The sequence below is a fragment of the Pelobates fuscus genome, unplaced genomic scaffold (assembly GCF_036172605.1).
Source record: "Pelobates fuscus isolate aPelFus1 unplaced genomic scaffold, aPelFus1.pri scaffold_51, whole genome shotgun sequence".
Lineage (NCBI taxonomy): Eukaryota > Metazoa > Chordata > Amphibia > Anura > Pelobatidae > Pelobates > Pelobates fuscus.
In genome coordinates, this window is record NW_026961858.1 from 1 (window position 1) to 144,179 (window position 144,179).

Sequence of the window (144,179 nt, forward strand, 5' to 3'; positions counted from 1 at the left end):
AGTCACTCAGTCACTAATGGTCAATAAGTCAGCCGCAAACAGTCAGTAAGCCACAAACAGTCACTCAGAAGCCAACAGTCAGACGCCAACAATCACTCCTCTTTGGAAAATATCTATTACATATTAAAAAAATAAAATCCAAGGTCTCTGTACCTGAAGAAGGCTTCACACACTTCTGTCCGTCCCCAGAGACACAGCATTTCTCATCCGCGGCACAGTCCGAATCACGACTACAAAGTACGGATGGACAAACCAGACTCTTATTCTTCTTGGTCTCACCCACAGGACAAACGCCATGTGGCTCTGTAATAATCAAGGTAAATACAATGACAATACAAGTTACAACCAAAGAACAAGACTAGTTTTCAGAGAATCACAAAATATAATCATTTTAAGGTAAACTAAACGCACCATAGCCACTATAGGCCGCTGTAATTGCCATGGTGCCTGAAGTGCCCTGGCATTACCCCACGGTAAGGAGTCAGACCATATTTTGATTCCATACCTGGGGGTCCACCAAGCAGATCTCCATCTCCACTACCAATGCTAGAAAACTGCAAGGCTTAGATCATTGGCTGAGAGGGATCAGCTGATTATGTTTGCTGCATGCAATCTAAAGAACACGTTTCCATGTAATCTCCCAATCTGTAGCATTCCCTTTACATTCAGTCTCCCAATCAGTAATATCCCTTTACATTCAGTCTCCCAATCTGTAATAACCATTTACATTCAGTCTCCCAATCTGTAACATCCCTTTACATTCAGTCTCCCAATCTGTAATATCCCCTTTACATTCAGTCTCCCAATCAGTAATATCCCTTTACATTCAGTCTCCCAATCTGTAATATCCCCTTTACATTCAGTCTCCCAATCTGTAATATCCCCTTTACATTCAGTATCCCAATCTGTAATATCCCTTTACATTCAGTCTCCCAATCTGTAATATCCCTTTACATTCAGTCTCACAATCTGTAATATCCCTTTACATTCAATCTCCCAATCTGTAATAACCCTTTACAGTCAGTCTCCCAATCTGTAATATCCCCTTTACATTCAGTCTCCCAATCTGTAACATCCCTTTACATTCAGTCTCCCAATCTGTAATATCCCTTTACATTCAATCTCCCAATCTGTAATATCCCTTTACATTCAGTCTCCCAATCTGTAATATCCCTTTACATTCAGTCTCCCAATCTGTAATATCCCATTACATTCAGTCTCCCAATCTGTAATATCCCCTTTACATTCAGTCTCCCAATCTGTAATATCCCTTTACATTCAATCTCCCAATCTGTAATAACCCTTTACAGTCAGTCTCCCAATCTGTAATATCCCCTTTACATTCAGTCTCCCAATCTGTAACATCCCTTTACATTCAGTCTCCCAATCTGTAATATCCCTTTACATTCAATCTCCCAATCTGTAATATCCCTTTACATTCAGTCTCCCAATCTGTAATATCCCTTTACATTCAGTCTCCCAATCTGTAATATCCCATTACATTCAGTCTCCCAATCTGTAATATCCCCTTTACATTCAGTCTCCCAATCTGTAATATCCCCTTTACATTCAGTCTCCCAATCTGTAATATCCCATTACATTCAGTCTCCCAATCTGTAATATCCCCTTTACATTCAGTCTCCCAATCTGTAATATCCCCTTTACATTCAGTATCCCAATCTGTAATATCCCTTTACATTCAGTCTCCCAATCTGTAATATCCCATTACATTCAGTCTCCCAATCTGTAATATCCCTTTACATTCAGTCTCACAATCTGTAATATCCCTTTACATTCAATCTCCCAATCTGTAATAACCCTTTACAGTCAGTCTCCCAATCTGTAATATCCCTTTACATTCAGTCTCCCAATCTGTAACATCCCTTTACATTCAGTCTCCCAATCTGTAATATCCCTTTACATTCAATCTCCCAATCTGTAATATCCCTTTACATTCAGTCTCCCAATCTGTAATATCCCTTTACATTCAGTCTCCCAATCTGTAATATCCCATTACATTCAGTCTCCCAATCTGTAATATCCCTTTACATTCAGTCTCCCAATCTGTAATATCCCCTTTACATTCAGTCTCCCAATCTGTAACATCCCTTTACATTCAGTCTCCCAATCTGTAATATCCCTTTACATTCAGTCTCCCAATCTGTAATATCCCCTTTACATTCAATCTCCCAATCTGTAATATCCCTTTACATTCAGTCTCCCAATCTGTAACATCCCTTTACATTCAGTCTCCCAATCTGTAATATCCCTTTACATTCAATCTCCCAATCTGTAATATCCCTTTACATTCAGTCTCCCAATCTGTAATATCCCCTTTACATTCAATCTCCCAATCTGTAATATCCCCTTTACATTCAGTCTCCCAATCTGTAATATCCCCTTTACATTCAATCTCCCAATCTGTAATATCCCTTTACATTCAGTCTCCCAATCTGTAACATCCCTTTACATTCAGTCTCCCAATCTGTAATATCCCTTTACATTCAATCTCCCAATCTGTAATATCCCTTTACATTCAGTCTCCCAATCTGTAATATCCCCTTTACATTCAGTCTCCCAATCTGTAATATCCCTTTACATTCAGTCTCCCAATCTGTAATACCCCTTTACATTCAGTCTCACAATCTGTAACATCCCTTTACATTCAGTCTCCCAATCTGTAATATCCCTTTACATTCAGTCTCCCAATCTGTAATATCCCCTTTACATTCAGTCTCCCAATCTGTAATATCCCCTTTACATTCAATCTCCCAATCTGTAATATCCCTTTACATTCAATCTCCCAATCTGTAATATCCCTTTACATTCAATCTCCCAATCTGTAATATCCCCTTTACATACAGTCTCCCAATCTGTAATATCCCCTTTACATTCAGTCTCCCAATCAGTAATATCCCCTTTACATTCAGTATCCCAATCTGTAATATCCCTTTACATTCAGTCTCCCAATCTGTAATATGCCCTTTACATTCAGTCTCCTAATCTGTAATATCCCTTTAAATTCAGTCTCCCAATCTGTAATATCCCTTTACATTCAGTCTTCCAATCTGTAATATCCCCTTTACGTTCAGTCTCCCAATCTGTAATATCCCTTTACATTCAGTCTCCCAATCTGTAATATCCCCTTTACATTCAGCCTCCCAATCTGTAATATCCCATTACATTCAGTCTCCCAATCTGTAATATCCATTTACATTCAGTCTCCCAATCTGTAATATCCCATTACATTCAGTCTCCCAATCTGTAATATCCATTTACATTCAGTCTCCCAATCTGTAATATCCCCTTTACATTCAGTCTCCCAATCTGTAATATCCCTTTAAATTCAGTCTCCCAATCTGTAATATCCCATTACATTCAGTCTCCCAATCTGTAATATCCATTTACATTCAGTCTCCCAATCTGTAATATCCCCTTTACATTCAGTCTCCCAATCTGTAATATCCCTTTAAATTCAGTCTCCCAATCTGTAATATCCCTTTACATTCAGTCTTCCAATCTGTAATATCCCCTTTACATTCAGTCTTCCAATCTGTAATATCCCCTTTACGTTCAGTCTCCCAATCTGTAATATCCCTTTACATTCAGTCTCCCAATCTGTAATATCCCCTTTACATTCAGCCTCCCAATCTGTAATATCCCATTACATTCAGTCTCCCAATCTGTAATATCCCTTTACATTCAGTCTCCCAATCTGTAATATCCCTTTACATTCAGTCTCCCAATCTGTAATATCCCCTTTACATTCAGTCTCCCAATCTGTAATATCCCCTTTACATTCAGTCTCCCAATCTGTAATATCCCATTACATTCAGTCTCCCAATCTGTAATATCCATTTACATTCAGTCTCCCAATCTGTAATATCCCCTTTACATTCAATCTCCCAATCAGTAATATCCCTTTACATTCAGTCTCCCAATCTGTAATATCCCCTTTACATTCAGTCTCCCAATCTGTAATATCCCATTACATTCAGTCTCCCAATCTGTAATATCCCCTTTACATTCAGTCTCCCAATCTGTAATATCCCATTACATTCAGTCTCCCAATCTGTAATATCCCCTTTACATTCAGTCTCCCAATCTGTAATATCCCTTTACATTCAGTCTCCCAATATGTAATATCCCTTTACATTCAGTCTCCCAATCTGTAATATCCATTTACATTCAGTCTCCCAATCTGTAATATCCCCTTTACATTCAATCTCCCAATCAGTAATATCCCTTTACATTCAGTCTCCCAATCTGTAATATCCCTTTACATCCAGTCTCCCAATCTGTAATATCCCTTTACATTCAGTCTCCCAATCTGTAATATCCCTTTACATTCAGTCTACCAATCTGTAATATCCCCTTTACATTCAGTCTCCCAATCTGTAATATCCCTTTACATTCAGTCTCCCAATCTGTAATATCCCCTTTACATTCAGTCTCCCAATCTGTAATATCCCATTACATTCAGTCTCCCAATCTGTAATATCCCCTTTACATTCAGCCTCCCAATCTGTAATATCCCCTTTACATTCAATCTCCCAATCAGTAATATCCCTTTACATTCAGTCTCCCAATCTGTAATATCCCCTTTACATTCAATCTCCCAATCTGTAATATCCCTTTACGTTCAGTCTCCCAATCTGTAATATCCCTTTACATTCAGCCTCCCAATCTGTAATATCCCATTACATTCAGTCTCCCAATCTGTAATATCCCTTTACATTCAGTCTCCCAATCTGTAATATCCCATTACATTCAGTCTCCCAATCTGTAATATCCATTTACATTCAGTCTCCCAATCTGTAATATCCCCTTTACATTCAATCTCCCAATCTGTAATATCCCTTTACATTCAATCTCCCAATCTGTAATATCCCTTTACATTCAGCCTCCCAATCTGTAATATCCATTTACATTCAATCTCCCAATCTGTAATATCCCCTTTACATTCAATCTCCCAATCTGTAATATCCCTTTACGTTCAGTCTCCCAATCTGTAATATCCCTTTACATTCAGCCTCCCAATCTGTAATATCCCATTACATTCAGTCTCCCAATCTGTAATATCCCTTTACATTCAGCCTCCCAATCTGTAATATCCCTTTACATTCAGTCTCCCAATCTGTAATATCCCTTTACATTCAGCCTCCCAATCTGTAATATCCCATTACATTCAGTCTCCCAATCTGTAATATCCATTTACATTCAGTCTCCCAATCTGTAATATCCCCTTTACATTCAATCTCCCAATCTGTAATATCCCTTTACATTCAATCTCCCAATCTGTAATATCCCCTTTACATTCAGTCTCCCAATCTGTAATATCCCCTTTACATCCAGTCTCCCAATCTGTAATATCCATTTACATCCAGTCTCCCAATCTGTAATATCCCCTTTACATCCAGTCTCCCAATCTGTAATATCCCCTTTACATTCAGTCTCCCAATCAGTAATATCCCTTTACATTCAGTCTCCCAATCTGTAATATCCCTTTACATTCAGTCTACCAATCTGTAATATCCCTTTACATTCAATTTCCCAATCTGTAATATCCCCTTTACATTCAGTCTCCCAATCTGTAATATCCCCTTTACATTCAGTCTCCCAATCTGTAATATCCCCTTTACATTCAGTCTCCCAATCTGTAATATCCCCTTTACATTCAGTCTCCCAATCTGTAATATCCCCTTTACATTCAATCTCCCAATCTGTAATATCCCTTTACATTCAATCTCCCAATCTGTAATATCCCTTTACATTTAGTCTCCCAATCTGTAATATCCCTTTACATTCAGTCTCCCAATCTGTAATATCCCTTTACATGCAGTCTCCCAATCTGTAATATCCCTTTACATTCAATCTCCCAATCTGTAATATCCCTTTACATTCAGTCTCCCAATCTGTAATATCCCTTTACATTCAATCTCCCAATCAGTAATATCCCCTTTACATTCAATCTCCCAATCTGTAATATCCCTTTACATTCAGTCTCCCAATCTGTAATATCCCTTTACATTCAGTCTCCCAATCAGTAATATCCCTTTACATTCAGTCTCCCAATCTGTAATATCCCTTTACATTCAGTCTCCCAATCTGTAATATCCCTTTACATTCAGTCTCCCAATCTGTAATATCCCTTTACATTCAGTCTCCCAATCTGTAATATCCCTTTACATCCAGTCTGTGTATCTTTATATGTGTGTATCTGTGTGTGTTTGAATGGTTGTGTAAGTGTGTGTGTATATACTTAAGTTTGGTGTGTATTTATGGGTCTGTTGTGTGTGGCTGTGTATGTGTATATACCCCCACATGCAAACACCATCTCTTCAGGCAAATACGCCCTTCATTGTGTTGGAAATCTTTTTCTGCACCATTTGTCCAGTGCACTCACATTGAGCTCACCATTAATGGTATATAGATTTTTTCAGGGGAAGGTAACCTTTGGCACTCCAGATGTTGTGGGATACATCTCTTTGTAGTTGGACTGTAGGAGCGTGTAACGAACCTCTCGTTCTTCATATAGTACATTTGTTCGAACTCTCCCGAACTCCTAGAGGGTTAGGTGAATATAGGCCTTTTATATAGTGTGTTCCTTGGCACTCTCCTGAATTCTTAGTAGGTTATGTGAATATAACCCATTGATATGGTACGCTAATTCGTACTCTTCTAAAATCCAAGCAGGTCGTGGGAAAAAAATCAAGCGCTTCGTCGTTCGCATACCCAAACATAAGTCAAGACTTGATGAAGGGTACAACTGGAAGGCTTTATTATGGCCAGATGGCCCACTTTTATACACAGACCCCCTACATGGGATCTCCAGCAAAACAGAGGTACACTGCCCAAAACACCCCAAAACATATACAATATTACAAGGGACCCCCACAGGTCCTATATCCCTGGATAGCATGGATCTGAGCTCCCAAACGGTCCAAATAGCGCTCAGATCCCATTAATACAGCCGAATCGCCACTAGGGTAAACTTTTGACCGACCGACCGCACACCTGGCATCTGCCCAATATAGTTCTAGAAGAAAAGTGGTAGTGGTCAGTCACTTTTGGGAGTCCCTAAACAAATGAAATACCAAACAGTTCCCCTGGCTCATATGTAGCAATTATTCATCTAGTTTTCACCGTATAGCGCTCTCCTGGCTTGTTGGGAATAGAAGCAGGGTTGGTACAATGTTACCATGTTCGCGGGTTTGAGTGTCTGGCTTGGAGTTCCAGACACTCAATGACCACGTACCGCTGCCTTCTTTTGGGAGACAAGATGGCAGCCATTTTCCAGTGCACGTGTTGTTCGGTTATATAAACGGCGGCTGTCCAGGGAGAGCACTTAACTTTGTGGTTATTTTGAGGTTAATGAGCTAGGGGTGTGGTAGGTATTAGGTAGATTTAACCACTGAATGTGGGGAAAATAACAGTAGAAAGGGATATTGCAGGGTACGTCACAGAGCGTCATGGGAAATGTTGTCCACAACATCTGGAGTGCCAAAGGATGCCTACCAATATATAGAACATCTTCACAGATTCAGTGGATAAATATGGGCTTTAGGAAAAGTGAAACTAGTTAGACATTTTCTAATAATCACGGTTATGGTGCTCTGGTGAAATGTGAGCCATGAAACCTTATGGTATTATGCAGACTTATCATGCAGAATTACCTTCTGCAGGATCCCAGCAGCTATTCCCACAAATATTACAGCATTTCTGTTTGCCTGGACAGTCACAATCAGCTTGGCATGTGGGCTTCGGTGGTGGGAACTTACATCTGACTACAATAGGGGGACAGCGCCCAGGTCTTACTGCAAAAAGGACACAACGCAGGCAATATGTTACAAGTGAATTTGAAATACAGTCACATTGAGCAGAATGGAGGGATTCTGAAGATGTTCCGTAGGATAAAACCGCTATGTTTAATAAGTTAAAGATGGCAGATACATAGAAAAGTATTTAGGTGGACAAACGATATGAAAAGTCCATAGATAGAATGATAGTTGTAGATAATGTATAGAGAAATCCAAGGATCCCAGAACTGGCCAACGAGATGCCTGGACTGGATGTGTGACTGGACAGAGCAGGTGTGGAAGGAGACTATAAAACAAGGGTCTGGGAGGTGGCATTTGTCCAGAGAGAGATCTGTGGAGCAGAATACAAGGAGGTAAAGTGTTTGAAGGCGATAAAACCAAAGATAATGGAGAAAATGAGAAGCCATGATGTGCTCAATATACTATACGCAATAAGTGTGTGTTGGTGCAGATAAACCTGTAAGGAACATTCTCGCTTACCTTGCACAGGGGTTACACATTTCCAGCCACAGTTGGAGCAACAGCATTTTTTGCCACTTGGACACGGACTGTCGAATTTACACTCATCAGGCCCCGGTTTGGCCAGTGGACAGATGGAGGGATCAAACGGAGGACACACATTGAGTAAATCTAAATCTGAAGAATGGAGATAATGAGGTTAATAATTGAAGGCAGTAGAATGGATCAAAGTGAGCAAAGGAAAAATAGATTTAGTAAAAGATCGAGTCCCCTCCTTCAATCTATGGCGACAGACCTGGCCACATGGCACAAATCGTTATTTGTCTGGTTTGCTCAGAGCATATTCTAAAAATAAACACCGTACCTAAATTGTTGTACATGTTACAAACCCTGCCCATTGCTCTACCAAAATCCTTCTTCACAACCATAACACGTCTGTTCAGTTCTTTCCTATGGGTGCACAAACACCCCAGAATCTCCCTTCAAGGCCTTATGGGCCACAAACTACAGGGAAGCTTAGGTTTGCCCAACTTGGAAGCCTATCACAAGGCAGTAATCCTAACGAGGATTTATGAATGACCATGACCCAATAATCAAAAGCACTGAGTACACCAGCAAAATATGGGCTTCCAAGCTCTGCTGTGCACCATTCCATGTCAAGAGAGGGGTAAAACCCTTCTCAACCCATCCTTCCACCCCACTATTTCCCCAACATTGAGAATCTGGCACCAAATCAGACCACTCTCCAATATATCCCTATACCCCTCACCTCTCTTTCCTCTAACTTACAACCCACAGTTCCACCAGGGCATGAATCCAGCCTCTTTCTCTACCTATCACAATTCCCCTTACCTTACACTCTGCTCCATTCTTACTGATCAAAAAATTAGGCTACTAGCTGAAATCATACCCTGTACCCCACACACCCACATGCACAATGTTTGCCATTCACAGCTCACATATTTCATTAACTCAGCTCCACAATTACTAGGGGGAACCTGAGACTAGACATGTGCAATTCGTTTCGTTCCGAATGTCAATTCAGACGAATTTGGGGCAATTCGGACATTCAGATGCTTCCGAATGTCCGAATAGATGAATTTCCAAATTGCCAAAGTTCCGAAGTGCCGAATTTGACAAAGTTGCTGAAGTACTAATATACCCAGTGGAAGAATGAAGAATGTTACACTGTATACCAGTTTAATAAAAAGTATACATACATAGTGGGGAAATAAGTGAACCGCTGTATTTAATTTTTCAAGATTCTTTTGTTTCAGGTATTGTACCGGAGGATTGGAGGAAGGCAGATGTTGTTCCTATATTTAAAAAGGGTTCAAAATCCTTGCCTGGAAACTATAGACCTGTGAGCTTAACTTCTGTGACTGGGAAATTATTTGAACGGCTATTAAGGGATAATATTCAGGAATTCATTGGGAAGAACTGTGTTATTAGCAATAATCAGCATGGTTTTATGAAACATAGGTCATGTCAAACTAACCTAATTGCATTCTACAAAGAAGTAAGTAGAAATATAGATCAGGGTGTTGCAGTGGATGTGATCTACTTGGATTTTGCCAAGGCATTGATACGGTTCCTCACAATAGGTTAGTCTTCAAACTAAAAGAAATTGGTCTAGATGAATATTCTTGTTCTTGGGTAGAACATAAGGATTAAGGATAGAGTACAGCGAGTTGTCCTAAATGGTAAATTTTCAAGCTGGACAAAAGTGGTAAGTGGTGTCCCTCAGGGTTCTGTTTTGGGACCGCTTCTATTTAACATATTTATAAATGATCTTGAAATGGGCATTGAAAGCCATGTATCAGTGTTTGCAGATGACACAAAACTTTGTAAAGTAATAAAATGTGAGCAGGATATTGCCTTGCTGCAGAGGGATTTGGATAGATTGGGGGACTGGGCACTAAAATGGCAGATGAAATTTAACGTAGAAAAATGCAAAGTTATGCACTTCGGGGTTAAGAATGCACAAGCAATTTACACCCTAAATGGTAGTGAACTAGGGATAACCACACACGAGAAGGATTTGGGAATTGTTATGGACAACAAATTAGGTAGCAATATGCAATGTCAATCTGCCGTTGCTAAGGCCAGTAAGGTTTTGTCATGTATAAATAGGGGCATAAATTCTCGAGATGAAAATATAATTTTGCCTCTTTATATATCGCTGGTAAGACCACACCTTGAATATGCTGTGCAATTTTGGGCACCTGTTCTAAAGAAGGATATCATGGCACTAGAAAAAGTGCAGAGACGGGCTACAAAATTGATAAAAGGAATGGAGCATTTTAGTTATGAAGAAAGGTTAAACAATTTAAATCTCTTCAGTTTGGAAAAACGGCGCCTTAGAGGGGATATGATAACATTATACAAATATATTCGGGGCCAGTACAAACCATTATCTGGAAATCTATTCATAAACAGGGCTATACATAGGACACGAGGTCACACATTTAGGCTGGAAGAAAGGAGATTTCATCTAAGGCAAAGAAAAGGTTTTTTTACAGTAAGAGCAATAAGGATATGGAATTCATTGCCGGAAGAGGTGGTTTTGTCAGAGTCTATACAGATGTTTAAATTGCAATTGGATAAATACTTGCAAAAACATAACATACAGGGATACAATTTCTAATTAGTGGGTTAATAGCTGCTTGATCCAAGGAGACATCTGACTGCTATTTTGGGGTCAAGAAGGAATTTTTTCCTAGTTTGTTGCAAAATTGGAAGCACTTCAGGCTGGGTTTTTTGCCTTCTTTTGGATCAACAGCAAAAACATATGTGAGGAAGGCTGAACTTGATGGACGCAAGTCTCTTTTCAGCTATGTAACTATAGCCAGGATTCAGCTGTAAGCATTTGCAATACTTACAACAATCAAGTAACACATTCATATAAAATCAAAGTTATTTAGCCTGTCAATGGATGGGAATGAATAAGTAGATACTCCCTAATTCCCACGGTATTAGGGAGCTATCTACCAAAAGGCTGAAAGACCTAAATTGGTCTTTCAGCCACATTTACTAATACTAAGTAAAAATAACTTAGTATTAGTAAATTCTGCCCCTATTCGCTATACCGCTATAAAAAAAAGTCTCCCCTCCCGAGCCCCCACCCGTGCCACACAAATGGGGGCTTTTAAACTGAAGGGGGGACCTATTGCCCCACCCCAGCCCCCACCCCTGAGCGGCGGGTGGGGGACATGAAGTAAATTAAGGGGGACGGACCTAATCTACTCCCACTCCGGCCCCCACGCCTGAGCGGCGGGTGGGGGCCCTAAAGTAAAATAAATGGGTGGGGACCTATTGTCCTCCCACCCGGCCCCCACCCCTGAGCGGTGGGAGGGGGCCCTAAATTAGAATAAGGGGGGGGGACCTATTGTCCTCCCACCCGGCCCCCACCCCTGAGCGGCGGGTGGGGGCCCTAAATTAGAATAAGGGGGGGGACCTATTGCCCCCCCCCCCTGGCCCCCACCCCTGAGCGGTGGGAGGGGGCCCTAAATTAGAATAAGGGGGGGGGGACCTATTGTCCTCCCACCCGGCCCCCACCCCTGAGCGGCGGGTGGGGGCCCTAAATTAGAATAAGGGGGGGGACCTATTGCCCCCCCCCCTGGCCCCCACCCCTGAGCGGTGGGAGGGGGCCCTAAATTAGAATAAGGGGGGGACCTATTGTCCTCCCCCCACCCAGGCCTCCACCCCTGAGCAGCGGTTGGGGGCCCTAGATAAAAATCTAACCCCCCCAGGTGACTAGGGGTCCCCGAACTCCTAGTCACCCCCTCCGAAACAAAATTAATTAACCCCCTTCCAAACAAAATGAATTAACCCCTACCTACCCTCTCACCCTAAAAATAGTGAGGGGAGACCAATAACCAAGTACCTGTAAATAAATAATAAAACTTACCATTTGATGTATTCTTTTTTCTAAAAATCTTTTTTCAGCCCCAAAAAAGGGCAAATAAAAAACCATAATACCCGTCGCACTTTAAGCAAAAAAAAAAAACCCTGAATGCAAAAAAAAAAAAAAAAAGAAAATCAGACAGAAAAAAAAAATTAATCTTCACCCATGGAGGGCTCCTCTCACACGGAGCTATGCAGGGTGGGGGAAGGCTTATAAAGCCTTGCCCCGTCTTGCAGTTAGGCTTAGAACACATTCAGAGTGCTCTGACAGGTAAATGAATTTAACCCCTTAAGGACCAAGCTTCTGGAATAAAAGGGAATCATGACATGTCACACGTATTCCTGACACCATAGTTGTGAAAACGCTATTCACCCTGGCTTTATGCGATAATGACTAAGCTCCTCCCCTTCATGACACTGTCAAAAAGGGGCCAAGCATGGATGTCATTACAATTATGCCCCCCCTGGAAAAATTCCTGCGGACGCCCATGACTGTAAGTGTACCTAATAATGCGTGTGATTTCTACAAACAGTGCTGTACTATGTCAATTTATATATTTCTTGCATGAATCCATGGAGATCTGAGGGATGGTGGATCCGTGAAAATCTAACTTATTTGATGAGCCCGTAAAATTAATTCAGTCTGTGAGTGCAATATTGATACAGGGGGCCATTTGTTGATATATGCTATTTATCTGAGTTTTTTCTTTTCTCTGCTTATATATTTAGGTGTATCTTATTTTTGCATTTATCTTGAGGATTGAGAGGAATCCTTTGTTACACTGTTTTATTTATTGTACACACACTGCACTTGGGTGGTCTAAATTTGTTTATTTATAAGTCTCTACATTTACCTGTCACAGCACTCTGAATGGTTAGCTTGAAATCCAACCAGAGAGCTCTGTGTCATTTTACACAGCGTGCGAAGTAACCAATCAGAGAGTTATGAGTCAAATTACACAGCATGGGAAAATTTCAAAGAACTTTCCCATGCTGTGTAAAATGACACAGAACACTCTGATTGGTTGGATTTCAAGCTAACCAATCAGAGTGCTGTGACAGGTAAATGTAGAGACTTAACCAACCAACCAGGGTGCTCTAAGCCTTATTGCAGGGTGGGGCAAGCGCTCAGGTTTTTGGTTTGTTTTTTATAAAGTGTGACGGTTATTATGGTTTTTTATTTGGCCTTTTTTGGTGCTAAAAAAAGAAGATTTTAGAAAAAAGAAGACATCAAATGGTAAGTTTTATTTATTTATTTACAGGTACATAGTTATTGGTCCACCCTCACTATTTTTAGGGTGAGGGGTGTAGATAGGGTGTGATGAAAGCAGTTTCGCCACTGGTTTTTGGAGAGGACTAATGGCCAGCCTTTTGCCCAAAGACAATGGGCCCTGCAAAAAGACATGCTTAATATTGACTTCCATGGGAAAATGTGCCTCTTTCCCTCGCCCTTTTTCCTGTCCTATTGTTTCTCCAGCAGGGCGTTGTCCCAGGGACACTGCTATTCCAGTTTAAACTGGCTGCCTTGTCCCTCCTCAATCTCCCATCAGCCATTGCTATTGTTTAACCCCATGGCGATCCAATTGTACTCATGAGATCTGAGTGCTTTTCGGACATATTGAGGGCTCAGATCCAAGCTATCTGGGGATATGTTGCACACATAGGTTAAACATTGTATTATAAGAGTTATGTATTTTTATGTGTTTTTTGTAACAGTTTTTGACTTAGAGATATTTCCTGTACCTGCAGATAATTAAGTTACCACAGCCACTTAAGCCAATTATCTCCAGGATAGAGGAGAATATAGACTGGCCGCACAGCCTAAATCTGTGGAACTATTTGGGGCATGAAATCCATGCTTGCGGTCGGTCAAAACATCAGGGCTATCCAGGGATGTATAATTTGTGGGGATATGTGGTGTTTTGGGGTGTTTTCTGTGTTTTGTGAAAAATGTGTTTTCTGACTGTGGGTAATTGAGTTAGTCCATTGTGTTTGTTGATTGTATCACAGGCCTGTTTTGATTGGCTGTTGTAACTTTGTGTCCTGTGCTTCACAGGGTCCATGTGGGTGGTAACCTTGTGGGAAAACAAGTATAAAAGAGACAATAAACCCTCAGACAGCTGAGTTCTTGTTTTACCCTCAACATAGAGCCTCATCTCATGTGTGGGGGAAAAGGCAGCATCTACACTGGGGATTGCTATACTCTGTATACTCCCCTTGCTATAATCACTAAGCTATTTTAAGAGATATTCCTGCTTAATCTCTGGAGAAAGAGAGGGTCTCCCACTGGAACCTGAAGCCTTGTCGTAGGTCCAGGGTGGGTAGAGGACGGCGCGTTCCCAGCCAAGCTGCGGCAGTTTGTGGGATCTGCAGTGCTTATGGTGTCTGGTGCTGTGCTGATGGTCCTTGGTAAGCACTAGGAGCATCGATTGACGGAGGGTCCATCACATAGGGGTTAATTAATTTTGTTTGGGAAGTGGGTTGTAACGGATCACCTGGCACCCTGACTGGGTACCTCCGTTGAAGGATACTCCTAGCACTTCCTGAGGACTCCAAGCCCTGCAGCAGACACCACAACCACCGAACTGGAGAAACATACGAATGCTCTCAAGCATATGAATGCTGTAAACAGCTGAGCGGGAGAAGCATACAATCAGCTTACACTCCTGGCAATCAGCATACAATCCAATTCCCCCAATAACGAGACGACACTTCGTTTTGAGGTCAAACAGAACTGACTGTACTGGCACATACAGCCTCTTTTATTCACAATCCACAAACATAGTACTGCCCACAGGGTTTTGAAATACAACCAATCAATACACACAGACACTCCCACACAAAATCCTCCCCTCTGCCTGTGATATGATTATTGAACACAATGGGTAAAATAATTATCACAGGCAGAGAAATACAGTTTTATAAAACATATCACAGGGACCCCAAAACATGGAACAACCCCATAACAATCCTCGGAACCGGGGGATCTGGGTGAACCACATATCCAAAATTCACCCAGATCCGTTCAGTGGTTTGGAAGATACAGTTTAATGCAGATTCCGCCAAACATATACAGGCTATATGAAAAATAATTACTGTATAATGTGTCCCCTGTTGTATAGTTTAAAACTACTGCACGATGTCTTTGTGCACCAAATACCGGTGAGATGGCACCGTGTAGAAAAGTCCAAACCGTGTCTGTGAGTTAAAATGGCCGCCATCCATTGTTATCACCATGTGCTTCATCCATTGTTATCACCATGTGCTTCATCCATTGTTCTCACAATGTGCCTCTGATACATGAAATGGTGGCCACCCAGTAACTCCACAGTATGTCCCCAGATGGTTCTTAAAGGGCCAGCAGCATAATAAAATACAATATGCCAAAATCAGTTCCTAGAAGGGCAATACATCCCAGGGCCATAGTCGCAGGGCAGGAAGCTGGCAAACAGGCCCCTCCAAAAACCAGTGGCGAGGTCACTTTCGCCACAGGGGTGACTAGGGGTTTGGGGACCCCTAGTCACCTGGGGGGGGGGTTACATTTTTATTTGGGGCCCCCACCCGCCGCTCACGGTTAGGGGCCGGGGGGGAGGACAATAGGTTCCCCCATTATTCTAATTTAGGGCTCCCACTCGCCGCTCAGTGGTGTGGGCCTAGGGGGAGGACAATATTTAATATTTAATAATTTAGGTCCCCCCCCTTATTTTACTTTAGGGCCCCCACCCGTCGCTCAGGGTGCTCACTGTTTAATAGACATGCCCCTACACGCGGTATAGCGAGTAGGGGCAGAATTTACTAATACTAAGTAATTTTTACTTAGTATTAGTAATTTTGGCTGAAAGACCAATGGGAATTAGGGAGTTATCTACTAAGCAGCTGCAAGAGAACAGCCGAAGTACCGAAATTCCAAAATTCCAAAATTCCGAAGTCCCGAAGTTGCAGAAGTCCCGAATTTTGGAATGCCGAACCAAACCGAATATTTTCCCTATGCACCTCCCTACCTGAGACCTTTCACAATTCAAGAAACTATACAACAAACAGTCCATGCTATGAAATGCAAACACCTATATATTTTCGACAACAAGCATGTCAAACTCAAAGGCCAAGACGGGCCAAATAAACAAGGTGTACGTTTATGTGGGCCACAAAAACCAGAAATGTAGGTTTATTTTGAAAAGCACAGCATAAAAAAAGTTGCCTGACACTGGACGTCCTCGCGCTCGTAGGGCTTCAAAATAAACAAAAGAGCCAATTTATATTAAGGAGACGGGCATTTGCATATAACCAACGTTTCAGTCCAACTACCTTGACATATTAAGAAATGTTTGGTAATGGGACTGAAATGGTGAAAGTAGGCTGTTGTACAGCTGTAAAAAAACAAATGACGTTATCTTGTTTATTTTGAAGTTCTATGGGTGTGTTCTTCACTTTGGCTGAGATCATCAAACTTGATGATCTCAGCCAATCCAATGCTTTCCCATAGGAAAGCATTGGGAGGCTATTGTGCATGTGTGGCAAAACACTTTGCGGCCAATCAGCATCTCCATGGGGAGCGTTCAGTGCCTCCATGTAGACCCAATCTAACACACTGCTCATCCTCCCACTCTAATACCCTGCCCACAAATCCAATACATTGCCTCCAAATCCAATACATTGCCCCCCCTCCCTACGAGCATGAGGGAAGGGGCAGTGGCTGGCACTACGAGCAGGAGGGAAGGGGCAGTGGCTGGCACTGTGAGCAGGAGGGAAGGGGGAGTGGCTGGCACTGTGAGCAGGAGAGAAGGGGGAGTGGCAGGCACTGGGAGCAGAAGGGAAGGGGGAGTGGCAGGCACTGCGAGCAGGAGGGAAGGGGGAGTGGCTGGCACTGCGAGCAGGAGGGAAGGGGGAGAGGCTGGCACTGTGAGCAGGAGGGAAGGGAGAGTGACTGGCACTGTGAGCAGGAGGGAAGGGGGAGTGGCAGGCACTGCGAGCAGGAGGGAAGGGGGAGTGGCTGGCACTGTGAGCAGGAGGGAAGGGGTAGTGGCTGGCACTGCGAGAAGGAGGGAAGCCTGAGTGGCTGGCACTGCGAGCAGGAGGGAAGGGGGAGTGTCTAGCAATGCGAGCAGGAGGAAAGGGGAATGGCTGGCACTGTGAGCGGAGGGAAGGGGGAGTGGCTGGCACTGAGCGGAGGGAAGGGGGAGTGGCTGGCACTGAGCGGAGGGAAGGGGGAGTGGCTGGCACTGTGAGCAGGAGGGAAGGGGGAGAGGCTGGCACTAAGAGCAGGAAAAGAAGGAGGAGTGGCTGGCACTACAAACAGGAAGAGAAGGGGGAGTGGCTGGCACTGTGAGCAGGAGGGAAGGGGGAGTGGCTGGCACTGCGAGCAGGAGGGAAGGGGGAGTGGCTGGCACTGCGAGCAGGAGGGAAGGGGGAGAGGCTGGCACTAAGAGCAGGAAAAGAAGGAGGAGTGGCTGGCACTACAAACAGGAAGAGAAGGGGGAGTGGCTGGCACTACGAGCAGCAAGAGAAGGGGGAGTGGCTGGCCCTTCAAGTAGGAGGGAAGGGGGAGTGGCAGGCACTGCAAGCAGGAATGAAGGGGGAGTGGCTGGCACTGAGAGCAGAAGGGAAGGGGGAGTGGCTGGGACTGCGAGCAGGAGGGAAGGGGGAGTGGCAGGCCCTGAGAGCAGGAGGGAGGGGGAGTGGCTGGCACTACAAACAGGAGGGAAGGGGGAGTGGCTGGCACTTAGAGCAGGAGGGAAGGGGGAGTGTCTGGCACTGCGAGCAGGAGGGAAGGGGGAGTGGCTGGCACTGTGAGCAGGAGGGAAGGGGGAGTGGCTGGCACTGCGAGCAGGAGGGTGGGGTAGTGGCTGGCACTGTGATCAGGAGTGAAGGGGGAGTGGCTGGCACTGTGAGCAGGAGGGAAGGGGGAGTGGCTGGCACTGCGAGCAGGAGGGAAGGGGGAGTGGCTGGCACTGTGAGCAGGAGGGAAGGGGGAGTGGCTAGCACTGTGAGCAGGAGGGAGAGGGAGTGGCTGGCACTGTGAGCAGGAGGGAAGGGGGAGTGGCTGGCAATGTGAGCAGGAGGGAGGGGGAGTGGCTGGCACTGCTAGAAGGAGGGAAGGTGGAGTGACTGGCACTGTGAGCAGGAGGGAGGGGGAGTGGCTTGCACTGCGAGCAGGAGGGAAGGGGGAGTGGCTGGCACTGTGAGCAGGAGGGAAGGGGGAGTGGCTGACACTGTGAGCAGGAGGGAAGGGGGAGTGACTGGCACTGTGAGCAGGAGGGAGGGGGAGTGGCTGGCACTGCGAGCAGGAGGGAAGGGGGAGTGGCTGACACTGAGCAGGAGGGAAGCGGGATTGGGTGCTCTGGTCTGCTCAGCAGCCACGCAGACATTCTCCCCACTTGTGGTCGGGAGAGGAAGAATCAGGAAATATTTTTCCTGTCTTGCGGCTGGTCGAAGCCACAGCTGAAAGCGGCCACAGGGCAGGTGGGCTGCAAGTATGTTCACTGTGAGCCACATGCAGCCTGCATCCAAAACAACAGCCACCCTCACACCCAAATTATATATCACGTTGGGCCGAGGATCTCCACATCTCCTTCACAGATAAAGAATTACAAATGCTTATTCACCAATTTATTCTGTATTTCTCTAAGTAACACCACCCAAGAAGATAATTAGACACGCACGCACATACAACGTTTATTCTTCAATTCCCCCAACTCCTTTTAGAGGTGCAGGCACTCTAGAGGCACCCCATGCCACATATGGTGGTCTTGTGAACCGATTAAATCCTAATGGAAGAGAATAATCACACTCATCCATTTAATCTCCGAAATTCATCTGTCGACCGACAGCAAGACCATGCTTTTCCTCCTCTACCCAAAGCCCAAAACCTAGTGGAAAACTCATAAAACTCTTAACTGCATTGGATCAGCAAAGATAAATGCATCAGGGGCATGGAGGAACTTAACTACTCATTATCGAACTCATACACCCAATATCCTGACTGCTGGAAACCCTGGCTAGACTATCTTTGACTTAAGTCAGGCCTACACCCAGCATGCCCCACTATTAGACCTTTTACTCCAATCTGATCTCAATGACCTGAAAAAGGAGTATACGGCCACATAAATGGTACTTACTCCAACATACCCTGACACTCATATGCTCAACGAGCACCATATTCAATAAGTGACACACAAGTGCAATTCCCACCTGTTATTTATTTTGTTATTTATGTTGTTATCTATTTTGTTACTAATTTTGTTACTCTATCAGATGTGCAAATTGCTAGTCCATGTTTGATTTACCTGGGATCGCCTCATCCATATAAGCATGCTATTCTCACAGGGTATGAGAGTTGACACTGCCTGCTGTGAACTTTGCATTATTGCAAGTCGAGGAGCGCCAGGACCGCAATGTTCGGTATTGTAACTATTTATGCCCTGTATTACATGGTCTATATCTACAAATTCGACGACCCAAAGGAATACTGTTGTTACGATGTCATAGACACACTCTATAGGACTATGTCATGTTTTTCCTGTTTTAAATCTATGGATTTCAACATAAGACGTCAATTAAAAAATTAAAGTGGTCTCTGTACCGGGAGAAGGCTTCACACATTTCTGTCCGTCCCCAGAGACACAGCACTTCTCATCCGCGGCACAGTCCGAATCACGACTACACAGTACGGACGGACAAACCAGACTCTTCTTCTTCTTGGTCTCACCCACAGGACAAACGCCATGTGGCTCTGTAATAATCAAGGTAAATACAATGACAATACAAGTTACAACCAAAGAACAAGACTGGTTTTCAGAGAATCACAAAATATAATCATTTTAAGGTAAATTAAAAGCACCATAGCCACTATAGGCCGCTGTAATTGCAATGGTGCCTGAAGTTCCCTGGCATTTCCCCACGGTAAGGAGTCAGACCATATTTTGATTCCATACCTGGGGTCCACCAAGCGGATCTCCATCTCCACTACCAATGCCAGAAAACTGCAAGGCTTAGATCATTGGCTGAGAGGGATCAGCGGACTTTGTTTGCAGCTTGCAATCTGTAATATCCCTTTACATTCAATCTCCCAATCAGTAATGTCCCATTACATTCAGTCTCCCAATCTGTAATATCCCTTTACATTCAGTCTCTCAATCTGTAATATCCCCTTTACATTCAGTCTCCCAGTCAGTAATATCCTATTACATTCAGTCTCCCAATCTGTAATATCCCATTACATTCAGTCTCCCAATCAGTAATATCCCTTTACATCCAGTCTCCAATCAGTAATATCCTCTTTACATTCAATCTCCCAATCTGTAATATCCCCTTTACATTCAGTCTCCCAATCAGTAATATCTCTTTACATTCAGTCTCCCAATCTGTAATATCCCCTTTACATTCAGTCTCCCAATCTGTAATATCCCTTTACATTCAGTCTCCCAATCTGTAATATCCCTTTACATTCAGTCTCCCAATCTGTAATATCCCCTTTACATTCAATCTCCCAATCTGTAATATCCCTTTACATTCAATCTCCCAATCTGTAATATCCCTTTACATTCAATCTCCCAATCTCTAATATCCCTTTACATTCAATCTCCCAATCTGTAATATCCCTTTACATTCAATCTCCCAATCTGTAATATCCCCTTTACATTCAGTCTCCCAATCTGTAATATCCCTTTACATTCAATCTCCCAATCTGTAATATCCCCTTTACATTCAATCTCCCAATCAGTAATATCCCTTTACATTCAGTCTCCCAATCTGTAATATCCCCTTTACATTCAGTCTCCCAATCTGTAATATCCCTTTACATTCAATCTCCCAATCTGTAATATCCCCTTTACATTCAATCTCCCAATCAGTAATATCCCTTTACATTAAGTCTCCCAATCTGTAATATCCCTTTACATTCAGTCTCCCAATCTGTAATATCCCCTTTACATTCAATCTCCCAATCTGTAATATCCCTTTACATTCAGTCTCCCAATCTGTAATATCCCCTTTACATTCAGTCTCCCAATCTGTAATATCCCTTTACATTCAATCTCCCAATCTGTAATATCCTTTTACATACAGTCTGTGTATCTTTATATGTGTGTATCTGTGTGTGTTGGAATGGTTGTGTAAGTGTGTGTGTATATACTTATAACACCATCTCTTCAGCAAATACGCCCTTCATTGTGTTGGAAATCTTTTTTTTGCACCATTTGTCCGCTGCACTTATATTGAGCTCACCATTAATGGTATATAGATTTTTACAGGGGTAACCTTCGGCACTCCAGATGTTGTGGGCTACATGTTCTTGTAGTTTGACTGTAGGAGCGTCATGGGAGATGTTGTCCACAACATCTGGAGTGCCAAAGGATGCCTACCAATATATAGAACATCTTCACAGATTCAGTGGATAAATATGGGCTTTAGGAAAAGTGAAACTAGTTAGACATTTTCTAATAATCACGGTTATGGTGCTCTGGTGAAATGTGAGCCTTGAAACCTTATGTATTATGCACACTTATCATGCAGAATTACCTTCTGCGGGATCCCAGCAGCTATTCCCACAAATATTACAGCATTTCTGTTTGCCTGGACAGTCACGATCAGCTTGGCATGCGGGCTCCGGTGGTGGGAACTTACATCTGACTGCAATAGGGGGACAGCGCCCAGGTCTTACTGCAAAAAGGACACAACGAATTGCGGGTAATATGTTACAAGTCAGTGAATTCAAAATACAGTCACATTGAGGAGAATGGAGGGATTCCGGAGACGTTCCGTAGGCGAAAGCCACCACATATAAGGAGTTAGAAATTGCAGACACTCAGAAAAAGATATGACAAGTCCATAGATAGAATGATAGTTGTAGATAATGTATAGATAAATCCAAGGATCCCAGAACTGGCCAACGAGATGCCTGGACTGGATGTGTGACTGGATAGAGCAGGTGTGGAAGGAGACTAAAGAAACAGGGTCGGGGAGGTGGCATTTGTCCAGAGAGAGATCTGTGGAGCAGAATACAAGGAGGTAAAGTGTTGAAGGAGATAAAACCAAAGATAATGGAGAAAATGAGAAGCCATGATGTGCTCAATAAACTATAAGCAATGAGTTTGTGTTGGTGCAGATGAACCAGTAAGGAATATTCTCGCTAACCTTGCACTGGGGGGACACATTTCCAGCCACAGTTGGAGCAACAGCATTTTTTGCCACTTGGACATGGACTGTCGAATTTACACTCATCGGGCCCCGGTTTGGCCAGTGGACAGATGGAGGGATCAAACGGAGGACACACATTGAGTAAATCTAAATCTGAAGAATGGAGGAAAACAAAGTCAGTAAAATATATTAACGTTGATGAGCAAAGTGTAAAAAGAGGCTGTATGGTTGTCAGAAACATATTGGGTCACACATAATAATTGACTTATGATTGAAAACTAGGAAACAAAGTTATCACAGACTAATCTGCTACCCATTGGAATTAAGTGAGATTATTACAGTTCACATATCACCATGTGTTTGTTTAATAATTTATTGACTGCACAGTAAATGCTAACAGTAATGGCTGACACCCACACACTGCGTTCAATATAAATAATGGGGTCTCTGTACCTGAAGAAGGCTTCACACATTTCTGTCCATCCCCAGAGACACAGCACTTCTCATCCGCGGCACAGTCCGAATCCCGACTACACAGGACAGATGGACAAACCAGACTTTTCCCCTTCTCTATCTCACTCACAGGACAAACGCCATGTGGCTCTAATATAACCAGGAAATATACACCGAGAATCAATCCAGCCATTATAGACATCAATAGCAAGAGAACAAAACCATGTGGTCAGTAACAAATATATGGAAAGTTGTCAAAAATGTAATTATCATAAAAATGAACATTAAAAAGGTCTTTTTAGGAATTCTCACAGCAAGTGAAATATGCTTCTTTGAGGCAGATTCAGACACTTTCTCCTTTGACGGAAGGACATTTCCCCCCCCAATCATTAATGGTAACCATACAAAGGAAGTTAGAACACCATTCTAGTAGACACAACGCAGAACACTATTTATTAAATTCAATGTACGCTTTGCTGATCCAGGGAAAATCGCAGTGACTCCTAAAGTAATGCAGGAATAGTTCTTCCACCTCTCAAACAAATCATAAAAAATATAATGTAATATTTTTATCACTGTTTATTGGGTGAGGAACACTGACTCCTGTGAAGGTGGAACTCAATGGACTTTGTTTTCATATAACTAATTATCTATGTAACAGAAACTGTAACATGGGGAGATCTGTGACTCTGCTATACACTTGTATCAGACAGACTTCATTATCACATTACCTTCCGCAGGATCCCAGCAGCTATTCCCACAAATATTACAGCATTTCTGTTTCCCGGGACAGTTACTGTCCGTCTGGCATACGGGCTCCGGCAGTGGCATCAAACACTTAGCTTTAATAGGGGGACAGCGTCCTGGTCTCACTGCAGAGAGAATAGAAGGCAGAACGTTACAAAACTGTGAATTTTAAATAAGTCAGTGTCTTGGTTAGAGAACCAACAGATCCAGCAGATGTTCTACAGGAAAAACTGTTTGATTTCATAAGTAAAAGAACTGGGTCACGCTGGAAAAGATCTCCAGAAGACAAATCCTAGGGTAATTTATAAGACAGGTTGACACCTCTGAATTTTGTATTCAGATAGAGAAAGAAGGGGTCCATGATGTACCTCAAAAAACTGGGTTACCGGAAAAAACATAGGTGCCACAGGAGTGGACAAGAAAAGATGATCTCAGAGTGAACTGTGAGATATAAACAATGGAGGAAAAAGTTTGTAGGAGATAAAACCAAACAGTAATGGAGAAAATGAAGATGGAACTTGTGATGGGTTCTGTATTACACTGCACACATGTATGTTGGTGTAGATGTAGTAGTAGTAGTAGGCAATAGGAAGACCTTGTGTCTTTGTTCCTGGAAAACCTTGACCCAAACCAAAAATAAAAAGTCCAGGGCAGAGACCTCTTACCTTCCTAAACTACCTCACTGCTCATTCGAGCACCCATTTTCTTTCTAGTTTTATTTTTAAACGAAAACAGTGAGCAAGAGAACACGGAGAATGGATAACAACTCAAACAGCTTACTCTTTGCTGGGACCCCGCTCTACCAGCAAGCTGCTTTTAGCTCACGTTATGCTATTACAGAGAGAACCTAAACTATTTGCACATCAGGCTGATCCCAACTAACAGAGGGTTCAGATCCAAAATGCCCTCTGTATGAAGGATACAGAAACACCAGATGACCATTTCAGTCTTGTTGGGCCTCATAGTCAGGTGTAGCTGATACCCCTCTAGTGAGCATGGGGTCCACATCTGGATTATCCTTTTACATTAAGAATGGCAAACACAATATGACACTGCTCCCACGACTATTGTTCCTGTTTCAGGCCCTACCGATTAAAGTGACTAAACAAGACCTACTGACACTCCAGGGACACATAGATGACTTTATCCGGGCACAGAAAAGGCACAGGATCGCTCGACTGGTCCTGTGCAGACCAAAAACAAGGCGCGGTCTGGGACTCCCAAACCAATATCAATACTACCTGGCGGCTCAACTGGCCCAAATAATAGCATGGCATACACCGGAGGGCTCACACAGGTGGGTGGATCTAGAGACGAAACTAATGAGCACAGACCTCCCACAATTCTGGATATGGGTACCCAAAAAAGACAGACCTCCCCTGTGCACCACTTGCCCGGCAATCCTTAACTCCATAAGGATCTGGGATCTCACAGCTACTAAATATGCATTAAAACACACACCCTCACCGCTAACTCTGTATCTACGGAATAAAGCATTTGAGCCCGGGCTGAGCGCACAAGACTTTAGGGGGATAGAAAACACAGGTATACAAAGATACGGGCACATGTACAATGGTGACTCCTTTAAAACCTTTGACACTCTAAAAACCATGGCACCCTTAACAACCAAGGACTTCTTCCGATACGTACAGCTACGTGACTTTGCCAAAAACCCCGTAGTAAAAAAAGCAGCCCAGACCCCAATGACATTTTACGAACAGCTGTGTAATACAGAAACAATTTAAAAGGGGCTGATCACGGCCATCTATGCGCAACTCAGCGCCCCGGAAAAGGGAGCTACAGACCCAAGATACATACACCAATGGGAAGCGGACCTGGGGGGGGGCCATAGAGGGAGAGGACTGGGTAGATATATGGGAAGCGACGGCTAAAACATCGATCTGTGTACTACAACAGGAACAATCTTACAAAATGCTTATGAGATGGTACACCACACCTGTTCAGCTACAAAAAATGGGGAAAACCTCGACAGACACATGTTGGAAGGGATGCGGAGGTAAAGGTACCTTCCTACACATGTGGTGGGAATGCCCTGAAGTAACCAATTACTGGAAGAGAATCCAGTCACTAATGACAGTTGTCCTCACACGACACATAGACTTAGACCCCTGGGCGATCCTATTGTCCCGACCAACGGACGACCTCCCTAGGAAAGAACAACAACTGCTCAACAAACTCACTCTGGCAGCAAGAAGAGCTCTTGCACAGGTGTGGCTGAAACCCACAGTCCCCACTGACAACGACGTAATAGTTAAAATCAAAGACACATACCTGATGGACAAACTTACAGCCCAAATAAGAAACACGGAAAAATCATTCAAAAAAATTTGGCAACCATGGGAAGCATACACTACAGACTGAATCCACTTAGCCTGATCAAGGGATCAGATAAGTGCTGAGACCAATACCCGCCGGGCGCCCTGACGATTCATAACCCTATCCCCCTCCCCCCCCTAACTTCATCCCACAGTCCCGTCCAACACCCTCCCCCAACTCCCAATTCACCAGATATACGATACACCAGAGCAGACAACCAAACCGGCCTACACGCCTACCTGGAAACTTAAGGGAACCACTTAGAGCAACCCAATCAGGCAACAAAATAAGGTGATTCCGCGCAGGAAACTTAAGGTTATGACAGCTCATGGTGGCACCTAGCCAAACACACGCACACGACCTGACAGGTGGTCCTCCAGGGACTCACCCCACGTCAGAGACGAGCACCATAACAATGCTATTAACACCTCCACGGAAATCACCCCCACCGGGGGGAACACCTGACGAGGATGTAGCTGTACGTGACCAAAGGGGTCTGACCCACGTGACGTCCGCTACCAAGACAGATCGATGCCTAGCTAGATGCATTAGCAAACACAAACTGAACACACCATTAAGAACCGCTCTGAGCGAGACACACACGACTACAATGATGTTGACCCTGACTTGCGGAATTTAGAACCGCACAAAACTAAAGGTTTCATAAGTTAAATAGCCATGTATTGTATTGATTGGACTCAATTTATGTTCATGTTCAAAATAAGGGCCCGAAATGCCCTAAAAATGAAAAAACAAGACCGAACGGCACTGTGGAACTGATATATGTCGTACGCCCTCACTTGCTTGGCTGTAAAATGAAATGTACTATATGTCAAAGATCGGCCCCTGCGTGGGCCCCCTAATGTTTTTAAGCCGTGTAGCGGAGTAAAGGTATTATCCAAGATATCTCCGCTGGTCGACAGGAAAGGTAATCCAAGACAGGTACAAGACAGGTAGCGTAGTTACAATCCCTTCCCTCCAAGAACTAGACGACACATAGCTTGGAGGTCAACTGAGGTTTTATTCACACACTCACAGTATTTATGGGATTTCCCATGCAAGGGGTTTCCCTACAGACAATTCAGGGGTGAGGAAATAGGGGACTACGTGGGAGACTGAACAAGAGGGACATTTCTCCCATAATACACTGCTGCACGAGAGGGACACTCCCACCAGCATATACTATTAAGTGGATTATCCCCTCGTGCAGCAGGAGCAAGATTTTACATTAAAATACATACATGGAATATTGTTCGTCAGATTTGGACGAACGGGTGTTTGGTAGATAGCTGGGGTCGGAGCGCACATTCCCTGAAAGTGCCGCTCCGATCCCAGCTTAAATAACCGAACGCCGCATAAAATACACTTATTTTCTAAGCTCCCCTCAAACTACCGAAGGATTCCATAGAAACCTAATACCGAAAGACCGGGGCTCCCGAACAGCTTGGAAGTCCAGCGGTATTCGTGCCGCCGAGCAGCCGATTTTAGTTCCAGGCGCTCGACGACCAAATACCGCTGGGCTAACAAAGGATCCAAGATGGCCGACCGCCGCGTGGTCGGTAGCCGAACGACGGCCACCCTGAATCCTCTTAATTTACCGTTTGCAACAATGTTGCAATCTTTAACGAGAGCCACATGACCTCCTGAGGGTGGTCTCCACTCGGCAGTTTGTTCGTTTCACGAACAGAGATGAAGATCCCTGTTCGTGGAACGATTACATGAATGCCGACGGGTTTTTATGCCGCCAGCATACGAACGCTATAGACATGCAATACATTACACCCGCGTAACCTTGGTTCTTAAAGTGGTACGTACATGTTAAAGGAAAATACAGTTTTAAAAATGGCTGCTGTTGCCACAATGCTCCCCCAGAACCAAGCCAGCATACACAGTCTGATCCCAACGGATCGGCTTGGGGATGTCTGGAGGAGTACCCACAGATCACTTGTCCAGTTCAGTTTGTCGAGATAACCCGTCGGCATTTCCATTTAGCTTTCCCGGGCGATATTGGATGGTAAAATCAAATGGCTGCAGCGCCAAACTCCAGCGCAGCAGCCTAGCGTTGTCCCCTGACACCCGGTTCAGCCAGACCAACGGGTTGTGATCTGTGAGTAGCGAGAAGGTTTGTCCATACAAATAGGGATGCAGTTTCTTGAGGGCCCACACCACGGCAAGGCATTCCTTTTCAATGGCGGCGTAGCTTACTTCTCGGGGTAAAAGTTTTCTGCTTAGGTAAGCTACCGGATGTTCACCGCCATCTGCCTCGACTTGGCTCAGTACTGCTCCCAATCCAAACATAGAAGCGTCTGTATGGACGAGAAAATGTTTAGTTGGATCAGGAGCAGCCAGAACAGGTGCGTTAACAAGAGCAGTTTTCAGGAGTTGGAATGCCTGTTCACACTCTGGGGCCCATACTACTAAATTAGGAAGGTTCTTGCGAATCGGTGATGGGTTTGGCCAGGGTACTGTAATTAGGTACAAACTTCCGATAATACCCTGCGGTACCCAAAAAGGCTAGTACCTGGGTTTTAGTGCGGGGGGTTGGCCATTGGGCTACGGCCTCTATTTTGGCCGGTTCTGGTTTCTGTTGCCCACTGCCTACTCGGTGTCCTAGGTATTGGACTTCTGCCATCCCTATATGGCATTTACTGGGTTTAAGGGTTAACCCTGCCTCCCTGATGCGGTCCGAAACGGCCCCTATGTGGTTCAGGTGATCCGTCCAGGAATAACTAAAAATCGCTATGTCGTCTAAATAGGCGCACGCGTATTCTTGAAACCCATCTAATAGTCGGTCCACCATCCTCTGGAAGGTGGCCGGGGCATTTTTCATCCCAAATGGCATGACCTTGAATTGGTACAGGCCTAATGGGGTGACAAAGGCCGACTTGGGGATAGCGTCCTCGGCTAACAGGATTTGCCAATACCCCTTGCAAAGATCAATGGTGGTTAAATATTTACCCCTGGCCATTTTGTCTAATAACTCGTCTATCCAGGGCATGGGATAGGCGTCGGACACGGTTTTATCATTGAGCCTCCTATAATCTACGCAGAAGCGGGTTGTTCCATCCCGCTTCGGCACTAGTACTACTGGGGAGGCCCATGGGCTATCCGAAGGCTCAATTACCCCTAACTGCAGCATTTCCTTATGCTCTTTCTACATATTCCCCCTAACTGCTTCGGGAATGCGGTAGGGCGGTTTGGTCTGGGGTTTCCACCCGGTGGGTGGCTAACGGGGTATATCCGGGGAGGTTGGAAAAGGTAGCTCCTTTTTCCCTAATTAACCTTTGGGCCTGAGCTTTCTCCTGGGGGTTCAAGCGCTCTCCTAACTGTACGGCGGCTAGATCCTCTTGGTGGGTTTCCCGGGCGAGAAGGTCAGGGGCCAATTATATAGGTGGTATTGCAGACTTGCTCTACCACCTTTAATGGGCCCTGCCAGGAAGCCTGCAGCTTGTCAGTAGGGACGGGTCGTAGGATTAATACCTTCTGGCCGACCTGAAAGCTGCGGTCCCTGGCTCCCCTATCATACCATCGGCGCTGTCGTTGCTGAGCCGCTTGGAGGTTGGTACGCACAGCCTGGGTTAACGCCTCCAAGCGGTCCCAGAACTCTAGCACATAGGGTACGATAGGGGTGCCATTAGTGGTCGTTCCCCCCTCCCAGTGTTCTCTGATTAGATCTAGGGGGCCCCTCACTCTCCTTCCGAACAACAATTCGAAAGGGGAGAACCCCGTGGACTCTTGGGGAACTTCTCTGTAGGCAAACAGTAAGTGGGGTAAAAAACGCTCCCAGTCTTTTTGTGTGTCTACGAACGTTCGGATCATTTGTTTCAGCGTTCCGTTGAAACGTTCGCAGAGACCATTGGACTGAGGGGGGTACGGGGAGTTAAGGATAGCTTTAACCCCGCATACTTTCCAAAGCTGGTGAGTGACCTCTGCCGTGAATTGGGTGCCTCTATCCGAAATAATCTCCCGGGGTAATCCCATGCGGGAGAATATGCGCATAAGGGCATCCACTACGGTCTCAGCATGTACATTGGTCAGGACCACCGCTTCGGGGTACCTGGTGACGTAGTCCACTACGGTCAAGATATACTTCTTGCCGGAGGGACTAGGTTTTTTCAGCGGCCCGATTATGTCTACCGCTATTCTACTAAAGGGCTCCTCTATGATGGGTAGGGTGTGGAGTTTGGCCTTGAATCGGTCCCCCCTTTTCCCAACTCTCTGACAGGTATCACAGGTATTACAATAGTGCTTAATATCCTGGGATATCCCTGGCCAGAAGAAATTTTGCATCAGCCGATGTTTGGTTCGGCTGATCCCTAGGTGACCTGACAGTGGTATGTCGTGGGCTATTCGCATTAGCTCCTGCCTATACTTTCGAGGCACAATTAACTGTTTTATAGGAATGGGAATAGATCCAGCTACTACTTTCTCAGTGTACCGGTATAATAACCACTTATCCCAAGCATATCTCTCCCCTTCTAGGCCTGCCTGGTTCCTATCTATCCGGTCTTTGTAAACCTGTAGGGACGGGTCTAGGGCGACCTCGCTACCAAATTCTAACGGGAAATCCCAGGGTAGGACAGTGTGATTAAGAGGGGCCATGGACCACTTGTCGGTGACCTTGGCGGTTGTCAGAGGCCGCTTGCACCGGGTTCACTTCGTGGAGGGTACCTAGTGGTTCTTCCATCTGGGTGGTGGTGGAAGGCTGGGCAAATGCTCTTGTCTGATAGCAGTGTACTGCTGCTCAAGGGACAGGTGGTTGTCTTTGAGGGGGCCAGGATGGTCGGACCCTGTTTCGGGGACAATCTCTTTGTACATGTCCCAGCTGGTTACAGGTATGGCATCGGATGTGTGCCCGGTTGTTGTATCTGGGAGGCTGTGGATGGTAGGTCCCTCCTGGTCGGGGATGGTCTACCGGGGTAGGTCGGGGAAGGTTTGGCGAAGAGTATACTTTAGGTGATGAGCGCTGTTCCCGTCTGGTATCCTGGTGCTCATCAGCTAGTTTAGCGGCCTCTTGCAAGGTACAGGGTTTACGATCCCTTACCCAGTTCTGTAGTTCTGGTAATAAGCTCGTGTAGAACTGTTCCAGTAGCAATAACTGCATGATATCCTGTGGAGTGATGGCTTTTGCTGCCTCAACCCACCTGGTGGCTGCACGCTGTAGATGGTGTGCGAACTCAGCGTGTGAGTCCTTCTCTTGTTTTTTCAGTGCCCGGAACTGCAGTCGGTATGCCTCAGGTGTAATGCCATATTGTGCTAGGAGGGCTAGTTTTACCTTCTGATAGTCCCGGCTGTCCTCTTCAGGCACGGCTCGGTATGCTTCTGCTGCGCGGCCTGATAGGCTACCAGCTAGCAAGGGCACTTGATCCTGAGGGCCGATGGCATGCAGCTTGCATAACCGTTCAAAGTCCTGTAAATAGCCATCAATGTCGCCCTCTGTACCCATAAAGGCTTTAAACGCTTGGTATGGAATCTTTGCTTTTCCGGGCAGGGTAGGGGCAGGCGTTGTGCCTCCCTCCCCCGCTTGCTGGTTCATCTGCGACCTTCGCAGCATGATGTAGTCCTGCACATAGGTGTAAACCCTGTCAGCCATCTGTTCAGCTAGGGCTGGTGAGAGCAAAGCCATCCTGCTCCTATATTCCTTAGCAAATTCGGTTTGCTCCTCCTCCCTTGGAGGTGCTGCAGCAGCTGCGGCTCTGTCTCCTTCCATGAGCTCTGCGATTAGAACAGCCTTGGTTTTGTTGCTTGCTATTCTCCCTCTCACTTCCAGTAATTCCTTTAATGTGTTCCGTTTCAAAAGGGTATAATCCGTTTCCATTCACCGGCTGTTCGTGTGTTTCTCTGTATTCCCGAACTCCGGTTTCATCCGAATGGTTTAACTCACGGATTCGTATTTCTTTCCTTCAGTTCATTTAAATTCCTGCCGAACTCTTCTTGCTGTGTGGTTAGGATCCCGACGCTTGCCTTCAATTGTAGTGGAGTAGAGGTATTATCCAAGATATCTCCGCTGGTAGACAGGAAAGGTAATCCAAGACAGGTACAAGACAGGTAGCGTAGTTACAATCCCTTCCCTCCAAGAACTAGACGACACATTGCTTGGAGGTCAATTGAGGTTTTATTCACACACTCACAGTATTTATGGGATTTCCCATGCAAGGGGTTTCCCTACAGACAATTCAGGGGTGAGGAAATAGGGGACTATGTGGGAGACTGAACAAGAGGGACATTTCTCCCATAATACACTGCTGCACGAGAGGGACACTCCCACCAGCATATACTTAGAAACATAGAAACATAGAATGTGACGGCAGATAAGAACCATTCGGCCCATCTAGTCTGCCCAGTAAATACTATTAAGTGGATTATCCCCTCGTGCAGCAGGAGCAAGATTTTACATTAAAATACCTAAATGGAATATTGTTCGTCAGATTTGGACGAACGGGTGTTCGGTAGATAGCTGGGGTCGGAGCGCACATTCCCTGAAAGTGCCGCTCCGATCCCAGCTTAAATAACCGAACGCCGCATAAAATACACTTATTTTCTAAGCTCCCCTCAAACTACCGAAGGATTCCATAGAAACCTAATACCGAAAGACCGGGGCTCCCGAACGGCTTGGAAGTCCAGCGGTATTCGTGCCGCCGAGCAGCCGATTTTAGTTCCAGGCGCTCGACGACCAAATACCGCTGGGCTAACAAAGGATCCAAGATGGCCGACCGCCGCGTGGTCGGTAGCCGAACGACGGCCACCCTGAATCCTCTTAATTTACCGTTTGCAACAATGTTGCAATCTTTAACGAGAGCCACACAACCTCCTGAGGGTGGTCTCCACTCGGCAGTTTGTTCGTTTCACGAACAGAGATGAAGATCCCTGTTCGTGGAACGATTACATGAATGCCGACGGGTTTTTATGCCGCCAGCATACGAACGCTATAGACATGCAATACATTACACCCGCGTACCCTTGGTTCTTAAAGTGGTACGTACATGTTAAAGGAAAATACAGTTTTAAAAATGGCTGCTGCTGCCACAAGCCGCATTCGGTGTTGAAACAAAAAGAAAGAAATTAAAAAAAAAAAGAATGGCAAACAAACTAATGGTTGGGATCAGGATATGCAAATACTAGGAGGTTAAGTGTTTGAAGGAGATAAAACCAAAGAGAATTGAGAAAATGAGAAGCCATGATGTGATCAATATACTATACGCAATAAGTGTGTGTTGGTGCAGATAAACCTGTAAGGAACATTCTCGCTTACCTTGCACGGGGGTTACACATTTCCAGCCACAGTTGGAGCAACAGCATTTTTTGCCACTTGGACACGGACTGTCGAATTTACACTCATCAGGCCCCGGTTTGGCCAGTGGACAGATGGAGGGATCAAACGGAGGACACACATTGAGTAAATCTAAATCTGAAGAATGGAGATAATGAGGTTAATAATTGAAGGCAGTAGAATGGATCAAAGTGAGCAAAGGAAAAATAGATTAGTAAAAGATCGAGTCCCCTCCTTCAATCTATGGCGACAGACCTGGCCACATGGCACAAATCGTTATTTGGCTGGTTTGCTCAGAGCATATTCTAAAAATAAACACCGTACCTAAATTGTTGTACATGTTACAAACCCTGCCCATTGCTCTACCAAAATCCTTCTTCACAACCATAACACGTCTGTTCAGTTCTTTCCTATGGGAGCACAAACACCCCAGAATCTCCCTTCAAGGCCTTATGGGCCACAAACTACAGGGAAGCTTAGGTTTGCCCAACTTGGAAGCCTATCACAAGGCAGTAATCCTAACGAGGATTTTTGAATGACCATGACCCAATAATCAAAAGCACTGGGTACACCAGCAAAATATGGGCTTCCAAGCTCTGCTGTGCACCATTCCGTGTCAAGAGAGGGGTAAAACCCTTCTCAACCCATCCTTCCACCCCACCATTTCCCCAGCATTGAGAATCTGGCACCAAATCAGACCACTCTCCAATATATCCCTATACCCCTCACCTCTCTTTCCTCTAACTTACAACCCACAGTTCCACCAGGGCATGAATCTCTACCTATCACAATTCCCCTTACCTTACACTCTGCTCCATTCTTACTGATCAAAAAATTAGGCTACTAGCTGAAATCATACCCTGTACCCCACACACCCACATGCACAATATTTGCCATTCACAGCTCACATATTTCATTAACTCAGCTCCACAATTACTAGGGGGAACCTGAGACTAGACATGTGCAATTCGTTTCGTTCCGAATGTCAATTCAGACGAATTTGGGGCAATTCGGACATTCAGATGCTTCCGAATGTCCGAATAGATGAACTGCCAAATTGCCAAAGTTCCGAAGAGTCGAAGTGCTGAATTTGCCAAAGTTGCCGAAGTACTAATATACCCAGTGGAAGAATGAAGAATGTTACACTGTATACCAGTTTAATAAAAAGTATACATACATAGCCAGGATTCAGCTGTAAGCATTTGCAATACTTACAACAATCAAGTAACACATTCATTTAAAATCTAAGTTATTTAGCCTGTCAATGGATGGGAATGAATAAGTAGATACTCCCTAATTCCCACAGTATTAGGGAGCTATCTACCAAAAGGCTGAAAGACCTAAATTGGTCTTTCAGACAAATTTACTAATACTAAGTAAAAATTACTTAGTATTAGTAAATTCTGCCCCTATTCGCTATACCACTATAAAAAAAAAGTCTCCCCTCCCGAGCCCCCACCCGTGCCACACAAATGGGGGCTTTTAAACTGAAGGGGGGACCTATTGCCCCACCCCAGCCCCCACCCCTGAGCGGCGGGTGGGGGACATGAAGTAAAATAAGGAGGGAGCTATTGTCCTCCCCCCCGGCCTCCACCCCTAAGCGGCGGGTGGGGGCCCTAAAGTAAATTAAGGGGGACGGACCTAATCTACTCCCACTCCGGCCCCCACGCCTGAGCGGCGGGTGGGGGCCCTAAAGTAAAATAAATGGGTGGGGACCTATTGTCCTCCCACCCGGCCCCCACCCCTGAGCGGCGGGTGGGGGCCCTAAATTAGAATAAGGGGGGACCTATTGTCCTCCCCCCACCCCGGCCTCCACCCCTGAGCAGCGATTGGGGGCCCTAGATAAAAATCTAACCCCCCCAGGTGACTAGGGGTCCCCGAACTCCTAGTCACCCCCTCCAAAACAAAATTAATTAACCCCTACCTACCCTCTCACCCTAAAAATAGTGAGGGGAGACCAATAACCAAGTACCTGTAAATAAATAATAAAACTTACCATTTGATGTATTCTTTTTTCTAAAAATCTTTTTTCAGCCCCAAAAAAGGGCAAATAAAAAACCATAATACCCGTCGCACTTTAAGCAAAAAAAAAACCCTGAATGCAAAAAAAAAAAAAAAAAAAAATCAGACAGAAAAAAAAAATTAATCTTCACCCATGGAGGGCTCCTCTCACACGGAGCTATGCAGGGTGGGGGAAGGCTTATAAAGCCTTGTCCCGCCTTGCAGTTAGGCTTAGAACACATTCAGAGTGCTCTGACAGGTAAATGAATTTAACCCCTTAAGGACCAAGCTTCTGGAATAAAAGGGAATCATGACATGTCACACGTATTCCTGACACCATAGTTGTGAAAACGCTATTCACCCTGGCTTTATGCGATAATGACTAAGCTCCTCCCCTTCATGACACTGTCAAAAAGGGGCCAAGCATGGATGTCATTACAATTATGCCCCCCCTGGAAAAATTCCTGCGGACGCCCATGACTGTAAGTGTACCTAATAATGCGTGTGATTTCTACAAACAGTGCTGTACTATGTCAATTTATATATTTCTTGCATGAATCCATGGAGATCCATGAAAATCTAACTTATTTGATGAGCCCGTAAAATTAATTCATTCTATGAGTGCAATATTGATACAAGGGGCCGTTTGTTGATATATGCTATTTACCTAAGAGTTTTTCTTTTCTCTGCTTATATATTTAGGTGTATCTTATTTTTGCATTTATCTTGAGGATTGAGAGGAATCCTTTGTTACACTGTTTTATTTATTGTACACACACTGCACTTGGGTGGTCTAAATTTGTTTATTTATAAGTCTCTACATTTACCTGTCACAGCACTCTGATTGGTTAGCTTGAAATCCAACCAATCAGAGAGCTCTGTGTCATTTTACACAGCGTGCGAAGTAACCAATCAGAGAGTTATGAGTCAAATTACACAGCGTGGGAAAATTCCAAATAACTTTCCCATGCTGTGTAAAATGACACAGAACACTCTGATTGGTTGGATTTCAAGCTAACCAATCAGAGTGCTGTGACAGGTAAATGTAGAGACTTACCTGTCAGTCTCCTCATTTACCTGTCAAAGCACTCTGATTGGATGGCTTAAACCAACCAACCAGGGTGCTCTAAGCCTTATTGCAGGGTGGGGCAAGCGCTCAGGTTTTTTTTTTTTTTCAAAGTGTGACGGTTATTATGTTTTTTTATTTGGCCTTTTTTGGTGCTAAAAAAAGAAGATTTTAGAAAAAAGAAGACATCAAATGGTAAGTTTTATTTATTTATTTACAGCTACATAGTTATTGGTCCACCATCACTATTTTTAGGGTGAGGGGTGTAGGTAGGGTGTGATGAAAGCAGTTTCGCCACTTGTTTTTGGAGAGGACTAATGGCCAGCCTTTTGCCCAAAGACTATGGGCCCTACAAAAAGACATGCTTAATAGTGACTTCCATGGGAAAATGTACCTCTTTCCCTCGCCCTTTTTCCTGATATTTCCTGTACCTGCAGATAATTAAGTTACCACAGCAACTTAAGCCAATTATCTCCAGGATAGAGGAGAATATAGACTGGCCGCACAGCCTAAATCTGTGGAACTATTTTGGGCATGAAAGCCATGCTTGCGGTCGGTCAAAACATCAGGGCTATCCAGGGATGTATAATTTGTGGGGATATGTGGTGTTTTCTGTGTTTTGTGAAAAATGTGTTTTCTTTTTTTTTCAATGTCTTAGTTTTTATTGACATTTTTCAAGTGCATCAACATACATGGGTGAAATAAACATGGATACAGAAGGAAAAAGGGGGAAGGGGAACAGCCTGTTAGTAGATCCAGTCATGGTTCTTGATAACGCAGATCAAGTTTACAAGGGTGTGTGTACATCACAGGTGTTAATAGACTAACATCATGAGATGTAGATACAGTGCACATCAGATTATTATGACATTTACAATTGATCATGTGGACATACCGATACATCATGTTATACAGTAAATCACATCCAATGGTGAGAGAGACATCATCGCAACTTGGGGTAGATATCTACTCTGGGGAGTTTAGTGGCTAGCGTGTAGTGATGGGTCTTCGGATGGCTCCAGTTGGGCTCTGAACTGAGCCCATCTGCACCAGCGTACAGTGTACGTGTGTTCTCTATTCTCAAGACGGCTGGCCATTTGTTCATATCTACTCGTCGTGTCAATGCGAGTAAGGACTTCAGTTAGACTAGGGCTTTGTGGTGTTTTCCATCTGTGTGCTATTGCTATCTTTGCCGCTATGAGGCAGTGGGTAAGTATGTGTATTTCATCTTTCCCTAGAGAGTGGGGGAGAAGATGTAGGAGATAGCTTTCCGGAGTCTTTGGTACTGCGATGCTTAGCCCCTGTGCTAGAAACAATTACAACTCTTCCCAAAACTTCACTATATTCGGACATGACCAGAACACATGCAAAAGCGTGCCTTCGGCATTGTGGCATCTCCAACATATGGGGGAGGCACCCGGGTATATATGTTGTGGCGAAACCAACCTCGCCACTGGGCCCTGGAGAAGCCTGTTTGCTAGCCTCCTACCTGCTGACTATGGCCCCTGGGTTATTTGGGGCATATTGTACTGTATATTGCTGCTACTGGCCCTTTTAACAGCATCTATGGACATATTGGGACTTTTGGGACTACTGTCCCTTTAAGACTGTGATACATATTCTAGTGTACTGCCTGTAATATTATATGTGTATTTGTGTGTTAAGTTTAACCTGGGATATGTATGCAGCATTCATCTGATTGTTCGGTAGAATCACTCCATTTATTATATTGAGTGAAACTACCGAACAACCAGACCACCCAGGAATAAGTGTGCCTCCAATTACAGTTTGCAACAATGTTGCAAACGGGTAATTGGCAATCAGTGTAATGTATGCTTTGTCCTCTGGGTGGCCGCCATTCGGGAAACAAACACGTGGCGGCGGCCATCTTAAACTACCGAACAGCGGTGTTTTGCCGTCGAGTGTCTGGAACTAAAATCGGACACTTGACTAGGCAAACACCGCTGAGACCTCCATACTTCCAGAAATTCGTATAGAAACTACCGAATGGCCCGCCGTTCGGTAGAAAGAACCCCACAAACAAGGGAATTCATTCAAACCCTCTCCAGGCTCTATAACACAGGCAATTCGCCTGTTTTCATTCCCTTGTTTGTGACCGACCGCAGGGCCAAAATGCATGGAACTGTTTTCGGATACTTTACCCATGCGGTCGGTCAAATCTTTGGAACCCCATATCTCCCGAACCGTTCATCCGAATGACTTGAATTTTGAATATGTTGTCCCCCTGAATAAGGGCTATCCAGCGATGCTGGATTTAAAGGTGTACCCCCGGGTTTTGGGGTACATCCAGAACTTGGCTGAAAAGGTGTACCGGAAATTGGGTTTAATGTTATCTGAGGGGAGGGGATGTGTGGGCTGAACCATGTATGTGATTGAATATTTTATGCCTCCCCCTGGGTGTGGACTGTATGTGTATTATTGTAATAAAAGCCGGGCTGGATGAGCCAGTCCAGAGTTCCTGTTTTAACCTCAAAGTGATGTGTCGTCTCATTATTGGGGGAAGGATTTATTGTATGCTGTTCCAGTTGACTGCTAGGGGTACAAGCCTATTCGTATGGTTCCTATTCAATGGTCTACAGCATTCATACGCTTGGGAGAATTTAAAGGTTTCTTGGATTCGGTGATTATGGTGTCTGCCAGAGTGCTTGGAGTCCTCAGGAAGCACTAGGAGCATCCATTAACGGAGGTACCAAGTCGGGGTGCCAGGTGATCCGTTACATATGTGCTAAACGTGATGGTACTAGATACCACCTCATAAGTAATTTGCAGAATGCTTCCTTGTGGGCAATACTATGTGTGGCTCTTTTTATCTGACTCAATGTTTTTTTCCATGTGGCCTGTTCTACCGGTATGTTCAGGTCTTTCTCCCAAGCTCTCATGTAGGAGGGAGTTTCTTTGTCCCCTACGGTCATGAGGGAGTTATAGCACAGGGAAAGTGTCTTGGCGCCTTTTAAGGTACCTTGGCATTTGAGGACAAATTGTGGCGTTTGTGCTTTCCTGTCCCTGTGTAATTTGCGGTTTTGTAGGATATTTTTTATGCGAAGATATGTAAATAGTTCCCTAGAGGGAAGATTGAAGGACTGTTGTAGCTTTGGGTATGGTATTATGCCCTCTTTGTTGAACAGGGTGCTGACACGGTGGATGCCATATCTTGTCCACAGGTCAAGGTTCAAATCTGGTGTGTGGAGTGTGAGTATCTTTAGTGGCGCTACGTACATAAGGTCTTTACTAATGTTTAAGTGGAGCAGCGCCTGATTCCATATACGGAGTAAATTTGCTGTAGGGGGTAGCATGTAGGTAGTTATCAGTTGCTGGTCTGGGCATGCCCATAGGGCGTGTTCCACCGTTCCCCTTGGCATACAGGCATTTTCCAATGCCAGCCAGATGGGAGGTGTTTTACTTTCTAGGACTGTTATGCCCTGTGCCATGATTGCTGCTATGTAGTAGAGCTGTAGGTTAGGTATACCAAGGCCTCCTTCTGAGAATGGCCTCCATGTCAATTTTTGTGTAACTCGGGGGGGTTTCCGTTTCCAAATGTGTGCGTTAATAGTGGACTGAAATCTCTTTAGTATCGTGTTTGGGACCGCTATGGGGAGAGTGCGAAAGAGGTATAGAATGTGTGGGAGGATCATCATTTTAATTGTGTTTATGCGGCCTAGCCATGAGGTTCCTTTGTCGACCCATTGTTTGAGTTGGAGGTCTAATTTTTGCAGGAGGGGTAGATGATTTACTTTAGTAACTAGAGTGGGTGAAGTAGGCAGCTGGATGCCCAGGTATGAGATTGAAGATTTACGCCAATCGAAGGGATATTTGGATTGGAGGAGTTGCAGTATGTGGTGTGGCATACGAATCGCTAGGGCCTGTGACTTTTTCGCGTTATTTTTGTAGTATGACACTCTACCATATCTATCTAGTAATGTTAGGAGATGGGGGAGGGAGTGAGATGGTTCAGTAAGAAACAGCAGAACGTCATCCGCAAACATTTTCATCGTCCCTAAGGGTCTGTGTATCCCTTTGATGTCATTAATTTGTTTTATGTGTTTGATTAGCGGTTCCAGACAAAGTATGAAAATTAACGGGGAGAGAGGACAGCCTTGTCTCGTGCCGTTGGTTATTGAAAACGGCCTGGAGAGAAACCCTGTGTTGTATACTTTGGCCGAGGGATTTGAGTATAGAGCCATTATGCTATGTTGAAATGGTGTAGGTATCCCCAGTTTGGTCATTACTGCTGACATGTATCCCCAATGTAGGCGATCAAATGCTTTTTCAGCGTCAAGTGCCAGCAGTATGCCTTTTTGTTGAGTAGTTTGTGCCCATTGAATCAAGTTTAGGAAATGGCGTGTGTTATCTCCTGGTTGTCGAGATGGGACAAACCCTGCTTGTTCCGGGGAAACCAGACCCAGTAGCAGTGGTTTGATACGTGTCGCTAGGAGCTTTGCATATAGTTTGGTGTCTGCATTTAACAATGAGATCGGTCTCAGGTTAACGCATTCTGTGGGTGGTTTCCCCGGTTTTGGCAGAGTTATGACATGAGCTAGGAGCATCTCAGTCAGGATATTCCCTGTGTCCTTGATGTGATTGAATAAATTGGTAAGATGAGGTGTGAGGTGTGTGGCCAACTTAATGTAGAAGGAGTTAGGGAATCCGTCTGGTCCTGGTGCTTCGTGTTTGGGGAGCATTTTAATGGTTTGGAGTATTTCATCCTCTGTGAATGGTGCTAGCAGGGAAGATTTTTGTGTTTCTGTTAGGGTGGGAAGGTCTACCAAGCTGAGGACATCTAGAATTTCAGAACTGGAGGGCTTGTGAGTGTCCTTCGCTCTGTGTAGATTATAGAGCGAATCATAGTAGGAGGCCAATTCCTCCACTATATCATGTGGGTTATAGAGTTTTCGTGAGTTGATGATGTCATGTACGGAAGTTTGGATTGCAGGCTTCGTGACTTCAGGCGGCGTGCCAGCAATTTGCCGGCCTTGTTGCCCTGCATGTAGTGAGTTAAATTTAATTTGCGCATATGTTGTTCCATAGTGTGTAAGGACATTGTATGTGTAACGGACCGTTTCACTTACAAGAGGATAAAACCCAGCTTAGGCGATATCCCCCTTTTCCATAGACCAGCAGCTACAGCAATCACCAATCTCCCGAACTGCAAACTGTACGAATTCTGGAAACTCACGAACTGGAAACACACGAACCCTGGAATCAGCCGAACAGGAAAAGCATACAATCCGCTTACACTCCTGGCAGTCAGCATACAATCGAATTCCCCCAAAAACGAGACGACACATCGGTTTGAGGGTCAAGCAGAATCTGAGGTCTGGAACACCCAGCCTGCTTTTTATTACAGTTGTGCACATACAGGACACACCCAGGGGGAGGCATAAAACAACCAATCAAGTAACAGTACAACCCACACATCCCCTCCCCTCAGATAAGAAATGAACATAATTATTACATACAGTAAAAATACAGTTTCCACACATACTCTGTAACTTTAAAACCATACATCACATTCACATAAAAAAATACATATCCACAATCAATCCATTCAGGGGAACAACATATTAAAAAATGGCATGAATCAGACCAGGGGTTCAAAAGTTAGTAAAAGTATATTTTGTTCCCCCTGGCTGGCAGTATTTTAATCTGGCTCATACAGTAAAAGTAAAAAATCCCCACAATGCATCCTGGCTTCCTCCTTTCTGCCCTGGAGATAATTGGAGAAGTAATCCAATTATCTCCCAGGTCAAAGACAAAACTCCATTACACATGTGGGGACCTAAATACAGGATTATGTGTTAAAATATATAAAGTTACTTTTTATACATTAAACACAGACATGTAACATATCCCCAGATAGCTCAGGTCTGCGTGCACATTATTAGGTGAATGGCACGCAGACCACACAAATACAGTTTAATTGCCATGGAGCCAAAGTCTTTCCCATAGTCTTTCATTATATGAATAGGCTCCATGGCATAGCTATCTGGGGGTATCACTGCTCACACAGGGCAAGTACCGAATGGCCCCACTGTGTTTAAAGGGCCAGAATGAGTGACATGCACTCTGTTAGGGCCGAATACGTTTTGTAAAAGGGCCCAATCTCCCAGGGCCATAGTCCAAAGGCAAGAGGCAGGCAAGCAGCCCCCTCCAAGGACACGTGGCGAGGTCGGTTTCGCCACACTTCTCCCCTTTACCCCCCAGACTAACAGGGTATCTGACCTCCTGCCGGTCAGTGCCCTGGTTAGTCCAGCAACCCACCCACAAAACAGAAACAGCAGTACAGCCCACCCACAATAACTGGTTACTACACCTGGGTAGAGGAGAACTTTGTCCAGGTCCAGGTGTCTCACCACGGCTGTGTGGGGGACTGGTAGTCTGCCTTGGTGGGTTGCTGAGTGGGCAGAGACCAGCGGTACTCTGCCCTGGTGCCAGTACTACCGCGGAAGTAGCCTGGTTGGAGCCTGGTTGTGGGAGGGAGAGACCGACTGTCTCCCCTCTGGCTACACTGCTCTGTGGCTGGGGGACAGGACCGACCGTCCCTACCCCTTGGGCTGTAAGTGCAGAGACTACGGTCCCATCTGCACAGTTGCGGGGCTCAACATTTCCCCTTGGTGGGTTAGGCTGCCGCTGGAGAGAGGGTGTAACAAGTTCCTCTCTCTGGACTGTCAACTGCCGCTGGGGAGAGGGGTTAACAGGCTCCTCTCCCTGACACTCTCTCTGCTGGTGGAGAGGGGGACCAGCTGTCTCCCCTTTCATTATTTTGTCCTGCTGCTAGGGTGTGAGACTGATGGTCTCTGCTCCCTGCAGGACACACTGCCTCTGGGGAGGAAGGATGACACCTTCAGCTCCCTGGGGTACACACTGTCGCTGGGGAGGAAGGATTGCACTCTCAGCTCCCTGGGGTACATACTGCTGCCGGGGAGGAAGGATTGCACCCTCAGCTCCCTGGGGTACACACTGCCGCTGGGGAGGAAGGATTGCACCTTCAGCTCCCTGGAGTACACACTGCCGCTGGGGAGGAAGGACGACACCTTCGGCTCCCTGGGGTACACACTGCCGCTGGGGAGGACGGACGACACCATCAGCTCCCTGGGGTACACACTGCCACTGGGGAGGAAGGACGGCACCTTCAGCTCCCTGGGCTACACACTGCCGCTGGGGAGGACGGACGACACCATCAGCTCCCTGGGGTACACACTGCCGCTGGGGAGGAAGGACGGCACCTTCAGCTCCCTGGGGTACACACTGCCGCTGGGGAGGAAGGACGGCACCTTCAGATCTCTGGGATACACACTGCCGCTGGGGAGGAAGGACGACACCATCAGCTCCCTGGGGTACACACTGCCGCTGGGGAGGAAGGACGGCACCTTCAGCTCCCTGGGATACACACTGCCGCTGGGGAGGAAGGATTGCACCTTCATCTCCCTGGGGTACACACTGCCGCTGGGGAGGAAGGACGGCACCTTCAGCTCCCTGGGGTACACACTGCCGCTGGGGAGGAAGGACAGCCCCTTCAGCTCCCTGGGATACACACTGCCGCTGGGGAGGAAGGATTGCACCTTCAGCTCCCTGGGGTACACACTGCCGCTGGGGAGGAAGGACGACCCCTTCAGCTCCCTGGGATACACACTGCCGCTGGGGAGGAAGGATTGCACCTTCAGCTCCCTGGGGTACACACTGCCGCTGGGGAGGAAGGACGGCACCTTCAGCTGCCTGGGATACACACTGCCGCTGGGGAGGAAGGATTGCACCTTCAGCTCCCTGGGGTACACACTGCCGCTGGGGAGGAAGGACGACCCCTTCAGCTCCCTGGGATACACACTGCCGCTGGGGAGGAAGGACGACACCTTCAGCTCCCTGGGATACACACTGCCGCTGGGGAGGAAGGACGGCACCTTCAGCTGCCTGGGATACACACTGCCGCTGGGGAGGAAGGATTGCACCTTCAGCTCCCTGGGGTACACACTGCCGCTGGGGAGGAAGGACGACACCTTCAGCTCCCTGGGATACACACTGCCGCTGGGGAGGAAGGACGGCACCTTCAGCTCCCTGGGATACACACTGCCGCTGGGGAGGAAGGACGACACCTTCAGCTCCCTGGGATACACACTGCCGCTGAGGAGGAAGGACGTCACCTTCAGCTCCCTGGGGTACACACTGCCGCTGGGGAGGAAGGACGACACCTTCAGCTCCCTGGGATACACACTGCCGCTGGGGAGGAAGGACTGCACCTTCAGCTCCCTGGGGTACACACTGCCGCTGGGGAGGAAGGACGGCACCTTCTGCTCCCTGGGACACACACTGCCGCTGGGGAGGAAGGATTGCACCTTCAGCTCCCTGGGGTACACACTGCCGCTGGGGAGGAAGGACAACACCTTCAGCTCCCTGGGGTACACACTGCCGCTGGGGAGGAAGGACAACACCTTCAGCTCCCTGGGATACACACTGCCGCTGGGAAGGAAGGATTGCACCTTCAGCTCCCTGGGACACACACTGCCGCTGGGGAGGAAGGACGGCACCTTCAGCTCCCTGAGATACAATCTGCCGCTGGGGAGGAAGGACGACACCTTCAGCTCCCTGTGATACAATCTGCCGCTGGGGAGGAAGGACGGTACCTTTAGCTCCCTGTGATACAATCTGCCGCTGGGGAGGAAGGACGGCACCTTTAGCTCCCTGGGACTTACTCTGCCGCTGGGAAGGAAGGACGGCACCTTTAGCTCCCTGGGTTACACACTGCCGCCTCAGGGGAAGACGGCTAACCTCCTCGGATGCAGCCTCTACTCTGCTGCTGTAACACTCTTTCCGCTGAGCATACTCTCCGTCCATCCTTGAGTTTCTCTTAGCCATGACCTGGTTCCAGATCCCCTGGAATATCTCCATGGATACATAACCCCCATACTGGGCCACTCGCTGCCTCACCTCGGCGAGCCCATAATCTTCAGCGTCAGAGCCTTCCATACTTGTCTGCTCCAAGTCGCTGGATACCTCTGCTGCCAGGGGCGCTGCACGAGTGCTAACGTTGCCCTCAATTTGTAACTTCAAGGAATTGGTGTTCTGTAGCTGTCCTTCTGGCTGTAGGAACGATCCCGCCGCTTGCCACCAATTGTAACGGACCGTTTCACTTACAAGAGGATAAAACCCAGCTTAGGCGATATCCCCCTTTTCCATAGACCAGCAGCTACAGCAATCACCAATCTCCCGAACTGCAAACTGTACGAATTCTGTAAACTCCCGAACTGGAAACACACGAACCCTGGAATCAGCCGAACAGGAAAAGCATACAAACCGCTTACACTCCTGGCAGTCAGCATACAATCCAATTCCCCCAAAAACGAGACGACACATCGGTTTGAGGGTCAAGCAGAATCTGAGGTCTGGAACACCCAGCCTGCTTTTTATTACAGTTGTGCACATACAGGACACACCCAGGGGGAGGCATAAAACAACCAATCAAGTAACAGTACAACCCACACATCCCCTCCCCTCAGATAAGCAATTAACATAATTATTACATACAGTAAAAATACAGTTTCCACACATACTCTGTAACTTTAAAACCATACATCACATTCACATAAAAATACATATCCACAATCAATCCATTCAGGGGAACAACATATTAAAAAATGGCATGAATCAGACCAGGGGTTCAAAAGTTAGTAAAAGTATATTTTGTTCCCCCTGGCTGGCAGTATTTTAATCTGGCTCATACAGTAAAAGTAAAAAATCCCCACAATGCATCCTGGCTTCCTCCTTTCTGCCCTGGAGATAATTGGAGAAGTAATCCAATTATCTCCCAGGTCAAAGACAAAACTCCATTACACATGTGGGGACCTAAATACAGGATTATGTGTTAAAATATATAAAGTTACTTTTTATACATTAAACACAGACATGTAACATATCCCCAGATAGCTCAGGTCTGCGTGCACATTATTAGGTGAATGGCACGCAGACCACACAAATACAATTGCCATGGAGCCAAAGTCTTTCCCATAGTCTTTCATTATATGAATAGGCTCCATGGCATAGCTATCTGGGGGTATCACTGCTCACACAGGGCAAGTACCTAATGGCCCCACTGTGTTTAACCCCTTAAGGACCAAACTTCTGGAATAAAAGGGAATCATGACATGTCAGACATGTCATGTGTCCTTAAGGGGTTAAAGGGCTAGAATGAGTGACATGCACTCTGATAGGGCCGAATACGTTTTGTAAAAGGGCCCAATCTCCCAGGGCCATAGTCCAAATGCAAGAGGCGGGCAAGCAGCCCCCTCCAAGGACACGTGGCGAGGTCGGTTTCGCCACAGTATGTAATTCTGATTTTATTCTATTTGTCAAGGCGGTCAATATTTTAGTGGGATTGTGTTTGTTTTTGGTCTCAATTTGTTTGAGCTCCTCTAATAGGCGCTCTCTCTTTTGGTTCCCTTTCCTTTTGCGGTTCGCCCCTGCTTGTATGAGAAGGCCCCTCAATACGGCTTTGAGAGCCAGCCATTGTGTCGGGATGGTCGTCCCATCGTTAGTGTGATCCTTATAAAATAGCTGGATAGTGTTGGTCAGTTTGTCGCCTCGCTCAGTAGGGAGTCATTCAGCCTCCACGTACTCCTGCCCCTTGCTGGGTATAAGGTTTTGAACGTTGTGATAACTGGGGCATGGTCAGACCATGTTCTATTACCAATTTCGACATTTGCTACGTTTTGTAGTGTTACTGTATCTACCAAGCACATATCAATGCGTGAATATGCGTGGTGTACGGGTGAGAAGTATGTGTAGTCCTTCCCGCTTGGGAAGAGGTTGCGCCAGGTGTCGTAAAGGTTGTGTGTATGGAGGAGTGCAGACAATTTACGACTAAGGGACGTGGCTTGGTGTGAAGGCTGTTTACTCTGGGTCCTCTGGATGTCCAGTTTTGGGTCTAAGGTGCAATTAAAGTCCCCACATATGATGGTGTGGCCCTGTCTGAGGCTAGCCACTTTGTTGAGTGCCGTGTGCAGGAAGGGGGTTTGGGCCTCATTAGGAGCATATAGAGAGGCTACCGTTATCATAATGCCGTTCACTGTACCTACTAAAATTAGTAATCTGCCTTGTGTATCTTGGTATATCTCAGACTGTTGGAAGACCCAATCTTGGTGAAATAGTATAGAGACGCCCCTAGATTTGTGGGGTGAGAGTGCATGGTACGTTTGTGGGTAACAAGTGGGTCTGAAGGTTGGAGGATTCCTTATGCAGAGGTGGGTTTCCTGTAGGCAGACCATAGCTGCTTTAGAGTTGTGTATTTCTCTCAACGCGGAATGTCTCTTGAACGGGCTGTTCAAGCCGTTTACGTTCATGGAGAGACATTTAAATTGGTGTGCCATTACGGGGCAGATGGGGGGTCAATAGTTTGGTTGTATTGTCGTGAGGCATGGGATGCTACGTGGTAGGCCCAGCATAGTCCTTGGAATCGGGTGAAAACAGTGGGATGTCGAAAATGATCGTTTATCATGGATCTAGACAGTATTAGTTTACCCTGAAGGTAGATCAAGCATAGGCTCCGGGGGGGGGTGAAGAGAGGGGGGGACAGCGTAGGAGAACATAACCAAAAATACAAGTAGTACAAAGAAAATATAAACCAAACTCTCTGCTGCGAGAGTATAACCATGGATGGGCTGGAAGGCTAACATGCTTGGTTCCAGTAACCATCCTGTTTAGGGAACGTGTGGAGCTGACTCGCTCCATAGCCGTAGCGGTTGTAGTAAGTAAATTTACAGCACATTTATATGTGAAGAGGAAGTAACAAGGCGACCGTATGGGTAGCCTGTGGATAATTTCTATATTACGGCACCAGGATTTTAGGAATGTTATTGTGGCCGTCTTCCCTATAGTAATGGGTGTGTTTTTTTTTTTTGTTTCTTTTTCTGGTTTTGTTATCAACTATATTTGGACGTTGTGCTGCGTACGTTGGCACATGTAGTTGTAATTTTAAGCCTTGTGTTAGTATAACACATACGAGCAGTGACCCATTAAGTGTTGGATAAGTGGTGCGCCAGTGCTCAGTTTGCGAGGCATTTATTCTAGGATCCGGGGTTTAGGCATTCATTGGATGAAGGTGCCTTTGGCATCGTTGGGTGTACCAGTGGGACCTAAGGGGTGTGCTACCCGGTGGGGGTCGGTGGCGTACTCGCTCACGGGCGCTATAGAGTATCACGTGTTCCGCCTATATACCGGTGAGTGGAGGGGATTGGTAGGTTGCCTGCTCTTATGTTACACCAATGATGTGGAATTATTAAAAATCTTTATTGTACTTGTATTGAATTATTGTACTAACTCCATTTTAACTTTATACTGTGACTTCGTCCTCCATTTTGTCCTCCTAACCTGACTTCTTCAATCCTCCATTTTGTCCTCATGACTTAACTTGTTCATTTTAAAACTACATTACGTGACTGAACTTCTCAACCCAATTAATACAGTAGACAAAGACCGTGTTTCCTTCAAGGACAAGTACCAGGAGGTGCTGGCTACTCCTTAAGATTTGCTGGCTACTCCTTAAGAGCTTGTAAGATAGTACAGTTTGAAGGCCACAGAACACAGTAGTAATGAAATGTTCTATTCATAAGAGACCTTGCACCTGGACATAAAGCCTGATATCATTGACCGTGTAAAATGACGCTTAGGACCCCCTTGTCCCCCACCCGTGTCCAGAATAATCCCACCTCTGATGGGTGGGCACGGGACTAACCTCTTAATTTTACTAACCAATAGGTAAGACACTAACTCCGTCACTTAACAATTAATCCAATTGATGATGTTTATTTGCTGATATTCTAATAATCAATGATGACGCAAAATGCCTCTTAAAAGGGCCTGCGCGCCCGCTTTTACTTCACTTGCCAATAAACTTTCTCGAAGTTATTTTAACCTGAACCTCGTGTGTCAGACTTAATTACTTCAGCGTATATACGCAATTTAATTTTATTGATTTGGACAGGAACAGATAGACTTTGAACATTTTGGTTTACTTTCAAAAAGTACCATAACAACTTGGCGCCCAACGTGGGGCATCGGGCTATGTCTGGCCGGTGAGCCGTCCTAAGGAAGACAAGGGTGGACGGAGAAATCCAGGGGGAAGGAAGGGAGACTGATCACCTCCAGATACACGGTAGAGACTTCTGCAGAGCCACCGGTACGTTCCGGCCCCTTTGATTGACCCGTCCACGTGTCTGTGACTGCTTCCCGGGAGGACATCAAAGACAGGTAATATCTTGCCCGGTGTCTCGTTACTCATTTGTTTACCTGCATTTTAGTCTATCTGTTGCCTGGGTGTGTTTGAATTGTTTGCCTGTTTCCCCATTTTGAGATAAAGGGGGGGTGGACCTGCAGGGGATTTGCCTGGGGTTCTGTCTTGCTTGTTTTCCCCTTTTTGGGATAAAGGGGGGTGGACCTGAGGGGATTTGCCTGGGGGTCTTCTGTTGCCTGTTTTACCTCTTTTAGGAACCACGGTGCTGTGGTTGTAAGGAAAAAGGGGGGTTGACCTGTGGATGTGTTCCTGGGGGTCATCTTTTCCTGTTTAACTCTTTTAGGAGCCTCGTGGCTGGGGCTGTAGGGAAAAAGAGGTGTGTTGGATCTGTGGAGATTGTGTAGACTCATAGTTTCCTGGGGATCCTTCTTGTGCCACTTTGATAGCCTAGCTAGCTTCTCTGTGCACGTTACTCTGCTTGCAGAGTGGTGGTACCCTCCAGCTTTGAGCGCTGAGCTGGAGCCATTCCAATTTTTATTTTGTGGTGTGTGAATTCGGGCAGGCATTGCTGTCTTCATCACCACGGAGTAGTGGGACTTATAAAGTGGGTCTTTATGGGGGCACTACAAGAGTGAGGGTAGCGCAGACACTACGAGTGGGCTGCTGTGACGAGGGAGGCATATGGATTTCGGACCGGTGTTAGCTGTTATCCTTGGCCGTTGGTAGTAAGATACTACGGGATTGAGGGAGGTGACTTTGGAGTAAGCACACGAGTAAAGGAAAGGAATTATTGTTGATTTCATTTGAATTGTGATGCATGCACTGTATTTCAACTGTATTGTTGTCTTGTTTGTTTAATAGGAGTCTCATGAACTCCTGTGTCTGTCTCTAAGGATTTTCCTTGCCTTTCATCTTTTCTGTACTTCCTATATTATTATACTATCCACTCCCATTCCTCTTGAAGGAGAAGTGATTGGTCACACACTTCTCACCTCGCTCCAATCCGTGTCTACCACCCCGGGTAGGCGGATTCAGTGACTAGTCTACGTTTTGGGAAGACGCACCTGAGAAAGTTTTACGGTTCTCGGGTGGCAGTCGAGCATTGTAGACGTTCTTGTTCCGTTTTCCTTCTCTCTCCCTATATCTAGGACGCTGGTATAGGGGTAAAGGGATTATGGGGCAGGATTTAAGCAAGCCCAATAAGGGCTGGTTAGCATGTGATTTGGTAGAAAACAGAGAGGGCGAGGAGATGGTTAAAGGTGTTGTAAAGATTGCAAAAGTATGTAAAATTACTGTACCAACGGGTGGAAGATTGCAACCAGAAAGTTGGCGTAAGTTACTGGCAGAAATGAAAGGCAAGCTTACAGATAATGGTTTATTAAAGACTGCTGAAGCATGGTACAGAGTAGCGAAGGCTATTCAGCTAGAAGGTTGGGTTGAGGAAGAAATAAATCACAAGGGTGTGAAATTGTTTGTGTATCATCAGAATTGTGTTGCTGGGGTCTACCCTCAGCCAGCGCCCCAAAGTGGCGCCCAGGGGACGTCTATCCCCAAGGTTCAGTCAGCAGTAGGTGATAGCCAGCTGACTATGTTCCCCGCTCCCAATCCTCCTAACACTCATCCCGCCACCTCCCCTGTTTGCCCGGTCCTGAATTCTGATGGATCTTTCTTTTCCCCCTCCCCGTCCCTAACATTCCCATCATCCTCGTCCATCCCTACGCTACCTGCTGTACCTCCCCCTAACATTTCATCTGCCATTCCTTCCCTACGCTCCCTCTCCGTTCATGACCCCCTCCCCTCCTCATCCGCCCAACTAACCACCTCTTCCACCCTCGCCCCGACTCCTCCCCCTCCCATCTCCACCCCAGTCCAATACCCCACCTCCTTCCCCTCCCCAGCCTGGCCCTACCCCTTCCCGTATCCCATGACTCTGCCCTATCCCGGATATCCACTACCCCTTCCCCAAGCCACTCCCCAGGTCCCGGTCATGCCCAGTCCGACACAGTCTGCCCCGGATGTGCCCTCTTCCAACATGGCCGCCGCTTCTTCCCTTAACCCTAATGTAGCACCTTCTCCGGCCACCAATATGGCGGCCCCCAGTTCGGCCCTGATGCCGGTAATCCCCGGTGACTACCTATCCCCAGGTTATGACTCACTAGCCACCCCCGCATCTGGGGCTCGTTCCCAACCACCGATCCTTTCACCTCATTCGGGCCCTGCACCACGCAAAAGAGCCAATATCATAGAATTCGATGATGACGAGATGGACAGGGTGTCCCATGTCTCATCGGAGCTTGCCGCGGGAGCCCCAACTCACCGTTCTATCGATGACCCTTTTGGCCACAAGGGTCGGGGAGAACAGGCCCCTTCTAAATATGTTGCCTTTAACCCCACTCAAGCTAGCGCATTAATGAAATCGCTCCCCGACCCAGAAAAACAGCCTATGCCTTTTTACCGAGGGATAGTTCAAATTCAAAAGACTTATTCCGCCGCATGGCGTGATCTACTCAGCATTTGTGCTATTAAAGCAGGGGATGCCTATTGGCCAAGTATGGCCCGTCACCTCAGTACAGATCTGCTTTCCAGTGATGTTGATTACCCCTCCGGGGTAACCTTTTGCACCCAATTAAGAGAATGGGCTAAGGACAAACTTGCAGATCAGGCTGCTGGCCTTACTGATGTTGTTCAAGAAAAAGGAGAATCAGTGGAAAAGTTTCATGCAAGACTGTATCAAATGTTCACAGATTTGGGGTTTGATCTTACTGACAAAATTCATTCACAAATGCTGTCAGGTGCGTTTGTCCAAGGCGTTAAAGACTCTATACGCAAGGGAATTATTGCTGCACGCCCTGAATATAAGGTTGTTCCCCTGGATACCCTGCTTTTAGTCGCTAGGGGCCTAGAATCTGCCCAGACCCCCAAAAGGCCAAGCTCTGCTCCTCTTATGGTATCACGCAGTATCCCTGTTCCCAGGGGCACCAGACCAGAGGATAGCTTCTGCTTTAATTGCAAAGCTAAAGGTCATTTTAAAAGTGATTGCCCGGAACCCAAAAGAGAGATAAGGAAGCCATCCAGACCTGCCCCGGTCACTAAGACCGAAAAAGGGGTCCCAATAGTTGAGGAACCCGATGAATAGGAAACTGGCAAGCCTGTGTCTGTAACCCCTGTAATGGCAGTGTCTACAGGGGATAAGGGGGGGCCACTTGCCACAGTGACTTTGCCCATTGAAGGCCACCCCACCACATTTCTAGTTGACTCAGGTGCAGCCCGTAGTGTTCTACGAGAACAAGACTTGCCAGACCCATCTTTTCTGTCAAATATTGATGTCTCTTGTGTTGGAGTGGATGGCCAACCGAGACATAGCCCTCTAACAACTCCACTACGAGTTGGTTCTAGCCTGCTCGCTCGCTTTGTAGTATCCTCCACATGCCCAATTAACCTGTTAGGTGCTGATGTTCTCTCACGCCTGCAAGCATCCATCACCTTTACCCCGGATGGGCAGGTAGAAATGTTTACACCTCTGTCTGTATCAGACACTTCAGCCCTATGCTCTTTGCCTCTGATGCTGCATTTAGAAAAGCCCCGTGAGGAGACAGCAGAATTAAGGTCCAATTTCCCAGAGGAATTAAAAACACAGGTGCCCGCAAAGTTATGGTCCTCAGGCCCAGAGGACATAGGTCACCTAAATGTTCCCCCTGTGGTGGTAAAGCTTATTTCAGGAGCTAAATTACCAAGAAAACCACAATATCCATTAAAACCAGCACAGTCTGCTGCAATTTCTGTCCACATTAAGGCACTCTTGGAGAAGGGTGCCCTTGTCAAATGTAAATCTGAATGCAACACCCCGTTATTTCCTGTGAAAAAGAAAACTCCGAAGGGTGAGCCAGAGAAGTACAGGATGGTTCAGGATCTCCGTGCTGTTAATGAAGCTACAGTCCTGGACACCCCTCTTGTACCAAATCCTCATACTCTGCTCTCTGGAGTCCCACCATCTGCAAAATTCTTCACAGTTATTGACCTAGCAAATGCTTTTTTCAGTGTCCCACTGGACCCATCCTGCCAATATCTGTTTGCTTTCACTCATGAGATGCAACAGTATACCTGGACTGTCATGCCCCAAGGGGCACAAAATTCACCAAGTCAATTTGCAAAGGCCATGGCCACCATCCTTGACCCATGGCAAGCCGAGCACCCAGAAGTTGTTCTGCTTCAGTATGTGGATGATTTGCTGCTCTGTGGAGATGACATACCCACTACCGAAGAGTGCTCAATTAGTCTGCTTTGTTATTTGGCAGAACAAGGATGCAAAGCTTCGCTCATCAAGCTACAGTTCTGCCAACCTTCAGTAATTTTCCTTGGACACTGCCTATCTCAAGGTACCAGACATCTTACTCGGGACCGGGTAAGAGCTGTGCTGGATATTCCGCCTCCAAGGACTTCTAAGTCTCTTCATGCCTTCCTAGGCCTCATTTCCTACTGCAGAGCATGGATCCCAGAAGCCTCTCTGCTCATGCAACCTCTCTATGACGCACTTAAGTCTGACCCTTTCTGTTTAACTAAAGAAGCTATGGACAATTTTACTGCTCTCAAACGAGCCATTGCTTCTGCTCCTGCCTTGGGCCTCCCTGACTACTCCAAAACTTTCAAATTGTTTGTCTCTGAAAGACAAGGCCACGCAACAGGAGTGCTCACCCAAACTAATGACTTAAGAGGCCGCCAGAGGCCTATTGGATATTTCTCATGTCAACTGGACATTGTGGCCAGAGGGACTCCTTCCTGTCTCAGGGCTGTTTTTGCTGCGAGAGAACTCATAGAGAAGACCTCAGACCTGGTCCTTGGCCACCCTCTGGTTGTTTTGGCCCCTCATGACATCTCTGCCATCATCAACCAAGTCCAGCTCAAGCACGTGTCTCCAGCCAGACACCTGCGCTTACAGTGTCATCTTCTTTTGCCTGACAACATTTCCATCCAAAGATGTCAGGTGCTTAATCCGTCCACTCTTCTTCCACTCCCTGAGGGGGGTATCTATTATGGATTTATCACGGATGAAACCTACATTCACCTGCTCTGTGGATGTATCAAGAAAGTCATGCATCCACATTTGACATTTTTTGAAGGTGAAAAACCTCTCTGTGAAGGCCCAGATCACGCCTTCTGCACCACGTGGTACAAACCAAACATTACCCCTGAACCTTGCTATGAAGATGAGCTTTACCACCGGACCGATGTAAAGCTTACTGCACAAGACTTCTATTGTGACTCTGACGGCAATAGTATGGTCTTGATCCAGCTACCTCAACAACTTAACTACCTTTACCGTCATTGGGATACTGCTATCCCACATATTCCTGTTACCAAGTTGAAGACAAGGTCATGGAATGATCTTGGGCCCATGGCAAAACTATGGGCCACCATGACTGAAGAACAGCTACAGGAAAATGGTATTGTCAAATACCCAACAACTGACCTTCTAGAAGCATGGCCACGCCATTTCCTGGAAAAGGAATTTCAAGATCTGGTCATAAAGAATGATTATGACCCAGAAACACCTCATGACTGTTTTGAACAGATGAAAATGGAAACAGTGCACTTACCAACTGTGCATGAGAACCCATTACCAGATCCGGATTTTACCCTGTTTGTGGACGGATCGAGATATGCCGATGAAGGAGGAACATATCATACAGGATATGCCGTAACCACAACAGATGAAGTTATTAAATCATCATCCTTACCACCAGCAATGTCTGCACAAGAAGCTGAATTACAGGCTCTGACTTCAGCCTGCAAAATTTCCGAAGGAAAACGTGCCAACATCTATACAGATTCAAGATATGCTCTAGGCGTGGCACATGACTTCGGCCTAATTTGGAAGACTAGAGGATTTCTTACCACCGCCGGTACACCAGTCAAACACAGCACTGCAATCAAGGAGCTAATGGATGCCCTCCTACTCCCCAAAGAAGTGGCCGTTTTGAAAGTAAAGGCCCATGGGAAATTGGATACAGATGAAGCAAAGGGCAACCATTTGGCTGATCAGGCTGCTAAGTTAGCGGCCAGGGATTTGCAGGAAGTGGATGAAGAAGTGTCCGGACAAGAAGAAGAAGTCCCTATTTTTGCCCTGCAAACTCTTCCTACTGATTTGCGAATTTTACAAGAACAGCAAGCTGCAGTCACTCCTGAAGAAGTCCAGAAATGGAAAAAGAAAGGAGCTGTCCAAAAGGACGGAATATATTACAACAACTTCAAATTTTGTCTTCCCAGAAATTTGTATCCAGCAGTTGTCCAATGGGCACATGGGCCTGCACACCTGTCAAAAGAATTGATGGCCGCCCTCATACAGAAGTATTATGAAGCACCTGGAATCACAACATTGATCAATAGCTTCTGCAAGGCCTGTGTCATTTGTGCAAAATGCAATCCAGGAAGACCAGTTAAAGTACCTGCGAAACACCTGGCAAAGCCCATGTACCCCTTCCAGCGGATTCAAATTGACCACATCCAAATGCCCAAGAGTGGGCCCCATGAATATGCACTAGTAATAGTGGACATGTTCTCAGGCTGGCCAGAAGCCTACCCAGTGGCCAATATCACTGCAAAAACAACCGCAAAGCGCCTACTTACAGATATTGTATGTAGATTCGGACTCCCAGAAGTTATTGAGAGTGATCAAGGCCCAGCCTTTACAGCAACTGTGACTAAAGAAATTTGGACTGCTCTAGGGGTGACTCTAGCCTTCCACACCCCTTACCACCCACAAAGTAGTGGTAAAGTGGAGCGCATGAATGGCACCCTAAAAACTAGAATGTTAAAAATGTCACAAGAAACAAAGATGCCCTGGCCAGAAAGCCTACCAATAGCTCTATTTAGTGTTAGGCACACACCTAGAGGGAAGCATTCACTGTCCCCATATGAGGTTCTATTTGGGACAGCACCCAGACTAGGTTGTTATTATCCGCAGCAGTTGCAACTCCAATCAGATGTTTTAGTAGACTATGTAACTGAACTTGCAAATGTCCTAAACAAAATACATGCCCAAGTTTTCTCTTCAATTCCAGATCCCGAATTGGATACAGGTTCCCATAACCTACTTCCCGGAGATTGGGTCCTGGTCAAGAAGTTTGTGCGGAAAAATACCCTGGAACCAAGATTTGACGGTCCATTCCAAGTTCTCCTGATTACCGCAACCTCCGTCAAATTGGCCGGTAGGCCAAATTGGATCCACGCTTCCCACTGCAAGAAATCTCCTGCCCCAGAGGAAGCGAATATCGCACAAACATGTATCTCTGGTACATCTTCTCCTTAATTAGCCTTATGAAGGCCCAGCAAGTAGCCATTACCAAAGACATTAGTGGGTACACCTTCTGGTATAATTCATCATGCACCCAGGTGGCTACCTATACCTTTGACTACTGTGATATTGTAGAATGCCCATTTCCCACACCACAAATCCAGAGCATCTATAGAGATATCCCTCATTCGAAAGACCCATATGTTTGTGTAGTTGACAAACAATGGGGGCACAATTGTGATCACTGGGGGGCGGCGGGATGGAATGCCGGGCCTGCCTGGGGTTACAAACCAAAAAGTGCCGTAGCTAAAGTAGATGATCATGGTAGATCGCTTCTCCAGAGAATGACTTTGAGAAAGCCTGGGGGGAGCACACCAATGAAATTAATCCTTAACATTGAGCGCCCAAGCCCAACAGATGCAGACCAGTATGTGATGGGAATGTACTGGAAAAAGGGTTCCTACCAGAAATTAGGGCATTTCTACCTCAAAGATATGTGCAACTCTTCTGAGTGGCAAGGGGCCACCCATATGGTCCCTAACCCATTAAAACCCCATATCCAGACCTTTCAGGACATGATGGCCATTGCTAACCCCACTTTTGAAGATACCATGGCCGCTGAAACAGGTTTTAATGATGTAAATTTATGGTTAGAATGGATGAAATATAATGCTAATAAGCATAATAGAACCGCATGTTATGTGTGTGGAGGTGCCCGGCCTCACCTGGGTACCGTACCTTTAATCCTACCCGTAGATATAGAAGAATGTGTTTTAAGCCTTTTTGCCTATCACTATAATTTTAACAGGTCCATATGTATTGCATGGACAAAGGAGTATCCTCTTCTAGCCAAAGACGTCAAACCCCCTGATGGTATTACCGTATATAAAGGTAATTACACTTGCTATGCCATGTACGATGGTATTGGTAAATTTGTAGGTAACTTTTCCAAAGGCTATTGTGCTACATACAGAACTGTCCCTGTACGTTTGCTGCAACATCACACTAGGTCACTAGGAGACATTTATTGGTTGTGTGGGGATTTACAGCTAAGATCCAGAATGGACACAGAATGGTGGGGAGAGTGTACTTTGACTAAGGCCATTATGCCTATACATATTATTTCTGACACACACCTCAACACCCATGAGTTCAGCCACACTAAGGTTAAACGTGACGCCCCAGTGAAAGGAAGTTTTGATCCTCATGTATATATTGATGCCATTGGAGTGCCCAGGGGGGTGCCCAATGAGTTTAAAGCTAGGGATGAAGTTGCTGCAGGATTTGAATCAATTTTTACCATAGTTACCGCAAACAAGAATCTAAATTGGATAAATTACATTTATTATAATCAACAGCGTTTTGTCAATTACACCAGAGACGCCCTCCAGGGATTGGCCGAACAGTTACAGGCCACATCCCAAATGACTTTTCAGAATAGGATGGCCCTAGATATGATCTTAGCCGAAAAAGGAGGGGTTTGTAAGATTTTGCCCGACACTATGACATGTTGTACCTACATCCCAGAAAACACAGGCCCTAATGGTAAAGTCACACTAGCTATAGAAAAATTAAATGACTTGTCTGAAGAGTTAAAAAGGAATTCTGGGATAAAAGATCCCTGGGAAAGATGGTTTGGTTGGATGACAGGATGGCAAAAGGCTTTAATGCAGATTGGTATGGCTATACTAATTTTTCTTTTTATTTTTGCTCTTCTCTTTTGTTGTGTCCTCCCATGTCTGAGAAAATCCCTCATGAAGACTGTTGACCAAGCGGCACCCGCTTTTACCCATCTCGAAGTTGATGACCAAGAATCTCAAGACATCAACTCACCCTGTCTGCCGCTGCAACTTATCCCCTTTGTTGATAAAGTGCAGGAATTCTAGGAAGGGACTAGATTAGGGACAGCATCTGTCAGTGAATGGTAAAGGCCCCATGTGGAGAAGTGGTGGGTTAGCTGCCATGGGATACCCTTGGGTGTGAAGCGTTCGAGAGCCATACTGACGGATGGTTAGCCTATTAGGGTCAGATCTAGGGACAGCCTTGCACTTTGCATTAACATCTAGCTAGCGGCCACGGGGTTTCTGTGCCTTTGGGTTAACACGTCTTCTGATACTAACATAATAAAGTTTTATCTCTTAGAATCTAACATTTCATAGGGGGGACTGATGTGGAATTATTAAAAATCTTTATTGTACTTGTATTGAATTATTGTACTAACTCCATTTTAACTTTATACTGTGACTTCGTCCTCCATTTTGTCCTCCTAACCTGACTTCTTCAATCCTCCATTTTGTCCTCATGACTTAACTTGTTCATTTTAAAACTACATTACGTGACTGAACTTCTCAACCCAATTAATACAGTAGACAAAGACCGTGTTTCCTTCAAGGACAAGTACCAGGAGGTGCTGGCTACTCCTTAAGATTTGCTGGCTACTCCTTAAGAGCTTGTAAGATAGTACAGTTTGAAGGCCACAGAACACAGTAGTAATGAAATGTTCTATTCATAAGAGACCTTGCACCTGGACATAAAGCCTGATATCATTGACCGTGTAAAATGACGCTTAGGACCCCCTTGTCCCCCACCCGTGTCCAGAATAATCCCACCTCTGATGGGTGGGCACGGGACTAACCTCTTAATTTTACTAACCAATAGGTAAGACACTAACTCCGTCACTTAACAATTAATCCAATTGATGATGTTTATTTGCTGATATTCTAATAATCAATGATGACGCAAAATGCCTCTTAAAAGGGCCTGCGCGCCCGCTTTTACTTCACTTGCCAATAAACTTTCTCGAAGTTATTTTAACCTGAACCTCGTGTGTCAGACTTAATTACTTCAGCGTATATACGCAATTTAATTTTATTGATTTGGACAGGAACAGATAGACTTTGAACATTTTGGTTTACTTTCAAAAAGTACCATAACACCAACATGCCAGTAAGTAGCATTATATGCATGAGTGCGGGAATTAGAGTGGTAACTACTCCTATACACAACAGAAACAATAAACAATGATTGCATCAAAGATACTGATACCAGTCCAGCAGGTCGCCATTCGCCAATTAGCGGCAAGAGTCATTTAATCAGTCCGTTGGGCTGGTGCCTCGCTCCGGGCTAGCGCTGGTTTTGACCCACCATTTTCCATTCTGGTCGGAGACGTTGTGGGGATGGTTCTGCAGGGTTGGTTGGGCTCCGAGGGTCCCAAAGGCCCCAGCCTTTCAAGACGGACAGTCCCTGGTCCGGATCCGCCAAAACATGTTGCTTGCCGTTGCGCCACACCAGGAGTTTAGTAGGGAATCCCCATTTGTACGCCACTTTGTGGTTCCGCAGGGTCTTGGTGATCGTGGAGAAATCTCTTCTGCGTGCCATCGTTAGGGCCGAGAGGTCAGCATACAGTTGGATACCTTCATAAGGTGAAGGTAAGGTTGTCGTTGCTCTCGCCGCCTGGAGAAGAGCATCTTTAGATTTGCAGTGGTGAAACCGGGCGATCACGTCTCGCGGTGTGTCAGGTGTGAGGCGCGGGGGCCTTGGTAGTCGGTGTATTCTGTCTAGCTCCCACGCTGTGCCGGTTAACGTTGGTACCATCTCTGTGCACATGGCAGTGACATAATTGTAGAGCTGATCAGTGGTGACGGACTCCGCTATCCCCCGAAGTCTCACGTTGTTTCTTCGTGACATATCTTCCATGTCTGCCAGTTTTTGCCATAATCTTGCATTTTAAGCTTCCAGAGTTTGAAGCTTATCTGCTGCAATGTTGTGGGCTGAGCAGAGCTTTTCAGTTTTTCGTTCCAGGTGATCCGTCCGGTCTCCTAACTCCGCTATTTCTTGATGGATGCTAGAGACAGCGGTAGTGAAGTCTTCCTTAATGGTGGATCGTAGGTCCTGCAGCATTGTCTTTAGGTAGAGTTTGGTGACATGCCCCTCCAATTCCGGGTCAGAGAGCTGGTCCGGGCTTGTCCCATGGTCAGAAACTGGGTTGGCGGGATACGTCCCTGCGCCATCTTGGGACGGCTTGTGCCTGTCTTTCTTCGGCGGCCTGGTCGGGTCAGTTAGTTTAGTTTGTTTTGAGGGGGACATCTTCGTGGAAGGTATGGTCTCCACCCTATATTTCCTCTATTTGTTGTTTTATTTCGGTCGTGTTTTGTGCTGTTAAGGCAGCTTTACGGCTCGATATGGAGAGGAGCTCTTACTCCATGCGACCGTTCAGACCGGAAGTGGGTAATTGAGTTAGTCCATTGTGTTTGTTAATTGTATCACAGGCAGAGGGGAGTGTTTGTGTACATTATCTGGGAGTGTCTATCTGTACAAACCTGTTTTGATTGGCTGTTGTAACTTTGTGTCCTGTGCTTCACAAGGTCCACGTGGGTGGTAACCTTGTGGGAAAACCAGTATAAAAGAGACAATAAACCCTCAGACAGCTGAGTTCTTGTTTTACCCTCAACATAGAGCCTCATCTCATGTGTGGGGGAAAAGGCAGCATCTACACTGGGGATTGCTATACTCTGTATACTCCCCTTGCTATAATCACTAAGCTATTTTAAGAGATATTCCTGCTTAATCTCTGGAGAAAGAGAGGGTCACCCACTGGAACCTGGATCCTTGTCGTAGGTCCAGGGACGGCGCGTTCCCAGCCAAGCTGCGGCAGTTTGTGGGATCTGCAGTGCTTATGGTGTCTGGTGCTGTGCTGATGGTCCTTGGTAAGCATTAGGAGCATCGATTGACGGAGGGTCCATCACATAGGGGTTAATTAATTTTGTTTGGGAAGTGGGTTGTAACGGATCACCTGGCACCCTGACTGGGTACCTCCGTTGAAGGATACTCCTAGCACTTCCTGAGGACTCCAAGCCCTGCAGCAGACACCACAACCACCGAACTGGAGAAACATACGAATGCTCTCAAGCATATGAATGCTGTAAACAGCTGAGCAGGAGAAGCATACAAGCAGCTTACACTCCTGGCAATCAGCATACAATCTAATTCCCCCAATAACGAGACGACACTTTGTTTTGAGGTCAAACAGAACTGACTGTACTGGCACATACAGCCTCTTTTATTCACAATCCACAAACATAGTACTGCCCACAGGGTTTTGAAATACAACCGATCAATACACACAGACACTCCCACACAAAATCCTCCCCTCTGCCTGTGATATGATTACTAAACACAATGGGTAATATAATTATCACAGGCAGAGAAATACAGTTTTATAAAACATATCACAGGGACCCCAAAACATGGAACAACCCCATAAAAATCCTCGGAACCGGGGGATCTGGGTGAACAACATATCCAAAATTCACCCAGATCTGTTCAGTGGTTTGGAAGATACAGTTTAATGCAGATTCCGCCAAACATATACAGGCTATATGAAAAATAATTACTGTATAATATGTCCCCTGTTGTATAGTTTAAAACTACTGCACGATGTCTTTGCGCACCAAATACCGGCGAGATGGCACCGTGTAGAAAAGTCCAAACAGTGTCTGTGAGTTAAAATGGCCGCCATCCATTGTTATCACCATGTGCTTCATCCATTGTTCTCACCATGTGCTTCATCCATTGTTCTCACAATGTGCCTCTGATACATGAAATGGTGGCCACCCAGTAACTCCACAGTATGTCCCCAGATGGTTCTTAAAGGGCCAGCAGCATAATAAAATACAATATGCCAAAATCAGTTCCTAGAAGGGCAATACATCCCAGGGCCATAGTCACAGGGCAGGAGGCTGGCAAACAGGCCCCTCCAAAAACCAGTGGCGAGGTCACTTTCGCCACAGGGGTGACTAGGGGTTTGGGGACCCCTAGTCACCTGGGGGGGGGGTTACATTTTTATTTGGGGCCCCCACCCGCCGCTCAGGGTTAGGGCCCGGGGGGGGAGGACAATAGGTTCCCCCATTATTCTAATTTAGGGCTCCCACTCGCCGCTCAGTGGTGTGGGCCTATGGGGAGGACAATATTTAATATTTAATAATTTAGGTCCCCCCCCTTATTTTACTTTAGGGCCCCCACCCGTCGCTCAGGGTGCTCACTGTTTAATAGACATGCCCCTACACGCGGTATAGCGAGTAGGGGCAGAATTTACTAATACTAAGTAATTTTTACTTAGTATTAGTAATTTTGGCTGAAAGACCAATGGGAATTAGGGAGTTATCTACTAAGCAGCTGCAAGAGAACAGCCGAAGTACCGAAATTCCAAAATTCCAAAATTCCGAAGTCCCGAAGTTGCAGAAGTCCCGAATTTTGGAATGCCGAACCAAACCGAATATTTTCCCTATGCACCTCCCTACCTGAGACCTTTCACAATTCAAGAAACTATACAACAAACAGTCCATGCTATGAAATGCAAACACCTATATATTTTCGACAACAAGCATGTCAAACTCAAAGGCCAAGACGGGCCAAATAAACAAGGTGTACGTTTATGTGGGCCACAAGAACCAAAACAACTTCAGTTTTCATAGAAATGTAGGTTTATTTTGGAAAGTACAGCATAAAACAAGTTGCCTGACACTGGACATCCTCGCGCTCGTAGGGCTTCAAACTAAACAAAAGAGCCAATTTATATTAAGGAGACGGGCATTTGCATATAACCAACGTTTCAGTCCAACTACCTTGACATATTAAGAAATGTTTGGTAATGGGACTGAAATGGTGAAAGTAGGCTGTTGTACAGCTGTAAAAAAACAAATGACGTTATCTTGTTTATTTTGAAGTTCTATGGGTGTGTTCTTCACTTTGGCTGAGATCATCAAACTTGATGATCTCAGCCAATCCAATGCTTTCCCATAGGAAAGCATTGGGAGGCTATTATGCATGTGTGGCAAAACACTTTGCGGCCAATCAGCATCTCCATGGGGAGCGTTTAGTGCCTCCATGTAGACCCAATCTAACACACTGCTCATCCTCCCACTCTAATACACTGCCCACAAATCCAATACATTGCCTCCAAATCCAATACATTGCCCCCCTCCCTCCACTCGAATACACTGCCCCCTTCACCCATTCTAATACACTGCCCCTTAACCTAATAGACTGCCCCTCCTCCCTCCACTCTAAGGGAATACACTGCCGCCCACCACACAAATACACTGCCCTCCCTACCCCTAATTTAACACACTGCCCCCCCACCACTCTAATACATTGGCCTCCTCCCATCCTAAAATAAATAAATACACTGTTCCCTTCCCCCAAGCCCCTCTTCTCCTACCTTACGATTAGCTGTCCGTCCTCCACCTCCAGCCCTGCTGAAGCAGGCTAGACGCTCCTCTGGCACTTCGAGCAGGAGGGAAGGGGGAGTGGCTGGCACTACGAGCAGGAGGGAAGGGGGAGTGGCAGGCACTACGAGCACGAGGGAAGGGGCAGTGGCTGGCACTACGAGCAGGAGGGAAGGGGGAGTGTCAGGCACTGTGAGCAGGAGGGAAGGGGGAGTGTCTGGCACTGTGAGCAGGAGGGAAGGGGTAGTGGCTGGCACTGTGAGCAGGAGGGAAGGGGTAGTGGCTGGCACTGTGAGCAGGAGGTAAGTCTGAGTGGCTGGCACTGCGAGCAGGAGGAAAGGGGGAGTGTCTGGCACTGTGAGCAGGAGGGAAGGGGGAGTGGCTGGCACTGTGAGCAGGAGGGAGGGGGAGTGGCTGGCAATGAGAGCAGGAGGGAGGGGGAGTGGCTGGCACTGAGAGCAGGAGGGAGATGGAGTGGCTGGCACTGTGAGCAGGAGGGAAGGGGGAGTGACTGGCACTGTGAGCGGAGGGAAGGGGGAGTGGCTGGCACTGTGAGCGGAGGGAAGGGGGAGTGGCTGGCACTGTGAGCAGGAGGGAAGGTGGAGTGGCTGGCACTGAGAGCAGGCGGGGTGGGGGAGTGGCTGGCACTGGGAGCAGGAGGGAAGGGGGAGTGGCTGGCACTGTGAGCAGGAGGGAAGGTGGAGTGGCTGGCACTGAGAGCAGGCGGGGTGGGGGAGTGGCTGGCACTGGGAGCAGGAGGGAAGGGGGAGTGGCTGGCACTGTGAGCAGGAGGGAAGGGGGAGTGGCTGGCACTGTGAGCGGAGGGAAGGGGGAGTGGCTGGCACTGTGAGCAGGAGGGAAGAGGGAGTGGCTGGCACTGTGAGCGGAGGGAAGGGGGAGTGGCTGGCACTGTGAGCAGGCGGGGAGGGGGAGTGGCTGGCACTGTGAGCAGGAGGGAAGGGGGAGTGGCTGGCACTGTGAGCAGGAGGGAAGGTGGAGTGGCTGGCACTGTGAGCAGGCGGGGAGGGGGAGTGGCTGGCACTGGGAGCAGGAGGGAAGGGGGAGTGGCTGGCACTGGGAGCAGGAGGGAAGGGGGAGTGGCTGGCAATACGAGCAGGAAAAGAAGGAGGAGTGGCTGGAACTACAAACAGGAAGAGAAGGGGAAGTGCCTGGCACTGCGAGCAGGAAGAGAAGGGGGAGTGGCTGGCACTGAGAGCAGAAGGGAAGGGGGAGTGGCTGGCCCTTCAAGTAGGAGCGAAGGGGGAGTGGCAGGCACTGCGAGCAGGAATGAAGGGGGAGTGGCTGGCACTGTGAGCAGGAGGGAAGGGGGAGTGGCTGGAACTGTGAGCAGGAGGGAAGGAGGAGTGTCTGGAACTGTGAGCAGGAGGGAAGGAGGAGTGGCTGGCACTGCGAGCAGGAGGGAGGGGGAGTGGCTGGCACTGCGAGCATGAGGGAAGGGGGAGTGGCTGGAACTGTGAGCAGGAGGGAAGGAGGAGTGGCTGGCACTGCGAGCAGGAGGGAAGGAGGAGTGGCTGGCACTGTGAGCGGAGGGAAGGGGGAGTGGCTGGCACTGTGAGCAGGAGGGAAGGTGGAGTGGCTGGCACTGTGAGCAGGCGGGGAGGGGAGTGGCTGGCACTGGGAGCAGGAGGGAAGGGGGAGTGGCTGGCACTGGGAGCAGGAGGGAAGGGGGAGTGGCTGGCACTGGGAGCAGGAGGGAAGGGGGAGTGGCTGGCAATACGAGCAGGAAAAGAAGGAGGAGTGGCTGGAACTACAAACAGGAAGAGAAGGGGAAGTGGCTGGCACTGCGAGCAGGAAGAGAAGGGGGAGTGGCTGGCCCTTCAAGTAGGAGCGAAGGGGGAGTGGCTGGCACTGAGAGCAGAAGGGAAGGGGGAGTGGCTGGCACTGCGAGCAGGAGGGAAGGGGGAGTGACTGGAACTGTGAGCAGGAGGGAAGGAGGAGTGGCTGGCACTGCGAGCAGGAGGGAAGGGGGAGTGGCTGGCACTGCGAGCAGGAGGGAAGGGGGAGTGGCTGGTACTGCGAGCAGGAGGGAACGGGGAGTGGCTGGCACTGTGAGCAGGAGGGAGGGGGGAGTGGCTGGCACTGTGAGTAGGAGGGAAGGGGGAGTGGCTGGCACTGTGAGCAGGGGCAAGGGGGAGTGGCTAGCACTGTGAGCAGGAGGGAGGGGGAGTGGCTGGCACTGTGAGCAGGAGGGAAGGGGGAGTGGCTGACACTGCGAGTAGGAGGGAAGGGGGAGTGACTGGCACTGTGAGCAGGAGGGAGGGGGAGTGGCTGGCACTGTGAGCAGGAGGGAAGGGGGAGTGGCTGGTACTGCGAGCAGGAGGGAAGGGGGAGTGGCTGGCACTGTGAGCAGGGGGGAGGGGGAGTGGCTGGCACTGTGAGCAGGAGGGAGCGGGAGTGGCTGGCACTGTGAGCAGGAGGGAGGGGGAGTGGGTGACACTGTGAGCAGGAGGGAAGGTGGAGTAGCTGGTACTGCGAGCAGGAGGGAAGGGGGAGTGGCTGGCACTGTGAGCAGGGGGGAAGGGGGAGTGGCTGACACTGTGAGCAGGAGGGAAGGGGGAGTAGCTGGTACTGCGAGCAGGAGGGAAGGGGGAGTGGCTGGCACTGTGAGCAGGGGGGAGGGGGAGTGGCTGGCACTGTGAGCAGGAGGGAAGGGGGAGTGGCTGACACTGCGAGTAGGAGGGAAGGGGGAGTGACTGGCACTGTGAGCAGGAGGGAAGGGGGAGTGGCTGGCACTGTGAGCAGGGGGGAGGGGGAGTGGCTGGCACTGTGAGCAGGAGGGAGCGGGAGTGGCTGGCACTGTGAGCAGGAGGGAGGGGGAGTGGGTGACACTGTGAGCAGGAGGGAAGGTGGAGTAGCTGGTACTGCGAGCAGGAGGGAAGGGGGAGTGGCTGGCACTGTGAGCAGGGGGGAAGGGGGAGTGGCTGACACTGTGAGCAGGAGGGAAGGGGGAGTAGCTGGTACTGCGAGCAGGAGGGAAGGGGGAGTGGCTGGCACTGTGAGCAGGGGGGAAGGGGTAGTGGCTGGCACTGCAAGCAGGAGGGAAGGGGGAGTGGCTGGCACTGCGAGCAGGAGGGAAGGGGGAGTGGCTGACACTGCGAGTAGGAGGGAAGGGGGAGTGGCTGGCACTGCAATCAGGAGGGAGGGGGAGTGGCTGGCACTGCGAGTAGGAGGGAAGGGGGAGTGGCTGACACTGCGAGTAGGAGGGAAGGGGGAGTGGCTGGCACTGAGAGCAGGAGGGAGGGGGAGTGGCTGGCACTGTGAGCAGGAGGGAAGGGGGAGTGGCTGACACTGCGAGTAGGAGGGAGGGGGAGTGACTGGCACTGCGAGTAGGAGGGAAGGGGGAGTGACTGGCACTGTGAGCAGGAGGGAGGGGGAGTGGCTGGCACTGTGAGGAGGAGCTAAGGGGGAGTGGCTGGCACTGCGAGCAGGAGGGAAGGGGGAGTGGCTGACACTGAGCAGGAGGGAAGCGGGATTGGGTGCTCTGGTCTGCTCAGCAGCCACGCAGACACTCTGCCCTCTTGTGGTCGGGAGAGGAAGAATCAGGAAATATTTTTCCTGTCTTGCGGGTGGTCAAAGCAACAGCTGAAAGCGGCCACAGGGCAGGTGGGCTGCAAGTATGTTCACTGTGAGCCACATGAAGCCTGCATCCAAATTAACAGCCACCCTCACTCCCAAATTATATATCACGTTGGGCCGAGGATCTCCACATCTCCTTCACAGATAAAGAATTACAAATGCTTATTCACCAATTTATTCTGTATTTCTCTAAGCAACACCACCCAAGAAGATAATTAGACACGCACGCACATACAACGTTTATTCTCCAATTCCCCCAACTCCTTTTAGAGGTGCAGGCACTCTAGAGGCACCCCATGCCAAATATGGTGGTCTTGTGAACCGATTAAATCCTAATGGAAGAGAATAATCACACTCATCCATTTAATCTCCGAAATTCATCTGTCGACCGACAGCAAGACCATGCTTTTCCTCCTCTACCCAAAGCCCAAACCCTAGTTGAAAACTCATAAAACTCTTAACTGCATTGGATCAGCAAAGATGAATCCATCAGGGGCATGGAGGAACTTAACTACTCATTATCAAACTCATACAACCAATATCCTGACTGCTGGAAACCCTGGCTAGACTATCTTTGACTTAAGTCAGGCCTACACCCAGCATGCCCCACTATTAGACCTTTTTCTCCAATCTGATCTCAATGACCTGAAAAAGGAGTATAAGGCCACATAAATGGTACTTACTCCAACATACCCTGACACTCATATGCTCAACGAGCACCATATTCAATAAGTGACACACAAGTGCAATTCCCACCTGTTATTTATTTTGTTATTTATGTTGTTATCTATTTTGTTACTAATTTTGTTACTCTATCAGATGTGCAAATTGCTAGTCCATGTTTGATTTAGCTGGGATCGCATCATCCATATACGCATGCTATTCTCACAGGGTATGAGAGTTGACACTGCCTGCTGTGAACTTTGCATTATTGCAAGTCGAGGAGCGCCAGGACCGCAATGTTCGGTATTGTAACTATTTATGCCCTGTATTACATGGTCTATATCTACAAATTCGACGACCCAAAGGAATACTGTTGTTACGATGTCATAGACACACTCTATAGGACTATGTCATGTTTTTCCTGTTTTAAATCTATGGATTTCAACATAAGACTTCAATTAAAAAATTAAAGTGGTCTCTGTACCTGGAGAAGGCTTCACACATTTCTGTCCGTCCCCAGAGACACAGCACTTCTCATCCGCGGCACAGTCCGAATCACGACTACACAGTACGGACGGACAAACCAGACTCTTCTTCTTCTTGGTCTCACCCACAGGACAAACGCCATGTGGCTCTGTAATAATCAAGGTAAATACAATGACAATACAAGTTACAACCAAAGAACAAGACTGGTTTTCAGAGAATCACAAAATATAATCATTTTAAGGTAAACTAAAAGCACCATAGCCACTATAGGCCGCTGTAATTGCCATGGTGCCTGAAGTGCCCTGGCATTTCCCCATGGTAAGGAGTCAGACCATATTTTGATTCCATACCTGGGGTCCACCAAGCGGATCTCCATCTCCACTATCAATGCCAGAAAACTGCAAGGCTTAGATCATTGGCTGAGAGGGATCAGCGGACTTTGTTTGCAGCTTGCAATCTGTTATATAACCTTTACATTCAGTCTCCCAATCTGTAATATCCCCTTTACATTCAGTCTCCCAATCAGTAATATCCCATTACATTCAGTCTCCCAATCTGTAATATCCCCTTTACATTCAATCTCCCAATCTGTAATATCCCTTTACATTCAGTCTCCCAATCTGTAATATCCCTTTACATTCAATCTCCCAATCTGTAATATCCCTTTACATTCAGTCTCCCAATCTGTAATATCCCTTTACATTCAGTCTCCCAATCTGTAATATCCCTTTACATTCAATCTCCCAATCTGTAATATCCCCTTTACATTCAGTCTCCCAATCTGTAATATCCCTTTACATTCAGTCTCCCAATCTGTAATATCCCTTTACATTCAGTCTCCCAATCTGCAATATCCCCTTTACATTCAGTCTCCCAATCTGTAATATCCCTTTACATTCAGTCTCCCAATCTGTAATATCCCTTTACATTCAGTCTCCCAATCTGTAATATCCCCTTTACATTCAATCTCCCAATCTGTAATATCCCTTTACATTCAGTCTCCCAATCTGTAATATCCCTTTACATTCAATCTCCCAATCTGTAATATCCCCTTTACATTCAGTCTCCCAATCTGTAATATCCCTTTACATTCAATCTCCCAATCTGTAATATCCCTTTACATTCAGTCTCCCAATCTGTAATATCCCATTACATTCAGTCTCCCAATCTGTAATATCCCTTTACATTCAATCTCCCAATCTGTAATATCCCTTTACATTCAGTCTCCCAATCTGTAATATCCCATTACATTCAGTCTCCCAATCTGTAATATCCCTTTACATTCAGTCTCCCAATCTGTAATATCCCTTTACATTCAGTCTCCCAATCTGTAATATCCCCTTTACATTCAATCTCCCAATCTGTAATATCCCTTTACATTCAGTCTCCCAATCTGTAATATCCCTTTACATTCAGTCTCCCAATCTGTAATATCCCTTTACATTCAGTCTCCCAATCTGTAATATCCCTTTACATTCAATCTCCCAATCTGTAATATCCCCTTTACATTCAGTCTCCCAATCTGTAATATCCCTTTACATTCAGTCTCCCAATCTGTAATATCCCCTTTACATTCAATCTCCCAATCTGTAATATCCCTTTACATTCAGTCTCCCAATCTGTAATATCCCTTTACATTCAGTCTCCCAATCTGTAATATCCCTTTACATTCAGTCTCCCAATCTGTAATATCCCTTTACATTCAATCTCCCAATCTGTAATATCCCCTTTACATTCAGTCTCCCAATCTGTAATATCCCTTTACATTCAGTCTCCCAATCTGTAATATCCCCTTTACATTCAATCTCCCAATCTGTAATATCCCTTTACATTCAGTCTCCCAATCTGCAATATCCCTTTACATTCAGTCTCCCAATCTGTAATATCCCTTTACATTCAGTCTCCCAATCTGTAATATCCCTTTACATTCAATCTCCCAATCTGTATTATCCCCTTTACATTCAGTCTCCCAATCTGTAATATCCCTTTACATTCAGTCTCCCAATCTGTAATATCCCCTTTACATTCAGTATCCCAATCTGTAATATCCCTTTACATTCAGTTTCCCAATCTGTAATATCCCTTTACATTCAGTCTCCCAATCTGTAATATCCCTTTACATTCAGTCTCCCAATCTGTAATATCCCCTTTACATTCAATCTCCCAATCTGTAATATCCCTTTACATTCAGTCTCCCAATCTGTAATATCCCCTTTACATTCAGTCTCCCAATCTGTAATATCCCCTTTACATTCAGTCTCCCAATCTGTAATATCCCTTTACATTCAATCTCCCAATCTGTAATATCCCCTTTACATTCAGTCTCCCAATCTGTAATATCCCTTTACATTCAATCTCCCAATCGGTAATATCCCATTTACATCCAGTCTCCCAATCTGTAATATCCCTTTACATTCAGTCTCCCAATCTGTAATATCCCTTTACATTCAATCTCCCAATCTGTAATATCCCTTTACATTCAGTCTCCCAATCTGTAATATCCCTTTACATTCAGTCTCCCAATCTGTAATATCCCTTTACATTCAATCTCCCAATCTGTAATATCCCTTTAAATTCAGTCTCCCAATCTGTAATATCCCTTTACATTCAGTCTCCCAATCTGTAATATCCCCTTTACATTCAATCTCCCAATCTGTAATATCCCTTTACATCCAGTCTCCCAATCTGTAATATCCCTTTACATTCAGTCTCCCAATCTGTAATATCCCATTACATTCAGTCTCCCAATCTGTAATATCCCTTTACATTCAGTCTCCCAATCTGTAATATCCCTTTACATTCAGTCTCCCAATCTGTAATATCCCGTTACATCCAGTCTCCCAATCTGTAATATCCCTTTACATTCAGTCTCCCAATCTGTAATATCCCATTACATTCAGTCTCCCAATCTGTAATATCCCCTTACATTCAATCTCCCAATCTGTAATATCCCTTTACATTCAGTCTCCCAATCTGTAATATCCCTTTACATTCAGTCTCCCAATCTGTAATATCCCTTTACATTCAATCTCCCAATCTGTAATATCCCATTACATTCAGTCTCCCAATCTGTAATATCCAATTACATTCAGTCTCCCAATCTGTAATATCCCTTTACATTCAGTCTCCCAATCTGTAATATCCCTTTACATTCAATCTCCCAATCTGTAATATCCCCTTTACATTCAATCTCCCAATCAGTAATATCCCTTTACATTCAGTCTCCCAATCTGTAATATCCCTTTACATTCAGTCTCTCAATCTGTAATATCCCCTTTACATTCAGTCCCCCAATCTGTAATATCCCTTTACATTCAGTCTCCAATCAGTAATATGCCCTTTACATTCAGTCTCCCAATCTGTAATATCCCTTTACATTCAGTCTCCCAATCTGTAATATCCCTTTACAGTCAGTCTCCCAATCTGTAATATCCCTTTACATTCAGTCTCCCAATCTGTAATATCCAATTACATTCAGTCTCCCAATCTGTAATATCCCTTTACATTCAGTCTCCCAATCTGTAATATCCCTTTACAGTCAGTCTCCCAATCTGTAATATCCCTTTACATTCAGTCTCCCAATCTGTAATATCCAATTACATTCAGTCTCCCAATCTGTAATATCCCTTTACATTCAGTCTCCCAATCTGTAATATCCCTTTACATTCAGTCTCCCAATCTGTAATATCCCTTTACATTCAATCTCCCAATCTGTAATATCCCCTTTACATTCAATCTCCCAATCAGTAATATCCCTTTACATTCAGTCTCCCAATCTGTAATATCCCTTTACATTCAATCTCCCAATCTGTAATATCCCCTTTACATTCAGTCTCCCAATCTGTAATATCCCTTTACATTCAGTCTCCAATCAGTAATATGCCCTTTACATTCAGTCTCCCAATCTGTAATATCCCTTTACATTCAGTCTCCCAATCTGTAATATCCCTTTACAGTCAGTCTCCCAATCTGTAATATCCCTTTACATTCAGTCTCTCAATCTGTAATATCCCTTTACATTCAGTCTCCAATCAGTAATATCCCCTTTACAGTCAGTCTCCCAATCTGTAATATCCCTTTACATTCAATCTCCCAATCAGTAATGTCCCATTACATTCAGTCTCCCAATCTGTAATATCCCCTTTACATTCAGTCTCCCAATCTGTAATATCCCCTTTACATTCAGTCTCCCAATCTGTAATATCCCCTTTACATTCAGTCTCCCAATCTGTAATATCCCTTTACATTCAATCTCCCAATCAGTAATATCCCTTTACATTCAATCTCCCAATCTGTAATATCCCTTTACATTCTGTCTCACAATCTGTAATATCCCCTTTACATTCAGTCTCCCAATCTGTAATATCCCCTTTACATTCAGTCTCCCAATCTGTAATATCCCTTTACATTCAGTCTCCCAATCTGTAATATCCCTTTACATTCAGTCTCCCAATCTGTAATATCCCTTTACATTCAGTCTCCCAATCTGTAATATCCCTTTACATTCAATCTCCCAATCTGTAATATCCCCTTTACATTCAATCTCCCAATCAGTAATATCCCTTTACATTCAGTCTCCCAATCTGTAATATCCCTTTACATTCAGTCTCTCAATCTGTAATATCCCCTTTACATTCAGTCCCCCAATCTGTAATATCCCTTTACATTCAGTCTCCAATCAGTAATATGCCCTTTACATTCAGTCTCCCAATCTGTAATATCCCTTTACATTCAGTCTCCCAATCTGTAATATCCCTTTACAGTCAGTCTCCCAATCTGTAATATCCCTTTACATTCAGTCTCCCAATCTGTAATATCCAATTACATTCAGTCTCCCAATCTGTAATATCCCTTTACATTCAGTCTCCCAATCTGTAATATCCCTTTACAGTCAGTCTCCCAATCTGTAATATCCCTTTACATTCAGTCTCCCAATCTGTAATATCCAATTACATTCAGTCTCCCAATCTGTAATATCCCTTTACATTCAGTCTCCCAATCTGTAATATCCCTTTACATTCAGTCTCCCAATCTGTAATATCCCTTTACATTCAATCTCCCAATCTGTAATATCCCCTTTACATTCAATCTCCCAATCAGTAATATCCCTTTACATTCAGTCTCCCAATCTGTAATATCCCTTTACATTCAATCTCCCAATCTGTAATATCCCCTTTACATTCAGTCTCCCAATCTGTAATATCCCTTTACATTCAGTCTCCAATCAGTAATATGCCCTTTACATTCAGTCTCCCAATCTGTAATATCCCTTTACATTCAGTCTCCCAATCTGTAATATCCCTTTACAGTCAGTCTCCCAATCTGTAATATCCCTTTACATTCAGTCTCTCAATCTGTAATATCCCTTTACATTCAGTCTCCAATCAGTAATATCCCCTTTACAGTCAGTCTCCCAATCTGTAATATCCCTTTACATTCAATCTCCCAATCAGTAATGTCCCATTACATTCAGTCTCCCAATCTGTAATATCCCCTTTACATTCAGTCTCCCAATCTGTAATATCCCCTTTACATTCAGTCTCCCAATCTGTAATATCCCCTTTACATTCAGTCTCCCAATCTGTAATATCCCTTTACATTCAATCTCCCAATCAGTAATATCCCTTTACATTCAATCTCCCAATCTGTAATATCCCTTTACATTCTGTCTCACAATCTGTAATATCCCCTTTACATTCAGTCTCCCAATCTGTAATATCCCCTTTACATTCAGTCTCCCAATCTGTAATATCCCTTTACATTCAGTCTCCCAATCTGTAATATCCCCTTTACATTCAGTCTCCCAATCTGTAATATCCCATTACATTCAGTCTCCCAATCTGTAATATCCCATTACATTCAGTCTCCCAATCTGTAATATCCCCTTTACATTCAGTCTCCCAATCTGTAATATCCCCTTTACATTCAGTCTCCCAATCTGTAATATCCCCTTTACATTCAGTCTCCCAATCTGTAATATCCCTTTACATTCAGTCTCCCAATCTGTAATATCCCCTTTACATTCAGTCTCTCAATCTGTAATATCCCTTTACATTCAGTCTCCCAATCTGTAATATCCCCTTTACATTCAGTCTCTCAATCTGTAATATCCCTTTACATTCAGTCTCCCAATCTGTAATATCCCTTTACATTCAGTCTCCCAATCTGCAATATCCCCTTTACATTCAGTCTCCCAATCTGTAATATCCCTTTACATTGAGTCTCCAAATCTGTAATATCCCTTTACATTCAATCTCCCAATCTGTAATATCCCCTTTACATTCAGTCTCCCAATCTGTAATATCCCTTTACATTCAGTCTCCCAATCTGTAATATCCCCTTTACATTCAATCTCCCAATCTGTAATATCCCTTTACATTCAGTCTCCCAATCTGTAATATCCCATTACATTCAGTCTCCCAATCTGTAATATCCCTTTACATTCAATCTCCCAATCTGTAATATCCCTTTACATTCAGTCTCCCAATCTGTAATATCCCATTACATTCAGTCTCCCAATCTGTAATATCCCTTTACATTCAGTCTCCCAATCTGTAATATCCCTTTACATTCAGTCTCCCAATCTGTAATATCCCTTTACATTCAGTCTCCCAATCTGTAATATCCCCTTTACATTCAGTCTCCCAATCTGTAATATCCCTTTACATTCAGTCTCCCAATCTGTAATATCCCCTTTAAATTCAATCTCCCAATCTGTAATATCCCTTTACATTCAGTCTCCCAATCTGTAATATCCCTTTACATTCAGTCTCCCAATCTGTAATATCCCTTTACATTCAGTCTCCCAATCTGTAATATCCCTTTACATTCAATCTCCCAATCTGTAATATCCCCTTTACATTCAGTCTCCAAAGCTGTAATATCCCTTTACATTCAGTCTCCCAATCTGTAATATCCCCTTTACATTCAGTCTCCCAATCTGTAATATCCCTTTACATTCAGTCTCCCAATCTGTAATATCCCCTTTACATTCAATCTCCCAATCTGTAATATCCCTTTACATTCAGTCTCCCAATCTGTAATATCCCCTTTACATTCAGTCTCCCAATCTGTAATATCCCATTTACATTCAGTCTCCCAATCTGTAATATCCCTTTACATTCAATCTCCCCATCTGTAATATCCCTTTACATTCAATCTCCCAATCGGTAATATCCCATTTACATCCAGTCTCCCAATCTGTAATATCCCTTTACATTCAGTCTCCCAATCTGTAATATCCCTTTACATTCAATCTCCCAATCTGTAATATCACTTTACATTCAGTCTCCCAATCTGTAATATCCCTTTACATTCAGTCTCCCAATCTGTAATATCCCTTTACATTCAATCTCCCAATCTGTAATATCCCTTTACATTCAGTCTCCCAATCTGTAATATCCCTTTACATTCAGTCTCCCAATCTGTAATATCCCCTTTACATTCAATCTCCCAATTTGTAATATCCCTTTACATTCAGTCTCCCAATCTGTAATATCCCTTTACATTCAGTCTCCCAATCTGTAATATCTCTTTACATTCAGTCTCCCAATCTGTAATATCCCTTTACATTCAATCTCCCAATCTGTAATATCCCCTTTACATTCAGTCTCCCAATCTGTAATATCCCATTTACATCCAGTCTCCCAATCTGTAATATCCCATTACATTCAGTCTCCCAATCTGCAATATCCCCTTTACATTCAGTCTCCCAATCTGTAATATCCCTTTACATTCAATCTCCCAATCTGTAATATCCCCTTTACATTCAGTCTCCCAATCTGTAATATCCCCTTTACATTCAGTCTCCCAATCTGTAATATCCCCTTTACATTCAGTCTCCCAATCTGTAATATCCCATTTACATCCAGTCTCCCAATCTGTAATATCCCATTACATTCAGTCTCCCAATCTGCAATATCCCCTTTACATTCAGTCTCCCAATCTGTAATATCCCTTTACATTCAATCTCCCAATCTGTAATATCCCCTTTACATTCAGTCTCCCAATCTGTAATATCCCCTTTACATTCAGTCTCCCAATCTGTAATATCCCCTTTACATTCAGTCTCCCAATCTGTAATATCCCTTTACATTCAGTCTCCCAATCTGTAATATCCCCTTTACATTCAGTCTCCCAATCTGTAATATCCCATTACATTCAGTCTCCCAATCTGTAATATCCCATTACATTCAGTCTCCCAATCTGTAATATCCCCTTTACATTCAGTCTCCCAATCTGTAATATCCCCTTTACATTCAGTCTCCCAATCTGTAATATCCCCTTTACATTCAGTCTCCCAATCTGTAATATCCCTTTACATTCAGTCTCCCAATCTGTAATATCCCCTTTACATTCAGTCTCTCAATCTGTAATATCCCTTTACATTCAGTCTCCCAATCTGTAATATCCCCTTTACATTCAGTCTCTCAATCTGTAATATCCCTTTACATTCAGTCTCCCAATCTGTAATATCCCTTTACATTCAGTCTCCCAATCTGCAATATCCCCTTTACATTCAGTCTCCCAATCTGTAATATCCCTTTACATTGAGTCTCCAAATCTGTAATATCCCTTTACATTCAATCTCCCAATCTGTAATATCCCCTTTACATTCAGTCTCCCAATCTGTAATATCCCTTTACATTCAGTCTCCCAATCTGTAATATCCCCTTTACATTCAATCTCCCAATCTGTAATATCCCTTTACATTCAGTCTCCCAATCTGTAATATCCCATTACATTCAGTCTCCCAATCTGTAATATCCCTTTACATTCAATCTCCCAATCTGTAATATCCCTTTACATTCAGTCTCCCAATCTGTAATATCCCATTACATTCAGTCTCCCAATCTGTAATATCCCTTTACATTCAGTCTCCCAATCTGTAATATCCCTTTACATTCAGTCTCCCAATCTGTAATATCCCTTTACATTCAGTCTCCCAATCTGTAATATCCCCTTTACATTCAGTCTCCCAATCTGTAATATCCCTTTACATTCAGTCTCCCAATCTGTAATATCCCCTTTAAATTCAATCTCCCAATCTGTAATATCCCTTTACATTCAGTCTCCCAATCTGTAATATCCCTTTACATTCAGTCTCCCAATCTGTAATATCCCTTTACATTCAGTCTCCCAATCTGTAATATCCCTTTACATTCAATCTCCCAATCTGTAATATCCCCTTTACATTCAGTCTCCCAATCTGTAATATCCCTTTACATTCAGTCTCCCAATCTGTAATATCCCCTTTACATTCAGTCTCCCAATCTGTAATATCCCTTTACATTCAGTCTCCCAATCTGTAATATCCCCTTTACATTCAATCTCCCAATCTGTAATATCCCTTTACATTCAGTCTCCCAATCTGTAATATCCCCTTTACATTCAGTCTCCCAATCTGTAATATCCCATTTACATTCAGTCTCCCAATCTGTAATATCCCTTTACATTCAATCTCCCCATCTGTAATATCCCTTTACATTCAATCTCCCAATCGGTAATATCCCATTTACATCCAGTCTCCCAATCTGTAATATCCCTTTACATTCAGTCTCCCAATCTGTAATATCCCTTTACATTCAATCTCCCAATCTGTAATATCACTTTACATTCAGTCTCCCAATCTGTAATATCCCTTTACATTCAGTCTCCCAATCTGTAATATCCCTTTACATTCAATCTCCCAATCTGTAATATCCCTTTACATTCAGTCTCCCAATCTGTAATATCCCTTTACATTCAGTCTCCCAATCTGTAATATCCCCTTTACATTCAATCTCCCAATTTGTAATATCCCTTTACATTCAGTCTCCCAATCTGTAATATCCCTTTACATTCAGTCTCCCAATCTGTAATATCTCTTTACATTCAGTCTCCCAATCTGTAATATCCCTTTACATTCAATCTCCCAATCTGTAATATCCCCTTTACATTCAGTCTCCCAATCTGTAATATCCCATTTACATCCAGTCTCCCAATCTGTAATATCCCATTACATTCAGTCTCCCAATCTGCAATATCCCCTTTACATTCAGTCTCCCAATCTGTAATATCCCTTTACATTCAATCTCCCAATCTGTAATATCCCCTTTACATTCAGTCTCCCAATCTGTAATATCCCCTTTACATTCAGTCTCCCAATCTGTAATATCCCCTTTACATTCAGTCTCCCAATCTGTAATATCCCATTTACATCCAGTCTCCCAATCTGTAATATCCCATTACATTCAGTCTCCCAATCTGCAATATCCCCTTTACATTCAGTCTCCCAATCTGTAATATCCCTTTACATTCAATCTCCCAATCTGTAATATCCCCTTTACATTCAGTCTCCCAATCTGTAATATCCCCTTTACATTCAGTCTCCCAATCTGTAATATCCAATTACATTCAGTCTCCCAATCTGTAATATCCCTTTACATTCAGTCTCCCAATCTGTAATATCCCTTTACATTCAGTCTCCCAATCTGTAATATCCCTTTACATTCAATCTCCCAATCTGTAATATCCCCTTTACATTCAATCTCCCAATCTGTAATATCCCTTTACATTCAGTCTCCCAATATGTAATATCCCTTTACATTCAGTCTCCCAATCAGTAAAATCCCTTTACATTCAGTCTCCCAATCTGTAATATCCCTTTACATTCAGTCTCTCAATCTGTAATATCCCCTTTACATTCAGTCTCCCAATCTGTAATATCCCTTTACATTCAGTCTCCAATCAGTAATATCCCCTTTACATTCAGTCTCCCAATCTGTAATATCCCTTTACATTCAGTCTCCCAATCTGTAATAACCCTTTACAGTCAGTCTCCCAATCTGTAATATCCCTTTACATTCAGTCTCTCAATCTGTAATATCCCTTTACATTCAGTCTCCAATCAGTAATATCCCCTTTACATTCAGTCTCCCAATCTGTAATATCCCTTTACATTCAATCTTCCAATCTTTAATATCCCTTTACAGTCAGTCTCCCAATCTGTAATATCCCTTTACATTCAATCTCCCAATCAGTAATGTCCCTTTACATTCAGTCTCCCAATCTGTAATATCCCCTTTACATTCAGTCTCCCAATCTGTAATATCCCCTTTACATTCAGTCTCCCAATCTGTAATATCCCCTTTACATTCAGTCTCCCAATCTGTAATATCCCTTTACATTCAATCTCCCAATCAGTAATATCCCTTTACATTCAATCTCCCAATCTGTAATATCCCTTTACATTCTGTCTCACAATCTGTAATATCCCCTTTACATTCAGTCTCCCAATCTGTAATATCCCCTTTACATTCAGTCTCCCAATCTGTAATATCCCTTTACATTCAGTCTCCCAATCAGTACTATCCCCTTTACATTCAGTCTCCCAATCTGTAATATCCCCTTTACATTCAGTCTCCCAATCTGTAATATCCCATTACATTCAGTCTCCCAATCTGTAATATCCCTTTACATTCAGTCTCCCAATCTGTAATATCCCTTTACATTCAGTATCGCAATCTGTAATATCCCTTTACATTCAGTCTCCCAATCTGTAATATCCCCTTTACATTCAGTCTCCCAATCTGCAATATCCCCTTTACATTCAGTCTCCCAATCTGTAATATCCCATTACATTCAGTCTCCCAATCTGTAATATCCCCTTTACATTCAGTCTCCCAATCTGTAATATCCCCTTTACATTCAGTCTCCCAATCTGTAATATCCCCTTTACATTCAGTCTCCCAATCTGTAATATCCCTTTACATTCAGTCTCCCAATCTGTAATATCCCATTACATTCAGTCTCCCAATCTGTAATATCCCTTTACATTCAGTCTCCCAATCTGTAATATCCCCTTTATATTCAATCTCCCAATCAGTAATATCCCATTACATTCAGTCTTCCAATCTGTAATATCCCCTTTACATTCAGTCTCCCAATCTGTAATATCCCATTACATTCAGTCTCCCAATCTGTAATATCCCTTTACATTCAGTCTCCCAATCTGTAATATCCCTTTACATTCAGTCTCCCAATCTGTAATATCCCTTTACATTCAGTATCCCAATCTGTAATATCCCTTTACATTCAGTCTCTCAATCTGTAATATCCCTTTACATTCAGTCTCCCAATCTGTAATATCCCATTACATTCAGTCTCCCAATCTGTAATATCCCTTTACATTCAGTCTCCCAATCTGTAATATCCCTTTACATTCAATCTCCCAATCTGTAATATCCCTTTACATTCAGTCTCCCAATCTGTAATATCCCATTACATTCAGTCTCCCAATCTGTAATATCCCTTTACATTCAGTCTCCCAATCTGTAATATCCCTTTACATTCAGTCTCCCAATCTGTAATATCCCCTTTACATTCAATCTCCCAATCTGTAATATCCCTTTACATTCAGTCTCCCAATCTGTAATATCCCTTTACATTCAGTCTCCCAATCTGTAATATCCCTTTACATTCAGTCTCCCAATCTGTAATATCCCTTTACATTCAATCTCCCAATCTGTAATATCCCCTTTACATTCAGTCTCCCAATCTGTAATATCCCTTTACATTCAGTCTCCCAATCTGTAATATCCCCTTTACATTCAGTCTCCCAATCTGTAATATCCCATTACATTCAGTCTCCCAATCTGTAATATCCCATTACATTCAGTCTCCCAATCTGTAATATCCCCTTTACATTCAGTCTCCCAATCTGTAATATCCCCTTTACATTCAGTCTCCCAATCTGTAATATCCCCTTTACATTCAGTCTCCCAATCTGTAATATCCCTTTACATTCAGTCTCCCAATCTGTAATATCCCCTTTACATTCAGTCTCTCAATCTGTAATATCCCTTTACATTCAGTCTCCCAATCTGTAATATCCCCTTTACATTCAGTCTCTCAATCTGTAATATCCCTTTACATTCAGTCTCCCAATCTGTAATATCCCTTTACATTCAGTCTCCCAATCTGCAATATCCCCTTTACATTCAGTCTCCCAATCTGTAATATCCCTTTACATTGAGTCTCCAAATCTGTAATATCCCTTTACATTCAATCTCCCAATCTGTAATATCCCCTTTACATTCAGTCTCCCAATCTGTAATATCCCTTTACATTCAGTCTCCCAATCTGTAATATCCCCTTTACATTCAATCTCCCAATCTGTAATATCCCTTTACATTCAGTCTCCCAATCTGTAATATCCCATTACATTCAGTCTCCCAATCTGTAATATCCCTTTACATTCAATCTCCCAATCTGTAATATCTCTTTACATTCAGTCTCCCAATCTGTAATATCCCATTACATTCAGTCTCCCAATCTGTAATATCCCTTTACATTCAGTCTCCCAATCTGTAATATCCCTTTACATTCAGTCTCCCAATCTGTAATATCCCTTTACATTCAGTCTCCCAATCTGTAATATCCCCTTTACATTCAGTCTCCCAATCTGTAATATCCCTTTACATTCAGTCTCCCAATCTGTAATATCCCCTTTACATTCAATCTCCCAATCTGTAATATCCCTTTACATTCAGTCTCCCAATCTGTAATATCCCTTTACATTCAGTCTCCCAATCTGTAATATCCCTTTACATTCAGTCTCCCAATCTGTAATATCCCTTTACATTCAATCTCCCAATCTGTAATATCCCCTTTACATTCAGTCTCCCAATCTGTAATATCCCTTTACATTCAGTCTCCCAATCTGTAATATCCCCTTTACATTCAGTCTCCCAATCTGTAATATCCCTTTACATTCAGTCTCCCAATCTGTAATATCCCCTTTACATTCAATCTCCCAATCTGTAATATCCCTTTACATTCAGTCTCCCAATCTGTAATATCCCCTTTACATTCAGTCTCCCAATCTGTAATATCCCATTTACATTCAGTCTCCCAATCTGTAATATCCCTTTACATTCAATCTCCCCATCTGTAATATCCCTTTACATTCAATCTCCCAATCGGTAATATCCCATTTACATCCAGTCTCCCAATCTGTAATATCCCTTTACATTCAGTCTCCCAATCTGTAATATCCCTTTACATTCAATCTCCCAATCTGTAATATCCCTTTACATTCAGTCTCCCAATCTGTAATATCCCTTTACATTCAGTCTCCCAATCTGTAATATCCCTTTACATTCAATCTCCCAATCTGTAATATCCCTTTACATTCAGTCTCCCAATCTGTAATATCCCTTTACATTCAGTCTCCCAATCTGTAATATCCCCTTTACATTCAATCTCCCAATTTGTAATATCCCTTTACATTCAGTCTCCCAATCTGTAATATCCCTTTACATTCAGTCTCCCAATCTGTAATATCTCTTTACATTCAGTCTCCCAATCTGTAATATCCCTTTACATTCAATCTCCCAATCTGTAATATCCCCTTTACATTCAGTCTCCCAATCTGTAATATCCCATTTACATCCAGTCTCCCAATCTGTAATATCCCATTACATTCAGTCTCCCAATCTGCAATATCCCCTTTACATTCAGTCTCCCAATCTGTAATATCCCTTTACATTCAATCTCCCAATCTGTAATATCCCCTTTACATTCAGTCTCCCAATCTGTAATATCCCCTTTACATTCAGTCTCCCAATCTGTAATATCCCCTTTACATTCAGTCTCCCAATCTGTAATATCCCATTTACATCCAGTCTCCCAATCTGTAATATCCCATTACATTCAGTCTCCCAATCTGCAATATCCCCTTTACATTCAGTCTCCCAATCTGTAATATCCCTTTACATTCAATCTCCCAATCTGTAATATCCCCTTTACATTCAGTCTCCCAATCTGTAATATCCCCTTTACATTCAGTCTCCCAATCTGTAATATCCAATTACATTCAGTCTCCCAATCTGTAATATCCCTTTACATTCAGTCTCCCAATCTGTAATATCCCTTTACATTCAGTCTCCCAATCTGTAATATCCCTTTACATTCAATCTCCCAATCTGTAATATCCCCTTTACATTCAATCTCCCAATCTGTAATATCCCTTTACATTCAGTCTCCCAATATGTAATATCCCTTTACATTCAGTCTCCCAATCAGTAAAATCCCTTTACATTCAGTCTCCCAATCTGTAATATCCCTTTACATTCAGTCTCTCAATCTGTAATATCCCCTTTACATTCAGTCTCCCAATCTGTAATATCCCTTTACATTCAGTCTCCAATCAGTAATATCCCCTTTACATTCAGTCTCCCAATCTGTAATATCCCTTTACATTCAGTCTCCCAATCTGTAATAACCCTTTACAGTCAGTCTCCCAATCTGTAATATCCCTTTACATTCAGTCTCTCAATCTGTAATATCCCTTTACATTCAGTCTCCAATCAGTAATATCCCCTTTACATTCAGTCTCCCAATCTGTAATATCCCTTTACATTCAATCTTCCAATCTGTAATATCCCTTTACAGTCAGTCTCCCAATCTGTAATATCCCTTTACATTCAATCTCCCAATCAGTAATGTCCCTTTACATTCAGTCTCCCAATCTGTAATATCCCCTTTACATTCAGTCTCCCAATCTGTAATATCCCCTTTACATTCAGTCTCCCAATCTGTAATATCCCCTTTACATTCAGTCTCCCAATCTGTAATATCCCTTTACATTCAATCTCCCAATCAGTAATATCCCTTTACATTCAATCTCCCAATCTGTAATATCCCTTTACATTCTGTCTCACAATCTGTAATATCCCCTTTACATTCAGTCTCCCAATCTGTAATATCCCCTTTACATTCAGTCTCCCAATCTGTAATATCCCTTTACATTCAGTCTCCCAATCAGTACTATCCCCTTTACATTCAGTCTCCCAATCTGTAATATCCCCTTTACATTCAGTCTCCCAATCTGTAATATCCCATTACATTCAGTCTCCCAATCTGTAATATCCCTTTACATTCAGTCTCCCAATCTGTAATATCCCTTTACATTCAGTATCGCAATCTGTAATATCCCTTTACATTCAGTCTCCCAATCTGTAATATCCCCTTTACATTCAGTCTCCCAATCTGTAATATCCCCTTTACATTCAGTCTCCCAATCTGCAATATCCCCTTTACATTCAGTCTCCCAATCTGTAATATCCCATTACATTCAGTCTCCCAATCTGTAATATCCCCTTTACATTCAGTCTCCCAATCTGTAATATCCCCTTTACATTCAGTCTCCCAATCTGTAATATCCCCTTTACATTCAGTCTCCCAATCTGTAATATCCCTTTACATTCAGTCTCCCAATCTGTAATATCCCATTACATTCAGTCTCCCAATCTGTAATATCCCTTTACATTCAGTCTCCCAATCTGTAATATCCCCTTTATATTCAATCTCCCAATCAGTAATATCCCATTACATTCAGTCTCCCAATCTGTAATATCCCCTTTACATTCAGTCTCCCAATCTGTAATATCCCATTACATTCAGTCTCCCAATCTGTAATATCCCTTTACATTCAGTCTCCCAATCTGTAATATCCCTTTACATTCAGTCTCCCAATCTGTAATATCCCTTTACATTCAGTATCCCAATCTGTAATATCCCTTTACATTCAGTCTCTCAATCTGTAATATCCCTTTACATTCAGTCTCCCAATCTGTAATATCCCATTACATTCAGTCTCCCAATCTGTAATATCCCTTTACATTCAGTCTCCCAATCTGTAATATCCCTTTACATTCAATCTCCCAATCTGTAATATCCCTTTACATTCAGTCTCCCAATCTGTAATATCCCTTTACATTCAATCTCCCAATCTGTAATATCCCATTACATTCAGTCTCCCAATCTGTAATATCCCTTTACATTCAGTCTCCCAATCTGTAATATCCCTTTACATTCAATCTCCCAATCTGTAATATCCCCTTTACATTCAGTCTCCCAATCTGTAATATCCCTTTACATTCAGTCTCCCAATCTGTAATATCCCCTTTACATTCAGTCTCCCAATCTGTAATATCCCTTTACATTCAGTCTCCCAATCTGTAATATCCCCTTTACATTCAATCTCCCAATCTGTAATATCCCTTTACATTCAGTCTCCCAATCTGTAATATCCCCTTTACATTCAGTCTCCCAATCTGTAATATCCCATTTACATTCAGTCTCCCAATCTGTAATATCCCTTTACATTCAATCTCCCCATCTGTAATATCCCTTTACATTCAATCTCCCAATCGGTAATATCCCATTTACATCCAGTCTCCCAATCTGTAATATCCCTTTACATTCAGTCTCCCAATCTGTAATATCCCTTTACATTCAATCTCCCAATCTGTAATATCCCTTTACATTCAGTCTCCCAATCTGTAATATCCCTTTACATTCAGTCTCCCAATCTGTAATATCCCTTTACATTCAATCTCCCAATCTGTAATATCCCTTTACATTCAGTCTCCCAATCTGTAATATCCCTTTACATTCAGTCTCCCAATCTGTAATATCCCCTTTACATTCAATCTCCCAATTTGTAATATCCCTTTACATTCAGTCTCCCAATCTGTAATATCCCTTTACATTCAGTCTCCCAATCTGTAATATCTCTTTACATTCAGTCTCCCAATCTGTAATATCCCTTTACATTCAATCTCCCAATCTGTAATATCCCCTTTACATTCAGTCTCCCAATCTGTAATATCCCATTTACATCCAGTCTCCCAATCTGTAATATCCCATTACATTCAGTCTCCCAATCTGCAATATCCCCTTTACATTCAGTCTCCCAATCTGTAATATCCCTTTACATTCAATCTCCCAATCTGTAATATCCCCTTTACATTCAGTCTCCCAATCTGTAATATCCCCTTTACATTCAGTCTCCCAATCTGTAATATCCCCTTTACATTCAGTCTCCCAATCTGTAATATCCCATTTACATCCAGTCTCCCAATCTGTAATATCCCATTACATTCAGTCTCCCAATCTGCAATATCCCCTTTACATTCAGTCTCCCAATCTGTAATATCCCTTTACATTCAATCTCCCAATCTGTAATATCCCCTTTACATTCAGTCTCCCAATCTGTAATATCCCCTTTACATTCAGTCTCCCAATCTGTAATATCCAATTACATTCAGTCTCCCAATCTGTAATATCCCTTTACATTCAGTCTCCCAATCTGTAATATCCCTTTACATTCAGTCTCCCAATCTGTAATATCCCTTTACATTCAATCTCCCAATCTGTAATATCCCCTTTACATTCAATCTCCCAATCTGTAATATCCCTTTACATTCAGTCTCCCAATATGTAATATCCCTTTACATTCAGTCTCCCAATCAGTAAAATCCCTTTACATTCAGTCTCCCAATCTGTAATATCCCTTTACATTCAGTCTCTCAATCTGTAATATCCCCTTTACATTCAGTCTCCCAATCTGTAATATCCCTTTACATTCAGTCTCCAATCAGTAATATCCCCTTTACATTCAGTCTCCCAATCTGTAATATCCCTTTACATTCAGTCTCCCAATCTGTAATAACCCTTTACAGTCAGTCTCCCAATCTGTAATATCCCTTTACATTCAGTCTCTCAATCTGTAATATCCCTTTACATTCAGTCTCCAATCAGTAATATCCCCTTTACATTCAGTCTCCCAATCTGTAATATCCCTTTACATTCAATCTTCCAATCTGTAATATCCCTTTACAGTCAGTCTCCCAATCTGTAATATCCCTTTACATTCAATCTCCCAATCAGTAATGTCCCTTTACATTCAGTCTCCCAATCTGTAATATCCCCTTTACATTCAGTCTCCCAATCTGTAATATCCCCTTTACATTCAGTCTCCCAATCTGTAATATCCCCTTTACATTCAGTCTCCCAATCTGTAATATCCCTTTACATTCAATCTCCCAATCAGTAATATCCCTTTACATTCAATCTCCCAATCTGTAATATCCCTTTACATTCTGTCTCACAATCTGTAATATCCCCTTTACATTCAGTCTCCCAATCTGTAATATCCCCTTTACATTCAGTCTCCCAATCTGTAATATCCCTTTACATTCAGTCTCCCAATCAGTACTATCCCCTTTACATTCAGTCTCCCAATCTGTAATATCCCCTTTACATTCAGTCTCCCAATCTGTAATATCCCATTACATTCAGTCTCCCAATCTGTAATATCCCTTTACATTCAGTCTCCCAATCTGTAATATCCCTTTACATTCAGTATCGCAATCTGTAATATCCCTTTACATTCAGTCTCCCAATCTGTAATATCCCCTTTACATTCAGTCTCCCAATCTGTAATATCCCCTTTACATTCAGTCTCCCAATCTGCAATATCCCCTTTACATTCAGTCTCCCAATCTGTAATATCCCATTACATTCAGTCTCCCAATCTGTAATATCCCCTTTACATTCAGTCTCCCAATCTGTAATATCCCCTTTACATTCAGTCTCCCAATCTGTAATATCCCCTTTACATTCAGTCTCCCAATCTGTAATATCCCTTTACATTCAGTCTCCCAATCTGTAATATCCCATTACATTCAGTCTCCCAATCTGTAATATCCCTTTACATTCAGTCTCCCAATCTGTAATATCCCCTTTATATTCAATCTCCCAATCAGTAATATCCCATTACATTCAGTCTCCCAATCTGTAATATCCCCTTTACATTCAGTCTCCCAATCTGTAATATCCCATTACATTCAGTCTCCCAATCTGTAATATCCCTTTACATTCAGTCTCCCAATCTGTAATATCCCTTTACATTCAGTCTCCCAATCTGTAATATCCCTTTACATTCAGTATCCCAATCTGTAATATCCCTTTACATTCAGTCTCTCAATCTGTAATATCCCTTTACATTCAGTCTCCCAATCTGTAATATCCCATTACATTCAGTCTCCCAATCTGTAATATCCCTTTACATTCAGTCTCCCAATCTGTAATATCCCTTTACATTCAATCTCCCAATCTGTAATATCCCTTTACATTCAGTCTCCCAATCTGTAATATCCCTTTACATTCAATCTCCCAATCTGTAATATCCCCTTTACATTCAGTCTCCCAATCTGTAATATCCCTTTACAGTCAGTCTCCCAATCTGTAATATCCCTTTACATTCAGTCTCTCAATCTGTAATATCCCTTTACATTCAGTCTCCAATCAGTAATATCCCCTTTACAGTCAGTCTCCCAATCTGTAATATCCCTTTACATTCAATCTCCCAATCAGTAATGTCCCATTACATTCAGTCTCCCAATCTGTAATATCCCCTTTACATTCAGTCTCCCAATCTGTAATATCCCCTTTACATTCAGTCTCCCAATCTGTAATATCCCCTTTACATTCAGTCTCCCAATCTGTAATATCCCTTTACATTCAATCTCCCAATCAGTAATATCCCTTTACATTCAATCTCCCAATCTGTAATATCCCTTTACATTCTGTCTCACAATCTGTAATATCCCCTTTACATTCAGTCTCCCAATCTGTAATATCCCCTTTACATTCAGTCTCCCAATCTGTAATATCCCTTTACATTCAGTCTCCCAATCTGTAATATCCCCTTTACATTCAGTCTCCCAATCTGTAATATCCCATTACATTCAGTCTCCCAATCTGTAATATCCCATTACATTCAGTCTCCCAATCTGTAATATCCCCTTTACATTCAGTCTCCCAATCTGTAATATCCCCTTTACATTCAGTCTCCCAATCTGTAATATCCCCTTTACATTCAGTCTCCCAATCTGTAATATCCCTTTACATTCAGTCTCCCAATCTGTAATATCCCCTTTACATTCAGTCTCTCAATCTGTAATATCCCTTTACATTCAGTCTCCCAATCTGTAATATCCCCTTTACATTCAGTCTCTCAATCTGTAATATCCCTTTACATTCAGTCTCCCAATCTGTAATATCCCTTTACATTCAGTCTCCCAATCTGCAATATCCCCTTTACATTCAGTCTCCCAATCTGTAATATCCCTTTACATTGAGTCTCCAAATCTGTAATATCCCTTTACATTCAATCTCCCAATCTGTAATATCCCCTTTACATTCAGTCTCCCAATCTGTAATATCCCTTTACATTCAGTCTCCCAATCTGTAATATCCCCTTTACATTCAATCTCCCAATCTGTAATATCCCTTTACATTCAGTCTCCCAATCTGTAATATCCCATTACATTCAGTCTCCCAATCTGTAATATCCCTTTACATTCAATCTCCCAATCTGTAATATCCCTTTACATTCAGTCTCCCAATCTGTAATATCCCATTACATTCAGTCTCCCAATCTGTAATATCCCTTTACATTCAGTCTCCCAATCTGTAATATCCCTTTACATTCAGTCTCCCAATCTGTAATATCCCTTTACATTCAGTCTCCCAATCTGTAATATCCCCTTTACATTCAGTCTCCCAATCTGTAATATCCCTTTACATTCAGTCTCCCAATCTGTAATATCCCCTTTACATTCAATCTCCCAATCTGTAATATCCCTTTACATTCAGTCTCCCAATCTGTAATATCCCTTTACATTCAGTCTCCCAATCTGTAATATCCCTTTACATTCAGTCTCCCAATCTGTAATATCCCTTTACATTCAATCTCCCAATCTGTAATATCCCCTTTACATTCAGTCTCCCAATCTGTAATATCCCTTTACATTCAGTCTCCCAATCTGTAATATCCCCTTTACATTCAGTCTCCCAATCTGTAATATCCCTTTACATTCAGTCTCCCAATCTGTAATATCCCCTTTACATTCAATCTCCCAATCTGTAATATCCCTTTACATTCAGTCTCCCAATCTGTAATATCCCCTTTACATTCAGTCTCCCAATCTGTAATATCCCATTTACATTCAGTCTCCCAATCTGTAATATCCCTTTACATTCAATCTCCCCATCTGTAATATCCCTTTACATTCAATCTCCCAATCGGTAATATCCCATTTACATCCAGTCTCCCAATCTGTAATATCCCTTTACATTCAGTCTCCCAATCTGTAATATCCCTTTACATTCAATCTCCCAATCTGTAATATCCCTTTACATTCAGTCTCCCAATCTGTAATATCCCTTTACATTCAGTCTCCCAATCTGTAATATCCCTTTACATTCAATCTCCCAATCTGTAATATCCCTTTACATTCAGTCTCCCAATCTGTAATATCCCTTTACATTCAGTCTCCCAATCTGTAATATCCCCTTTACATTCAATCTCCCAATTTGTAATATCCCTTTACATTCAGTCTCCCAATCTGTAATATCCCTTTACATTCAGTCTCCCAATCTGTAATATCTCTTTACATTCAGTCTCCCAATCTGTAATATCCCTTTACATTCAATCTCCCAATCTGTAATATCCCCTTTACATTCAGTCTCCCAATCTGTAATATCCCATTACATTCAGTCTCCCAATCTGCAATATCCCCTTTACATTCAGTCTCCCAATCTGTAATATCCCTTTACATTCAATCTCCCAATCTGTAATATCCCCTTTACATTCAGTCTCCCAATCTGTAATATCCCCTTTACATTCAGTCTCCCAATCTGTAATATCCCCTTTACATTCAGTCTCCCAATCTGTAATATCCCATTTACATCCAGTCTCCCAATCTGTAATATCCCATTACATTCAGTCTCCCAATCTGCAATATCCCCTTTACATTCAGTCTCCCAATCTGTAATATCCCTTTACATTCAATCTCCCAATCTGTAATATCCCCTTTACATTCAGTCTCCCAATCTGTAATATCCCCTTTACATTCAGTCTCCCAATCTGTAATATCCAATTACATTCAGTCTCCCAATCTGTAATATCCCTTTACATTCAGTCTCCCAATCTGTAATATCCCTTTACATTCAGTCTCCCAATCTGTAATATCCCTTTACATTCAATCTCCCAATCTGTAATATCCCCTTTACATTCAATCTCCCAATCTGTAATATCCCTTTACATTCAGTCTCCCAATATGTAATATCCCTTTACATTCAGTCTCCCAATCAGTAAAATCCCTTTACATTCAGTCTCCCAATCTGTAATATCCCTTTACATTCAGTCTCTCAATCTGTAATATCCCCTTTACATTCAGTCTCCCAATCTGTAATATCCCTTTACATTCAGTCTCCAATCAGTAATATCCCCTTTACATTCAGTCTCCCAATCTGTAATATCCCTTTACATTCAGTCTCCCAATCTGTAATAACCCTTTACAGTCAGTCTCCCAATCTGTAATATCCCTTTACATTCAGTCTCTCAATCTGTAATATCCCTTTACATTCAGTCTCCAATCAGTAATATCCCCTTTACATTCAGTCTCCCAATCTGTAATATCCCTTTACATTCAATCTTCCAATCTGTAATATCCCTTTACAGTCAGTCTCCCAATCTGTAATATCCCTTTACATTCAATCTCCCAATCAGTAATGTCCCTTTACATTCAGTCTCCCAATCTGTAATATCCCCTTTACATTCAGTCTCCCAATCTGTAATATCCCCTTTACATTCAGTCTCCCAATCTGTAATATCCCCTTTACATTCAGTCTCCCAATCTGTAATATCCCTTTACATTCAATCTCCCAATCAGTAATATCCCTTTACATTCAATCTCCCAATCTGTAATATCCCTTTACATTCTGTCTCACAATCTGTAATATCCCCTTTACATTCAGTCTCCCAATCTGTAATATCCCCTTTACATTCAGTCTCCCAATCTGTAATATCCCTTTACATTCAGTCTCCCAATCAGTACTATCCCCTTTACATTCAGTCTCCCAATCTGTAATATCCCCTTTACATTCAGTCTCCCAATCTGTAATATCCCATTACATTCAGTCTCCCAATCTGTAATATCCCTTTACATTCAGTCTCCCAATCTGTAATATCCCTTTACATTCAGTATCGCAATCTGTAATATCCCTTTACATTCAGTCTCCCAATCTGTAATATCCCCTTTACATTCAGTCTCCCAATCTGTAATATCCCCTTTACATTCAGTCTCCCAATCTGCAATATCCCCTTTACATTCAGTCTCCCAATCTGTAATATCCCATTACATTCAGTCTCCCAATCTGTAATATCCCCTTTACATTCAGTCTCCCAATCTGTAATATCCCCTTTACATTCAGTCTCCCAATCTGTAATATCCCCTTTACATTCAGTCTCCCAATCTGTAATATCCCCTTTACATTCAGTCTCCCAATCTGCAATATCCCCTTTACATTCAGTCTCCCAATCTGTAATATCCCATTACATTCAGTCTCCCAATCTGTAATATCCCCTTTACATTCAGTCTCCCAATCTGTAATATCCCCTTTACATTCAGTCTCCCAATCTGTAATATCCCCTTTACATTCAGTCTCCCAATCTGTAATATCCCTTTACATTCAGTCTCCCAATCTGTAATATCCCATTACATTCAGTCTCCCAATCTGTAATATCCCTTTACATTCAGTCTCCCAATCTGTAATATCCCCTTTATATTCAATCTCCCAATCAGTAATATCCCATTACATTCAGTCTCCCAATCTGTAATATCCCCTTTACATTCAGTCTCCCAATCTGTAATATCCCATTACATTCAGTCTCCCAATCTGTAATATCCCTTTACATTCAGTCTCCCAATCTGTAATATCCCTTTACATTCAGTCTCCCAATCTGTAATATCCCTTTACATTCAGTATCCCAATCTGTAATATCCCTTTACATTCAGTCTCTCAATCTGTAATATCCCTTTACATTCAGTCTCCCAATCTGTAATATCCCATTACATTCAGTCTCCCAATCTGTAATATCCCTTTACATTCAGTCTCCCAATCTGTAATATCCCTTTACATTCAATCTCCCAATCTGTAATATCCCTTTACATTCAGTCTCCCAATCTGTAATATCCCTTTACATTCAGTCTCCCAATCTGTAATATCCCTTTACATTCAGTCTCCCAATCTGTAATATCCCTTTACATTCAATCTCCCAATCTGTAATATCCCCTTTACATTCAGTCTCCCAATCTGTAATATCCCTTTACATTCAGTCTCCCAATCTGTAATATCCCCTTTACATTCAATCTCCCAATCTGTAATATCCCTTTACATTCAGTCTCCCAATCTGTAATATCCCTTTACATTCAGTCTCCCAATCTGTAATATCCCTTTACATTCAGTCTCCCAATCTGTAATATCCCTTTACATTCAATCTCCCAATCTGTATTATCCCCTTTACATTCAGTCTCCCAATCTGTAATATCCCTTTACATTCAGTCTCCCAATCTGTAATATCCCCTTTACATTCAGTATCCCAATCTGTAATATCCCTTTACATTCAGTTTCCCAATCTGTAATATCCCTTTACATTCAGTCTCCCAATCTGTAATATCCCTTTACATTCAGTCTCCCAATCTGTAATATCCCCTTTACATTCAATCTCCCAATCTGTAATATCCCTTTACATTCAGTCTCCCAATCTGTAATATCCCCTTTACATTCAGTCTCCCAATCTGTAATATCCCCTTTACATTCAGTCTCCCAATCTGTAATATCCCTTTACATTCAATCTCCCAATCTGTAATATCCCCTTTACATTCAGTCTCCCAATCTGTAATATCCCTTTACATTCAATCTCCCAATCGGTAATATCCCATTTACATCCAGTCTCCCAATCTGTAATATCCCTTTACATTCAGTCTCCCAATCTGTAATATCCCTTTACATTCAATCTCCCAATCTGTAATATCCCTTTACATTCAGTCTCCCAATCTGTAATATCCCTTTACATTCAGTCTCCCAATCTGTAATATCCCTTTACATTCAATCTCCCAATCTGTAATATCCCTTTAAATTCAGTCTCCCAATCTGTAATATCCCTTTACATTCAGTCTCCCAATCTGTAATATCCCCTTTACATTCAATCTCCCAATCTGTAATATCCCTTTACATCCAGTCTCCCAATCTGTAATATCCCTTTACATTCAGTCTCCCAATCTGTAATATCCCATTACATTCAGTCTCCCAATCTGTAATATCCCTTTACATTCAGTCTCCCAATCTGTAATATCCCTTTACATTCAGTCTCCCAATCTGTAATATCCCGTTACATCCAGTCTCCCAATCTGTAATATCCCTTTACATTCAGTCTCCCAATCTGTAATATCCCATTACATTCAGTCTCCCAATCTGTAATATCCCCTTACATTCAATCTCCCAATCTGTAATATCCCTTTACATTCAGTCTCCCAATCTGTAATATCCCTTTACATTCAGTCTCCCAATCTGTAATATCCCTTTACATTCAATCTCCCAATCTGTAATATCCCATTACATTCAGTCTCCCAATCTGTAATATCCAATTACATTCAGTCTCCCAATCTGTAATATCCCTTTACATTCAGTCTCCCAATCTGTAATATCCCTTTACATTCAGTCTCCCAATCTGTAATATCCCTTTACATTCAATCTCCCAATCTGTAATATCCCCTTTACATTCAATCTCCCAATCAGTAATATCCCTTTACATTCAGTCTCCCAATCTGTAATATCCCTTTACATTCAGTCTCTCAATCTGTAATATCCCTTTACATTCAGTCTCCCAATCTGTAATATCCCTTTACATTCAGTCTCCAATCAGTAATATGCCCTTTACATTCAGTCTCCCAATCTGTAATATCCCTTTACATTCAGTCTCCCAATCTGTAATATCCCTTTACAGTCAGTCTCCCAATCTGTAATATCCCTTTACATTCAGTCTCCCAATCTGTAATATCCAATTACATTCAGTCTCCCAATCTGTAATATCCCTTTACATTCAGTCTCCCAATCTGTAATATCCCTTTACAGTCAGTCTCCCAATCTGTAATATCCCTTTACATTCAGTCTCCCAATCTGTAATATCCAATTACATTCAGTCTCCCAATCTGTAATATCCCTTTACATTCAGTCTCCCAATCTGTAATATCCCTTTACATTCAGTCTCCCAATCTGTAATATCCCTTTACATTCAATCTCCCAATCTGTAATATCCCCTTTACATTCAATCTCCCAATCAGTAATATCCCTTTACATTCAGTCTCCCAATCTGTAATATCCCTTTACATTCAATCTCCCAATCTGTAATATCCCCTTTACATTCAGTCTCCCAATCTGTAATATCCCTTTACATTCAGTCTCCAATCAGTAATATGCCCTTTACATTCAGTCTCCCAATCTGTAATATCCCTTTACATTCAGTCTCCCAATCTGTAATATCCCTTTACAGTCAGTCTCCCAATCTGTAATATCCCTTTACATTCAGTCTCTCAATCTGTAATATCCCTTTACATTCAGTCTCCAATCAGTAATATCCCCTTTACAGTCAGTCTCCCAATCTGTAATATCCCTTTACATTCAATCTCCCAATCAGTAATGTCCAATTACATTCAGTCTCCCAATCTGTAATATCCCCTTTACATTCAGTCTCCCAATCTGTAATATCCCCTTTACATTCAGTCTCCCAATCTGTAATATCCCCTTTACATTCAGTCTCCCAATCTGTAATATCCCTTTACATTCAATCTCCCAATCAGTAATATCCCTTTACATTCAATCTCCCAATCTGTAATATCCCTTTACATTCTGTCTCACAATCTGTAATATCCCCTTTACATTCAGTCTCCCAATCTGTAATATCCCCTTTACATTCAGTCTCCCAATCTGTAATATCCCTTTACATTCAGTCTCCCAATCTGTAATATCCCCTTTACATTCAGTCTCCCAATCTGTAATATCCCATTACATTCAGTCTCCCAATCTGTAATATCCCATTACATTCAGTCTCCCAATCTGTAATATCCCCTTTACATTCAGTCTCCCAATCTGTAATATCCCCTTTACATTCAGTCTCCCAATCTGTAATATCCCCTTTACATTCAGTCTCCCAATCTGTAATATCCCTTTACATTCAGTCTCCCAATCTGTAATATCCCCTTTACATTCAGTCTCTCAATCTGTAATATCCCTTTACATTCAGTCTCCCAATCTGTAATATCCCCTTTACATTCAGTCTCTCAATCTGTAATATCCCTTTACATTCAGTCTCCCAATCTGTAATATCCCTTTACATTCAGTCTCCCAATCTGCAATATCCCCTTTACATTCAGTCTCCCAATCTGTAATATCCCTTTACATTGAGTCTCCAAATCTGTAATATCCCTTTACATTCAATCTCCCAATCTGTAATATCCCCTTTACATTCAGTCTCCCAATCTGTAATATCCCTTTACATTCAGTCTCCCAATCTGTAATATCCCCTTTACATTCAATCTCCCAATCTGTAATATCCCTTTACATTCAGTCTCCCAATCTGTAATATCCCATTACATTCAGTCTCCCAATCTGTAATATCCCTTTACATTCAATCTCCCAATCTGTAATATCCCTTTACATTCAGTCTCCCAATCTGTAATATCCCATTACATTCAGTCTCCCAATCTGTAATATCCCTTTACATTCAGTCTCCCAATCTGTAATATCCCTTTACATTCAGTCTCCCAATCTGTAATATCCCTTTACATTCAGTCTCCCAATCTGTAATATCCCCTTTACATTCAGTCTCCCAATCTGTAATATCCCTTTACATTCAGTCTCCCAATCTGTAATATCCCCTTTACATTCAATCTCCCAATCTGTAATATCCCTTTACATTCAGTCTCCCAATCTGTAATATCCCTTTACATTCAGTCTCCCAATCTGTAATATCCCTTTACATTCAGTCTCCCAATCTGTAATATCCCTTTACATTCAATCTCCCAATCTGTAATATCCCCTTTACATTCAGTCTCCCAATCTGTAATATCCCTTTACATTCAGTCTCCCAATCTGTAATATCCCCTTTACATTCAGTCTCCCAATCTGTAATATCCCTTTACATTCAGTCTCCCAATCTGTAATATCCCCTTTACATTCAATCTCCCAATCTGTAATATCCCCTTTACATTCAGTCTCCCAATCTGTAATATCCCCTTTACATTCAGTCTCCCAATCTGTAATATCCCTTTACATTCAATCTCCCAATCTGTAATATCCCCTTTACATTCAGTCTCCCAATCGGTAATATCCCTTTACATTCAATCTCCCAATCGGTAATATCCCATTTACATCCAGTCTCCCAATCTGTAATATCCCTTTACATTCAGTCTCCCAATCTGTAATATCCCTTTACATTCAATCTCCCAATCTGTAATATCCCTTTACATTCAGTCTCCCAATCTGTAATATCCCTTTACATTCAGTCTCCCAATCTGTAATATCCCTTTACATTCAATCTCCCAATCTGTAATATCCCTTTACATTCAGTCTCCCAATCTGTAATATCCCTTTACATTCAGTCTCCCAATCTGTAATATCCCCTTTACATTCAATCTCCCAATTTGTAATATCCCTTTACATTCAGTCTCCCAATCTGTAATATCCCTTTACATTCAGTCTCCCAATCTGTAATATCCCTTTACATTCAGTCTCCCAATCTGTAATATCCCTTTACATTCAATCTCCCAATCTGTAATATCCCCTTTACATTCAGTCTCCCAATCTGTAATATCCCATTTACATCCAGTCTCCCAATCTGTAATATCCCATTACATTCAGTCTCCCAATCTGCAATATCCCCTTTACATTCAGTCTCCCAATCTGTAATATCCCTTTACATTCAATCTCCCAATCTGTAATATCCCCTTTACATTCAGTCTCCCAATCTGTAATATCCCCTTTACATTCAGTCTCCCAATCTGTAATATCCCCTTTACATTCAGTCTCCCAATCTGTAATATCCCATTTACATCCAGTCTCCCAATCTGTAATATCCCATTACATTCAGTCTCCCAATCTGCAATATCCCCTTTACATTCAGTCTCCCAATCTGTAATATCCCTTTACATTCAATCTCCCAATCTGTAATATCCCCTTTACATTCAGTCTCCCAATCTGTAATATCCCCTTTACATTCAGTCTCCCAATCTGTAATATCCAATTACATTCAGTCTCCCAATCTGTAATATCCCTTTACATTCAGTCTCCCAATCTGTAATATCCAATTACATTCAGTCTCCCAATCTGTAATATCCCTTTACATTCAGTCTCCCAATCTGTAATATCCCTTTACATTCAGTCTCCCAATCTGTAATATCCCTTTACATTCAGTCTCCCAATCTGTAATATCCCTTTACATTCAATCTCCCAATCTGTAATATCCCCTTTACATTCAATCTCCCAATCTGTAATATCCCTTTACATTAAGTCTCCCAATATGTAATATCCCTTTACATTCAGTCTCCCAATCAGTAAAATCCCTTTACATTCAGTCTCCCAATCTGTAATATCCCTTTACATTCAGTCTCTCAATCTGTAATATCCCCTTTACATTCAGTCTCCCAATCTGTAATATCCCTTTACATTCAGTCTCCAATCAGTAATATCCCCTTTACATTCAGTCTCCCAATCTGTAATATCCCTTTACATTCAGTCTCCCAATCTGTAATAACCCTTTACAGTCAGTCTCCCAATATGTAATATCCCTTTACATTCAGTCTCTCAATCTGTAATATCCCTTTACATTCAGTCTCCAATCAGTAATATCCCCTTTACATTCAGTCTCCCAATCTGTAATATCCCTTTACATTCAATCTTCCAATCTGTAATATCCCTTTACAGTCAGTCTCCCAATCTGTAATATCCCTTTACATTCAATCTCCCAATCAGTAATGTCCCTTTACATTCAGTCTCCCAATCTGTAATATCCCCTTTACATTCAGTCTCCCAATCTGTAATATCCCCTTTACATTCAGTCTCCCAATCTGTAATATCCCCTTTACATTCAGTCTCCCAATCTGTAATATCCCTTTACATTCAATCTCCCAATCAGTAATATCCCTTTACATTCAATCTCCCAATCTGTAATATCCCTTTACATTCTGTCTCACAATCTGTAATATCCCCTTTACATTCAGTCTCCCAATCTGTAATATCCCCTTTACATTCAGTCTCCCAATCTGTAATATCCCTTTACATTCAGTCTCCCAATCAGTACTATCCCCTTTACATTCAGTCTCCCAATCTGTAATATCCCCTTTACATTCAGTCTCCCAATCTGTAATATCCCATTACATTCAGTCTCCCAATCTGTAATATCCCTTTACATTCAGTCTCCCAATCTGTAATATCCCTTTACATTCAGTATCCCAATCTGTAATATCCCTTTACATTCAGTCTCCCAATCTGTAATATCCCCTTTACATTCAGTCTCCCAATCTGTAATATCCCCTTTACATTCAGTCTCCCAATCTGCAATATCCCCTTTACATTCAGTCTCCCAATCTGTAATATCCCATTACATTCAGTCTCCCAATCTGTAATATCCCCTTTACATTCAGTCTCCCAATCTGTAATATCCAATTACATTCAGTCTCCCAATCTGTAATATCCCTTTACATTCAGTCTCCCAATCTGTAATATCCCTTTACATTCAGTCTCCCAATCTGTAATATCCCTTTACATTCAATCTCCCAATCTGTAATATCCCCTTTACATTCAATCTCCCAATCTGTAATATCCCTTTACATTCAGTCTCCCAATATGTAATATCCCTTTACGTTCAGTCTCCCAATCAGTAAAATCCCTTTACATTCAGTCTCCCAATCTGTAATATCCCTTTACATTCAGTCTCTCAATCTGTAATATCCCCTTTACATTCAGTCTCCCAATCTGTAATATCCCTTTACATTCAGTCTCCAATCAGTAATATCCCCTTTACATTCAGTCTCCCAATCTGTAATATCCCTTTACATTCAGTCTCCCAATCTGTAATAACCCTTTACAGTCAGTCTCCCAATCTGTAATATCCCTTTACATTCAGTCTCTCAATCTGTAATATCCCTTTACATTCAGTCTCCAATCAGTAATATCCCCTTTACATTCAGTCTCCCAATCTGTAATATCCCTTTACATTCAATCTTCCAATCTGTAATATCCCTTTACAGTCAGTCTCCCAATCTGTAATATCCCTTTACATTCAATCTCCCAATCAGTAATGTCCCTTTACATTCAGTCTCCCAATCTGTAATATCCCCTTTACATTCAGTCTCCCAATCTGTAATATCCCCTTTACATTCAGTCTCCCAATCTGTAATATCCCCTTTACATTCAGTCTCCCAATCTGTAATATCCCTTTACATTCAATCTCCCAATCAGTAATATCCCTTTACATTCAATCTCCCAATCTGTAATATCCCTTTACATTCTGTCTCACAATCTGTAATATCCCCTTTACATTCAGTCTCCCAATCTGTAATATCCCCTTTACATTCAGTCTCCCAATCTGTAATATCCCCTTTACATTCAGTCTCCCAATCTGTAATATCCCCTTTACATTCAGTCTCCCAATCTGTAATATCACATTACATTCAGTCTCCCAATCTGTAATATCCCTTTACATTCAGTCTCCCAATCTGTAATATCCCTTTACATTCAGTATCCCAATCTGTAATATCCCTTTACATTCAGTCTCCCAATCTGTAATATCCCCTTTACATTCAGTCTCCCAATCTGTAATATCCCCTTTACATTCAGTCTCCCAATCTGCAATATCCCCTTTACATTCAGTCTCCCAATCTGTAATATCCCATTACATTCAGTCTCCCAATCTGTAATATCCCTTTACATTCAGTATCCCAATCTGTAATATCCCCTTTACATTCAGTCTCCCAATCTGTAATATCCCCTTTACATTCAGTCTCCCAATCTGTAATATCCCTTTACATTCAGTCTCCCAATCTGTAATATCCCATTACATTCAGTCTCCCAATCTGTAATATCCCTTTACATTCAGTCTCCCAATCTGTAATATCCCCTTTATATTCAATCTCCCAATCAGTAATATCCCATTACATTCAGTCTCCCAATCTGTAATATCCCCTTTACATTCAGTCTCCCAATCTGTAATATCCCATTACATTCAGTCTCCCAATCTGTAATATCCCTTTACATTCAGTCTCCCAATCTGTAATATCCCTTTACATTCAGTCTCCCAATCTGTAATATCCCTTTACATTCAGTATCCCAATCTGTAATATCCCTTTACATTCAGTCTCTCAATCTGTAATATCCCTTTACATTCAGTCTCCCAATCTGTAATATCCCATTACATTCAGTCTCCCAATCTGTAATATCCCATTACATTCAGTCTCCCAATCTGTAATATCCCTTTACATTCAATCTCCCAATCTGTAATATCCCCTTTACATTCAGTCTCTCAATCTGTAATATCCCTTTACATTCAGTCTCCCAATCTGTAATATCCCTTTACATTCAGTCTCCCAATCTGCAATATCCCCTTTACATTCAGTCTCCCAATCTGTAATATCCCCTTTACATTCAGTCTCTCAATCTGTAATATCCCTTTACATTCAGTCTCCCAATCTGTAATATCCCTTTACATTCAGTCTCCCAATCTGTAATATCCCTTTACATTCAGTCTCCCAATCTGTAATATCCCCTTTACATTCAGTCTCCCAATCTGTAATATCCCTTTACATTCAGTCTCCCAATCTGTAATATCCCTTTACATTCAGTCTCCCAATCTGTAATATCCCTTTACATTCAGTCTCCCAATCTGTAATATCCCTTTACATTCAGTCTCCCAATCTGTAATATCCCTTTACATTCAGTCTCCCAATCTGTAATATCCCTTTACATTCAGTCTCCCAATCTGTAATATCCCTTTACATTCAGTCTCCCAATCTGTAATATCCCCTTTACATTCAGTCTCCCAATCTGTAATATCCCTTTACATTCAGTCTCCCAATCTGTAATATCCCTTTACATTCAGTCTCCCAATCTGTAATATCCCTTTACATTCAGTCTCCCAATCTGTAATATCCCTTTACATTCAGTCTCCCAATCTGTAATATCCCTTTACATTCAATCTCCCAATCTGTAATATCCTTTTACATACAGTCTGTGTATCTTTATATGTGTGTATCTGTGTGTGTTGGAATGGTTGTGTAAGTGTGTGTGTATATACTTATAACACCATCTCTTCAGCAAATACGCCCTTCATTGTGTTGGAAATCTTTTTTTTGCACCATTTGTCCGGTGCACTTATATTGAGCTCACCATTAATGGTATATAGATTTTTACAGGGGTAACCTTCGGCACTCCAGATGTTGTGGGCTACATGTTCTTGTAGTTTGACTGTAGGAGCGTCATGGGAGATGTTGTCCACAACATCTGGAGTGCCAAAGGATGCCTACCAATATATAGAACATCTTCACAGATTCAGTGGATAAATATGGGCTTTAGGAAAAGTGAAACTAGTTAGACATTTTCTAATAATCACGGTTATGGTGCTCTGGTGAAATGTGAGCCTTGAAACCTTATGGTATTATGCACACTTATCATGCAGAATTACCTTCTGCGGGATCCCAGCAGCTATTCCCACAAATATTACAGCATTTCTGTTTTCCTGGACAGTCACGATCAGCTTGGCATGCGGGCTCCGGTGGTGGGAACTTACATCTGACTGCAATAGGGGGACAGCGCCCAGGTCTTACTGCAAAAAGGACACAACGAATTGCGGGTAATATGTTACAAGTCAGTGAATTCAAAATACAGTCACATTGAGCAGAATGGAGGGATTCCGGAGACGTTCCGTAGGCGAAAGCCACCACATATACGGAGTTAGAAATTGCAGACACTCAGAAAAAGATATGAAAAGTCCATAGATAGAATGATAGTTGTAGATAATGTATAGAGAAATCCAAGGATCCCAGAACTGGCCAACGAGATGCCTGGACTGGATGTGTGACTGGACAGAGCAGGTGTGGAAGGAGACTATAAAACAAGGGTCGGGGAGGTGGCATTTGTCCAGAGAGAGATCTGTGGAGCAGAATACAAGGAGGTAAAGTGTTGAAGGAGATAAAACCAAAGATAATGGAGAAAATGAGAAGCCATGATGTGCTCAATAAACTATAAGCAATGAGTTTGTGTTGGTGCAGATGAACCAGTAAGGAATATTCTCGCTAACCTTGCACTGGGGGGACACATTTCCAGCCACAGTTGGAGCAACAGCATTTTTTGCCACTTGGACATGGACTGTCGAATTTACACTCATCGGGCCCCGGTTTGGCCAGTGGACAGATGGAGGGATCAAACGGAGGACACACATTGAGTAAATCTAAATCTGAAGAATGGAGGAAAACAAAGTCAGTAAAATATATTAACGTTGATGAGCAAAGTGTAAAAAGAGGCTGTATGGTTGTCAGAAACATATTGGGTCACACATAATAATTGACTTATGATTGAAAACTAGGAAACAAAGTTATCACAGACTAATCTGCTACCCATTGGAATTAAGTGAGATTATTACAGTTCACATATCACCATTTGTTTGTTTAAAAATTTATTGACTGCACAGCAAATGCTAACAGTCATGGCTGACACCCACACACTGCGTTCAATATAAATAATGGGGTCTCTGTACCTGAAGAAGGCTTCACACATTTCTGTCCATCCCCAGAGACACAGCACTTCTCATCCGCGGCACAGTCCGAATCCCGACTACACAGGACAGATGGACAAACCAGACTTTTCCCCTTCTCTATCTCACTCACAGGACAAACGCCATGTGGCTCTAATATAACCAGGAAATATACACCGAGAATCAATCCAGCCATTATAGACATCAATAGCAAGAGAACAAAACCATGTGGTCAGTAACAAATATATGGAAAGTTGTCAAAAATGTAATTATCATAAAAATGAACATTAAAAAGGTCTCTAGGAATTCTCACAGCAAGTGAAATATGCTTCTTTGAGGCAGATTCAGACACTTTCTCCTTTGACGGAAGGACATTTCCCCCCCCAATCATTAATGGTAACCATACAAAGGAAGGTAGAACACCATTCTAGTAGACACAACGCAGAACATTATTTATTAAATTCAATGTACGCTTTGCTGATCCAGGGAAAATCGCAGTGACTCCTAAAGTAATGCAGGAATAGTTCTTCCACCTCTCAAACAAATCAGAAAAATATAATGTAATATTTTTATCACTGTTCATTGGGTGAGGAACACTGACTCCTGTGAAGGTGGAACTCAATGGACTTTGTTTTCATATAACTAATTATCTATGTAACAGAAACTGTAACATGGGGAGATCTGTGACTCTGCTATACACTTATATCAGACGGACTTCATTATCACATTACCTTCCGCAGGATCCCAGCAGCTATTCCCACAAATATTACAGCATTTCTGTTTCCCGGGACAGTTACTGTCCGTCTGGCATACGGGCTCCGGCAGTGGCATCAAACACTTAGCTTTAATAGGGGGACAGCGTCCTGGTCTCACTGCAGAGAGAATAGAAGGCAGAACATTACAAAACTGTGAATTTTAAATCAGTCAGTGTCTTGGTTAGAGAACCAACAGATCCAGCAGATGTTCTACAGGAAAAACTGTTTGATTTCATAAGTAAAAGAACTGGGTCACGCTGGAAAAGATCTCCACAAGACAAATCCTAGGGTAATTTATAAGACAGGTTGACACCTCTGAATTTTGTATTCAGATAGAGAAAGAAGGGGTCCATGATGTACCTCAACAGACTGGGTTACCGGAAAAAACGTAGGTGCCACAGGAGTGGACAAGAAAAGATGATCTGAGAGTGAACTGTGAGATATAAATAATGGAGGAAAAAGTTTGTAGGAGATAAAACCAAACAGTGATGGAGAAAATGAAGATGGAACTTGTGATGGGTTCTGTATTACACTGCACACATGTATGTTGGTGTAGATGTAGTAGTAGGAAATAGGAAGACCTTGTTTCTTTGTTCCTGGAAAACCTTGACCCAAACCAAAAATAAAAAGTCCAGGGCAGAGACCTCTTACCTTCCTAAACTACCTCACTGCTCATTCAAGCACCCATTTTCTTTCTAGTTTTATTTTTAAACGAAAACAGTGAGCAAGAGAACACGGAGAATGGATAACAACTCAAACAGCTTACTCTTTGCTGGGACCCCGCTCTACCAGCAAGCTGCTTTTAGCTCACGTTATGCCATTACAGAGAGAACCTAAACTATTTGCACATCAGGCTGATCCCAACTAACAGAGGGTTCAGATCCAAAATGCCCTCTGTATGAAGGATACAGAAACACCAGATGACCATTTCAGTCTTGTTGGGCCTCATAGTCAGGTGTAGCTGATACCCCTCTAGTGAGCATGGGGTCCACATCTGGATTATCCTTTTACATTAAGAATGGCAAACAAACTAAAACAGGTTGCAAAACAATACAAAGAGAACAGACAAAATAACTTTCCCTTAGGTGGGTGACAACTATTCTGAAACCTATTGAGTCTGTTGAGTCTCTTTGAGCTTTTTCCCTAATTGAAATTGGTAATTCAGATGTGGACCCCCGTGCTTAGCGGGGTATCAGCTACACCTTGCTGATGAGGCCCATAGAAGGCCAAAACAATTGTCCATGATATACATTGTGAAGATGAAATTTGTTGGATTTTCGGATCTTGACTGCACTAATGGTTGGGATCAGGATATGCAAATACTAGGAGGTTAAGTGTTTGAAGGAGATAAAACAAAAGAGAATTGAGAAAATGAGAAGCCATGATGTGCTCAATATACTATACGCAATAAGTGTGTGTTGGTGCAGATAAACCTGTAAGGAACATTCTCGCTTACCTTGCACGGGGGTTAAACATTTCCAGCCACAGTTGGAGCAACAGCATTTTTTGCCACTTGGACACGGACTGTCGAATTTACACTCATCAGGCCCCGGTTTGGCCAGTGGACAGATGGAGGGATCAAACGGAGGACACACATTGAGTAAATCTAAATCTGAAGAATGGAGATAATGAGGTTAATAATTGAAGGCAGTAGAATGGATCAAAGTGAGCGAAGGAAAAATAGATTTAGTAAAAGATCGAGTCCCCTCCTTCAATCTATAGCGACAGACCTGGCCACATGGCACAAATCGTTATTTGTCTGGTTTGCTCAGAGCATATTCTAAAAATAAACACCATACCTAAATTGTTGTACATGTTACAAACCCTGCCCATTGCTCTACCAAAACCCTTCTTCACAACAATAACACGTCTGTTCAGTTCTTTCCTATGGGAGCACAAACACCCCAGAATCTCCCTTCAAGGCCTTATGGGCCACAAACTACAGGGAAGCTTAGGTTTGCCCAACTTGGAAGCCTATCACAAGGCAGTAATCCTAACGAGGATTTTTGAATGACCACGACCCAGTAATCAAAAGCACTGGGTACACCAGCAAAATATGGGCTTCCAAGCTCTGCTGTGCACCATTCCGTGTCAAGAGAGGGGTAAAACCCTTCTCAACCCATCCTTCCACCCCACTATTTCCCCAACATTGAGAATCTGGCACCAAATCAGACCACTCTCCAATATATCCCTATACCCCTCACCTCTCTTTCCTCTAACTTACAACCCACAGTCCCACCAGGGCATGAATCCAGCCTCTTTCTCTACCTATCACAATTCCCCTTACCTTACACTCTGCTCCATTCTTACTGATCAAAGAATTAGGCTACTAGCTGAAATCATACCCTCTACCCCACACACCCACATGCACAATGTTTGCCATTCACAGCTCACATATTTCATTAAGTCAGCTCCACAATTACTAGGGGGAACCTGAGACTAGACAACGGCAATTCGTTTCGTTCCGAATGTCAATTCAGACGAATTTGGGGCAATTCGGACATTCAGATGCTTCCAAATGTCCGAATAGATGAATTGCCAAATTGCCAAAGTTCCGAAGTGTCGAAGTGCTGAATTTGCCAAAGTTGCATTCATATAAAATCTAAGTTATTTAGCCTGTCAATGGATGGGAATGAATAAGTAGATACTCCCTAATTCCCACAGTATTAGGGAGCTATCTACCAAAAGGCTGAAATACCTAAATTGGTCTTTCAGACAAATTTACTAATACTAAGTAAAAATTACTTAGTATTAGTAAATTCTGCCCCTATTCGCTATACCGCGAGTAGAGGCATGCCTATTTTGTTAAAAAAAAAAAGTCTCCCCTCCCAAGCCCCCACCCGTGCCACACAAGTGGGGGCTTTAAACTGAAGGGGGGACCTATTGCCCCCTCCCCCGGCCCCCACCCCTGAGGGAAGGGGGAGTGGCTGACACTGTGAGCAGGAGGGAAGGGGGAGTGACTGGCACTTAGAGTAGGAGGGAAGGGGGAGTGGCTGGCACTGTGAGTAGGAGGGAAGGGGGAGTGACTGGCACTGTGAGTAGGAGGGAAGGGGGAGTGACTGGCACTGTGAGTAGGAGGGAAGGGGGAGTGACTGGCACTGTGAGTAGGAGGGAAGGGGGAGTGGTTGGCACTGCGAGCAGGAGGGAAGGGGGAGTGACTGGCACTGTGAGTAGGAGGGAAGGGGGAGTGACTGGCACTGTGAGTAGGAGGGAAGGGGGAGTGACTGGCACTGTGAGTAGGAGGGAAGGGGGAGTGGTTGGCACTGCGAGCAGGAGGGAAGGGGGAGTGACTGGCACTGTGAGCAGGAGGGAGGGGGAGTGGCTGGCACTGCGAGCAGGAGGGAAGGGGGAGTGGCTGACACTGAGCAGGAGGGAAGCGGGATTGGGTGCTCTGGTCTGCTCAGCAGCCACGCAGACATTCTCCCCACTTGTGGTCGGGAGAGGAAGAATCAGGAAATATTTTTCCTGTCTTGCGGCTGGTCAAAGTCACAGCTGAAAGCGGCCACAGGGCAGGTGGGCTCCAAGTATGTTCACTGTGAGCCACATGAAGCCTGCATCCAAAACAACAGCCACCCTCACACCCAAATTATATATCACGTTGGGCCGAGGATCTCCACATCTCCTTCACAGATAAAGAATTACAAATGCTTATTCACCAATTTATTCTGTATTTCTCTAAGCAACACCACCCAAGAAGATAATTAGACACGCACGCACATACAACGTTTATACTTCAATTCCCCCAACTCCTTTTAGAGGTGCAGGCACTCTAGAGGCACCCCATGCCACATATGGTGGTCTTGTGAACCGATTAAATCCTAATGGAGGAGAATAATCACACTCATCCATTTAATCTCCGAAATTCATCTGTCGACCGACAGCAAGACCATGCTTTTCCTCCTCTACCCAAAGCCCAAACCCTAGTTGAAAACTCATAAAACTCTTAACTGCATTGGATCAGCAAAGATGAATCCATCAGGGGCATGGAGGAACTTAACTACTCATTATCGAACTCATACACCCAATATCCTGACTGCTGGAAACCCTGGCTAGACTATCTTTGACTTAAGTCAGGCCTACACCCAGCATGCCCCACTATTAGACCTTTTTCTCCAATCTGATCTCAATGACCTGAAAAAGGAGTATAAGGCCACATAAATGGTACTTACTCCAACATACCCTGACACTCATATGCTCAACGAGCACCCTATTCAATAAGTGACACACAAGTGCAAGTCCCACCTGTTCTTTATTTTGTTATTTATGTTGTTATCTATTTTGTTACTAATTTTGTTACTCTATCAGATGTGCAAATTGCTAGTCCATGTTTGATTTACCTGGGATCGCCTCATCCATATACGCATGCTATTCTCACAGGGTATGAGAGTTGACACTGCCTGCTGTGAACTTTGCATTATTGCAAGTCGAGGAGCGCCAGGACCGCAATGTTCGGTATTGTAACTATTTATGCCCTGTATTACATGGTCTATATCTACAAATTCGACGACCCAAAGGAATACTGTTGTTACGATGTCATAGAAACACTCTATAGGACTATGTCATGTTATTCCTGTTTTAAATCTATGGATTTCAACATAAGACTTAAATTAAAAAATGAAAGTGGTCTCTGTACCTGGAGAAGGCTTCACACATTTCTGTCCGTCCCCAGAGACACAGCACTTCTCATCCGCGGCACAGTCCGAATCACGACTACACAGTACGGACGGACAAACCAGACTCTTCTTCTTCTTGGTCTCACCCACAGGACAAACGCCATGTGGCTCTGTAATAATCAAGGTAAATACAATGACAATACAAGTTACAACCAAAGAACAAGACTAGTTTTCAGAGAATCACAAAATATAATCATTTTAAGGGAAACTACAAGCACCATAGCCACTATAGGCCGCTGTAATTGCAATGGTGCCTGAAGTGCCCTGGCATTCCCCCACGGTAAGGAGTCAGACCATATTTTGATTCCATACGTGGGGTCCACCAAGCGGATCTCCATCTCCACTACCAATGCCAGAAAACTGCAAGGCTTAGATCATTGGCTGAGAGGGATCAGCGGACTTTGTTTGCAGCTTGCAATCTGTTATATAACCTTTACATTCAGTCTCCAATCAGTAATATCCATTTATATTCAGTCTCCCAATCTGTAATATCCCTTTACATTCAGTCTCCCAATCTGTAATATCCCCTTTACATTCAGTCTCCCAATCTGTAATATCCCTTTACATTCAGTCTCCCAATCTGTAATATCCCTTTACATTCAGTCTCCCAATCTGTAATATCCCTTTACATTCAGTCTCCCAATCTGTAATATCCCTTTACATTCAGTCTCCCAATCTGTAATATCCCCTATACATTCAGTCTCCCAATCAGTAATATCCCTTTACATTCAGTCTCCCAATCTGTAATATCCCCTTTACATTCAGTCTCCCAATCTGTAATATCCCCTTTACATTCAGTCTCCCAATCTGTAATATCCCCTTTACATTCAGTCTCCCAATCTGTAATATCCCTTTACATTCAGTATCCCAATCTGTAATATCCCTTTACATTCAGTCTCCCAATCTGTAATATCCCCTTTACATTCAGTCTCCCAATCTGTAATATCCCCTTTACATTCAGTCTCCCAATCTGTAATATCCCTTTACATTCAGTATCCCAATCTGTAATATCCCTTTACATTCAGTCTCCCAATCTGTAATATCCCATTACATTCAGTCTCTCAATCTGTAATATCCCTTTACATTCAGTCTCTCAATCTGTAATATCCCCTTTACATTCAATCTCCCAATCAGTAATATCCCATTACATTCAGTCTCCCAATCTGTAATATCCCCTTTACATTCAATCTCCCAATCTGTAATATCCCCTTTACATTCAATCTCCCAATCTGTAATATCCCCTTTACATTCAGTCTCCCAATCTGTAATATCCCCTTTACATTCAGTCTCCCAATCTGTAATATCCCTTTACATTCAATCTCCCAATCTGTAATATCCCTTTACATTCAGTCTCCCAATCTGTAATATCCCCTTTACATTCAGTCTCCCAATCTGTAATATCCCATTACATTCAGTCTCTCAATCTGTAATATCCCTTTACATTCAGTCTCTCAATCTGTAATATCCCCTTTACATTCAATCTCCCAATCAGTAATATCCCATTACATTCAGTCTCCCAATCTGTAATATCCCCTTTACATTCAATCTCCCAATCTGTAATATCCCCTTTACATTCAATCTCCCAATCTGTAATATCCCTTTACATTCAGTCTCCCAATCTGTAATATCCCCTTTACATTCAGTCTCCCAATCTGTAATATCCCTTTACATTCAGTCTCCAATCAGTAATATCCCTTTACATTCAATCTCCCAATCAGTAATATCCCATTACATTCAGTCTCCCAATCTGTAATATCCCTTTACATTCAATCTCCCAATCTGTAATATCCCTTTACATTCAGTCTCCCAATCTGTAATATCCCTTTATATTCAGTCTCCCAATCTGTAATATCCCTTTATATTCAATCTCCCAATCTGTAATATTCCTTTACATTCAGTCTCCCAATCTGTAATATCCCCTTTACATTCAGTCTCCCAATCTGTAATATCCCTTTACATTCAATCTCCCAATCTGTAATATCCCCTTTACATTCAGTCTCCCAATCAGTAATATCCCTTTACATTCAGTCTCTCAATCTGTAATATCCCTTTACATTCAGTCTCCCAATCTGTAATATCCCTTTACATTCAGTCTCCCAATCTGTAATATCCCTTTACATTCAGTCTCCCAATCTGTAATATCCCTTTACATTCAGTCTCTCAATCTGTAATATCCCCTTTACATTCAATCTCCCAATCAGTAATATCCCATTACATTCAGTCTCCCAATCTGTAATATCCCCTTTACATTCAATCTCCCAATCTGTAATATCCCCTTTACATTCAGTCTCCCAATCAGTAATATCCCATTACATTCAGTCTCCCAATCTGTAATATCCCTTTACATTCAGTCTCACAATCTGTAATATCCCTTTACATTCAATCTCCCAATCTGTAATATCCCTTTACATTCAGTCTCCCAATCTGTAATATCCCTTTACATTCAGTCTCCCAATCTGTAATATCCCTTTACATTCAATCTCCCAATCTGTAATATCCCCTTTACATTCAGTCTCCCAATCTGTAATATCCCTTTACATTCAATCTCCCAATCTGTAATATCCCCTTTACATTCAGTCTCCCAATCTGTAATATCCCCTTTACATTCAGTCTCCCAATCTGTAATATCCCTTTACATTCAGTATCCCAATCTGTAATATCCCTTTACATTCAGTCTCCCAATGTCAGGATCGGGTCAGGGATCCAACACGCAAAGTACAAACAGGTACAGGGTACGTATACCGGACCTTAGAATGGCCGGACTAACGTACAGAGAGTATAGAGAATGGTCAGAGACAAGCCGAGGTCGAGGGAACGAGAGGACAGGTAAGCGAGTAACAAGCCGGGTCAAGGATAACAGAGGTAAACAGAGTAAGTCAAACAAGCCGGGTCGTAACCAAAAGGATAACTGAAAAACACCAGAGCACTGTGTGACTAGACAGGCTAGAACCACAACAGGGCAATGAGCAACAGGGCGAAGTATGTTTAAATACCCTGGCTAGAGAGGATAGACACGCCTCCGACGAGTCCTGATTGGTCTCCAACGGATTGAGTGACAGGTCGTTCCGGATTGGCGTCATGACGTCGGTCTCCGGGCACCATGCTACATAAGGAAGTAACTCCCTCGCGGCCGGCGTCTATGTGAACGGGTCGACCGCGAGGAACAGGAGAAACATGGCGTCCGGACGGATAAACGTCTAAGTCTCTACCTCTCTCTGAGGTAGAGACCTCAGGTACCCTGACAGTACCCCCCCTCTCAGATACCCCCACCGGGCGGAAGGAACCGGGACGAGATGGGAAGCGGGAGTGATACGCCCTGCGGAGACGAGGAGCATGATCATCCTCTTGAGGTACCCAACTCCTCTCTTCAGGACCATAACCCTTCCAATCGACCAGATATTGAACCTTCCCCCGTGAGATTCGAGAATCAATAATAGAGTTAACCTCATACTCCTCCTGACCCTCCACCTGAACAGAGCGAGGAGGGGCTGTTGTGGAGGAAAATCTGTTGCATATAAGTGGTTTCAGCAATGAAACATGAAACGAGTTAGGGATGCGTAAGGTAGCAGGAAGAGCTAGACGGTACGCAACTGGATTGATCCGAGTCAGTACCCTGTAAGGACCAATATAACGGGGAACGAACTTCATGGAGGGCACTTTTAAACGGATGTTCCTTGTGCTCAGCCATACCCTATCACCTGGAACAAAGACCGGAGCCGCCCTTCTACGTTTATCAGCGTGTTTCTTAACCAGCATAGAGTTGTGCATAAGGATTTGTCGAGTTTGGTCCCACAACTTCCTCAAATTGGCCACATGAACATCAACCGACGGCACCCCCTGGGAAGGAGAAGCCGAAGGAAGAATAGACGGATGAAAGCCATAATTCATGAAGAAGGGGCTTGAATGAGTAGAATCGCAGACGAGATTGTTGTGTGCAAACTCCGCCCAAGGAATCAAACCGACCCAATCGTCCTGGTGTTCGGAAACAAAACATCGTAAATATTGTTCAATTTTCTGGTTGGTACGTTCAGCAGCTCCGTTAGACTGAGGATGATAGGCAGAAGAAAAGTTCAACTTGATACCTAGTTGTGAACAGAAGGCCCTCCAAAATCGGGAAATAAATTGAGAGCCTCTGTCAGATACAATTTGGGAGGGTATCCCATGTAGACGAAAAATCTCCCTAGCGAATATCTCTGCCAATTCAGGAGAAGACGGTAGTTTAGGCAGAGGAATGAAGTGAGCCATCTTAGTGAATCTGTCAACCACGGTGAGAATAACAGTCTGTTTTTTAGAGATAGGTAGATCGACAATAAAGTCCATGGCCAAACAGGACCATGGTTTCTCTAGAACCTCTAAGGGATGCAGGAATCCACAAGGGAGTGTATGGGGTTGTTTGGTTTTCGTACAAACCTCACAAGCAGCGATGAAATCTTTAGTATCTTTACGAAAAAAGCAGGCCACCAGAAGTCTTTGGAGATCAAAGCAAATGTTTTGCGAATACCAGGATGTCCCGCCATCTTGCTGTTATGGAGACACTGCAACAGTTCCAGTTGAAGAGCAGGAGGAACGAAATGTCGACCCGCGGGAGTCTGTTTAGGTGCTAGATGTTGCAGCTTAATGATCTTGGCCAGTAACGGGGAGTGAATCCTGAGATTCGTATTAGCAACAATATTGCATTTCGGAACTATAGAAGAAAGAACCGGTTCCGGTATAGTAGAAGGTTCATATTGGCGAGATAAAGCATCGGCTTTAGAGTTCTTAGAACCAGGTCTGTAAGTCAGCACATAATTAAAGTGAGTCAGGAATAAGGACCAACGCGCTTGCCTAGAAGACAGACGCTTGGCCTCCCCAATATAGGACAAGTTTTTGTGGTCCGTCAAAATAGTAATAGGGTGTAAGGTCCCCTCCAATAAATGTCTCCACTCCTTTAAGGCTTTAATGACCGCTAACAGTTCCCTGTCTCCGATGTCATATCTGCTCTCAGGCCCAGAAAGTTTCCTGGAGAAAAAGCCACACGGGTGTAGTGGTTTATCCACCCCTAACCTTTGTGACAGAACCGCACCTACTCCTGTCTCAGAGGCATCGACCTCGAGTAGAAACGGCAAAGTCGTATCAGGATGGACTAAAATTGGAGCAGAGGCAAAAAGTTCTTTGAGATTCTTGAAAGCAACGAGAGCTTCAGTAGACCACGTCTTAGTATCCGCCCCCTGTTTGGTCATATTGGTAATGGGCGCAATAATAGACGAGTAACCCTTAATGAAGCGCCTATAATAATTGGAGAACCCAATAAACCTCTGAATAGCCTTGAGTCCCTTAGGCAATGGCCAATCTAGAATAGACTGGAGTGTGTCAGGATCCATCTTAAAGCCTTCCCCAGAAATCACGTATCCCAGAAAGTCTATCTGGGTCTGGTCAAAACTGCATTTCTCCAACTTACAGTATAAACCGTGTTGCAGAAGTTTGTGTAACATCTTTCTGACTTGTCTATGGTGAGTCTCAATCTCTCTAGAGTGTATGAGTATGTCATCCAGGTAGACAATAGCACAATCATGTTGGAATTCCCTAAGAACTTCGTTAATCAAATCTTGAAAAACTGCAGGTGCGTTGCAAAGACCAAAGGGCATGACCGTGTACTCATAATGACCATAGCGGGTATTAAACGCTGTCTTCCACTCGTGGCCTTGCTGGATTCTCACCAAGTTATATGCCCCTCTGAGATCCAACTTGGTGAAAATTTTAGAATCCTTTAACCGGTCAAAGAGCTCGGTAATCAGGGGAATAGGATAGGCATTTCTGATGGTTATTTTATTCAAACCTCGGTAATCGATGCAAGGTCTGAGTGAACCATCCTTCTTTTTAACAAAAAAAAATCCAGCCCCGGCAGGAGAGGAAGATCTCCTAATGAATCCCTTGTCTAAATTCTCCTGAATATACTCCTCTAAAACAGCATTCTCTTTAGTGGATAGAGGGTATACATGACCCCTGGGCGGCATGGTACCAGGTAATAGATTAATTTTACAATCAAATGTCCTGTGTGGGGGTAGCGTATCAGCGTTCTTTTTGTCGAACACTGCTTTTAAATCCAGGTATAGAGGGGGTATCTGTATCCCCTTAGACTGGGTAGAACTGTCTGGTGTGTTAATTACAGCCAATGGGGATACCCTGCGTAAACACCTCTCCTGACAACCCTGACCCCATGAGAGTATTTCCCTTAACTCCCAATCGATAATAGGATTATGTCTCCTTAACCATGGGTACCCCAGAACTATGGGAACAGAGGGAGACGAAATGAGCATAAGTGATAAGTTCTCCTCGTGTAAGATACCAACAGCCAAGTTAATAGGTATAGTCTCACGCGAGATAACAGGCTCGAGTAGCGGTCTACCATCTATGGCCTCAACGGCCAAAGGTATCTTTCTTAACTGGGATGGGATAGTGTGTTTAGTAGCAAAGGCTTGGTCGATAAAATTCTCAGCAGCACCGGAATCTATCAAGGCCATGGTCTTTAGCACTCCCTTCTCCCACGTTAAAGAAACTGGTAACAGCAACCTGTGATTTTTATAATCATGAGTAGAGGACAAAATAGAAACACCCAAGGCCTGTCCTCTAGAGAAACTTAGGTGCGGGCGTTTCCCGAGCGAATAGGACAATTCAGGCGCAAGTGACCTCTGACTCCACAATACATACATAATCCCTCCCTTCTCCTGTACTGTCTCTCCTCCTCTGAAAGGCGAGTATTGCCTATCTGCATAGGTTCAGGAAACAGTGAGGTATTGGAATCAGGACTTTGAAATGCGGGTGCTAACTTAAAGGTAGGTCTAAGATTCCTCTCTCGAGTGTTCTGTCTCTCTCTTAAACGCTCATCAATGCGAGAAATGAACGAAATTAAGTCCTCTAAATTCTCAGGCTGCTCCCTAGTAGCAACTTCGTCAAGGATAACATCTGATAACCCGTTCAAAAATACATCTATATAAGCCTGCTCATTCCACTTGACTTCTGCCGCCAGAGACCTGAACTCTAGTGCATAATCCACAAGTGTTCGGTTCTCCTGTCTCAGGCGCAACAGTAATCTGGCTGCATTGACCTTCCTGCCAGGCGGGTCAAAAGTTCTTCTAAAGGCAGCTACAAAGGCATTATAATTATATACCAACGGGTTATCGTTCTCCCATAATGGGTTGGCCCATCTCAGAGCTTTCTCAATGAGTAAGGTGATAATAAATCCAACCTTTGCCCTATCAGTAGGATAGGAGCGAGGTTGTAATTCAAAATGAATACTGATCTGGTTTAAAAAACCACGACACTTCTCCGGTGAACCACCATAACGTACTGGTGGGGTAATACGGGAAGAGGCACCTACAGTGGCTACCTCTAGGCCTGAATTTACAGAGGAAATTGGAGTAGTACGCGTCTCCTCTGGTGGGTTATTAGCACGAGATAATAACGCCTGTAGTGCTAAGGCCATTTGGTCCATTCTGTGTTCCATGGCATCAAACCTGGAATCAGAGGGACAAACCTGACTGTTTGTACCTGCAGGATCCATTGGCCCTGTCGTAATGTCAGGATCGGGTCAGGGATCCAACACGCAAAGTACAAACAGGTACAGGGTACGTATACCGGACCTTAGAATGGCCGGACTAACGTACAGAGAGTATAGAGAATGGTCAGAGACAAGCCGAGGTCGAGGGAACGAGAGGACAGGTAAGCAAGTAACAAGCCGGGTCAAGGATAACAGAGGTAAACAGAGTAAGTCAAACAAGCCGGGTCGTAACCAAAAGGATAACTGAAAAACACCAGAGCACTGTGTGACTAGACAGGCTAGAACCACGACAGGGCAATGAGCAACAGGGCGAAGTATGTTTAAATACCCTGGCTAGAGAGGATAGACATGCCTCCGACGAGTCCTGATTGGTCTCCAACGGATTGAGTGACAGGTCGTTCCAGATTGGCGTCATGACGTCGGTCTCCGGGCACCATGCTACATAAGGAAGTAACTCCCTCGCGGCCGGCGTCTATGTGAACGGGTCGACCGCGAGGAACAGGAGAAACATGGCGTCCGGACGGATAAACGTCTAAGTCTCTAACTCTCTCGGAGGTAGAGACCTCAGGTACCCTGACACCCAATCTGTAATATCCCCTTTACATTCAGTCTCCCAATCTGTAATATCCCCTTTACATTCAGTCTCCCAATCTGTAATATCCCTTTACATTCAATCTCCCAATCTGTAATATCCCTTTACATTCAGTCTCCCAATCTGTAATATCCCTTTACATTCAGTCTCCCAATCAGTAATATCCCATTACATTCAGTCTCCCAATCTGTAATATCCCCTTTACATTCAGTCTCTCAATCTGTAATATCCCCTTTACATTCAATCTCCCAATCTGTAATATCCCAGTACATTCAGTCTCTCAATCTGTAATATCCCCTTTACATTCAATCTCCCAATCAGTAACATCCCATTACATTCAGTCTCCCAATCTGTAATATCCCCTTTACATTCAGTCTCTCAATCTGTAATATCCCCTTTACATTCAATCTCCCAATCAGTAATATCCCATTACATTCAGTCTCCCAATCTGTAATATCCCCTTTACATTCAGTCTCCCAATCTGTAATATCCCTTTACATTCAATCTCCCAATCTGTAATATCCCTTTACATTCAGTCTCCCAATCTGTAATATCCCTTTACATTCAATCTCCCAATCTGTAATATCCCTTTACATTCAATCTCCCAATCAGTAATATCCCATTACATTCAGTCTCCCAATCTGTAATATCCCCTTTACATTCAGTCTCCCAATCTGTAATATCCCTTTACATTCAGTCTCCCAATCTGTAATATCCCTTTACATTCAATCTCCCAATCTGTAATATCCCTTTACATTCAGTCTCCCAATCTGTAATATCCCTTTACATTCAGTCTCCCAATCTGTAATATCCCCTTTACATTCAGTCTCCCAATCTGTAATATCCCTTTACATTCAATCTCCCAATCTGTAATATCCCTTTACATTCAGTCTCCCAATCTGTAATATCCCTTTACATTCAGTCTCTCAATCTGTAATATCCCCTTTACATTCAGTCTCCAATCAGTAATATCCCCTTTACATTCAATCTCCCAATCAGTAATATCCCATTACATTCAGTCTCCCAATCAGTAATATCCCCTTTACATTTAATCTCCCAATCTGTAATATCCCTTTACACTCAGTCTCTCAATCTGTAATATCCCTTTACATTCAGTATCCCAATCTGTAATATCCCTTTACATTCAGTCTCCCAATCTGTAATATCCCTTTACATTCAGTCTCCCAATCTGTAATATCCCATTACATTCAGTCTCCCAATCTGTAATATCCCTTTACATTTAGTCTCCCAATCTGTAATATCCCTTTACACTCAATCTCCCAATCTGTAATATCCCCTTTACATTCAGTCTCTCAATCTGTAATATCCCCTTTACATTCAGTCTCCAATCAGTAATATCCCCTTTACATTCAATCTCCCAATCAGTAATATCCCATTACATTCAGTCTCCCAATCAGTAATATCCCCTTTACATTCAATCTCCCAATCTGTAATATCCCTTTACATTCAGTCTCTCAATCTGTAATATCCCTTTACATTCAGTATCACAATCTGTAATATCCCTTTACATTCAGTCTCCCAATCTGTAATATCCCTTTACATTCAGTCTCCCAATCTGTAATATCCCATTACATTCAGTCTCCCAATCTGTAATATCCCTTTACATTTAGTCTCCCAATCTGTAATATCCCTTTACACTCAATCTCCCAATCTGTAATATCCCCTTTACATTCAGTCTCCCAATCTGTAATATCCCTTTACATTCAGTCTCCCAATCTGTAATATCCCTTTACATTCAGTCTCCCAATCTGTAATATCCCCTTTACATTCAATCTCCCAATCTGTAATATCCCTTTACATTCAGTCTTCCAATCTGTAATATCCCTTTACATTCAGTCTCCCAATCTGTAATATCCCCTTTACATTCAATCTCCCAATCTGTAATATCCCTTTACATTCAGTCTCCCAATCTGTAATATCCCCTTTACATTCAATCTCCCAATCAGTAATATCCCCTTACATTCAGTCTCCCAATCTGTAATATCCCCTTTACATTCAGTCTCTCAATCTGTAATATCCCCTTTACATTCAGTCTCTCAATCTGTAATATCCCTTTACATTCAGTCTCCCAATCTGTAATATCCCTTTACATTCAATCTCCCAATCTGTAATATCCCTTTACATTCAATCTCCCAATCTGTAATATCCCTTTACATTCAATCTCCCAATCTGTAATATCCCTTTACATTCAGTCTCCCAATCTGTAATATCCCTTTACATTCAGTCTCTCAATCTGTAATATCCCCTTTACATTCAATCTCCCAATCAGTAATATCCCATTACACTCAGTCTCTCAATCTGTAATATCCCCTTTACATTCAGTCTCTCAATCTGTAATATCCCTTTACATTCAGTCTCCCAATCTGTAATATCCCATTACACTCAGTCTCCCAATCTGTAATATCCCCTTTACATTCAGACTCCCAATCTGCAATATCCGTTTACATTCAGTCTCTCAATCTGTAATATCCCCTTTACATTCAGTCTCTCAATCTGTAATATCCCTTTACATTCAGTCTCCCAATCTGTAATATCCCTTTACATTCAGTCTCCCAATCTGTAATATCCCCTTTACATTCAATCTCCCAATCTGTAATATCCCTTTACATTCAATCTCTCAATCTGTAATATCCCTTTACATTCAGTCTCCCAATCTGTAATATCCCTTTACATTCAATCTCCCAATCTGTAATATCCCTTTACATTCAGTCTCCCAATCTGTAATATCCCTTTACATTCAGTCTCCCAATCTGTAATATCCCTTTACATTCAGTCTCTCAATCTGTAATATCCCTTTACATTCAATCTCCCAATCTGTAATATCCCCTTTACATTCAATCTCTCAATCTGTAATATCCCCTTTACATTCAGTCTCTCAATCTGTAATATCCCTTTACATTCAATCTCCCAATCTGTAATATCCCCTTTACATTCAGTCTCTCAATCTGTAATATCCCCTTTACATTCAGTCTCCCAATCTGTAATATCCCTTTACATTCAATCTCCCAATCAGTAATATCCCATTACACTCAGTCTCCCAATCTGTAATATCCCTTTACATTCAATCTCCCAATCTGTAATATCCCTTTACATTCAATCTCCCAATCTGTAATATCCCCTTTACATTCAGTCTCCCAATCTGTAATATCCCCTTTACATTCAGTCTCCCAATCTGTAATATCCCTTTACATTCAATCTCCCAATCTGTAATATCCCTTTACATTCAGTCTCCATATCTGTAATATCCCTTTACATTCAATCTCCCAATCTGTAATATCCCCTTTACATTCAATCTCCCAATCAGTAATATCCCTTTACATTCAGTCTCTCAATCTGTAATATCCCCTTTACATTCAGTCTCTCAATCTGTAATATCCCTTTACATTCAGTCTCCCAATCTGTAATATCCCATTACACTCAGTCTCCCAATCTGTAATATCCCCTTTACATTCAGTCTCCCAATCTGTAATATCCCTTTACATTCAGTCTCAATCTGTAATATCCCCTTTACATTCAGTCTCCCAATCTGTAATATCCCTTTACATTCAGTCTCCCAATCTGTAATATCCCCTTTACATTCAGTCTCCCAATCTGTAATATCCACTTTACGTTCAATCTCCCAATCTGTAATATCCCTTTACATTCAGTCTCCCAATCTGTAATATCCCTTTACATTCAGTCTCCCAATCTGTAATATCCCCTTTACGTTCAGTCTCCCAATCTGTAATATCCCTTTACATTCAATCTCCCAATCTGTAATATCCCTTTACATTCAGTCTCTCAATCTGTAATATCCCTTTACATTCAGTCTCCCAATCTGTAATATCCCTTTACATTCAGTCTCTCAATCTGTAATATCCCTTTACATTCAATCTCCCAATCTGTAATATCCCCTTTACATTCAGTCTCTCAATCTGTAATATCCCCTTTACATTCAGTCTCTCAATCTGTAATATCCCCTTTACATTCAGTCTCCCAATCTGTAATATCCCCTTTACATTCAATCTCCCAATCAGTAATATCCCATTACACTCAGTCTCCCAATCTGTAATATCCCCTTTACATTCAGTCTCTCAATCTGTAATATCCCCTTTACATTCAGTCTCCCAATCTGTAATATCCCTTTACATTCAGTCTCCCAATCTGTAATATCCCTTTACATTCAGTCTCCCAATCTGTAATATCCCTTTACATTCAATCTCCCAATCTGTAATATCCCTTTACATTCAGTCTCCCAATCTGTAATATCCCTTTACATTCAATCTCCCAATCTGTAATATCCCTTTACATTCAGTCTCTCAATCTGTAATATCTCCTTTACATTCAGTCTCCCAATCTGTAATATCCCCTTTACATTCAGTCTCCCAATCTGTAATATCCCTTTACATTCAATCTCCCAATCTGTAATATCCCTTTACATTCAGTCTCCATATCTGTAATATCCCTTTACATTCAATCTCCCAATCTGTAATATCCCCTTTACATTCAATCTCCCAATCAGTAATATCCCTTTACATTCAGTCTCTCAATCTGTAATATCCCCTTTACATTCAGTCTCTCAATCTGTAATATCCCTTTACATTCAGTCTCCCAATCTGTAATATCCCATTACACTCAGTCTCCCAATCTGTAATATCCCCTTTACATTCAGTCTCCCAATCTGTAATATCCCTTTACATTCAGTCTCTCAATCTGTAATATCCCCTTTACATTCAGTCTCCAATCTGTAATATCCCCTTTACATTCAGTCTCTCAATCTGTAATATCCCCTTTACATTCAGTCTCCCAATCTGTAATATCCCTTTACATTCAGTCTCCCAATCTGTAATATCCCCTTTACATTCAGTCTCCCAATCTGTAATATCCCCTTTACATTCAATCTCCCAATCTGTAATATCCCTTTACATTCAGTCTCCCAATCTGTAATATCCCTTTACATTCAATCTCCCAATCTGTAATATCCCTTTACATTCAGTCTCTCAATCTGTAATATCCCTTTACATTCAGTCTCCCAATCTGTAATATCCCTTTACATTCAGTCTCCCAATCTGTAATATCCCTTTACATTCAATATCCCAATCTGTAATATCCCTTTACATTCAGTCTCTCAATCTGTAATATCCCCTTTACATTCAGTCTCTCAATCTGTAATATCCCTTTACATTCAGTCTCCCAATCTGTAATATCCCCTTTACATTCAATCTCCCAATCAGTAATATCCCATTACACTCAGTCTCCCAATCTGTAATATCCCCTTTACATTCAGTCTCTCAATCTGTAATATCCCTTTACATTCAGTCTCTCAATCTGTAATATCCCCTTTACATTCAGTCTCCCAATCTGTAATATCCCTTTACATTCAGTCCCCAATCTGTAATATCCCCTTTACATTCAGTCTCCCAATCTGTAATATCCCTTTACATTCAATCTCCCAATCTGTAATATCCCTTTACATTCAATCTCCCAATCTGTAATATCCCTTTACATTCAGTCTCCCAATCTGTAATATCCCCTTTACATTCAATCTCCCAATCTGTAATATCCCCTTTACATTCAGTCTCCCAATCTGTAATATCCCCTTTACATTCAATCTCCCAATCTGTAATATCCCTTTACATTCAGTCTCCCAATCTGTAACATCCCTTTACATTCAGTCTCCCAATCTGTAATATCCCTTTACATTCAATCTCCCAATCTGTAATATCCCTTTACATTCAGTCTCAATCTGTAATATCCCCTTTACATTCAGTCTCCCAATCTGTAATATCCCTTTACATTCAGTCTCCCAATCTGTAATATCCCCTTTACATTCAGTCTCCCAATCTGTAATATCCACTTTACGTTCAATCTCCCAATCTGTAATATCCCTTTACATTCAGTCTCCCAATCTGTAATATCCCTTTACATTCAGTCTCCCAATCTGTAATATCCCCTTTACGTTCAGTCTCCCAATCTGTAATATCCCTTTACATTCAATCTCCCAATCTGTAATATCCCTTTACATTCAGTCTCTCAATCTGTAATATCCCTTTACATTCAGTCTCCCAATCTGTAATATCCCTTTACATTCAGTCTCTCAATCTGTAATATCCCTTTACATTCAATCTCCCAATCTGTAATATCCCCTTTACATTCAGTCTCTCAATCTGTAATATCCCCTTTACATTCAGTCTCTCAATCTGTAATATCCCCTTTACATTCAGTCTCCCAATCTGTAATATCCCCTTTACATTCAATCTCCCAATCAGTAATATCCCATTACACTCAGTCTCCCAATCTGTAATATCCCCTTTACATTCAGTCTCTCAATCTGTAATATCCCCTTTACATTCAGTCTCCCAATCTGTAATATCCCTTTACATTCAGTCTCCCAATCTGTAATATCCCTTTACATTCAGTCTCCCAATCTGTAATATCCCTTTACATTCAATCTCCCAATCTGTAATATCCCTTTACATTCAGTCTCCCAATCTGTAATATCCCTTTACATTCAATCTCCCAATCTGTAATATCCCTTTACATTCAGTCTCTCAATCTGTAATATCTCCTTTACATTCAGTCTCCCAATCTGTAATATCCCCTTTACATTCAGTCTCCCAATCTGTAATATCCCTTTACATTCAATCTCCCAATCTGTAATATCCCTTTACATTCAGTCTCCATATCTGTAATATCCCTTTACATTCAATCTCCCAATCTGTAATATCCCCTTTACATTCAATCTCCCAATCAGTAATATCCCTTTACATTCAGTCTCTCAATCTGTAATATCCCCTTTACATTCAGTCTCTCAATCTGTAATATCCCTTTACATTCAGTCTCCCAATCTGTAATATCCCATTACACTCAGTCTCCCAATCTGTAATATCCCCTTTACATTCAGTCTCCCAATCTGTAATATCCCTTTACATTCAGTCTCTCAATCTGTAATATCCCCTTTACATTCAGTCTCCAATCTGTAATATCCCCTTTACATTCAGTCTCTCAATCTGTAATATCCCCTTTACATTCAGTCTCCCAATCTGTAATATCCCCTTTACATTCAATCTCCCAATCTGTAATATCCCTTTACATTCAGTCTCCCAATCTGTAACATCCCTTTACATTCAGTCTCCCAATCTGTAATATCCCTTTACATTCAATCTCCCAATCTGTAATATCCCTTTACATTCAGTCTCAATCTGTAATATCCCCTTTACATTCAGTCTCCCAATCTGTAATATCCCTTTACATTCAGTCTCCCAATCTGTAATATCCCCTTTACATTCAGTCTCCCAATCTGTAATATCCACTTTACGTTCAATCTCCCAATCTGTAATATCCCTTTACATTCAGTCTCCCAATCTGTAATATCCCTTTACATTCAGTCTCCCAATCTGTAATATCCCCTTTACGTTCAGTCTCCCAATCTGTAATATCCCTTTACATTCAATCTCCCAATCTGTAATATCCCTTTACATTCAGTCTCTCAATCTGTAATATCCCTTTACATTCAGTCTCCCAATCTGTAATATCCCTTTACATTCAGTCTCTCAATCTGTAATATCCCTTTACATTCAATCTCCCAATCTGTAATATCCCCTTTACATTCAGTCTCTCAATCTGTAATATCCCCTTTACATTCAGTCTCTCAATCTGTAATATCCCCTTTACATTCAGTCTCCCAATCTGTAATATCCCCTTTACATTCAATCTCCCAATCAGTAATATCCCATTACACTCAGTCTCCCAATCTGTAATATCCCCTTTACATTCAGTCTCTCAATCTGTAATATCCCCTTTACATTCAGTCTCCCAATCTGTAATATCCCTTTACATTCAGTCTCCCAATCTGTAATATCCCTTTACATTCAGTCTCCCAATCTGTAATATCCCTTTACATTCAATCTCCCAATCTGTAATATCCCTTTACATTCAGTCTCCCAATCTGTAATATCCCTTTACATTCAATCTCCCAATCTGTAATATCCCTTTACATTCAGTCTCTCAATCTGTAATATCTCCTTTACATTCAGTCTCCCAATCTGTAATATCCCCTTTACATTCAGTCTCCCAATCTGTAATATCCCTTTACATTCAATCTCCCAATCTGTAATATCCCTTTACATTCAGTCTCCATATCTGTAATATCCCTTTACATTCAATCTCCCAATCTGTAATATCCCCTTTACATTCAATCTCCCAATCAGTAATATCCCTTTACATTCAGTCTCTCAATCTGTAATATCCCCTTTACATTCAGTCTCTCAATCTGTAATATCCCTTTACATTCAGTCTCCCAATCTGTAATATCCCATTACACTCAGTCTCCCAATCTGTAATATCCCCTTTACATTCAGTCTCCCAATCTGTAATATCCCTTTACATTCAGTCTCTCAATCTGTAATATCCCCTTTACATTCAGTCTCCAATCTGTAATATCCCCTTTACATTCAGTCTCTCAATCTGTAATATCCCCTTTACATTCAGTCTCCCAATCTGTAATATCCCTTTACATTCAGTCTCCCAATCTGTAATATCCCCTTTACATTCAGTCTCCCAATCTGTAATATCCCCTTTACATTCAATCTCCCAATCTGTAATATCCCTTTACATTCAGTCTCCCAATCTGTAATATCCCTTTACATTCAATCTCCCAATCTGTAATATCCCTTTACATTCAGTCTCTCAATCTGTAATATCCCTTTACATTCAGTCTCCCAATCTGTAATATCCCTTTACATTCAGTCTCCCAATCTGTAATATCCCTTTACATTCAATATCCCAATCTGTAATATCCCTTTACATTCAGTCTCTCAATCTGTAATATCCCCTTTACATTCAGTCTCTCAATCTGTAATATCCCTTTACATTCAGTCTCCCAATCTGTAATATCCCCTTTACATTCAATCTCCCAATCAGTAATATCCCATTACACTCAGTCTCCCAATCTGTAATATCCCCTTTACATTCAGTCTCTCAATCTGTAATATCCCTTTACATTCAGTCTCTCAATCTGTAATATCCCCTTTACATTCAGTCTCCCAATCTGTAATATCCCTTTACATTCAGTCCCCAATCTGTAATATCCCCTTTACATTCAGTCTCCCAATCTGTAATATCCCTTTACATTCAATCTCCCAATCTGTAATATCCCTTTACATTCAGTCTCCCAATCTGTAATATCCCTTTACATTCAGTCTCCCAATCTGTAATATCCCCTTTACGTTCAGTCTCCCAATCTGTAATATCCCTTTACATTCAATCTCCCAATCTGTAATATCCCTTTACATTCAATCTCCCAATCTGTAATATCCTCTTTACATTCAATCTCCCAATCAGTAATATCCCTTTACATTCAGTCTCTCAATCTGTAATATCCCCTTTACATTCAGTCTCTCAATCTGTAATATCCCTTTACATTCAGTCTCCCAATCTGTAATATCCCATTACACTCAGTCTCCCAATCTGTAATATCCCCTTTACATTCAGTCTCCCAATCTGTAATATCCCTTTACATTCAGTCTCAATCTGTAATATCCCCTTTACATTCAGTCTCCCAATCTGTAATATCCCTTTACATTCAGTCTCCCAATCTGTAATATCCCCTTTACATTCAGTCTCCCAATCTGTAATATCCCCTTTACGTTCAATCTCCCAATCTGTAATATCCCTTTACATTCAGTCTCCCAATCTGTAATATCCCTTTACATTCAGTCTCCCAATCTGTAATATCCCCTTTACGTTCAGTCTCCCAATCTGTAATATCCCTTTACATTCAATCTCCCAATCTGTAATATCCCTTTACATTCAGTCTCTCAATCTGTAATATCCCTTTACATTCAGTCTCCCAATCTGTAATATCCCTTTACATTCAGTCTCTCAATCTGTAATATCCCTTTACATTCAATCTCCCAATCTGTAATATCCCCTTTACATTCAGTCTCTCAATCTGTAATATCCCCTTTACATTCAGTCTCTCAATCTGTAATATCCCCTTTACATTCAGTCTCCCAATCTGTAATATCCCCTTTACATTCAATCTCCCAATCAGTAATATCCCATTACACTCAGTCTCCCAATCTGTAATATCCCCTTTACATTCAGTCTCTCAATCTGTAATATCCCCTTTACATTCAGTCTCCCAATCTGTAATATCCCTTTACATTCAGTCTCCCAATCTGTAATATCCCTTTACATTCAGTCTCCCAATCTGTAATATCCCTTTACATTCAATCTCCCAATCTGTAATATCCCTTTACATTCAGTCTCCCAATCTGTAATATCCCTTTACATTCAATCTCCCAATCTGTAATATCCCTTTACATTCAGTCTCTCAATCTGTAATATCTCCTTTACATTCAGTCTCCCAATCTGTAATATCCCCTTTACATTCAGTCTCCCAATCTGTAATATCCCTTTACATTCAATCTCCCAATCTGTAATATCCCTTTACATTCAGTCTCCATATCTGTAATATCCCTTTACATTCAATCTCCCAATCTGTAATATCCCCTTTACATTCAATCTCCCAATCAGTAATATCCCTTTACATTCAGTCTCTCAATCTGTAATATCCCCTTTACATTCAGTCTCTCAATCTGTAATATCCCTTTACATTCAGTCTCCCAATCTGTAATATCCCATTACACTCAGTCTCCCAATCTGTAATATCCCCTTTACATTCAGTCTCCCAATCTGTAATATCCCTTTACATTCACTCTCTCAATCTGTAATATCCCCTTTACATTCAGTCTCCAATCTGTAATATCCCCTTTACATTCAGTCTCTCAATCTGTAATATCCCCTTTACATTCAGTCTCCCAATCTGTAATATCCCTTTACATTCAGTCTCCCAATCTGTAATATCCCCTTTACATTCAGTCTCCCAATCTGTAATATCCCCTTTACATTCAATCTCCCAATCTGTAATATCCCTTTACATTCAGTCTCCCAATCTGTAATATCCCTTTACATTCAATCTCCCAATCTGTAATATCCCTTTACATTCAGTCTCTCAATCTGTAATATCCCTTTACATTCAGTCTCCCAATCTGTAATATCCCTTTACATTCAGTCTCCCAATCTGTAATATCCCTTTACATTCAATCTCCCAATCTGTAATATCCCCTTTACATTCAGTCTCTCAATCTGTAATATCCCCTTTACATTCAGTCTCTCAATCTGTAATATCCCCTTTACATTCAGTCTCCCAATCTGTAATATCCCCTTTACATTCAATCTCCCAATCAGTAATATCCCATTACACTCAGTCTCCCAATCTGTAATATCCCCTTTACATTCAGTCTCTCAATCTGTAATATCCCCTTTACATTCAGTCTCCCAATCTGTAATATCCCTTTACATTCAGTCTCCCAATCTGTAATATCCCTTTACATTCAGTCTCCCAATCTGTAATATCCCTTTACATTCAATCTCCCAATCTGTAATATCCCTTTACATTCAGTCTCCCAATCTGTAATATCCCTTTACATTCAATCTCCCAATCTGTAATATCCCTTTACATTCAGTCTCTCAATCTGTAATATCTCCTTTACATTCAGTCTCCCAATCTGTAATATCCCCTTTACATTCAGTCTCCCAATCTGTAATATCCCTTTACATTCAATCTCCCAATCTGTAATATCCCTTTACATTCAGTCTCCATATCTGTAATATCCCTTTACATTCAATCTCCCAATCTGTAATATCCCCTTTACATTCAATCTCCCAATCAGTAATATCCCTTTACATTCAGTCTCTCAATCTGTAATATCCCCTTTACATTCAGTCTCTCAATCTGTAATATCCCTTTACATTCAGTCTCCCAATCTGTAATATCCCATTACACTCAGTCTCCCAATCTGTAATATCCCCTTTACATTCAGTCTCCCAATCTGTAATATCCCTTTACATTCAGTCTCTCAATCTGTAATATCCCCTTTACATTCAGTCTCCAATCTGTAATATCCCCTTTACATTCAGTCTCTCAATCTGTAATATCCCCTTTACATTCAGTCTCCCAATCTGTAATATCCCCTTTACATTCAATCTCCCAATCTGTAATATCCCTTTACATTCAGTCTCCCAATCTGTAACATCCCTTTACATTCAGTCTCCCAATCTGTAATATCCCTTTACATTCAATCTCCCAATCTGTAATATCCCTTTACATTCAGTCTCAATCTGTAATATCCCCTTTACATTCAGTCTCCCAATCTGTAATATCCCTTTACATTCAGTCTCCCAATCTGTAATATCCCCTTTACATTCAGTCTCCCAATCTGTAATATCCACTTTACGTTCAATCTCCCAATCTGTAATATCCCTTTACATTCAGTCTCCCAATCTGTAATATCCCTTTACATTCAGTCTCCCAATCTGTAATATCCCCTTTACGTTCAGTCTCCCAATCTGTAATATCCCTTTACATTCAATCTCCCAATCTGTAATATCCCTTTACATTCAGTCTCTCAATCTGTAATATCCCTTTACATTCAGTCTCCCAATCTGTAATATCCCTTTACATTCAGTCTCTCAATCTGTAATATCCCTTTACATTCAATCTCCCAATCTGTAATATCCCCTTTACATTCAGTCTCTCAATCTGTAATATCCCCTTTACATTCAGTCTCTCAATCTGTAATATCCCCTTTACATTCAGTCTCCCAATCTGTAATATCCCCTTTACATTCAATCTCCCAATCAGTAATATCCCATTACACTCAGTCTCCCAATCTGTAATATCCCCTTTACATTCAGTCTCTCAATCTGTAATATCCCCTTTACATTCAGTCTCCCAATCTGTAATATCCCTTTACATTCAGTCTCCCAATCTGTAATATCCCTTTACATTCAGTCTCCCAATCTGTAATATCCCTTTACATTCAATCTCCCAATCTGTAATATCCCTTTACATTCAGTCTCCCAATCTGTAATATCCCTTTACATTCAATCTCCCAATCTGTAATATCCCTTTACATTCAGTCTCTCAATCTGTAATATCTCCTTTACATTCAGTCTCCCAATCTGTAATATCCCCTTTACATTCAGTCTCCCAATCTGTAATATCCCTTTACATTCAATCTCCCAATCTGTAATATCCCTTTACATTCAGTCTCCATATCTGTAATATCCCTTTACATTCAATCTCCCAATCTGTAATATCCCCTTTACATTCAATCTCCCAATCAGTAATATCCCTTTACATTCAGTCTCTCAATCTGTAATATCCCCTTTACATTCAGTCTCTCAATCTGTAATATCCCTTTACATTCAGTCTCCCAATCTGTAATATCCCATTACACTCAGTCTCCCAATCTGTAATATCCCCTTTACATTCAGTCTCCCAATCTGTAATATCCCTTTACATTCAGTCTCTCAATCTGTAATATCCCCTTTACATTCAGTCTCCAATCTGTAATATCCCCTTTACATTCAGTCTCTCAATCTGTAATATCCCCTTTACATTCAGTCTCCCAATCTGTAATATCCCTTTACATTCAGTCTCCCAATCTGTAATATCCCCTTTACATTCAGTCTCCCAATCTGTAATATCCCCTTTACATTCAATCTCCCAATCTGTAATATCCCTTTACATTCAGTCTCCCAATCTGTAATATCCCTTTACATTCAATCTCCCAATCTGTAATATCCCTTTACATTCAGTCTCTCAATCTGTAATATCCCTTTACATTCAGTCTCCCAATCTGTAATATCCCTTTACATTCAGTCTCCCAATCTGTAATATCCCTTTACATTCAATATCCCAATCTGTAATATCCCTTTACATTCAGTCTCTCAATCTGTAATATCCCCTTTACATTCAGTCTCTCAATCTGTAATATCCCTTTACATTCAGTCTCCCAATCTGTAATATCCCCTTTACATTCAATCTCCCAATCAGTAATATCCCATTACACTCAGTCTCCCAATCTGTAATATCCCCTTTACATTCAGTCTCTCAATCTGTAATATCCCTTTACATTCAGTCTCTCAATCTGTAATATCCCCTTTACATTCAGTCTCCCAATCTGTAATATCCCTTTACATTCAGTCCCCAATCTGTAATATCCCCTTTACATTCAGTCTCCCAATCTGTAATATCCCTTTACATTCAATCTCCCAATCTGTAATATCCCTTTACATTCAGTCTCCCAATCTGTAATATCCCTTTACATTCAGTCTCCCAATCTGTAATATCCCCTTTACGTTCAGTCTCCCAATCTGTAATATCCCTTTACATTCAATCTCCCAATCTGTAATATCCCTTTACATTCAATCTCCCAATCTGTAATATCCTCTTTACATTCAATCTCCCAATCAGTAATATCCCTTTACATTCAGTCTCTCAATCTGTAATATCCCCTTTACATTCAGTCTCTCAATCTGTAATATCCCTTTACATTCAGTCTCCCAATCTGTAATATCCCATTACACTCAGTCTCCCAATCTGTAATATCCCCTTTACATTCAGTCTCCCAATCTGTAATATCCCTTTACATTCAGTCTCAATCTGTAATATCCCCTTTACATTCAGTCTCCCAATCTGTAATATCCCTTTACATTCAGTCTCCCAATCTGTAATATCCCCTTTACATTCAGTCTCCCAATCTGTAATATCCCCTTTACGTTCAATCTCCCAATCTGTAATATCCCTTTACATTCAGTCTCCCAATCTGTAATATCCCTTTACATTCAGTCTCCCAATCTGTAATATCCCCTTTACGTTCAGTCTCCCAATCTGTAATATCCCTTTACATTCAATCTCCCAATCTGTAATATCCCTTTACATTCAGTCTCTCAATCTGTAATATCCCTTTACATTCAGTCTCCCAATCTGTAATATCCCTTTACATTCAGTCTCTCAATCTGTAATATCCCTTTACATTCAATCTCCCAATCTGTAATATCCCCTTTACATTCAGTCTCTCAATCTGTAATATCCCCTTTACATTCAGTCTCTCAATCTGTAATATCCCCTTTACATTCAGTCTCCCAATCTGTAATATCCCCTTTACATTCAATCTCCCAATCAGTAATATCCCATTACACTCAGTCTCCCAATCTGTAATATCCCCTTTACATTCAGTCTCTCAATCTGTAATATCCCCTTTACATTCAGTCTCCCAATCTGTAATATCCCTTTACATTCAGTCTCCCAATCTGTAATATCCCTTTACATTCAGTCTCCCAATCTGTAATATCCCTTTACATTCAATCTCCCAATCTGTAATATCCCTTTACATTCAGTCTCCCAATCTGTAATATCCCTTTACATTCAATCTCCCAATCTGTAATATCCCTTTACATTCAGTCTCTCAATCTGTAATATCTCCTTTACATTCAGTCTCCCAATCTGTAATATCCCCTTTACATTCAGTCTCCCAATCTGTAATATCCCTTTACATTCAATCTCCCAATCTGTAATATCCCTTTACATTCAGTCTCCATATCTGTAATATCCCTTTACATTCAATCTCCCAATCTGTAATATCCCCTTTACATTCAATCTCCCAATCAGTAATATCCCTTTACATTCAGTCTCTCAATCTGTAATATCCCCTTTACATTCAGTCTCTCAATCTGTAATATCCCTTTACATTCAGTCTCCCAATCTGTAATATCCCATTACACTCAGTCTCCCAATCTGTAATATCCCCTTTACATTCAGTCTCCCAATCTGTAATATCCCTTTACATTCAGTCTCTCAATCTGTAATATCCCCTTTACATTCAGTCTCCCAATCTGTAATATCCCCTTTACATTCAGTCTCCCAATCTGTAATATCCCCTTTACATTCAGTCTCCCAATCTGTAATATCCCTTTACATTCAGTCTCCCAATCTGTAATATCCCTTTACATTCAGTCTCCCAATCTGTAATATCCCCTTTACATTCAATCTCCCAATCTGTAATATCCCCTTTACATTCAGTCTCCCAATCTGTAATATCCCTTTACATTCAATCTCCCAATCTGTAATATCCCCTTTACATTCAGTCTCTCAATCTGTAATATCCCTTTACATTCAGTCTCCCAATCTGTAATATCCCTTTACATTCAGTCTCCCAATCTGTAATATCCCTTTACATTCAATCTCCCAATCTGTAATATCCCTTTACATTCAGTCTCTCAATCTGTAATATCCCCTTTACATTCAGTCTCTCAATCTGTAATATCCCTTTACATTCAGTCTCCCAATCTGTAATATCCCCTTTACATTCAATCTCCCAATCAGTAATATCCCATTACACTCCAGTCTCCCAATCTGTAATATCCCCTTTACATTCAGTCTCTCAATCTGTAATATCCCCTTTACATTCAGTCTCCCAATCTGTAATATCCCCTTTACATTCAGTCTCCCAATCTGTAATATCCCTTTACATTCAGTCTCCCAATCTGTAATATCCCCTTTACATTCAGTCTCCCAATCTGTAATATCCCCTTTACATTCAGTCTCCCAATCTGTAATATCCCTTTACATTCAGTCTCCCAATCTGTAATATCCCTTTACATTCAGTCTCCCAATCTGTAATATCCCCTTTACATTCAGTCTCCCAATCTGTAATATCCCTTTACATTCAATCTCCCAATCTGTAATATCCCTTTACATTCATTCTCTCAATCTGTAATATCCCTTTACATTCAGTCTCCCAATCTGTAATATCCCTTTACATTCAGTCTCCCAATCTGTAATATCCCTTTACATTCAATCTCCCAATCTGTAATATCCCTTTACATTCAGTCTCTCAATCTGTAATATCCCCTTTACATTCAGTCTCTCAATCTGTAATATCCCTTTACATTCAGTCTCCCAATCTGTAATATCCCCTTTACATTCAATCTCCCAATCAGTAATATCCCATTACACTCAGTCTCCCAATCTGTAATATCCCCTTTACATTCAGTCTCTCAATCTGTAATATCCCCTTTACATTCAGTCTCCCAATCTGTAATATCCCTTTACATTCAATCTATCCCCTTTACATTCAATCTCCCAATCAGTAATATCCCTTTACATTCAGTCTCTCAATCTGTAATATCCCCTTTACATTCAGTCTCTCAATCTGTAATATCCCTTTACATTCAGTCTCCCAATCTGTAATATCCCATTACAATCAGTCTCCCAATCTGTAATATCCCCTTTACATTCAGTCTCCCAATCTGTAATATCCCTTTACATTCAGTCTCTCAATCTGTAATATCCCCTTTACATTCAGTCTCTCAATCTGTAATATCCCCTTTACATTCAGTCTCCCAATCTGTAATATCCCTTTACATTCAGTCTCCCAATCTGTAATATCCCCTTTACATTCAGTCTCCCAATCTGTAATATCCCTTTACATTCAATCTCCCAATCTGTAATATCCCTTTACATTCAGTCTCCCAATCTGTAATATCCCTTTACATTCAATCTCCCAATCTGTAATATCCCTTTACATTCAGTCTCTCAATCTGTAATATCCCTTTACATTCAGTCTCCCAATCTGTAATATCCCTTTACATTCAGTCTCCCAATCTGTAATATCACTTTACATTCAATCTCCCAATCTGTAATATCCCTTTACATTCAGTCTCTCAATCTGTAATATCCCCTTTACATTCAGTCTCTCAATCTGTAATATCCCTTTACATTCAGTCTCCCAATCTGTAATATCCCCTTTACATTCAATCTCCCAATCAGTAATATCCCATTACACTCAGTCTCCCAATCTGTAATATCCCCTTTACATTCAGTCTCTCAATCTGTAATATCCCTTTACATTCAGTCTCTCAATCTGTAATATCCCCTTTACATTCAGTCTCCCAATCTGTAATATCCCTTTACATTCAGTCTCCCAATCTGTAATATCCCCTTTACATTCAGTCTCCCAATCTGTAATATCCCTTTACATTCAATCTCCCAATCTGTAATATCCCTTTACATTCAGTCTCCCAATCTGTAATATCCCTTTACATTCAGTCTCCCAATCTGTAATATCCCCTTTACGTTCAGTCTCCCAATCTGTAATATCCCTTTACATTCAATCTCTCAATCTGTAATATCCCTTTACATTCAGTCTCTCAATCTGTAATATCCCTTTACATTCAGTCTCCCAATCTGTAATATCCCTTTACATTCAGTCTCCCAATCTGTAATATCCCTTTACATTCAATCTCCCAATCTGTAATATCCCTTTACATTCAGTCTCTCAATCTGTAATATCCCCTTTACATTCAGTCTCTCAATCTGTAATATCCCTTTACATTCAGTCTCCCAATCTGTAATATCCCCTTTACATTCAATCTCCCAATCAGTAATATCCCATTACACTCAGTCTCCCAATCTGTAATATCCCCTTTACATTCAGTCTCTCAATCTGTAATATCCCCTTTACATTCAGTCTCCCAATCTGTAATATCCCTTTACATTCAGTCTCCCAATCTGTAATATCCCTTTACATTCAGTCTCCCAATCTGTAATATCCCTTTACATTCAATCTCCCAATCTGTAATATCCCTTTACATTCAGTCTCTCAATCTGTAATATCCCCTTTACATTCAGTCTCTCAATCTGTAATATCCCTTTACATTCAGTCTCCCAATCTGTAATATCCCCTTTACATTCAATCTCCCAATCAGTAATATCCCATTACACTCAGTCTCCCAATCTGTAATATCCCCTTTACATTCAGTCTCTCAATCTGTAATATCCCCTTTACATTCAGTCTCCCAATCTGTAATATCCCCTTTACATTCAGTCTCCCAATCTGTAATATCCCCTTTACGTTCAGTCTCCCAATCTGTAATATCCCTTTACATTCAATCTCCCAATCTGTAATATCCCTTTACATTCATTCTCTCAATCTGTAATATCCCTTTACATTCAGTCTCCCAATCTGTAATATCCCTTTACATTCAGTCTCCCAATCTGTAATATCCCTTTACATTCAATCTCCCAATCTGTAATATCCCTTTACATTCAGTCTCTCAATCTGTAATATCCCCTTTACATTCAGTCTCTCAATCTGTAATATCCCTTTACATTCAGTCTCCCAATCTGTAATATCCCCTTTACATTCAATCTCCCAATCTGTAATATCCCTTTACATTCAGTCTCCCAATCTGTAATATCCCCTTTACATTCAATCTCCCAATCAGTAATATCCCCTTACATTCAGTCTCCCAATCTGTAATATCCCCTTTACATTCAGTCTCTCAATCTGTAATATCCCCTTTACATTCAGTCTCTCAATCTGTAATATCCCTTTACATTCAGTCTCCCAATCTGTAATATCCCTTTACATTCAATCTCCCAATCTGTAATATCCCTTTACATTCAATCTCCCAATCTGTAATATCCCTTTACATTCAATCTCCCAATCTGTAATATCCCTTTACATTCAGTCTCCCAATCTGTAATATCCCTTTACATTCAGTCTCTCAATCTGTAATATCCCCTTTACATTCAATCTCCCAATCAGTAATATCCCATTACACTCAGTCTCTCAATCTGTAATATCCCCTTTACATTCAGTCTCTCAATCTGTAATATCCCTTTACATTCAGTCTCCCAATCTGTAATATCCCATTACACTCAGTCTCCCAATCTGTAATATCCCCTTTACATTCAGACTCCCAATCTGCAATATCCGTTTACATTCAGTCTCTCAATCTGTAATATCCCCTTTACATTCAGTCTCTCAATCTGTAATATCCCTTTACATTCAGTCTCCCAATCTGTAATATCCCTTTACATTCAGTCTCCCAATCTGTAATATCCCCTTTACATTCAATCTCCCAATCTGTAATATCCCTTTACATTCAATCTCTCAATCTGTAATATCCCTTTACATTCAGTCTCCCAATCTGTAATATCCCTTTACATTCAATCTCCCAATCTGTAATATCCCTTTACATTCAGTCTCCCAATCTGTAATATCCCTTTACATTCAGTCTCCCAATCTGTAATATCCCTTTACATTCAGTCTCTCAATCTGTAATATCCCTTTACATTCAATCTCCCAATCTGTAATATCCCCTTTACATTCAATCTCTCAATCTGTAATATCCCCTTTACATTCAGTCTCTCAATCTGTAATATCCCTTTACATTCAATCTCCCAATCTGTAATATCCCCTTTACATTCAGTCTCTCAATCTGTAATATCCCCTTTACATTCAGTCTCCCAATCTGTAATATCCCTTTACATTCAATCTCCCAATCAGTAATATCCCATTACACTCAGTCTCCCAATCTGTAATATCCCTTTACATTCAATCTCCCAATCTGTAATATCCCTTTACATTCAATCTCCCAATCTGTAATATCCCCTTCACATTCAGTCTCCCAATCTGTAATATCCCCTTTACATTCAGTCTCCCAATCTGTAATATCCCTTTACATTCAATCTCCCAATCTGTAATATCCCTTTACATTCAGTCTCCATATCTATAATATCCCTTTACATTCAATCTCCCAATCTGTAATATCCCCTTTACATTCAATCTCCCAATCAGTAATATCCCTTTACATTCAGTCTCTCAATCTGTAATATCCCTTTACATTCAGTCTCCCAATCTGTAATATCCCATTACACTCAGTCTCCCAATCTGTAATATCCCCTTTACATTCAGTCTCCCAATCTGTAATATCCCTTTACATTCAGTCTCAATCTGTAATATCCCCTTTACATTCAGTCTCCCAATCTGTAATATCCCTTTACATTCAGTCTCCCAATCTGTAATATCCCCTTTACATTCAGTCTCCCAATCTGTAATATCCCCTTTACGTTCAATCTCCCAATCTGTAATATCCCTTTACATTCAGTCTCCCAATCTGTAATATCCCTTTACATTCAGTCTCCCAATCTGTAATATCCCCTTTACGTTCAGTCTCCCAATCTGTAATATCCCTTTACATTCAATCTCCCAATCTGTAATATCCCTTTACATTCAGTCTCTCAATCTGTAATATCCCTTTACATTCAGTCTCCCAATCTGTAATATCCCTTTACATTCAGTCTCTCAATCTGTAATATCCCTTTACATTCAATCTCCCAATCTGTAATATCCCCTTTACATTCAGTCTCTCAATCTGTAATATCCCCTTTACATTCAGTCTCTCAATCTGTAATATCCCCTTTACATTCAGTCTCCCAATCTGTAATATCCCCTTTACATTCAATCTCCCAATCAGTAATATCCCATTACACTCAGTCTCCCAATCTGTAATATCCCCTTTACATTCAGTCTCTCAATCTGTAATATCCCCTTTACATTCAGTCTCCCAATCTGTAATATCCCTTTACATTCAGTCTCCCAATCTGTAATATCCCTTTACATTCAGTCTCCCAATCTGTAATATCCCTTTACATTCAATCTCCCAATCTGTAATATCCCTTTACATTCAGTCTCCCAATCTGTAATATCCCTTTACATTCAATCTCCCAATCTGTAATATCCCTTTACATTCAGTCTCTCAATCTGTAATATCTCCTTTACATTCAGTCTCCCAATCTGTAATATCCCCTTTACATTCAGTCTCCCAATCTGTAATATCCCTTTACATTCAATCTCCCAATCTGTAATATCCCTTTACATTCAGTCTCCATATCTGTAATATCCCTTTACATTCAATCTCCCAATCTGTAATATCCCCTTTACATTCAATCTCCCAATCAGTAATATCCCTTTACATTCAGTCTCTCAATCTGTAATATCCCCTTTACATTCAGTCTCTCAATCTGTAATATCCCTTTACATTCAGTCTCCCAATCTGTAATATCCCATTACACTCAGTCTCCCAATCTGTAATATCCCCTTTACATTCAGTCTCCCAATCTGTAATATCCCTTTACATTCAGTCTCTCAATCTGTAATATCCCCTTTACATTCAGTCTCCAATCTGTAATATCCCCTTTACATTCAGTCTCTCAATCTGTAATATCCCCTTTACATTCAGTCTCCCAATCTGTAATATCCCTTTACATTCAGTCTCCCAATCTGTAATATCCCCTTTACATTCAGTCTCCCAATCTGTAATATCCCCTTTACATTCAATCTCCCAATCTGTAATATCCCTTTACATTCAGTCTCCCAATCTGTAATATCCCTTTACATTCAATCTCCCAATCTGTAATATCCCTTTACATTCAGTCTCTCAATCTGTAATATCCCTTTACATTCAGTCTCCCAATCTGTAATATCCCTTTACATTCAGTCTCCCAATCTGTAATATCCCTTTACATTCAATATCCCAATCTGTAATATCCCTTTACATTCAGTCTCTCAATCTGTAATATCCCCTTTACATTCAGTCTCTCAATCTGTAATATCCCTTTACATTCAGTCTCCCAATCTGTAATATCCCCTTTACATTCAATCTCCCAATCAGTAATATCCCATTACACTCAGTCTCCCAATCTGTAATATCCCCTTTACATTCAGTCTCTCAATCTGTAATATCCCTTTACATTCAGTCTCTCAATCTGTAATATCCCCTTTACATTCAGTCTCCCAATCTGTAATATCCCTTTACATTCAGTCCCCAATCTGTAATATCCCCTTTACATTCAGTCTCCCAATCTGTAATATCCCTTTACATTCAATCTCCCAATCAGTAATATCCCTTTACATTCAGTCTCTCAATCTGTAATATCCCCTTTACATTCAGTCTCTCAATCTGTAATATCCCTTTACATTCAGTCTCCCAATCTGTAATATCCCATTACACTCAGTCTCCCAATCTGTAATATCCCCTTTACATTCAGTCTCCCAATCTGTAATATCCCTTTACATTCAGTCTCAATCTGTAATATCCCCTTTACATTCAGTCTCCCAATCTGTAATATCCCTTTACATTCAGTCTCCCAATCTGTAATATCCCCTTTACATTCAGTCTCCCAATCTGTAATATCCCCTTTACGTTCAATCTCCCAATCTGTAATATCCCTTTACATTCAGTCTCCCAATCTGTAATATCCCTTTACATTCAGTCTCCCAATCTGTAATATCCCCTTTACGTTCAGTCTCCCAATCTGTAATATCCCTTTACATTCAATCTCCCAATCTGTAATATCCCTTTACATTCAGTCTCTCAATCTGTAATATCCCTTTACATTCAGTCTCCCAATCTGTAATATCCCTTTACATTCAGTCTCTCAATCTGTAATATCCCTTTACATTCAATCTCCCAATCTGTAATATCCCCTTTACATTCAGTCTCTCAATCTGTAATATCCCCTTTACATTCAGTCTCTCAATCTGTAATATCCCCTTTACATTCAGTCTCCCAATCTGTAATATCCCCTTTACATTCAATCTCCCAATCAGTAATATCCCATTACACTCAGTCTCCCAATCTGTAATATCCCCTTTACATTCAGTCTCTCAATCTGTAATATCCCCTTTACATTCAGTCTCCCAATCTGTAATATCCCTTTACATTCAGTCTCCCAATCTGTAATATCCCTTTACATTCAGTCTCCCAATCTGTAATATCCCTTTACATTCAATCTCCCAATCTGTAATATCCCTTTACATTCAGTCTCCCAATCTGTAATATCCCTTTACATTCAATCTCCCAATCTGTAATATCCCTTTACATTCAGTCTCTCAATCTGTAATATCTCCTTTACATTCAGTCTCCCAATCTGTAATATCCCCTTTACATTCAGTCTCCCAATCTGTAATATCCCTTTACATTCAATCTCCCAATCTGTAATATCCCTTTACATTCAGTCTCCATATCTGTAATATCCCTTTACATTCAATCTCCCAATCTGTAATATCCCCTTTACATTCAATCTCCCAATCAGTAATATCCCTTTACATTCAGTCTCTCAATCTGTAATATCCCCTTTACATTCAGTCTCTCAATCTGTAATATCCCTTTACATTCAGTCTCCCAATCTGTAATATCCCATTACACTCAGTCTCCCAATCTGTAATATCCCCTTTACATTCAGTCTCCCAATCTGTAATATCCCTTTACATTCAGTCTCTCAATCTGTAATATCCCCTTTACATTCAGTCTCCAATCTGTAATATCCCCTTTACATTCAGTCTCTCAATCTGTAATATCCCCTTTACATTCAGTCTCCCAATCTGTAATATCCCTTTACATTCAGTCTCCCAATCTGTAATATCCCCTTTACATTCAGTCTCCCAATCTGTAATATCCCCTTTACATTCAATCTCCCAATCTGTAATATCCCTTTACATTCAGTCTCCCAATCTGTAATATCCCTTTACATTCAATCTCCCAATCTGTAATATCCCTTTACATTCAGTCTCTCAATCTGTAATATCCCTTTACATTCAGTCTCCCAATCTGTAATATCCCTTTACATTCAGTCTCCCAATCTGTAATATCCCTTTACATTCAATCTCCCAATCTGTAATATCCCTTTACATTCAGTCTCTCAATCTGTAATATCCCCTTTACATTCAGTCTCTCAATCTGTAATATCCCTTTACATTCAGTCTCCCAATCTGTAATATCCCCTTTACATTCAATCTCCCAATCAGTAATATCCCATTACACTCAGTCTCCCAATCTGTAATATCCCCTTTACATTCAGTCTCTCAATCTGTAATATCCCTTTACATTCAGTCTCTCAATCTGTAATATCCCCTTTACATTCAGTCTCCCAATCTGTAATATCCCTTTACATTCAGTCCCCAATCTGTAATATCCCCTTTACATTCAGTCTCCCAATCTGTAATATCCCTTTACATTCAATCTCCCAATCTGTAATATCCCTTTACATTCAGTCTCCCAATCTGTAATATCCCTTTACATTCAGTCTCCCAATCTGTAATATCCCCTTTACGTTCAGTCTCCCAATCTGTAATATCCCTTTACATTCAATCTCCCAATCTGTAATATCCCTTTACATTCATTCTCTCAATCTGTAATATCCCTTTACATTCAGTCTCCCAATCTGTAATATCCCTTTACATTCAGTCTCCCAATCTGTAATATCCCTTTACATTCAATCTCCCAATCTGTAATATCCCTTTACATTCAGTCTCTCAATCTGTAATATCCCCTTTACATTCAGTCTCTCAATCTGTAATATCCCTTTACATTCAGTCTCCCAATCTGTAATATCCCCTTTACATTCAATCTCCCAATCAGTAATATCCCATTACACTCAGTCTCCCAATCTGTAATATCCCCTTTACATTCAGTCTCTCAATCTGTAATATCCCCTTTACATTCAGTCTCCCAATCTGTAATATCCCTTTACATTCAATCTCCCAATCTGTAATATCCCCTTTACATTCAATCTCCCAATCAGTAATATCCCTTTACATTCAGTCTCTCAATCTGTAATATCCCCTTTACATTCAGTCTCTCAATCTGTAATATCCCTTTACATTCAGTCTCCCAATCTGTAATATCCCATTACAATCAGTCTCCCAATCTGTAATATCCCCTTTACATTCAGTCTCCCAATCTGTAATATCCCTTTACATTCAGTCTCTCAATCTGTAATATCCCCTTTACATTCAGTCTCTCAATCTGTAATATCCCCTTTACATTCAGTCTCCCAATCTGTAATATCCCTTTACATTCAGTCTCCCAATCTGTAATATCCCCTTTACATTCAGTCTCCCAATCTGTAATATCCCTTTACATTCAATCTCCCAATCTGTAATATCCCTTTACATTCAGTCTCCCAATCTGTAATATCCCTTTACATTCAATCTCCCAATCTGTAATATCCCTTTACATTCAGTCTCTCAATCTGTAATATCCCTTTACATTCAGTCTCCCAATCTGTAATATCCCTTTACATTCAGTCTCCCAATCTGTAATATCACTTTACATTCAATCTCCCAATCTGTAATATCCCTTTACATTCAGTCTCTCAATCTGTAATATCCCCTTTACATTCAGTCTCTCAATCTGTAATATCCCTTTACATTCAGTCTCCCAATCTGTAATATCCCCTTTACATTCAATCTCCCAATCAGTAATATCCCATTACACTCAGTCTCCCAATCTGTAATATCCCCTTTACATTCAGTCTCTCAATCTGTAATATCCCTTTACATTCAGTCTCTCAATCTGTAATATCCCCTTTACATTCAGTCTCCCAATCTGTAATATCCCTTTACATTCAGTCTCCCAATCTGTAATATCCCCTTTACATTCAGTCTCCCAATCTGTAATATCCCTTTACATTCAATCTCCCAATCTGTAATATCCCTTTACATTCAGTCTCCCAATCTGTAATATCCCTTTACATTCAGTCTCCCAATCTGTAATATCCCCTTTACGTTCAGTCTCCCAATCTGTAATATCCCTTTACATTCAATCTCTCAATCTGTAATATCCCTTTACATTCAGTCTCTCAATCTGTAATATCCCTTTACATTCAGTCTCCCAATCTGTAATATCCCTTTACATTCAGTCTCCCAATCTGTAATATCCCTTTACATTCAATCTCCCAATCT

The 144,179-nt window shown here is 42.4% G+C and overlaps 2 protein-coding genes across 2 annotated transcripts; both read right to left on the reverse strand.

The window, feature by feature from the left end:
- Positions 1-153: 153 nt before the first annotated feature.
- On the reverse strand, positions 154-69,010 carry LOC134584681 (cysteine-rich motor neuron 1 protein-like; the record flags this gene model as incomplete). Its single annotated transcript, XM_063440534.1, has 11 exons — positions 68,950-69,010; positions 68,692-68,841; positions 33,109-33,264; positions 23,504-23,644; positions 22,773-22,922; positions 22,317-22,472; positions 21,702-21,842; positions 19,765-19,914; positions 8,301-8,456; positions 7,677-7,817; positions 154-303 (listed from the first exon to the last, which is right to left on the reverse strand). Coding segments are annotated over exons 1-11 (1,552 nt in total), but the record flags the coding sequence as incomplete, so codon positions are not given.
- Positions 69,011-102,966: 33,956 nt separating this feature from the next.
- Positions 102,967-105,043, reverse strand: LOC134584680 (WAP four-disulfide core domain protein 3-like). Its single transcript, XM_063440533.1, has 5 exons — positions 104,907-105,043; positions 104,179-104,328; positions 103,723-103,878; positions 103,108-103,248; positions 102,967-102,992 (listed from the first exon to the last, which is right to left on the reverse strand). The coding sequence occupies exons 1-5, from the start codon at positions 105,004-105,006 to the stop codon at positions 102,967-102,969; spliced, it is 573 nt and encodes a 190-aa protein (XP_063296603.1). The 5' UTR covers positions 105,007-105,043.
- Between the last annotated feature and the right edge of the window lie 39,136 nt (positions 105,044-144,179).

Coding starts and splice junctions, on each gene's coding strand:
- LOC134584680 (XM_063440533.1), bottom strand. CDS start 105,006: ATGCCACTGCCGGAGCCCGTATGCCAGACGGACAGTAACTGTCCCGGG. Junction 104,329..104,906: donor CTGCTGGGATCCTGCGGAAG/GTAATGTGATAA, acceptor TGGTTATATTAG/AGCCACATGGCGTTTGTCCT. Junction 102,993..103,107: donor CTGCTGGGATCCCGCAGAAG/GTAATTCTGCAT, acceptor CTTTTCCTAAAG/CCCATATTTATCCACTGAAT.